Source organism: Xiphophorus hellerii, chromosome 2 (assembly GCF_003331165.1).
Source record: "Xiphophorus hellerii strain 12219 chromosome 2, Xiphophorus_hellerii-4.1, whole genome shotgun sequence".
In the NCBI taxonomy this organism is placed as follows: domain Eukaryota; kingdom Metazoa; phylum Chordata; class Actinopteri; order Cyprinodontiformes; family Poeciliidae; genus Xiphophorus; species Xiphophorus hellerii.
In genome coordinates, this window is record NC_045673.1 from 26,549,331 (window position 1) to 26,666,013 (window position 116,683).

Consider the following 116,683-nt stretch of genomic DNA (forward strand, 5'->3'; position numbering starts at 1 on the left):
CTGACTCAAATTATGGTCTACAAACAAAAGCAGAAAAATCTGAATAAAAACGTCACATTTACCACAGGCTCTGGTCAAGTCGGGCTCGGACAAAATGTCCACTAGCTTGGACTCAGTTGTTCTGGATTTTTTTAGGCCCAATTCGAACTCATTGCATAACTTCAAACCTGCAGTAGGTTAAATCTTCCAACCATGGACTTGAACAAGTAGTCTGTTGTTGCAGCGACATCACATCATAGTTTGCATGTAAATATCAGAATCTCATGGCTTAGCAATAGCGAAACGGGACAGAAACCAAGCAGAAACATCATCTCTTGAGCATTTCGTACAAGCAGCTACGAATGTCAGCAAGTTTTTAGATTAAACCAAATCTCTACATCCACAATCCACAACAGAAGACCCAAATGTAATTCGTCTGAATGATTGTTTAATATCATTCGTTTGTCAATTGCAGAGCATAAGCGATTGTTAAACATTGTTCCAGCTCCGTCGCTATATGGCTGGAGGAAACTTCCTGCGTGCAAAGAATCTCTTTACACGGCTCAGCTGGATTTTTTTTTCCATCTTGGGTGGAATCTCAGATATTTGCTCGGAGTGTGTCACTTTCATCTGTTCAGTTTTCTTTTTGTCTTTGTTTGGATTCTCGTAGCTCAGAGCATAACATTTTACATGACGCTGTTGAGATTATTTAGGGCGATACGCAGCGTTTCGGTTTATATCCACACAAAAATGAACATTTGGTCCAAAAGTTGACTTTTGCACTACGATGGCTAGCATGAAAAACCGCAACACAACAGAGGTGTCTCATGGCTGTTTCAAAGCTTTTTCTTGCCCAACCCATCAGCTTAGATAAATTAGCTTTTGTTTCCCTTATAAACAAAAATATCTGACATATAATTTCTCTCACAATTTGGACATTTTGCAGATAGATTTAATATTGATGATTTTAAATGATCTAAAACAAGAGAAGTTTGGTCTGATTTAACTTCAGACAGTGAAAAAAGCCATATATAGTATGTCTATGTAGTCTATATAAACTTTTGGCTCAAAGTGATCTGCTCAAACATCTGATCAAAGAGCTCTGCAGGCGTGTTATCGCCTACAACAATCACAATCAACAATCACCACCGCAGAAATCTGCAAGTGTGTCATTGCTTTATGTCATTTCTGCATGGCTGCTTACAGCTTAACTCAGTGAAGCTGGACGGGTTTTGCAGCTTTTTTGTTTAAACAGGCAGCTTGTTTTGTCACCTAGCCCGTCGGGGGCAGCATGCCGACCACCACAACTTTAGAAGATTTAATATTGTTCTTTTTTTTTTTGTCAAAATCTTTTTTATATCATCTTCTTACTGACTTTTTCAAATGCACGTACTGGATACATTGGAGAATTTGACTATTGCTTGTTTTTTTCCAACTGTAGTTTGCTACACAGTCAGTCACCGCCCATAAAGTAGAGTCAGTAGGCGTGTCCCAATAAGCAATAAATCAATTGATCACATGATGAATTAAAACAAACTCAATAATTTCCATTTGTGTGATTGGTCGTTTTTCTCTTTCTACCAAAAACAGGATGGCAAAAGTCTTAAATCTGGTGCTTTGTTCTCAATTACTCACCCTTTTAAGGGGCAATTTTGTTTACAGATAACAAAATTGTTCTATAATTCATTTTATTAGTTTTTTTTTGTTAATTTATTTTGGACATTTAAAATGGTATTTGCTTTTTGAGAATGTGTTATTGCCTTATCGCGCCATCCAAAAAATAATAATGACGCTTGAAAATGGTCTCAAAACAACAATATTATCGTTTATCGCGATAACTTCTGGGACAATTTATCGCCCAGTGAAATCTGTTACCGTGACCGACCAGGTCAATAGCACCCAATCAGATTTAATCAGCCTGAAATTTTGAAAGGTAGATGTGTACGTAATATGTGTCTTACTCTAAATCAATAACAAAACAGATATATTAACGAGAAATTTTCACAATACACGAAAAAGTCTAATTAATTTGATCCCAAAAGTGTAAGTTTTTTCTTTGCGAGCGTCCATCGTAGCGTCTTTTATTTCCCTCCCTCTGCTGACCAATTCCTTCCAGAGTGCAGTGGCTGCTTGTAAAACTACACTGCCATAGTAGCCACTTACCCCCCCACCGCCCCACTACCAGCCCACCACCCCACTACCAGCCCACCGCCCCCACACTCGGCCCGTAGCAGAGCACTCTTTGTCCACCACAATGTGAGCCGAGGAAACAAAGACACTATTGCCGAGCCTCAGGTTTTTTGGGAGCCGTCTGTCACTCAAAGCCATTGTTGACATGTGGAGAGCTGGGAGGACAATGACGCTTTGTACAAAGGGGAGAGCCGAGACACACCCTGCTCCTCCCATATCTCAAACCCTTATCTGTCTCGCTGCCGCATTTCTCTACAGCTCTGATTCGCCGGTCGTTTTTTTTTTTTTTTTTTTTTTTTTCAAGGTTGGGTTGGTTTTATTTGTTTTTAAAAGTTTTCTTTACTGTGATTTTTTTTTTCTTTTTCTTTTGGCGGGGAGGGGGGCGACTGGCAGGGGAGGATTGCAAAGTGGAGAGCTGCAAACTAAATGTGCGCTTGTCAAAAAGACATGTGTTACTTAGGATTTTCCACTTGTCCTTTCTGAAAAGGCGGTGCAGCAGGATTCTTGTGTAAACACTCGGGCCACTTCGATTACCAACAGTAAGCTAACTCATAAATTCAGCTGCTAATGAGACAATCAGCTCCTCCAGTTTGACCAAAAATTGGCTTTTGAGCCAATAAATCTGAATTTTGGGCACTTTACTGCTTTAAATGTTAGCACAATGAAGAGGATACTTGATCCATTTTAAAATGAAGTTTTGTTGAAATGTTAGGAGTAGTAAGTAACGATTACTAGCCACTGCTAGCTCATACTGTTGTCATTTCCCCAGAACTGAGACCAGTACTTACTTTCAAACTGGTTTTCTACCAGGAATGTTAATCGATATTAGCATTTAAATTTTGTTCGTGTAAAATGCCTTACAGTTTGCTTGGGCCGGACAACTTACTTAGAACCAAATGAAAGTCCAAGATTTGTTATTTGCACACATCCACTGAAAACAACACAAACCAGGATTTACACTTAATGAAGATGTCGAAATGTTGCTTCAGATAAGATTTAATATACTTATTTGGCATAATTCTAATAAAGGGGCAGTGTTAAGTAAAATGAACTCTTTTTTTAGCTTTACATCATGTTATAATGTTATTCCCTCATCAAAAACATGCGTGGAGTGTTGCTTAAATTCTTTTGTGCATGTTTAAGAAATCTTTTGATCTCCCCTGGCAACCGTTCCTGAAGGGACCTAGCGCTGCCTTTGATGGCGAAGCTCCGCAGGTTCAGAGCTCCCTCATTGCAGAGCAGTCCTCCCCCGCGACTCGCACACACACGGCTCCTTCAGACTAGCCAGCAGCAATTAGCAACCAGGTGGAGCTGTGCATTTGCTGAGCTCACTATAGGAGCCACTTCTTAGTGAAAAGCTCGTAAAAGCGTTGTTAAAGCGTTAGTAGAGGAGCCATGTTGTGATGACGTCCTGAATGCGGAGTTTCAGAAAGAGCGGGAGTTTCTTAAAGAGACAGTGGCCCACTTTCAAGGCGTTAAATTACAAAGTCAGATTTCTTTTAGGTCATTCGATATATTTAGCAATTTTATAACAACTGAAGGCAACGTAGTTGCTTGATTGTGCTGGAAAACACATTATGCTGCCCCTTTAAAAATACTAAATTTAATGTGGATTTTTTTACTGACCAAGTTAAACATGATTCGCTGGATTAGAATATCCAGCTAACTACAAAATGCTGCATTGTCAGATGCGTTGGATCTCGATGGCATTTGTCCGTGGTTTGTGTTCATGTTTGTTTTGTAAGCCTTCCAACTGTCTCTGCTTCGGTGCATTGTTTTTTGTTTTTTTTCCCCCTGTGGAAAACAGAAACTTTTGTTTGACAGATGAGGGAAAAAATGATTTATTCTGTGTTCCCCACTTTCAATTCTTTGTATGTCTACAACCCCACAGCTCTGAAGCGGGTCAGGACGACTGAACGGAGGGCTTGTTTGAAGGCCACAGCCAGTCTGCATGACTAGGCATCACAATCCCGCCCTTTGACCCCGATGACATCATATAACAGCCACTCGTGCGTCTTTCGCGAACTTCGGAGGTCAAGATTATTCAGTGGACTTTCAAACGAGTAAAGAGTGAGTGTCAAAGAGCGAGGGGGGCCTGACAATTATGTGACTGCTCTGAGAAGCTCTGCTCAGTGTGTCACTGGCTTCTTTTCTTTTTTATGCTGGTGGTGAGAATACGAAATGTCTTTTGAAGTACGCGAATCCGTCTTCGGGTCTTTCGGCGTGTGTGTTGCTGCGGATTTACGGGCAGACAAGTCTTTTATCCCCGTGTATACAGTAACTCTTTTCTTCGTGTCCGAGGCAAAGACATCATCTCTCCAGGTTATTTACATGACACAAGCGATGGTAGCTGGTAAATTTCAGATTCTCATCAAAGCCAGCATTTAGTCCAGTCACAGTGTAAAGCATAAGGGATAATAATAATTTACAGTGTCAGTTGTTCTGTTCTGTAAACCAAAGTGTAAAGCTCATTTCTTAAATGTACGGCAGGGTGGAAATACTGAGATATAATGGAACGTTTTCTGAGTTCCCAGTTGGAAATACAGGATAGAAACCCCTTTATTTTTTTTTTTATTTTGTCTATTTGGTTTTTAACTAATTGTATAGTCATAAGACTATTATTGTACTTATAAAACCAACTGTACTGCGTTCCATATATCATAATGGGAAGTTTCCCTCCACTCACATCAAGGTAACATGTCGTGGCCAGTTATGTTGACGTTTGTTCATTGTAATTTCTATAAATTTTGTTCTTCTTTGTACAGTTTTAATATACTTATCTGTAATAAAATTTTACTTTTGACGCGCCCATTAATTTAAGTGATTAAGAGCACACCGAGTGCTTGGCGCAGGTGCTTTTGTTTGGCAAATGTCCGGCGTGATGACGGGAGGTTTTTGTAAAATTATTTTTATTTTATTTTATTTTATTTTTTTTACCACTTTTTGAACTTCAAGCAACAGATTAAGTTGACTTTCATTTTAAAGAAAGTTGTAAAAAAAAATTTTAGTAGTTGTTTTTGTCTACATTTTTGCAAGAAATGAAGAATGCATATATTTTTTCAAACCACCTGTGGCTTTTATTGGAAATTTTTGGTTTTGGAACTTAAAAGGCTGCAATGTTGACATGAAGAGAAAAACAATATGAGCGGGAAAAGTTTGGGGTCTTCCAGAAAGGACAGTTACGTGACAAAAACGACACAAAAAAAAACAACATTTCATTTTGTTCTCCATTCCTTGTCACAACCTCTCTCACCCCCCCGGCATGTGAAACTGTGTTTTTGACTTTTTCAAACCGCATCTGGTTCCACACATTTTCTTTAATGGCAAAGTCATATCGAACATAAACTACTAGTTTTCACTTCTTAATTTCCCTGCATATTTCCCTTCCACTTCAACCGCGCTCTCATTCAGAGGAACTAAGAGCGCTCCGGCGCTTCTTCTGGCCTCTGGGGTCAACAGGACAAGAGGGGGGGGCAAAGGTCAGAAGAGATAGAATGCTGGCAACGACAAGAAAAAGGAGGGATGTCAGCATAGTTAAGGAGGACAAGCGCTTGCACCACTTGGGGGGGGGGGGTGGAGGCCAAGGGAGGTGAAAAAAAATAAACAATGAGGGAAATTTTGGCGGGAAAATGGAGTCGGGCCAGGAAAGTCACCTCCTGCTGAGAAGACGGTGAGTCAGAGTCTGCTTCTGCCTCTCCAGCGAGTGGGGCATTGAGTCACTCTCGCACGCTCACGCACAGCCGAGACGTGAAGGCGTGTGCGCGCACCCACACACACGCCGTCAAACACTCAAATCCTCCTCCGTACACACACCTTGCTGCCTGCACACCAGACATGGACTGCACCTCTTGCTGTTGTAGAACTGTGGTTCATATAATTCACAGGGATAATCGCTCTAATTAGTATTCACTGCTGTGCCTTTTTGAGTTATTGTTCACCACATATTAAGACTGGCGTTTTAAAATGAGCAGCTGTAGCTGATTGTACTACAGTGGGTTTGTTTTATTTTCCTAATTTATATCTAAAATGTTTTTATAAATTAAGTTGTACACCATGGATGTAAATATCTTCTCTTCCCTTTAAGCTGCTTTTGGCTGCTGTTGGCCCCCTCCCCTGATGATGTCATCTCTTTGACTAATGCAGTTTTTCCATCAACCTGTTTGTTTTTTTGTTTATTTTTAAGTGATAAATGCACGAATGATCGGATCGATCTAAACTAGTTGGATTTTCTGTTTTCGAGTGACTTAAAATCGGATGAAGCTGTGAACCAGAAGTAATGTATTAGTAATAATCGCTAACAGGTACACCCCCCCCCCCCCCCCCCACACACACACACACACCCACCAGGAAGTATGCGATTTCTAATCTCGTCCATCTCAAGAGGATATTCCCCGAAGAGGGAAGCCAACAGATGAATCGATCCGTGTCGGAAGAAAGCGCTGCAACTCTGATGAAACACACACACACACAGCGGTGAGTCAACAGCGTGTGTGTGGACGTGCGCTTCTGTTTATGCGCGAAGTTGAGTCATAAGGTCAAGGTCCACGTTTTCAGGCTGATGTCACTTATAAATGACTAATCCCTTTTGGGCGGGTAGACGGCGGTTAAGGGGAAGGAAAGTTTCTTTTAGTATCTGTTTGTTTGTGTGTGTCTAAAAGGGGAGAGGTCAAGATCTTTAAGTGAGGTTTGGTTCTAGAAGACGGCGAAATGTCCCCGATCAGAACTTTAGCTCCTGATACAGATTTATACACATTAGTCAAGTGAAGTTAGGTAACACGATAGTGATGATTACACTTGTCTTACTCAACGTCGGAGTTCCTCCTGACCTCCCTTCTCCTGTCAGGGACAAACTGTTGCAAAGTTAGTAACTTTTGAGCAACATTTAACAAGTTTTCAGGAAACTCAAATGGACTAACAACATGCAATGGGAGACTTTTTTTTAATAGAGACTATAAAACCTTCTTAGTTCTCCTTACCTAAAAAAATATATGCTTTACCTCTAGAATAAAAGCAATTTTTTAATTATATAAATAATATTTAATTTGCACTTAGGCTGTGGTAACGGGTTGACAAAAAGTGGTTAAACAACAAAATACATTTTCATAGTTCATATTCTGCCCTGCAATGAAAACACAAGTGTGTCGGTGGATGTAGAATGTCAAATGTTTCGCTTGCCATTTACTAGTTCACATGTGGACCTGCAGCTGCTTGGTGTTATATAAACTGTTGAGAAGTGACTAAGAAGAGCTTGCTTTGCTCCGTCCGTCAGTGATGGTGTCGGCCCAGAGGAACTTTCCTCTCAGCAGGCATTGGAGGTGTGCAGCCCACCTCTTTCGCTCACGCGCCACTCGGGCCGACGCGTGGACATCCAGGACCGGCAGACTTCCTCTAAATGAGCAGCACATAAACACATTAAACATCACCTCCTCTCAAGTCCAATAGTTGGAACCTCGGGCCAAATTAAACATCCCCCGGACTCTGGTCTGGGGAAATGAGCTAATAGCTAAACCCATGACATGGACCAGTAGACATGAAAGGCCTCACAGAGCGGGCCGTTGTGGAAGAAAAGGGGTTAAAAGTGGACGGCGGCAGCAGGCCCGCGCGGATGTGGCGGGAGGGATGTGACATCAGCAGGCAGCGGATCGGCCGCGTGCTCTCCGGTGCCAGCGCAGGCGCTCTAAGGACGGATGCACCGCGTCGGAGCCGCGAGTGTTATGGTGTTATATATTTCCCATTGGTGTGAGGATTGTGGTGCAGGGGCGTGAAAATATGTTTTCCTAATGTGTGTTTTTCACTTCGCTCCGTCCCTTCCATCACTGTTAAGATTTTCGTGCAGCTAGCGATTAATTTAGGAATTTGGTATTACATCGATTATTCTGGCGAGTAATCAGACCTTAAAAATGATTGGCACATTGTGCAGATTTTTCATGTAACCCTTTTTTTTAATGATATTAAAAACGCATTAAAAGATGCATGTAAATAAATCTAATTTAAAAATAACTCTTTTTTTTAAACATAAAAGCCATAGCATAATATCGATAAATTGTAGATTAATTAGTAGATTAATTGACTGATGACCTTCTCTCTCTCTCTCTCTCTCTTTCATTTTACAGAATTTGAACCCGATAAAGTTAACAATGTCACTTGAGTAGTTTGTAGAACATATTTATACAAGCGTATTTCCTTTTTTTTATGTTAAATGCAAAATGTATATTTTTTTTCAACAATTGTGGCCTAATTACTGCTCTAAATACGTTGTTCTTCCAGAAAATTGTCTTTTTTGAGTCTGTATGCTCCCATTAATCATTAATCGACGTCTAAATCACTTGACAGTTATTTCAATAATCGATTAGTCACAGTTAATCGGATTAATCATTCTTATAATATTGACATTAATTAATTAAAATTAATTCATTCAAGTCATTTTATGCCAAAAGTAATGTTTCTAAATAATATTTTGGCAACATGAAGAGGGTGATATTTTGGTCAAATATAACACCATTTGGCAAAAAGTGACTTGGACCATTATTTTAGGAAGGTGACAATATGGGAAAATACACTTCCCCGTGAAATCACAGTGACTTCCTGCTGTCACTTACTTTCCCCATATTTAATGCATAACTTCTACAGAAACTGTCCCAGAAGTCACGTTATATTAAAAACACTGAGGAGGAAGTGACACACCGTCTAGAGCACATGTGTCAAACTCAAGGCCCGCGGGCCACATGTGGCCCGCTACGTCATTTTATGTGGCCCTCCCCCCCCACCACCGTTTTACAGCCCCATTGAATGACTTAAAATAGGTTTTGAGCACGAATTGACTACAAACTACATCTCCCATAATGCCTTCCGATTCTTACCAGCTAACATTACGGCTTCTCGCCACTAGAGTGCAGCAGAGTCACCTCAAGCTGATTATTAATTTTCCCAGCGAATAAAACTGAAGCATCGACAAGCTAACAAGCTAAAGAGCGAAGTTACGTGATGTTTCAATCGAGGACTTTTACCGTCTCCTGCCCCCTGATTTGATGCCACAGCTTCGGCTCCATGCAGCTCGTGTTTTGTCCATGTTTGGAAGCACCTATCTGAGCGAACAGATGTTTTCAATAATGAATTTAAACAAGACCAAGACCAGATCGCGCATTACTGACGAAAACCTACACGCCATTTTGCGGATTTCCTCAGCACAAGAACTAACATGGACGAACTGACCAGGGGAAAACGGTGCCAGACATCCGGCCAGAAAACATTGGTAAGCACGAACAAACTAAATTTAAATAGAATGAATGTAAAACCAAAACTCAGTATACTGGAATATGCATATAGTTTATTGATTTTGCTTGTGTTTTGTTTATTTACACAACACAATGAGGATGTGTGTGAGTTGGTGACAGGGTGAAGAGGGTCAGCTTTGTGTTCAAGGACAGGCAACATCACCTCATTGTTTTGTTCTTATGTGAAATGCATGTTCGTTGTGTAATAAATAATGAAAACGTTTTGTGAATGAAGTTGAGAGTTAATATCAAAACTTGTTTTTTATTATTTGTCTGCTTATCTTCAAAGCAGACCATGATTAATTTTCCCAGCGAATAAAACTGAAACATCGACAAGCTAACAAGCTAAAGAGCGAAGTTTAGCTGAGCAGTTTAAAAATACTGAGCATATTTTTAATCTGCTCAGTTTAAAAATATTGTAATTTTTAAACTGAGCAGTAATTTTACATCCATGCAAACTCAAATGTAATATTTAAAACTTGAATACATAAAATCAGTTATTTAACAATATGAGGTGTTGTTTAATTTATTTTTAACATTGTATTTTCATACATTTATGCTAGGGTTGCCCAAGTCTAGTTTTCCAGACCTATCACTCTGCAACTTTAGATGCGTTCTTTCTCTAACACACCTGGATCATTGACTCATTCATAGGCCTCTACAGAACTGAGTTGCTGCTAATGAGGGAAGTCAACTTTTTGTCTGGGGTATGTTTTAGCAGGGACGCATCTAAAAGTTGCAATCTGGAGGACTGCACTTGGGCATTCCTGATTTATACCGTCAATGTGGCCCATTGAGGGTGGCCAATATGCTGAAGTGGCCCTTGGTGAAATTGAGTTTGACACCCCTGGTCTAGAGGAAGCAAACATAGCGGGCAGTGACAAAAAAAAAAAAAAAAAAAGCCTCTAAAATAAAACAGTTTAGGAAATTCTGTCTCAGCCCATTGACCGAAGGGAAATAAATATGCAATGTTTTTGTTGGAAATGTTATTTCATCTTCTTCTAACCAGCTAATATTTTCAACTCCGTGCCAATCTGGTTAAAACAAGAAGTGTTCAAATCTCTAACAGTCACTTGGCTTTACTGCCAGGTGTGAGTCAAGGCCAGAAAAAGCCTCTTTATAATAAACACGTGAATTTGGGTTTAGGATTAGGGAAGGTGTAGATAATCCTGGGTTTATTTAAGAGCAACTTGACACTTTTTAGACTAAAATATGGAAAGGTTCAGGTTTTTATAGTCTTGTCTATTAAAGAAGTGTCCGTTGTTATTCATTCTACACTGCCTGGCCAAAAAAAAAGTCGCCACCAAAAAATGGTCACACTCTCTAATATTTTGTTGGACCGCCTTTAGCTTTGATTACATCCTGCATTCGCTGTGGCATTGTTTCAATAAGCTTCTGCAGTGTCACAAGATTTATTTCCATCCAGTGTTGCATTAATCTTTCACCAAGATCTTGTATTGATGATGGGAGAGTCTGACCACTGCACAAAGCCTTCTCCAGCACATCCCAAAGATTCTCAATGGGGTTAAGGTCTGGACTCTGTGGTGGCCAATCCATGTGTGAAAAAGATGTCTCATGCTTCCTGAACCAATCTTTCACAATGTGAGCCCGATGAATCCTGGCATTGTCATCTTGGAATATGCCCGTTCCATTTGGGAAGACAAAATCCATTGATGGAATAACCTGGTCATTCAGTATATTCAGGTAGTCAGCTGACCTCATTCTTTGGGCACACAATGTTGCTGAACCTAGACCTGACCAACTGCAGCAACCCCAGATCATAGCACTGCCCCCACAGGCTTGTACAGTAGGCACTAGGCATGATGGGTGCATCACTTCACCTGCCTCTCTTCTTACCCTGATGCACCCATCACTCTGGAACAGGGTAAATCTGGACTCATCAGACCACATGACCCTCTTCCATTCCTCCAGAGTCCAATCTTTATGCTCCCTAGCAAACTGAAGCCTTTTTTTCTGGTTAGCCTTACTGATTAGAGGTTTTCTTACGGCTACACAGCTGTTCAATCTCAACCCCTTGAGTTCCCTTCGCATTGTGCTTGTGGAAATGCTTTTGCGTTCACAATTAAACATACTCCTGAGTTCTGCTGTTGTTTTTCTTCGATTTGATTTGACCAAACGTTTAAGTAATCGCCGATCACGATCATTCAGGATTTTTTTCCGACCACATTTCTTCCTGGAAGACGATGGTTCCCCACCATCCTTCCAGTTTTGAATGATGCGTTGGACAGTTCTTAACCCAATTCTAGTAGTTTCTGCAATCTCCTTAGATGTTTTCTCTGCTTGATGCATGCCAATGATTTGCTTCTTAAACAGACTAACGTCTTTTCCATGACCACAGGATGTGTCTTTTGCCATGGTTGTTTAAGAAATGAGGAGTTACTCATTGCATCAGCTGGGGTTAAATAACTTGTTGCCAGCTGAAAGATAATCGCCTATGCAGTACTTATCCAATAGGAGGCTTGTACCTATTTGCTTAGTTAAATCCAGGTGGCAACTTTTTTTTTGGCCAGGCAGTGTAGGTTTGATAGGTCTGGACGCTAAACTATTCCACATTGTTTGTCTTGTTTCACCTTGAAGACCAAAACTCCCTCAGTCTTGCCTGTTTCTCTCTCTCCTTCACACACGCACACATCCATGTTTCAGCGCTGGTTTGTGTGTGAGCGCAGCTGCAACACAATAAGAGGAGGCATTTGACCTTTAGCTTGTTGAGAGGAAAGTGCACAGACCAGTGAAGCAGGAGCCCCTTCAGGAATCTGCGTCTGATGAATACGTTCACCCGAAGCGGCGCGGGCACTTTATGCACACACATGCAGGCGTTAAATCTGTCATCGGTCTGGGGACGTGTCCATGGCAACGATCCACGTGTTGGCGACTGGGGGGGGAGGACATTGTTCAGTTAGGAAATATTTGTTTGTTGGTTTTACTTCAGGTGGGAACAATAGGTGGAAGAGTGGAGGAATGAGTGACCGTTGGGGAGCCGAGGGCAGCTGCGACCCGGCCTACCTGGCAACTGTGACCTCTGTGGTTGGAGCGACACCGTGCTACACTCCCAGAGCACACGATAAAATAGGAGGGATGTGATTTCTGTCACACACAATATGGATGTGGCTAAATACAGGACAGTCTTGGTTAAAAAAAAAAAGCTAAGCTATTATAGGCTGCACAAATTCTCTCTTTAGCACACATATACTGAAACAATCGGATTTCAATAGTCGGATTAATCGACTATTGAAATCATTGTTGACTAGTATTCACTTAACTGGACTCTAAAGCATACCAGTGGTTTATTGGTTCTTATTGTACAATTTTAAGCCAAAATTGTACAAAAGATACATACATAATGCATTTAAGATGAAAAATCTTCTTTGTCTATAAATATGTTCTATCCATAACTTTAAAAAATCTCCTATTAAGTACCTTTTGATATCCAAAGTATTGCTTAGTCATTCCAATAGATGGCGGTAATGCATATCAAACATTTCTTGCCAACCGCCATAAAAAATCGAATGGAGATCAAATGGCCTCCATTCTGTGGTCAAAACTACTGCTGACCAAACAATCTGCCAAAAAGCCTGCACCTAATTTTCCAAGAAAACATTTTCATGATCCTTGATACCTTTGAAAAAAATGTTTTCTGAAGAGGGATTTTTTTTCCCTTGCATTTTGGAAGATGTGTGTCACTGGTATTCTTTCTAAGTATCCAAGCACATGTCATGTGACCTGTACTTTGATATTTGCCTTATCTCTGGGATCCAGTTGAAGGAAGTTGATAGAACCAGGAATTCTTCTCTTTGCCTGGAAATGCTGAAGGAAAATGTCTTTATTCTTGACCTTTAGCCTTAGAGAACTTGGCTTATGCAGCAGCATGAGGATCCAAAGCACATCAGGAAATACACCTCTGAAAACAACAACAAAACAAAAACAAAATTAACTCAAAGCTCAAGGTTTTTTTGAGTTTGAAAGTCTGCTTAAGCTCAAAACCTTTCCGTTGTAGCTTAGTTAAAACAGCTCTGGTTAGAAAAGTAGACCAGAATTTCTCTACATTAACATAAGAATCATTGGCAGTATTATGTATTTTTCTGGCACAAGCGCCTTGAAATTGGGGCTCTGTCTCTTTAAAAACTCCTGTTCTCTCTGAAACTCCGTCTTCAGGAAGTCATCACAACGTGGCTCCTCTATTAACCCTTTAATAACGTTTTTACCAGCGTTGCTCTGAGCAGTAGCTGCTATAAAGAGCTCAGCAGATGCACAGGTCCACCAGGTGTTTGCTAATTGCTGCTGGCTAGTCTAAAGGAGCTGAATGAGGGAATTGCCGGGGAGGGCTGCTCTATGAAGCACAAGCTTAGAACCTACATTTCTGAGAAGGAGCAGCACCTCAAAGGAAGTGCTAGGTCCACCCAGGCGTTTTGCACAGCTGAATGGTTGCCATGGAGATTAAATGATTTCTCAAACATGCGTAAAAGAATCAAGGCAGCACTCCAGGTGGACACTGAATAACATTATAATGTTATGATTTTACATTTTAAATAATACTTCATAGCAGGTATAACGGCAAGCAGATATTAGAATAGTTTTTTTTTTTCTTAAACAAAATCATTTGAAAACTGCTGTTTTGTTATATCCTGTGTGTAAGAGTAGATTTTGCCCTTTAACACATTACACAAGAGGCAAGAAGCTTTGCAAAATAACAATACCCCCATAAAATGCAATTCTTTGTGTGTGTGTGGGGTGTGTGTGTGTGTGTGTGGGGGGTGAGACAGAGAGGCACAGATTTATTTACTCTTCCAGCGGGAGCGACAAGGGAGAAGGTAGATCTCTACTGCCTCCTGCTGGAAGGCCAAAGCAGAAAACAGCGCTGTTGTTTTATTTTTTTTATTCTTTCCCCTCAAACATGTTCTGACATGATCGGGTTTAGTAACAACCTTTTATATAACATAGTAAGAAAAAACGGGTGAAATACATGTTTAGTGGATTGGTTTTATTTTATGATTCGGATTCAGCTATTTAAAAACTGACTTGTCTTGTGGAATAAAGATTTGCAGCACCTCTCAAAATATGTGCGATAATTAGTATTTTCAAATTAGAATTATAGAGACTTTTAGTAGTTGTCCCCACCTGGGGACCAGGAATCTTGGGCCCCCTGACAAAAAATTTACCCCCCACTCCCCGCACAGCTGCTGTTACAATTTACTTTAGTCTATCTGACCCATCCAAAAGCATCACAATTTTAAAAGCTTGCAACTGTCTTACTTTCTTTGGTCCAATACTGATAACTAGCACAATATTTACTGCTCATGAATTTTACACCCAACAGTCCACATACAGTATGCAAATAGGTTGCTTAAATATTTTCTATTAGTTTTAGATTACTGAAATGTCTCTCCCCATGAGCAGCAGTCATAGGCAACGTTCAAAATACACATAAAGTAATCCAGACTTCTCAAAAAATGCTATGTAGTTGCATTTTGTTCAAGTATATAACTTTAATAAAAAATATGTTTTCTCCATATTCGTTAATTCTGTCACCATGTTGTGCCAGTTTGCTATGAGACAGATAATCTGTGAAAACAATCAATCTCCTCCCTGAACTAATATTTCTGGCTAAAGTAATGCAACGTTCTGACCAAAACAACCAATCAGAACCAGGAGGAGGATCTTAGCGCTGTCAATCATCCTCATTCATTCACTGCTAAATGTGCTAATGGTGGATAAACAACATGTCATTACAGGAAAATTGTTTATCTGCCATCATTGGTAGCTATGCTAACTAGACTGAGCATTCACAACAGGCTATGCTAGCTGCAGCATAGCACAGACCAAATTGTAGGAAGGATGAGCAGCAACATGAGATTGTGATTGACAGCACTAAAACTCTCCTGTCTCTGATTAGTTGTTTCTAGATATCACTGGGAGAAGACAGAGGAAATAGATTTTTAACAGATTATCTCTTATACCGTACTGTAACAACATAATGACAGTTTTAACAAATATGTAAAAATTTTTTTTCTGTAGAAGTTACATACTGCAGCTTTAATTTCACTTAGCAGAGGACGAGTCAGGAGGGACTAGAGCTGCTGCTGACTGACTCACCTGTTGTTAAGTGGTAAAAGATACAGGGACAAGTTCAATATATGAATATGTTGGTAATTTCTTTTCTTAATTTATTCAATGCTAGTGACATGGAGGCAAACTGTGTTCTGTAGCTAAGCTAACTATGCTAAATGGTTGATAATCTCAGTTTACCCACCTCTCAGAGAAAACCTGGATTACAAATTGAAATGTACCTTATTCTCTCTCTACCTCTATTTTATTTAATTTTTTTGAAAACCTGACTTTATTATTTTTTCTTAGTAGCACAGTAACAGCCACAGTCGTTCTTGTTTTCTACTGTCTGCTGCTGAACATCGTCACCATTAAGCCCCAAGCAGGAACGAAGCATTTCATGCAGATCCAGGTTCAGGGCAAACATGGATGTGTCCTGTTGGGTCTGGGAGTGGCAACATTAACTTTTTACTGCTAAAAACAATCTTCGAAAATACAATACGATTAATTTTGTAATTGACAGGGCCCCATTTTTATTTTTTTATTTCTATGAACAAAAACTAAATGAATAAATTGTGAAGGGCCCCCTGTTGGTCAGGAGGCCTTAGAATTGTCATAACTTTCCCCCCTATATATATGGCGCCCCTGGTCCCCACACAGTTTGGATATTAATTGATATATTAACAATGTGATTGTACCTTCAGAGGTGAAAAGAGAGTATTAAATGAAAGGCAGCAGTATATATTGGAAAAAGAAACATGTAAAAACTATATTTCATAATGTATGTTATGTAAAAAGTAATTGCCACTCTTATTAAACCGTACATTAGTCCATCTTACCCACATTTTTCAGCTGAGGTTCACTACCAAACCAATAGAATCAATAAATAGCTGAACAGAAGCTTTCTGCCAACATGGAGTGGGGTGAAAATTTTCCATTTTATAAGCTGGTAAAGATGATTTAAATTGTATCCTTTACAAAAAAAACAAAAACCCTACAGATTCCAACGAGCTACCGTGTTTGTTTAACAAAGATAAATCCACAATGGAAAAGCTTGTGAAATACTCGGCAAACCCAAGAAACCTTGAAGTACTTTCTATCACTAAGACTCTTCACAAGCACACTATGAACACACAAGTCTGAATCTAATGGATGCATGCAGCAGTCATGCAAACACAGGAAGTGACCCTCCCATTACCTGCACATAAAGTACGAAACTCATCACAGACACCACTTTAAACAGAGCCACCCTTCAGCCATGCTGACTACATGCGATCAATGAATGCTCTCTCTCTCTCTCTCACATACAGACACGCCCATGTAGGCAGCTAGCATCGTGCTTTACGCCAACACTTTAATCTGACTTGTGTTTATTGTCTTTTATTCCTATTTAATTCATGCTTTTCCTCAACCAAGTCCACTGACTTCCGTTGCACCAGATGGGGCTAAATCGGCGAGCTTCATGTGAGACTTTAGGGAAACAGCCGGTGTGAATCATTCGGTGGTACAACAGAGTTCAGGAGTGGAAAATGTGATGTTTGTGACACAAAAGCTGTTCTCAAAATAGAAGAAGAAACAACATTTGGCCGGTGTTTCCTGCGCACAGCGTGAAGCAAAGTGCGGAAGATCTGAATGTGAAAATGTTCGACTTCTGCTTTGAGTTACTATTTAGGATACAAAGTTCAGATAAAAATGACCTCAAAGTAAAGTGGGTTAGATGATGACCATGGAAATGATGTGAAAGCTCTGTGGGAAAATGGCATGCTTTCTTTAAAAAGCTGTTTCCTTTTTCTGACTAATTCTTACAGACTGATACCAAGAGTCCTTAAATATCCCAGTCACTAATTCTGACTTTGCTGCTGAAATGAGGACTAAATAAAGATGAAAACAACACATTCATGTCAGGCTGGTGGAAGTTGTACAACTTCAGTTGAGCCGTCAAACTAACGCTGCCCCCTACTGGTGACACTGATTAACACATAAACATACTGTATATCAATAACATGGCAGCAGAATTCCCTCAGAAAGAAACTAACAGTGATATAAACTATTTAGGATGTCAAATTATAATCAGCTCAAAAACCAAAGAAAATAAATGAGCTTAAAACAATGAGAACTGCTAGAGCCATAAATAGGAAATATTTAAGTTATTTGTATGATGGTTTGTTTTTTATTTTATTATATTTAGTAAGAAGACTGGCGTTTGTTCAGGCAATTTTTATTGTGAAATTTAGATTTATTTCGAAAGGCTTGCTTCCTGTCAGGCCATATATTGTATTAGAAAAACTTGACGGATTACCGAGACACGGAGCAATACGGTTTTTGACCGTGTAAGCTGTGTATGTTTTGGAAAAGGAAAAAGAGGAATTGCAAAACTGATGTATCGTCATTTTTGTATTTGCATTTTTTCGTTACTTTTTACTGTTAAAGAATTTTCGTTAAATTCACGGTTTGCACGCGTCCTTTACTTCCAGTGTCTAAGGAATGACACAGATATTGGATCGGTTGCCATAACGAGAACAAACAATTAAAGATGAGACAAGACCTTTTTAAAGAAAGTTAAAAGTAAGTAGAACAATCCATGATCAGTGAGCCTTTAGCCGTCTCTGTTCACTGAATTGATTTTTATTTAGCTACTTGAAAGGATCACACTAAAAATACAGAAGAAATAACTCGTTATTCAAACGTAATTTTTCTAGAGCTTTCTCCCTCATTTTTTTGTTGCTCTCTTTTCAAAATGTCAGATCTGCAAATACAATAAGTCTGGAGAGGATATTTGGAAGAACAGCCTGACAGTGAGGCCTGAAGCAGCTCTGTTAGATTCTGTGTTTAATCAAAGCCAGGAAACCTGATAAGCTCTGCCTCAAAATAGAAGGACATTAAGTTCTTCACTCACAGCTCCGAGATAATATCTTAGCACAACCAGAGGGTCTGGAGGAGGCAACCGACATCTGACATGTGGAAGAATGATTAATTTGCAAAGAGACAACACCAAGAAACTTCAGCGCCAACGTCTTCCATAGTAAACTCAGACTAATGGAAACGTCCTGATAAAGTCATCGCTCATCGTTTGGTTAAGGTGACAGCTAATAAGTCAAAGTAACAAGCTTTTATTCATTTGTTTTGAGCAAATTTTCCCTCAGAGATTGCTAAACACATACTGAAAAAAAAAAAAGTTTGCTATTCTCTTATGAAGTACGTAAAAACGTAAGTAAGCTTTAAATTGTTCAATGAGAGGGAAGACTACGTCTACAACACTCTTACTGTGGTTTTGTCTGTGCACTTGTGGATGTTAGACCTTTGGGTGAGACAACAAAAGAAGACCAGCTATCAAAATCAGAAATTTAAAAAGTGTCCGCAGTATTATGAGTGGAATTGGAGTAAAACGTTAGGGGAACAAAAGTAAGGATGTGAAAGTTTGGATTTGTGAGTTATCGACCACAAATCTTTGTCGCACAAATTAAAGTTAAAGTTTCTTATTTCAATTTCCACAAGTTGGCAACCCTATCTTTTAAATACGGTATACTTTTTGATAAAGCGTATAGTTGTAGTGGTTCAGGTTATCTCTGTAGTTATGCTGATTCCGCTGCTTATCCTCTCCTCCTTGTTACATTTTCCTACTACTCTCCAATTTTACATTATCTGACAATAACAACACATCATTTGATGCAAACAGCCGACTAACAGAACAACTTCAAATTAACATCATTAGTTAAATCCTGATTTTCTTTGCCAACCCTTTACTGTCCTTGCGTGAATAAAAATATTTAGCATCGCATCCGCAGCCTTTGTTCGTGCCAATGGTCGACCTTTCTCTCCAATATGCTCTTGTTGCAGTCGGACCTCCAGGGACAATATGGCCACTGCATCCTGCGTTGAGCGCAAAGTGCTCATTAAAATATGCAACGCAAACATGAAAACAGCTTTCCAAAGCCACTCTGTTATCTGTCAGTCATCTGTCAGCCATTGTTGTGCTCCTAATCCCACCGTTGACAATAAGGGTCATTTCCACCACCGGGGACTCTGAGTTAATCACAAGGCTCAAATTAGCCCAGTGCTATTAAAGCACCCTGCAAATGGTTAATTAATTGACCTTGGTGGTCATTAAACAATGCACGGATGCAATGCATGATCAATGGCCGCCAGCGAGCTTTCATGTTCTGTGAGCAGATGGGCTGCAGCCCCCCTCGGATGAAACCATAACTGGATGACAGTGAAGATGACGTGATCATGCTTTATTTCTCAGACAGATGGATATGTACAGTCCCTCCGCTCCTCCCTCCCCCCCTCAACATACAGCAGAAGTGTCTTTATTTTGTTTTTGCTTAATCCTGTGGTACAGTATAGTTAATCTTGTGAGCCAGAAATGGAAATGTGTCTCTCTTAAATCACAAGTAATTTAACATCGTAAGTGTTGCTCTAAGTAAAAACGTATGTTTTTGAAATTTATGTTTAAAAAAAATAAACAATTGAGAATACTTATTGGTTTGACAAATGGAAAGAAATCTTGCACACATTTTTTTTCTCCATTTGTCAAACCAATTTTTTATACATTTGTTAATTTTTACAAATTGACCAGAACACGTTATTTATTTATTTATTTATTTATTTATTTATTTATTTATTTATTACTGCTTTCTAAGAGGGACGTTTCTTGGTCACTTGATGACAATTCCTTAAAAAATGATCAAATCTTAGGTTTCCATTTCAATCTTTTCCAATCGAAGATGTGACATCCAGTCAAAAGTCCCTTTTCTTCCAAGTGAGAATTTGTTTTTCTTTTAGCTTTTCATCCTACAGGGAGACACGTATCACATAATGTCAACATGTCATTGTGTAACATTTTTATCCCCCTTGCTCCGGTACAATCACACTGGAAGACAAAAGAAGCTCTGCTTTCTAGCTCACCCATCTACCTCATTATCCCTCCTCCTCCCTCCTCCGCCTCCCCGACTCATCTGACTTCTGTTCGTTTAAAGTCCCCAGACTCTCCCATCCCCCAGCCAAACAGAACGATTCGACCTCTACCGGACAAGCAGCCAGTTCGCTGCTGCAGAATCAGCTGATTCTAAACATATACAAATTACTGACCATAAAAAAACCAAACATATTTTTTTGTTTCTTTTGTGTACAATTGTCACCAATCGCAGTGAAACTACAGGCTCGTCCAATCGCAATCATAAATGCACCAACACTCATAAGTAGGCAACTTTGGAAAGCTGGAACAATCACACCAATGTTATTGTCTGTTTTTCATGGTACTACGCCGATATTTTATCTGCCTCTGGCTGAAATTGTTCACCTGAAGATCACCAGGAACACAGAGCAACAGTTTCTAATTTTGCCACGTTATTCCGTTAAAGTTGTTTAAATAGGTTGACCAAAGTTGAAAACTTATGATGTGACATAAAGTTCACTCGTCATGAAAATGGGCACCATTTTATTGCAATAATTGGTCTAAACGGCTCGTAAATGGTGGCCATTTTGAAAAATGACTGTCATCATTCACTCACATACGACGTGAGGGGTGAGCATGCAAATTTGTATTCTTCCATCCAGACATAAACAATTTTTACAGTAATATGCTGCACTACGGGTTAAGTGATTGAACCAAAACTTCGCGCCTGAATTGTTTCACACTTTTCAGTTTCCTGCCGACTCTATGTGTAAGGGTGTTGAATATTTATGGCTTAAAAGCGGAAGTGGGAAGGTACCACATCCTGAGTCACCATGTTGACAGTGACGTCAGAACCAGACCAGGCTTTTTTCTTTTCTTTTCTTTTTTCTTTTAATGAGAAATTCTACGACCTGATGAGCGAAGCAGGTGCAGGAGTCACTGAAGTGTTGAGGACACTGGTGACAGAGCAGCATTACGGAGGAGCACAGCAGACAGGCCAGGGATGAAGCTGTGAAGACGTCTAAAGCAGGGTTTAGGTTACACTAATAGGGTCATTAAGGTCGCATGAGCCTATGACCCACCTCCCATCCTTCGAGTCGTTTGGATCGTTAAACTCAGAACAGAGGAAGCTTTTCCATCTTGCCTCTCAGGATCCTTATGACTGAACCTTTTTAGGTGTGGGTTTAATCGAAAATGCGTAGTTGTGCGTGCTTAGATCCAGGACAAACATGTTTTGAAGACAATAAGATTTATATATGACTACAAATCACTGTTTATTTTATCTAATACTTTCAATGTACCATGTTTGAGTTATTGTGTGACATTTTGGGGCAACACGTACAAAGCTTACGGCAGCTGTACGCAATACAAAAGGAGCCAATCGGAATACTACATAAAGTGGGATATTGGGGTCATACAAATCCATTGTTTTTGAAAACAAACAGAATCAAACCTCTGTGAAATATCGCAAACAATGGCCGCCGAACAATCGGTTGTAATTCTAGGAGGTTCTCGCAAAGTTTGTTAAAGAAATATCATTATTTAGAGTTGGACGTCACTGTAGATGAGCTACGAAGGCTAATCACTGTGACGGAACCATTAGTAAACATTTTATTGCTGAAAATCTCAAGTTTCTATTTTCATAATGGGAGCCTTTTCCTCCCCCTCCGACTCTCAGCAGCTGAGCCAGACTCCTGTCTTTCTGACGTTGTTGTTGGTGTAGGACTGGGAACACTCTCCAGGAGACTAGTGCACATGAACGTGAAAACACACACAAGAAAAAGAAAGTTTTAATTAAATATATATTTAATTACATTTATTTAGTCAAATAACCCATGAACAACATGGGTGAAGACTTTGCGTGACTTGGCTTAAAATGCCCTAATTAATGACCTAATTTCTGTAATACTGTTGGAGTCGCTTAGAGCGGATTCATTTACACCAACCGTATGAGTGAACTCAGCAATATGGTTTATGATTTAAAGCTCTAGAGCAGATTTCCACATAAAAAATCTAGTGAAGCTGTATTGTAACAAAATGTATAGGTTGAATAATAATAAAACAACAGATTTGAAAAGATTTCTCTTTGCCTTCCCCAGTTTAAGCTCATTATTGTTGACTCTTCAAGGCAGCGAAGTCTATTTATCTGGTTCAAGTCTTAATACCTTTCAAAAGCGAGGACTCGGATCACTATAGATGTAATAAATGTATCTAGATTTAAAAATATCATTTCAGCAATGACATCACATGTGCTTTGTCTTTAGTCAAACGAGTATAAACAGCCTCACCCCCCCCTCTCCCTAGCAGCACAGGCCAGCTGTCTCTCCTTCAGCTTTCAGCTGACGGAGCATCGGGGAATAGGAAGGGTGCGAGTGAAGACGGGTGGGGGGTGGGTGGATAACAGCTGAGCAGATGAAGTAGCCCCTCCCGGGTTAGCAGGGGGATTGGCTTTTTTCTCAGCCACCCGCGGCCGCGCAGCTGCTCAGGCACCAGCTGTCCCGACCGTGGCACCAAACGTACCGGGGACTTCCTTCGCCGTAGCGGCTGGCTGGGGACGGCGTTCAGGTGTTGCACTGTATGGAACAGCTGACACTATGGGAATAACCCCACTGCCCTCCACTGCCACCACTCCAAAACTACCCCAGACACAACATGTGTGGAAATGCACCAGTCTGTTGATGTCTGAACACTGGCATGTCGAGGCATTCAATTAATACAGACAAATAAATTGGCGCCAAGTAGTACGACCCGGTTGGATCCGATTTGGTGACCTACGAAAAGGTTTCTCATGACCAAGGCATCACACAAGAAGCATTTCATGTCATGACGGCTTAAAGAACTCTTTCAAGATTCTCACAGCCTCACTGTTACAAAATATTTCGTTGACGTCACACCGCTAAACTTCTGAATCTACCAGTCGGCACCACTGGCTACATAGGACTCCACTGCTGAAGAAAAAGCTTATTTGAAGTTCGCTGCATACCATTCTTACTGGCTACTTTATCCCCAGAAAACATAGGCCTGATGAAAACAGGTTTTACTCTTTGATTGTCGTTGCACAATAGAGGAAAAATAGCAATAGACTCCCCAAAACACCACAACTTCCATAACCCTAACAATGACTCATACAACCAGAGCTACAATCAACTGGTTCAATTGATTCCTGTGTTAGGAAATTAGATGTTGTTGTAAAATGCATCCACATTGAGTGGAGATCCACTTTCACCATCGATAAATAATTTATTACGCATTCTTACGAGCTCATCCTATATTTCTAATTACAATTCCGACATTTCAGCAGATCAGCTGAACACAAGGCGAGGAAAGCAGGACTTTGCTTGCAAAAGAATCCAAGGGTTCCTCAGTCTGACCTCAGCAACGGTACCACCATCTTCTGATCTTCTAAATGGGTCCATTAGCACAGCTGGACACACAGAGCAGCACTAAGGCCAAAAGATCAGTGTGCAGAGACGGGATGCCTGACACCCAGTCAGGTTTATTCAGCTCTTACGCAGCTGAGACATGTTTGCTTAAATTTATGATTTCTTTTCTTTTGACATTCATAACAGTTATATAGTCACACACACATCTGCTAAATGTATCATATAGCTAAGCTTAATGACTTGTTGTTATCCAGCACTGCAGTATTTTGAACAAGTTTATTAGATTTGGTATAAAATACCAAATTTTCAGCCTGGTGGCGCATCGCTTTGACCAGCGTTATGTAGGATCGCAACGTAAGCAGTTGTAAGTTTTAGAGATTAAAATGGTAGGATTGGGTTTCGGCTCCTTCATATGGGGTAAAGATATCTGTGTGTGTGTGTGTGTGTGCGGGCGTAGGCGTGTGCGCGCGTGTGTGTGTGTGTGTGTGTGTGAATGCTGGAGGGAGGCGAAGCCCCCAGATGGTTGATGGATGGGAAGAGTTGTTTCTTTTTTTATGAGCTGAGCTCAGGCAGAAACACATCAACATGCCACCGAGGGTCAGACCAGCTGACGCTAAATTAAATTACACAGCAATTGCACGAAATGAAATGGCACATAAAACAACACTAATTCAATTTGAAATCTAAAGCGATCTGTATTTGCTTTTCAGTTCAATGCCTCCGAGTGGCCAGAAATCAAAAGTAAATCCAGAATTAAAGTTGCTAAAAATGGATTAGAGCAGATGAAGTTTGACATTTTTTTTAAAAGGGACTTTTAAAGTCTATGTTATATATTTGTTTTATTTTTATTTCCTAAACAGCATAGGGGCAAATATCCACAATGTAAATATTTGCACAGGTCAGAACTTTATACTTTATGGCTAATTACTATCCTCCGTTCTTATAAAACTTTGATCTGATTCCGGTTTCTCCTGAAAAACTGTAACATTAGAAAATCTAAGAACAGCTTTCAAACCTTTTTTTTTTTTAATGCCTTCCTAATTAATGCCTTCATTAATTATTCATATAAGGAGCAGAAGTGACATCACACCCTCTGTAAGAAAAAGTAGTCGCTGTAAAACATTAACCCTTATTTTTAAAGCCACAGCGTCAACAATTTAAAAAAGCCTGGTAATTATATATGAGTTATTAACGTAGTAAGTTTGGCTATTATCAGTAAATGTTCTGGAAAATGCAGATCCTTAATTCAAAGATATCCACACGACAAGTCAAACATTTCCAAGTCAGAGACTGAATGCTCAAGAGGATAAAATGCAAACTTTTCTGTTGAATGCTCAGCCTTCCTGTTTTCTGTTCAAAGTCTTGCTCTCTAGTAGCTATTATTTACCCAGACATCTCTTAAAATATCTCTTAATATATTCTGTTATTCAGTTACAGAATGAATCAGGAGTTCTACATATTGTGAATTGGCCGTAGAGATTAAGGAATACGGTTTAATCTGCACTTTTGCTATTTAATGTATTCGATGGTTCCTCCAACTATTAATGCAAATTCATTGCAACCTGCAGGATGAAAGCATGCGATGCTAAGCTATAACATTTAATTTTTGAAAGAACACAATCAGGGCAGTAAATAATCCAAAACTGTCCAAAAATATAAATTTAGCATTTGATGGAAAAACTCAGTAAATATGTTCTACCCAAAACTCATATGAGCTTCACCTGGTTCAAATTTTGTGAACCAGGTGTCTTAATAAACACCTTTTTGCAATCCAATCATTAACCAGTTATCTGAAAAAAAATCAGCTGATCAGCCCTACAATGTATTGATATCACATGTTGATAGAAGTATTTGCTTTTAGTTGTAGATTCATCCTGTGGTACAAGTGATCGAGCATCTGCCAAGGGAATTCTGTTCATGTATTTCTAGTTATTCTTATTGTGAAAAGGAATTGAATTATTTATTCCTTTGTTTCCTTTAATATATCTCTAATATTGTATAAAAAAGCCTTTAGGAGTCAACTAAAAAGTTTGCAGGATGTGCCAATAGTTTTTATGAGATTAATCAATTAAGTCAGAATAATCGATAGATTAATCGACTATGAAAATAGTCATTAGTTGCAGCCCTAATGTCATTTGCACCTTAAATATGAACTATTCCAAAATCAACTATTTTGTAAGAAAAATGTTGTGGCAAAAAAAAAATATATAAATATATATATATATATTTAGAATGGTGCTGCAAAATCAATCATTTTAAGCTGCAACAATCTCTAAAAAAAAAAAAAAAAAAGCAGCATCCCAGAGGGACTGACTGATTAGAGACGATTTTGAACGGGCTTTGGGAGTCGGGGAGTTCTTTGGCTCGGTTTACTCCCAGATCAGATTCTCCCTCTCTGCACAATCAGCCGCACCCATTAATCACAGAGGCCACCGAACTGGGAGCTCTGGACCAGCGCGGACGTGGAGGAAGGACGAGCTGCGGTCACCTGCCTCTGCAGTCACACCTCAGCAGCTCACTGCTGCAGGGCGGCAGCAGGGTGGGGGGCGTCCCCTGTGTGTCCAGAGGAGCCTCTGTTTCCGTGCGTCGGCGTTTTCCTGAAGACGCCTTTTGTCGCGAGCGAAGAAATAAAGGAAGTCGCAATGAAACATAAAAAAAACAAAAAAACAACCACCTGCATTTAAAGGAAACGAACCTTACAGACATCAAAGCACAAAGGAAAACAGGATCAAGTTGGAGGAAGAATCTGTTGCTCTGATGATCAAAAGCTTTATTGCTCTGAATTGATCCTGTTGAATCACAGTAGCGTTTCGCCAGTCAGTCACTTTTGTTGCTTCTGCTTTGTTTTCAGGCGAGAATATACGACCTCTAAGCAGAAACAAAGGGTTTTCTTTATTTTCAAATTTGCGTCCCGAAGAGTCAAAAATACCTCAGCGAGAGCGAGAGATGGAGCTAAACGAGTCTGTTCTACAGCCTCTTAAAACCTTTCGGTTTTACACGCAGCTGTGCTGGTTAAAGTGTGACCCTCTCAGTAGAGAAAAGTCTTATTTTTGTTTAGTATAATCCTCTTTAATCCTCCAATCTTCTCCGTTTAAAGTGTAGAGATTAGACGAGATTATCTTTGATCTTTCACGTCGAGAAGGCACTGGCGTAAATGAGTCAATTCGGAGCTCAGAGGAACTGATCATCCGGCTGGTTAACAAATGGAGGGCGGCTCTCCGTCCACCAATCAGGAGCTCATTGATGACGGTGAAAAACCTGCAGAGCAACGGAAGAAGTCAAAGTCTTCCATAATTATTTTATGGCTGCTTTTGGTGTCCAAAGAACCATCCTTAGGGCCATTTGTGGCTCTTAGAATGGGGCCCTTGTCCACCGTTAAAGAATTACTCATTTATTTTTTTTTACCAGACTGTTAATGGTGAAATGGTTAAAACAGATCAAGAAAAAAAAAATGATGTGGATCATTTAAAATGGTCTTAAAATAGAAAACCAAAACAACAACACAAACCACTAATTGTTTATTAGACACGTTTTGTTTTCATTTTTAATTTGATCCAAAGCACCATTTGTGGCCCAAACGTGGTCTTGCAGCACCTTCTGTAATTATTTTTAGAATGGCAAGTTTACATCTTCTTACTGAAAATGTTAAATACAACACAAAGATCTTTCTTGGCTTTCATTTTTAATCTCATAAAGACGTCTAGCGACCTGGGCACACTAATCCACGACATCTGGCTCAAAACAGCAAAGTTCACGGAAGAGCATTAATTTTATAGACTTACAAAACGTAAAATAATGAGCCCAAACTAGTAAGTGACTGTAAACACCAAAACGTTGCATGTTTTATTTATTTATTGCTGTGCAGGTAAAAGAGAAATAATTCACCATAATATTTTGGGGGGGTTTAAGGGTGGAAGAAAGGAAACTGTTGGCCCCTGAATGCTTTCACTTTGGTGATTTTGGCCCCTTTGTGCAGGAAGTTTGGACGCCCCTGACACAAACAGTAACTTTTACTGTTTAGCTGAATAAGAAGGTTAAAAAAATAACTCGTATCATTCTCCTGGCCTGGAATACAAACAATTTGCAGATTTTTTTTCTGTGTAGAAATCAGGTCAGGTCAATTCGTTAAGAGATAAAACGTTTGTGTCCCACGATTATGTTTAACTTGACAGTTGTGGACCCCAGCATTACGCCACACAGCGGGATCCTGTTGACCCCACACACAGACCCCAGTGTGTGGCTGGAGTTCCCGGTGCGGCGCTGCTCTGGTGACCCTTTAGGCTCCACTTCCTGAGGCCAGGAAAGTGAGGAAATCTATTCCCAGGAAGCACCAGTGGAACCATTTAACCCCGTCGGCCGGAGGCTGGGAGGTACTGGAGTTCAGACAGGTAGGCAAACAACGTGGCGTCGTGAAACGCCGCCGATCAGGCGCCTGTGAAATGATGAAGGTCCAGAAGCGTTCACCGTGACCATAAAGTGACGCAATAATTTAAATATAGATAAAAATGTGCTGCGTACATGTATGAAACGGACATTTGTTAGGTATTAAAGTGTGCAAGCAATTTAGAAATAATTTTAAAAGGACGTGCCTCATTATGGGACGATGAACTGTAATAAAGAAAATGTAGAATGATTTTTTTTTAAATGCTGAAATAATTTTGCGTCATTTTAAAAGGTTTTAAAACATCTGAGATATTGTTAAGTAATGACTTCAACATTTATTTTATGTATAATGAATCACTGACATATTATGAAATTATTCTAAAAACAAAAATATATATTTTGTTATTATTTCAGAATACTCTAAACTGTTACAAGTCGTCTTTAAGTGGCATAGTACATTAATTCAATGATATGAATTTATTCGGCATTTTGGTGGAGATGCATCTGATCTTCACAACAGATGCAATGCTGCGTCTTTTTAGTTTGACTGATATCTTTCCCCCACATCCTTTCAAATATCTACAATATAATCTTTGGTTATTGATTTGTATTGTTGTGAACTTGAGTCCTTTACCGCTGCACTTTTTTTTGATGCTGTATATTTGTTCAGGCAATGTGAACACAAATACGAAAACTGCAGATGATTATCATTTGAAGGGTGCAAAAAAACACAACCTGTTTATACATGTAAACATGTTCCAGTTTTAATTTGCGAAATGTTCAAAACGCAGAAAAATCATCAGCAGAAGCGCCGTAGCATTTTGAGTCGAGTAAATTTTGCTGCGAGACATCTTAACCCATCTTCATCGACTCCACTGTATTCCATTCAGAAATACATGATAGTGAAAACGGCTCATTTAATGGAAGTTCAGCGATCAAACAGAGAGTAAATCATTCCAGGACGGAAACACGGGACAACTTTGAAGGTGTCGTTAGGACCTCACACTGAGACGGAGGCCAGCAGCTCAGCTCTGTTGACACGTGGGTGTAGGCGGCAGGCTGAGGCGCTCCTCAGGGCGTGTGCAGACCACACAGGAGAAACCAGATCTGTCACTCCAGGTGACCAGAAGAAGGAAGAAGTGTTTTGTGTTGATTGAATTTCATTTGGTCGCCATTTCAGCTTGACCGCACGAGGGAAGCTTCAGGCGGACACCGGCTTTTCGAGCGTGCGTCGTAAGATGAGGCAATGCAGGGACAAAAAGAAGCAGCTATGCTCAAGATATCTGACTGTTGCTGCAGAAAGGCACAAACTGAGTTTCTGTGATTTCAGAATGTGTTGGAAGTTTGGCTCGAGAGTGCCTCGTCTTATGTAAATTATTTTACAGTGATTGAAATCACAGCTGGATTACATGAACAATTTAAGTCTACAAAAAAATTGCGCAACAAAATGAAAACGAAGCAAAACTAATCAAACCCGATCATGCAGAACGTGCAGCATAAGGCCGTGAAGTGACTTATATTTTCAAAAACGACTGAAAAAATCAGTTTTTCCAACGTTAGAATGTCATATTGGCAGAATTGTTTTGTTCCATTTCAGTATTTTTCTGTTTTTACCACCATCTGTAGTTTTAACAAATAAATTTGGTGTATACAAATATATTGTTGCTGTAAAAACGTTAACATTTAGTTTGCCTGTTTGCAAAAGTTTCTGTGAATTTAAACATGTTTTCCACTTCCAATATTTTTCTGATATGATTTTACCCTGTTGTTTTTTATGCGCAGCCATTTGATGCAGTCTGGACCTCGTGACCTCTCTGGTAGAGGTCACAGGATCTATAGATTGACTTGCAAAGTTTACGTTGTTCCATCCAACTATTGTCCTTCAAATGACATTTGAGAGCAGATAAAGTCACAAGAAAAATCCATACTGCTTATGTGTAAAAAAAGTGAGACTTTCAGCTTTCAGCAGTTCAATTGATGACTGATTAACAGGCGTTTGTTGATCAGTTGAATCAGGCACATTACAGCAGGGAAACCTCTAAAACATGTAGGACAGCGAGCCTTGAGGACCAGGGTTGGGAAACACTGGTTCCCACAGTCACTGTGCAGCTCTCTAATTTAGATTATTGTGGTAAAGCAGGTGTTCCCAAAACCTGGAATCAATGGATGGAATATACCGTAAGAATATCTAAGATATCAGTTTTATACCATCTTCATTCTATTTTCTGCGAGGAGGAAACTTGTTGTTCAAATAAATTCAAGATGGATAAAAAATTGGACTTATAGTTATTACCTTGGAACATGCGATGATTTAAACATGATGCTTTTCGACTGTTATCAATTTCTCGTAGAGTATTCTTGTTGTTGGCTTTAAACAGCAGCCAGTCCTTGATTTTTCTCTCACTGTCGACTCCTACCGGTACCGGCTTCGGTCCTGATCCGCGGGTCAACAGATGGAGACATGGTTGCATTCCTGAGCAGTTGGGAGTCAACAGCGCAGCAGATGCGTTGCTTTTATTTAGACGTGTTCCTGCGGGTCATTTGGAGGTACGGCAGCCCGAGCGGGGACAAAGAGCCAAGGGCAAATGTCTTGGCTTTGTGGGGACAACAGCTGGGAGGAACTGACCGGGCAGCCGTTTCACTTCATTAAAGACTCAGCATGAGAGCAGCAGAGGCTTTTGGAGCTCTCCCCAACACTCCTCCCTCCTGTCTGCCGTTACGCGCATATGTACGCATATCCACTCCCCAAAGGAGACTACGAGGAGCGTTTTCACATCTCTCTGAGGTGTTGCTTCACAGGTAGAAGGATTCTGTGCTTTCAAAGTACATTTCTACTTCTCAAGACCTAAAATGAGAATTTCTGATCCACACACGTCAGATATAATGGAAAAGTGTTACTCTTCTGCAACAGCGTCTTTGCTTTCCTCAACTTTGCAAACAGAAATTCAGCATTTTGGCGGGTATTGCCCTCAGCTTTTCATCAAAGCTATACGAAAGACAAACTTTCCTCAATTTACCAACAGCATTTAGATTGTGGTGAAACTTTAATGCCTGAACCATTAGAAAAAATTCTATTGATTCTTCTTCTTTTGAAACGACTTCTCCTGGCACAGCCGGAAGGTGTGATGCAAAGTCCAGTGCTTGGACCTTTTCTCTTCTTTTCCTGTGAAAATCCCTTGGATCACCTCATGCAAAAAATGTAACCGTCCCATCAATGCTATGCCGATGATATGCAGATCTACACGTTCCTAAAGGCCGGTGATCTTACAAAGCTCACCACTTTACACCAATAGTGAGCAGAAATCTGTGACTCCATGGCTCTTATTTTTCTCTTATCAAATCACAAGCAGACACGTTCCAAACAAAATCATTCCGAGTAGTGTTATGCAAGACATTGATGTACGACATTGTGTAAAAACCTAAGTGTTGTATTTGTATTGGATGGAAAAAAACATGCTATATTTTGAAAAGTGCTCTAGCAATTAAAGCTTTCTCCTAAAATACTCTACACATCACTTAAGCATAATGGATGCAAATCATTTGCTGTTGATGTTTTACATAATAAGCTTTACTTACTTGCCTGCATCTCATTAACTTCTGATCCAATGTTTCTTGGGTATTCACCAGTTCTCTTTTAACCTTTCCAGACTGAAGGGATCGGCGACGATCCAGCCAAATGTGCGGTACAGTAATACCGCCACACTTTGTGCTATCTTACAAATTCAAACAGTTTCCAAAGGGGAGACGTTGCGCTTTCCAGCCAATATTGAGTTATTACGGTAATTTCACCCCCGCCGTAGCAGGGAGTGAAATTAATCTGATGAAACACTGTTTTAATAGACGGTAAATTGCAAAAATAACTGGCTAAATGTTGAAAGTTCCAGTTGTTATGGGTAAATGGGCAAATATATTAACTCACAGGACATTTAAAGAACTGCTTACAATTAAAATAACCAAAAAATATCCAGGCGGACATTTGAAACTTAGGTCTTTTCAGGCTAATAAAGCACAAACTAAAAATGATCCAATTCATACACAAACATGTCTGCCTTGTCGACATCGACACACCACCGACTTCATGATTTGCTCTTTTGAGCGAGTGATGGACTGGTCCCCCCTTAGTGTCACAAAAGAAAACACCTGTTAGAATCTGCTTAATCCCAGCCAGCGGCGGTGCTCCCTGGGCTCTTAGGGGCCCGGTTTAATCCGCACAAGGGCACCAGGCCAAGGCCAGGGCAGTTTAGACCCCCAGCATCCATCCAAACATTCACCCCTCTCCACACAGACACACCGACACACACACACACACACACACACACACACCTCTTAAGTCTGCCTAATACAACAACTGTTTGAACTGGCTTCTTAATTTGCCCATCCGCCCCCCCCACCCCACTCACCAGCCCAAAACTCACTAGTCCCACTCCCACAGCACTCCGTCCCCACCTCCTTTCCCTCCCCTGGTGGGATTTAAAGCCCATTGATTTGTTGATTTCTCCTTTTTTGTTTGCAACCACTGGAGCGTGAACTGGACATCCAGGGTTCAGAATACAGTGCCAGAACTTTTGGCATGGCAGATTAAGGTCCTAATCTAGACATCTGTGAAGGTGGAGTCCGCCTTCTACTTCATGGTTCTGGAGGCCAGTTTGTGAAGGTATCAACTAGCTCTTTATCTGTAAACTGACGATAATCTATACTGGAAAAAAAAACACAAGAAAAACACATCGTTGCAAGCAATTTATGATTATGATAGATGGAGTAAAGATAAACAAAAACATTTGAATTTGAACTTGAACAGATGATTTATTCCCAAGATTTATTCTCCACCTACCGCATAAATTCAGATGAAATGATTCAACTTTTTGTTTTCAGCATACTCACATTGTCCAAATATTTCTCACCTATAAGTTATTTTTCAAATAAAGTTATAGTTAGGATCCAAAATTGTGATTATTTAAGTAAACATGAAGAAGCTCAAAAAGAAAGTTAGGAATTTTTCAAGCAAGTTTGAAAGGTAAAGCACATTTGCTCATGACAAAAATGTTTTTTAAAAGTGAAATTAACATTTGAAAAATGATTTTGTGAGATCTTATATTTGAATAATTTTATTAATGAAAAGTGGTACAGTTCTTTTTTTTTCTATTGTAACTATATGTGACTGAACAATGAAAAATAATGCTCGATTATTATGTGAAATAAAAATAATACACTGCTTTCAAAACAATTGTAGATATAAAAATCTGGTTTGTATTCAGCCCTTCTTCACCTTTTTATCCCTCAATATGTATTTTTTCATAAACAAACCAAATATAAATGTCACTTTTCAAGGTTAAATTTTGAAAATCATGATCATTTTTCTTTTTCTTAAGTTATCTACGGGTTTATGTTGGCCTTTAATGTGAAATGGCAATAAGAAGCTTTGAAGTTTGTTCTTGAACTTTTCCACATGTTTGTGAAAAAGTTCAACATGTCAGACATTATATTTTACATGCAGCTGCATTAAAATTGCAATGAAACATTTAAGGAATATTAGATTAAGCGTCTCAACTTTTGTAGTTTCTTAATGATAATGTTTCTTAGTCACCAGGGGGAAGTTTGGGGGAATGATCAATGAAAACCCAAATACTTAGAAACATTTTTATTTAAAAATTTGTACAAGATGTTTACAGCCTTTAAGTGAAATAAACTTAAAAAAGCAGAACACCCTGCCATTAAATAAGCACATTTATCTGTGCTATATAATTTTATGCACCCTACTAGAGTAGTTCCTGTATATTCTCAGTAAGACTAAAATGTTTCCGTAACAGGAAATGAGCGGCTAAGTTAATAACACGAGTAATTTTAATTCTTAATCTTAAGCAACACAACATGCATGTGTTTAGGCAGCAGGACAAAACCTATAAATGGAGACGGAGGAAATGCAAAGTCCACACAGAAAGCTCAGCACAGCTGAGTTAGTGGACGGTGTTGCCCACAGCTACACTGTGGAAGTCGAACCGACTAATTACATTACAAAGGGATAACATAGCAAGGTTAGTACGATAATAACTTAAGTATTTATGTCAAAATGTGCATTTTGCATCAATCCAATCTCCCTACATATGGGGTGCCTTTTGTAAAGTTGCATAATTAAAAATTAACAGCAATAATCTGAGTCATTTAGCCTGAAAAAATGGGAGGTTCGATTTTCAAACCTCAGGTTATTCATATTTATAAATGCCACAGCTTTAGCTTTAGTTAGCAAGCTAAATATTTATGTTGCTAGGGAAGTGTTTAGCTTACCTAAACCTAGCTAAGAGTTTAAGTAAACTACATACTTAGCTAGGTAAGCGAAGTATTTATTTGGCAAGCTAAATATTTAGCTTCAAATTAATATGTAGCTTTAAATTAAATATTTAGTTTGAAGCTAAATATTTAGCTTGTAGTGTGAAACCAAAAATTGAAAACTTGCTAACTAAATATTTAGCATGCTAGCTATATATTTTTTTTCAGGCTAAATATTTAGCTTGCTAATTATTTTTCTAGTTTGAAAATGACATTTCTAAATGGATCAACATGATGAAAATCCATCCATCCATTTTCTGTACATCCCTAGTGGGGTCAGGAGGTGCTGGTGTCTATCTCCAGCTACGTTCCGGGCGAGAGGCGGGGGTCACCCTGGACAGGTCTCCAGTCTGTCACAGGGCAACAGAGAGACAGACAGGACACACAGCTATGCACACACACACACTCACACCTAGGGAGAATTTAGAGAGACCAATTAACCTGACAGTCATGTTTTTACTGTGGGAGGAAGCCGGAGAACCCGGAGAGAACCCACCATGCACAGGGAGAACATGCAAACTCCGTGCAGAAAGACCCTGGGGCGGGAATCAAACCCAGGACCTTCCTGCTGCAAGGCAACAGCTCTACCCACTGCGCCACTGTGCAGCCCCATGATGAAAATATGACTGAAAAACGACCCCCTATTTTTTCCTCTATCAGTCTCAGTAACCCAAATTATTGCTGTTAATTTTTGACTTTGTGGCTTTAAAAATGACACCCCGTTCCTACAAAGTTCCCCTCCGTTGACGTTAAAGTGAGTAGAAGCAGCAGATTTACAAAGCTGGATTGTCTAAACGGAGACAACCTTGTCACACGGCAGCCGCTGGCTGACGCCGATTTTCTTCACATAATCGTTCTGCAGAGACAAATGCAAAGGTAAAGTCAGCAGCTTGCGCTAGGAATCAAAGCGCATCTTCTTAAAGCCACCGTAGGTTAGCAGAGATTATTGACTGTAATGTTTACTGACATGATCTTACATCGATAAGAAAGAAATACGTAAAAGAAAAACATGCTTAATGTTAATGTTTCAGTCTTTACTTGACAACGTTGATGTGGTAGGGTCTTCCCCCCGTCTCCTCACACTTCTTCATGTTCAACCTCTCCGGATCTCCGGGAGTCAAAACAGGCGAGCCCGGATCAGCCTGCAGCAAAACAATTTTTTTAAAATAAATAAATAACAACAAATAAAAGTTGGGGAGAAAAGAAGGAAATCTCTTCTCCTATTCAATCCACACAAAAAAATCTTTTTACATATGCTGCTGCCTCTGCCCGCATTTTACAACTTAAAGAAAATTCTTAAGAGGCAAACGTCTGTTTCCTGGGTTATTAAAAATTAAAAGACATAAGCTTAGATAGCTAAAGTGCTACTGCTATTTTCTTTCAAAGCGTTGCATACTCACGGGGTCCTGGCCTCTGGATGGATGGAGAGCAGAGCTGACATTCTCTCGTTGAATCCAGGAGCAAAGTTTTCTGGGTTGATTGCTACAAAACACTGACCCTGAAATCCAAAACGGGACAAATTATGAAGGACAAAAAGGTTGTACAGACTCTCCTTTCCACTGAAGCAAGAAATAAAAGATTTTGTTTATTCGCTGACGTTTTTTCTTGTTGTTTTAAAACCATTTTGTCTCTGAACTTTACAAAGTTCCTCTTAGAGAAAAAATGGCTTTCTAATGGAATTACTGCTTGAGTGTCTTGAGTGATCTTATTGGTAGAGTTTAAATTAGACTTAATTTTTAATCAACTACTAACAACATTGCGAGGCAAGGAAACATGTCAATTTAAAAGAGCACCATACATGTCCAAGACATTTGGATAGACAAACAGAAATGAACAAAGTGTTTAAAATATAGTATCTAAAGCATGTTGCATATTCTTGTAACAATGACTGAAAGGCAACTTTTAAAAATGTAAATCCAAAATTAAATTGTAGGTTAATTTTCATTTAAATCCAAAGTTTGTCTTTTGTTTCATCCTTCAAATAGACAAACAGTTCGTTAGTCAGATTGTTTGATCATAAAAAAAAAAAAAATGCTGTCAGTTCAGAGCAAAAGGCATAGAAACTAAATGCTGTTCTGGTCCTGGAAACACTGAATAAGTAGCCAAATCACAACAGTAATTAACTTTGGCCTAACACCACCATTTTGAAAATATAACAGGACTCTGACAGCAGCATGACGGAGGAGCTGCCTCGTTGGGTTTTTTTTTTTTTTTTTTCTTTAACAGACCACTAAAGACAGCTTTTCAGTTTTCCCCCATTTCAACAGGAAACTCATTTTCATGGCAGTGTTTTAAGATGATAGTTAGTGGTTGTTAAAGTTTAAAACAGAGTGCTTCTCTCAGTCCTTGCATTCCTCGGACCAAACACGACGACTTCTGACCTGTTTGCAACAAATTGGAGGAAACTCTGACTCATCCACTCACTGGTGTTACGAAGAGACTGACTCACTGATCGCAGCGGACTAAGGTCAGGCGACGACACAAATAAAAAGCTGCGATTTCAGCATAAATATGGAAGCAGACGTAGTTTTCAATAATTTGACAAGGGAGAAATCGATCGCGTTAAATTTACGTGGGCTCAGAACGAATCCTAGAGGAATCCCACAAACCTGGGACTGAGATTTGGAGAGCTGATTCTTTATTGTGCAGCTTTTTGAACAAAACTGAGAAATAAACTAATTGTAAGTTACAATAGACAAAGTATGTAGAATATAGCCCCTTTTTTTTTTTTTTTACATCAAAATTACAGTTTGATCATAATTTCTAAAAGTAAAGACATTTATTGAAGAAAAAATATATATATTTAATGGGGAATTTATGCCAAGATGCACATTTGTGAGACTTATGAGAAGCATAAGTGCATACTAAATATATACTAAAATCTGTGCAGCTGTAAAATTCTAAGTACAGCTAAATTTATCCCGTAGTGCCATCCACACATCTGGGATGGTGTGTTTGATAAAAAATTAAAAAAAAACAATTTGGGGGTTTAATAATGGAATAATTATATAAAATTTTGCAGTGGAAATTATTAAACCAGTAACGGTTTAAGAACCTAAAGGAAAGGCAGGGAAACAAAGCTGAACCCTGTAAGTGGGAGCATAGAAAAACAATGTCTAGAATACCTAGAACCTTCTGCTTTTGTTCTAGGTTAAAGTGCTTATTGCTAATATTGTTTTATTGTTAATTTGAATCCGCCTCAATCACTTTGTGGTCTTAGTCCAGCTATGGAGCAAGTATCAAGAGTCACATTGGAAGGACTTTTCTGCCATCTGGAGGTCGGAGTGTGAACTACGCCCGGTGGTGATTTTGTTCAGTTTCGGATATTACAGTATTCAATTTGATTGTAAATACTGTGATGATAAAAATGCGATCGTTGTTCATGTGCATCTGATTTAATTCAGTTTCAAAGCCCAATTTCAGCAATAGAAACATCCAGAAAATAATCGACACACTTTATGCCAAACTGCGTCTGTTTCTAATTTGCATGATACTAAAATGTATATTCGATGTATGTTCTGCATCCAAATTAACCATTTATATTCGTTGAATGATAATTTACTGTTTATAGAATTGGGGAATTGGAGAAAGACTAAAGTAAAATGAATGTTGATGTTAATTGCTATCATATTCTCCAACCTGTGGCTTCACTGCCACCAATGGGGACCAGTCCTCCTCCAGTCAGAACATTCTTTGGGTCCGTTGTTACGTGTCCCTCCGGGTCGCAGCCCCATCCATCAGGGATCAGATCCGCACATTTGGTTTAATTTCAAATGCGACGCCTAATTTGACATTAACCGGACCACTAACAGGCATAAATAAACGTTAAATGTATCAAAAGGTTGATTAACTCAGCTGGGATTCTCTTCAAAACGAGGTTTTCCGGTACTTAAGTGTTGCTCTCTTTTTCAACAAACCAAAGATACGTCACTGAAAGTCCGGCTCTCACCTTTCCGAGCGCCACAGCTGAAGTGTCCGGGACAAAGCTGGCTCCGTGTTCGGCCGGAGCCGCCACGCTCAGTGGGCTGGTGCCCAACGTGCGTTACAGGGTGCAGCTTCACATTGTTTCTACAAGAATTATGTGTAAGAAAATGTCCAAATCTAGGACATGCATTCTATACTGTGTTAAGGCTTTAGGGAATACACGGACTAAAGAAGGAAAAAGCCTCTCAGTTGCAGTCGTTGATGTGCAGAAGCATCACATGTGGATTTATTCTACAGATTAAATGACATTCTTACCTCTTTACCGCGTGTTGGTAAATGACACACCCTGCAGGAACGACATAAATACTATTAAGGCGACTGAAAATGTGCTTCACTTGTGATGGTTATAAAATGAAAAAGTTTTAACGGAGCGAGGGAAGTCTCACTCACGATCATGTTTCCTTTCAGGGCCTGCATTGAATGATAACCAGCAAATCCAAAATGGTTAGAGCCTTTGAGAGAAGAGTGACATAAAATAAGTTTATCATCCATTTATTTTTTGTTTCCTTTGCCTGCCTTTCTTCCCTAATAACCTATTAAGATATGTCTGCAATTCAAAGGGCAGTAAATACATAATTTAGTTTTTTTTTTTTGTAAAACCATTTAATAAAATAACACAAATGTCCTAAACTATGATGGCTCAGTATCTTTTTAAACCATTCCATTGTAGCTCTGGCTGTTTGCTGAGGGCCACGCTTCCATAAATGCCAGATTTATGGAGGATCTAACTAATAAAGTTACCATAATCTCCTTGGCTGCTTTTCGGATTCTGTTTTTGGTAGCGTTGCCGCTGTGCCATACTCTTAATTTGTACATTTTGGGCTGATCCAAGTTTGTTTCAGCTTCCTATCATACTAGCGTGATAAGACTGACACTTTAGTTCCAGATTGAAATGTTATTATATTTTTGTGTTTGTTTCTCAACTCTGCCATAAAAAGATTTTGGTTTGAAAATTTCTCAAATTATAATTCAAAAAAATATGTATTATTTTTTCTTTAGAAAACAATTCGCCCGATTCTATTTTTCTATTGCATCTGTTTGTCGAGTGTATATATTATTAAAGTGCTTTCCAGACACCTATAAACTTTTTCTAAACTCTGACCTAGTTTTTAACAAAATAATTCAAAGGGGGAAAAAAACACAAAAATGCATAAAAGTCAAATGTGATATGATACTATAGTAATAAGTATTGGTATTGGTATTGGTGATACTGGCCCTGTTATTTGTATCAGATCGCTATCAAAATATGCACTATTGCATTCTTCTTTTATATGGACAATAAGTTACATGCAAGTGAACTTTATTTATGAGTAAAGTAACTTTTCAATGCAATTAGATTAAAATGTCATTTAAATGGGGATACTGCTTTTAGATTTTAATTTATAAACAATTTTGAATGTTATAATTTCTCTTCCATTTCACAGTTGTACACCGCTGAATGTTGGTCTGTTACATTAAACCTGATGTTTTCGGAGACGTCTAAACAACATGGCTAACCTGACTCTGTTTCCCAGCCTCTATTAGAACCAGAGAAGATGAGCCACCACCCAGCCAACGCCAACCTCTTTGGCCTTCCTAATAGCCAGATTCATGCAGAAGTTTCCCACAACTGGGCCCAGCAGGTTGTCCCCGTCCACCAGCGCTGTGGCTGCACTCTCCTTCTCCACCACAGGCTCGCCCTCCACTGCACACACCCCGGTCCGTATGTCCTTCAAGTACATATCTGTCAGCAAGGACACGGGTTGTAAGCAGCACGCACATTTTAGGCAGGGATTACCCAGCAGACATCAAACGGTGCAACATAAAGACAAGCTGCCATTATGGACACTGAAGGGTGGATATTTACAAGCTTCCGCATCGACTGACCCACCCTGTTGAGTCCGTGGCTATAGTGCCCCCTGCAGAAACAGTGGGCCCTTCAGGAGCCTGAGGGTCTTTACTGTGCTGTTACTTTTTTAAAATCAGATTTGTTCTGATACGATGTCGCATGAGAAGATGTTTATCCAAACTGCCCATCTGAGAAACTCAGCATAAAAACCGTAAACATTACTCCATTCCTTTAAATTGCATTTTAAGTAGGAAGGGAGCTAAACTTTGACATTTTTTTTGCACTTAGCCTTTCTATATATTTAACTTCCAGCAGAACGTCAAACCAAAAAACATACCATGGAGTTACTGCACACAGAGGCGTATTGATGTGTAGAGACCGGGGTCTAGGGTGGGGAGGGTGGACAAAGCGCCGATACACTCAAGAGCAAAGCTTAAATGCAACAGAGGGGTCATCGAGTGTGCCACGCCTCTCTGCACCGCATGGCACCGCGCCGCGCCGCACCGCACCGCACCGCACCGCACCGCACCGTGCCGCGTTTCTAATACAGATCAAGACACGTCTGCTGTCTTTACTCTCGCTTTGGGTGCAACTGTGAAGAAGGAACTGCGTGGCTCTGCTTCACTTTCAACTTCAATGGATTTCATGTGATGAGTAATTATATAGGAGAGAACAATGCAAACAAAATGGTGGATGTTTTTTTAAACCGAAGTTACAAATTAAACTCAGAGTGTGGCCTGTCTTTGTGTTGTTACACTTCCATCTGCACATCTTTTGAAGTATTTTTATGTCTTTTTACTAACTTTGCTTTAGAAATAGTTGTTGGGTTTTTATACACATTCTTTGCAAAACAGCTCAATATCAGTCAGACTGGATAAAGAGTCTGTAGCCATAGATTTCCATTTGGTTTGGACTGGACTTTGACTAGGACACTTTTTAGCTCAATATTCTAATATCTGAACCGAAGCCGTGGTTGTATGTTTGGGGTTATTGTCCTTGGAGTCTGGACGTTGAAGCACACACCTCTGCTATAATCACACAAATGTTGAAACCTCCATCAGGTTTCATTCATGGATTGTCTCGTATGTAGCCCCCAGCATGATACTCCCTCCACCGTGTTTTGTCATCAGGATGGTTTGTTCGGTTCTGGTCTCATGAGCAGAGCAGCTTCTTCCACATGTTTGCTCAGCATGGAAAACCGAAAACAGGAACTAATTATTGATTTTGGTTTGCCAGTCGATTTCTGTTCCATCAATAAACGGTCAAATTTATGGGGGGGGGGGAAGTGTTAAACGACTCTCCCGATGTCTCTGTCTGAATTGTGTTTACAATGTGCAAAATTGCACATTTTCGTGCATAAACAGACCAGTTAGAGAAGCAGTATCTGCTTTTGCTTTTCTCCAGAAACTCCTGATTATCGGCCCCACCACCAACCTGATGACTTTCATTGTTTCTCAATCCTCCTCCTTAATATTATTAATAATGATGATGATAATAATAGTAATTATTATTATTGCAAGGCATAATAAAGCAATACGTATTCATAATAATAGCTTATTATTATGAATACGTATTGCCTTATTTATTATTAATATTTATAATATAAAAATATTATAATTATTAAAGCATCAATTATTTCCAATTGCTATATCAGCAGCAAAAATTTAAATCTTTTTTCATTGTTAGTCTTAAGCACATCCATCCATCCATCCATCTATCCATCCATCCATCCATCCATCCATCCATCCATCCATCCATCCATCCATCCAAAAAGGTTTTCCATAATATTAGATGCACTAATGTGGACAGTTTGTTTGGTATTCAACAGGGAAAGTCTAATCCAGATTATAATAAAAATTGCATAAAAACATTTTAAACTATATTTGATCTTTTTACTAATGGTCTAACTTCAAACCCATCAAAATGTCTCCTGTTTCTATTTGCTAAATGCAAATAGAAACAGGAGTTTCAGAAAATTCTGAAAATTCAGAAGTCCATCTCAAGATGTTTTCCACAAACGTGAACTCTAGATTGACATTGACCCAAAACGAAAAGCTAAATTTGTTGCAATTAATTTTGGCCTTCACAAAACCTTGATCTCAGTCCCAGGGAAGATCTGTGTGCAAAGCAGAAGGGGTGTGTGTGTGTGTGCGGGTGTGTGTGTGGGGGGGTGTGTGTGGGTGTGTGTGAGGGTGTGTGTGGGTGTGTGTGAGCAAGGAGGAATAGGCCAGAATAGCACCAAACCATGTTTTCCAATGAAAACGGTGTTGTCACGGTAACGTGCAGCATTAGCTTTCTGTCACACCCAGTTTTCCTGTTGGTCAGAAAGTTCAATTTTGGTTTCGCAGGTGCTTCCTGCGTCCTGTATAAGGCATGTTGTGACTCTAACTGAGCTCTTCTTCTTGCCCACGCTTCCATAAAGGTCAGATTTGTGGAGCACTAATGCTTGTCAACAGATCCTCTAAGTTTAGCCGTAACTCTTCTAGCGTTACCATGCGCCTCTCTGCTGCTGCGCTGGTTCATGTTTTCTTGCCGTGTCTCGGTAGGTTTGCAGTTGTGCCAGATTTAGTTGCTGCCATTTTTAGTTGATGGCCTGCACTTTGGTTTGGTCAAAGCAAGAGTTTTTTTTTGTTTGTTTTTTTTTACAACATAGCCCTATGTTAAACTTCCTTAACCTCCCTGCTGTGTCAAATGGTCTTTATGATATTTTTGTTTACTTATTAAACCTCAGAAGCTCACACAGACATGCATTCATAACGACATTAATCTGTACCACTAATTGTTGCTAATTAATAAATTGCTATGCATTTTATTTGCGGGCATTTGTTAAAACAGGACAAATGTGCCTTTCAGATTTTACGCTGTAAAAAATGTTCGAAACCCATGTATTGATTTCCTTCCACCTCGTGATTAAGCCTTGCTGGAACACAGAGAAGGTTTTCTACATCCATGCACAATATAAAACGACAAGGCAGCTTTAAAGTTGTAGCAGAACAATCTTAGCTCATTTTATAAATGAATATAAAAGGATTATGTTTCACAAGGCACAGAAAGTTGTGGAGGTGCTAATTACAGGGTATTTAACATATTGTAAGGAACTCTTTGTTGTTCATGGTTGTCTTGGTCCTGATTAAATTAAAGTGTAAAACATCATTCTGCTTCTTTTCAAGCATGTAAATTTGGTGAAAAATTGCTTCTGTAATATAGATTTATATTTACAGTCAAGCAGTCAAATAACACTTTCTTAGTACTTCACATAAAATCCATTGAAATCGGCGCTGATAATGTGACAAAATGTGGAGAAGCTCCAGAGTACGAATATCCGAGCAAGACGACGTTTCTGCATGACATGCATTCTGCGTTCTTTACGGCTCCAAAAAGTATTTACCCCCTTCCCGATTTCCAATTTTTCCCCCTCTTTCAAAACAGCAAAACAAGCGTCAGTCGTCCATTGGCTGCTTAAGAACTCTCCTGAAAATGTAAGAAGACTTAATTTTTTATTTTCAGCTCAATTTCCAACGAGTTCTAACTGATTCAGTGCACTGAATTTGAATATTTCGTCGTCTTACCATTCGACTTTGATCGACAACAAATACAAATACTGTCTTTATGGTTTTAGAGACATCATTTTGTAAGAGGTCTGGTTTGACACTAGTGCTTTGGGCCCCGATGTGAGACTTTCTGTTGCTTCCATCGCTGGGGGGGGGGAGAAAAGCTCCTGAAAAGAGCAGGAGGAAGTACGCTCCTCCTCCTCCTCCTCCTACTGTAGGGCCCAAATCTATCCTGTAATTTCCCCTCAGACATCTGTAAGCATTTGCCTCAGACCACAGAAGGAAAATAGAAAGCTAGAAGCCCTGGGCTGTGATTTGGGCGGATATAAATAAAAGAGAAGCTACTAATGTGAAGGGCGTCAGGAGGAGCGCAACACTGAAATCACATGAGTGGCACAAGGAAAACCTGGGGGAATCTTGGAGATTTGGCGTGGGGGTGGCGGCTGGACTGCAGATCAGCTGAGTGGGTGTGTTTCAGGAAGAAATGGATGTTACATGTTAACATACAGTATATATGTGTTGCATCACATAAGCAGGATTAAAGAGACAAATGAACAAATACAGATTATTAGTTAAAGTGGAATTTTTTGACGTCTATGAACTTGACCTCAACACTGTAAATGTTCGCCATTGAATTTGAAGCCTGCAATTTTGGACTTTATTTGTTTTTCTTTGTTTTATGGACGTAACAGTAAACTGTGGGACTGAAACTTTAAATTAAGCGAGTCCAGCGACTCTAACCAGTCAGGAAGCGACAACTAGAGCCAAGACTGTCTTTTCGGAAATGTCTCGCGTTAAACTCAGAGCAGAACCAGCAGACTTGGACCGCGTCCCCGTTCCGCTGCGGGCCGCCGCATTTGGCTCTCTGCGGTGGTCATGCTGGGCGGCTCCGCCTCTCACCCGAAGGGCACCTTCGACACGGTTCCCAGAACTGGGTGTTTTGTGTGTGCATGTAAAAATGCTAGCGGGCCAAACACACAGCTGGGAGCAAGACCCACCCCGGAGACGGGCCACGGAAACCCAAAACGACCGCTTTAAAGCTGGGTGTGGGTGCAGCGGCGGGAACCGCAGGGGCCAGCCGAAGGAACACCTCTCGGCACCTGTTCCCGTTGGCTGGGCGGTGACAGAAAACGACTCGGCTGCGTGGAGACCTCAACATGGAAAGATAAATAAATCTCTTTTCCGTCTTTCTGTGATGTACTGTGCTAACATACAGTCTGATTTGTTTATTTCATATATGGAAAACAGCAAGGCAATACAACAGAAAAATCTTCAAAGCACCAAACAACAAAAAGCAGAACGTATAAAATGATGAAAAGAGATGTATAAAGTAATGTGAGAAATGCTAGAAGATGAAAATGAATTCATTGTCCGTTGCAAACTTTGGCTCCACATTTGTTTGTTATTTCAGTTCTCAATCTCAATCTATCCTGACCAAAGACAGTTCCAACAGCCAGTCAAATTGTACTTCACATAAATACAATAAATACCAAAAATAAAGCAGGGAAGCTGGATTTTGTGACTGGCCATGACTTAGCCTTTAAAAACCCTTTAGGTTTTGTGCAATGGTATCCGCTGACGTAGTTTTAGCGTAGTTACATGGACATTGTCTAGCTGAGAGAAGACATGGACAAACTTATGAAATGTGGACAATATCTTCTGACATAGCTCCATGTACCACAGCCATGCACATTTTCAGTTAGAGTTGTTTTAGATCTCGACCACACAGGAACAATTTTTCTCCTAAAACGGGTTGTTATCAAAAACACTCGGGTTCACGCGGGACCGCTTTCAGAAATGTTTCCTTCCGCAAGGAAACCCAGATAGAGAATAGCCTCATTTTTGTCTCCTCCTGACCTGTAGGTGGCGCTAAACATCCACTGTGGGACATGTGGACGTAAAGCTGCAGCAACAAAACCAACGCAAGGGAAGTCTTTTGTGGAACATGTAATCTGCCATTGTCGCATTTGATATGTCTGAGGTTGTAGGTCAGGCTAGATTGTAGGCTAGCATGTCGGAGATTTCACAAAAAATTTGTTTTTGTTGTCCAAATACACGAGTGAATTTTTTACTCTGGAAAATGTTAAAAAAAACAACCATAAAAAAAAAACATTTAGGGTGACCAAAACGCCATCTCCATGTAGATATGGAGCTAAAATTGTTAAAACATTTCTCTTTTAGCAAAAAAAAAAAAAGCTGTTCCGTGTGGACGGGATGCTAACCTGCTGAAACTAGCTAAAATGCTGCTTTGTGACTAGCTTTTAGCATACCACTGCTAACAGCTAGCTTCACCAAACTTGTTGTGATGTCACATCTTTTACTACACATACTTATAATAATTTTAAATTACTTTACTTCAAAAAATGTAAACTTTCCCTGTAATGTTTTTCTTTCATTCCTTCATTTTGTCTTTCAGGCCATGTCAGCTTTGGCTCACCACATAAAACATCAGCATGCTCTAAAGTTTTTTTGCCTTTTCGTACTAGCAACAGCTCAGATGTAAGTCACATTCATGGCACTGTTTCAAAAATACTGCTTAAATCCGCCTTGACGTTTTCGTATTCATCTAATTTTTGGCAGAGAGACGCTAATACTGCTAAAATAAGTTATCAGTGTTACAGTTAATTCAGATTGTGAGCAGAAGTTTTAACACATCTGCATAGGACAAGTCGAAAACAAACATTTTGACTAATTCTAACGTCTGTCATCGTCTTCTGAATCCAATCAGAGATTTTATTTCTTTCCTCCTTCATCTACCAGCTGAACAGCTTGAGGAAGTTTTGGAAACCGTCCTCTCCCAGGAAATCGAAGGAGCCCTGAGAGGAGCCGAGGTGGACGAGCAGGAGGACGATCAGGACGATGGCCAGCAGAGGGATCAGCAGGTTCCAGCCGGCGGCCAGGATGTTGTACCATTTGGCCTTGTCTGAGCACTCCTGAGCCAGCTGCAGGTTCCCGAGAGTCTTCTGGTCCCGGGCCTGAACAAACACAAGCATATCAGATTTAGTGCCTCGCAAATACTCCTTAGCATATATATTTTTATTCGCACTTTGCCACAACACAGCAACACACAAACATTTTTGTTGAGGTTTTATATGACAGACCAACACAAAGTAATGCATTACTGTGAAGTGGAACAGACTATATTTGTCACCTAAAAATCTGAAAACGGTGACGTACAGCCTCCATGGACTAAGACTTTGTAGACAGACTTTGGCTTGGACTCCAGTGTGGACTTTGGGCTGAATTTACTCTGATCTAAACTATTCCATTAAAGCCCTTTCTGTATGTTTATGTGGCTGTCCTGTGGGAAGGTGAACCTCCGCCCCAGTCTCCACTCTTTTGTAGCCGCTTACATGTTTTCTTTTAGGATTGTGTTTATCTTCATCCATCTCCCCACCTTCTCAGTCTGTGCTGAAGAAAAAGCATCCCCACAGCAAGCTGCGTCCACCGCCATGTCCAGATGATGCGTTCAGGGTCTTGTGCTGTGTTCACATTTTGCCCCAACAGGTTTAATCTAGATTCCAACTGACTTGAGAATCTTCTTCCACATATTAGCTGCGTCTACTAAATGCCACGTGACTTCTATTGTTATCTTTAACATTAGTGTGAGCCGTTCTCTAAAGGCCAGATCTGTGGAGGGCCTGACAGTTTCTGCCACGTGACCGTTGGATCTCTGCACCTCCTCAAGAGCCACCATGGACCTTATGGGTGTTTTCACACCTGATAGTCTGGCAGACTCAGTTCGATTGGGGACCAAAATTGCAACACTTGTTACATTTTCAGCTGGAGCGATTCACTTTCACATTGCAATGTGTAAAAAGAGAAAAGAAAAAAAAAAACTTGAAAAACCTGTTCACCTTCTTGCCTGTGGTGGCGCTGCACCAAGTACTACTGAATGAAGCGACACAAAAACCTCAGAAGAAGACACTGAGCGCAACTTCCTTCTTCACAAATTGTAAACAAAAATAGGGTAGCATCGGAGTTTAGAGATTGTAGGATTTCTTTTGTGTCTTTGGCAAAAGACCACGATCCATTTCTCCTGCTAGCGCTAGACTGGAGCATTTGTTTCTGTTGTTTTTACCCAGAATGCCCTTGTTATAGAGTGTTTCCTGCTTTTGGAGCGGTCTCCGGTCCGCTTGGCGTTCACATATGCATTTGAAGTTTGCTTCAGCCAAACCCAGACCTAGGTCTGTAGGTGGACCAGAGTTAGTTTGTTTTGGTCGGCATCAGAGTTCGATTGCGCGTTCACACCTCCCCAAACGAACCGGACCTTCTGGCTAACAAACTAGAATTCAACTAAAGAGAACAAAGCAAGGCTGCTTATCTGATTAACGCCTACCAGATTCAGCAATCCAGTTGCTCATACTCTTGTATTTTTCTTTCTACAAAGGTTTTCCTCCATAATGGCTGGATTTATGGATGGCCCAACCAACAGCTGTCTTGTTTTTAAATTCTTCCACCTGACCTGTGGATCTCTGCAGCCCCTCAGAGGTTGGGATACTATTTTACAACTTATATCTGCTTAAAACGTCTTCACAACTCTATGCTTGATCAGTCTTGTGTGTCACTAATGTTCTCTATCAAACTCTGATCCCTTCACAGAGCAGATGTTATTTAGGGATGACAGAGTAAAGGGAGCTGAATATGAACATCCAAAGTGAATTTTTAGGACTTTTATTTGTAAAGAAAAGTGTTTGAATTTGACATTTTCCTTCCAGTTGACAATTACGCACTACTTTGAGTTGCTTGATTACATGGTATGCAGTTATAATTGGACAAAATGGGGGAGAAAAATAAGCAAAGAGTCATGTGACCTTTGTGTCTCCTCTAGGACTCATCAGAGCGCAGAGTTGCTGAACCTCTCCACCAGCACTCTCTAATTTCTTGACTGTACTTGCCCATTAAGGAGATGCCAATTATGCCATTTTTAACTCCCCACTTTGTGAGATACTGTCTTTAATTCCCGTGCTGAGCCAATCACAAGCCTGGCGTTCAAAACTATGCAGACAGGGGGGAAGAAGTAAAGTGACATGTGGTTTACACACCCTTCTGTGGTAAGCTTAGCAGAAGCTTAAAAAAAAAAAAAAAAAATTCAGGTACTGAACACCTTTTATGTCGGTAAAACATCTGCCTGACTCCATTCCTGTGGTGTAAGGCATTCCAGGTTTCCGGACAAGGACATTCTAGACGCTTTGCAGCCAAATGTGTTTTGTTGCATTGTGTGTGATTCAAAATAGTACAAAGTACCACAACTCTGGGAATCTAAATATATTTATAGACATTTTAAATGGTTATTGCTCTCAAGTCGACATTTGCACAAACAAAATGGTTCTTGAGGTTGACTAACAGAGGACGGCCATATCCTGGTCTGCTGGCCTGGATTATTTTTATCCAGCTCTATTTCCCAGCGTGGCATTTGGAATATAACGCCTACTAACGTTTCCGACTGTCTATCTAATATGGCCAACTTCAAGAAATTGGACAAGGAATGTTGACTTGTTCTCATCAAATGTCACCGATTACCAAACTGTCTTCTTCCAAGAACTTAGCTTCTCGATTTTGCTTTCACTCTCATCTCCAACCATTGATAATTTTCAGGGTTTTTTCATATTAGTTAAAGGTAATTTAGATCGAAAGTCAAAGGAAGGGGCCACTTAGTGCAAGTTTGTTTAGCTAAACCTAACTTCATTACATCAAACTTGTTCTGGATGTTGAATTGGTTGTTTTTTTTACTCTGGGTGCCATTTTAAGCTTCGTCTCATCTGAACGCTTCCTCAAAACGGTTCAAATTTCAAGTGAATTCAAGAAAGAAGGACCTGAGCTCACCTTGATGGAGTAGATGAGTGCCATGAAGCCCAAGCAGCAGAAGTTGACGTAAAAGGTGTTGCAGAGCGACCAGAGCAGGTAGTCCCGGGGAGGGTTCTTCCCCGGGTTGCCCATGTTCACCACGGTGGAACCCGCCGGCTTGCGGGCCGACTTGCAGTTTGTGAGTGGGGTGCAGTCGGATGGAAAGTTGTAGGAATGATTATCCATGTTGAAGAAACTCTGGTTGCGACCGAACGGTTGACTTAGTGAATGGCGAGTCTCTCTCTCTCTCTCTCTGTTTGGAAGTGGTCCCCCCCCAACACCACCCGCTCTGGGAGGCTTTTAAGGGCCCACAAAAAGGGAGGCGGCTGGGAGAAGACGCATGGGCAGGGTCCTTTAATACACAGCGGGTCTGTCATTATGTGGCCGGGCCTAAAGGAGACTGAAATAGAGACAGAAAGACGAAAGAGGACAAAACTTTATACGAGAGCAGCGCACAGTCCTCCATTAGATGGTCCCTAATTTCAGTTTTCTTTTTCCCGAGCTGCTGTGTGTAGGAACTGGGTGGTGTAAAAAAAAAAAAGAAAGAAAAAGATGCAAGATAGTTCGTAAGCCTGAAGCTGAAGCTGAAAATAGCTTTAAAAAAAGGAAAATACAGCTGCAACCAGATACCCAGGTTCCCCAAATTATTACTGTTTGCTTAATAACCTGATTTCTTTATGGCTTCTAATCTTCACTGATTGTTGCTGCTTTGAAATCTCCCTAATGAGCAGAAGCAGAAGTTCAAAAGGTGTGACGGTGAGTTTAGATGTGGGGGCAGAGGTCACAATCTTGATTTTGTAGCAGTCAAAATCAAGCCAAAGGTCATCTTATAGAGTCAACATGTTTGTTTTAAAATCGCCCTTTCAGTTAATGGATTTCAGCGCCTCTTTCTTCATAATGTGAGCGATGTTCACACTGCTCTGATCGGAACGCAGGGAATCTTTTTTCTAAAACAGTCTAGCTACAGGAAAGAAATGAGGTCAAGAAACCTTCCTAACACGTCATATTAGGTTTGTAGATGTGCTATGCTTGTGAATGTTTTTTTTTTCTATAAGGTAAAAATGTTTGCCAGAAAAACCATAGGCCATTAAGAATCATTAAAAATGATGGCTAAACCAAAGGTTACAGGCTAATATTCCCTAACAACAAGCTAAATAATTTCCAGATAACAAATAAGAACAAGGTAAACGTCTCGCGTCGTGTTAGTAAAATTCAACTCCACAGACGTTCAGCATTACTAACCAGATTGTTCACTGTTTTTGGTGGAGCAATATAACTGACTATAGACAACCAACACAACATGGAGAAGCAGCATTCAGCTTCTACGCACCACAAATCTGGAACAAACTTCCAGAAAACTGCAAAGAGGCTGAAACGCTGAGTTTCTTTAAATCAGAGCTAAAAACTCCCATGTTGCCTGTAATTCATAATAACTGCAACATTGACCAGCCTATTTGATGTGTACTCATGGTTCTGATGATGGCATTTGATAAAATGTAATATTTATTGCTTGTTTCATAATTGGTGGGTGCATTTTTGTTTTTATGGTGGAAAGCACTTTGAACTGCCTTCTTGTCGAAATGTGCTGTACAAATAAACAAATGTCCCAGCTGGTTAAAGGTTGTTTCTTTTTAAATATCTGGCGTAAAATGGATTGTTTAATACATTTTGATCAAAAAGTTAATCTAAGAGGAGGAAATTATAGGCTGCTCAGCTTAAATGATCTCTAATGGTTTAATATGGAAATAGAAACTGAAAACTACAATTCAAATGGATCAAAAATGACGAAAAGACTCAAACAATTAGCAACCCATGAAAACATGTGATGTTTTTGTTTTTCTTAATCCTGATTATTCCTAAATCAGAAATCCAGCTATTTGCATTTGGTCTCGTTTGACATTAGGATGGATGTACAAATGAACAATTTTCTTGTCCAGGCTAAAAGAATGCTGTTGCTTTAAGAATGGGTTTCAAGCCTCACCGGCTGCTGGCTTAACTGGAATTAAGAGGGAGGAAGTAAAACATGTGATTGTGCTACAAATGGACACAAGGAGAGTAAGTATGAACTTTTGTTTAAATGTTCAGGTTAGCTCTGTGTGCTTCAGAGCTAACCTGAACTTGTTACTGCACAACACTGTTTCTTTGTCAAAGAGAAGATTGCTGTTTATAAAGCAAAAAACGGGCCTTTAAAGGTTTTTTTTTCAATAAGGGAATGAAGGCCCTCATTTAAAGGGCCTTCATTAAGGGCCCTTCCAATAAGTTAAGGAATCCCCGTCCTTTGTAAAGGCAGCAGGACTAGATTGGCCAGCAGAGGGAGCCATGCCCCCGTTTCTCTTTCTGTCATTGTAACATTATCCTGATAAACTCTTCCTTCGGAACGTTATTTCACTTCTTCTTTTGTGACTGATTTTTTTTCCAAGAAGTAAAGTAAGAATTAAACATGCAATACATTTAAATGATGACTAATTTCCAGGCTCTGTAGGAGGATCTGTATCAGCTAAAAAGGCAACCTGTATATGCTGCCATGGGTTATTTGCTTTCTTTTAGAGGAAAGAAGATATGTAAAATTTAAAAATAAAATTTAAAAAAAAGTTAGCAGAGGATGGTTTCGATCCATCGACCTCTGGGTTATGGGCCCAGCACGCTTCCGCTGCGCCACTCTGCTTCCGCCAGAGACGATCCGAAATGTCTATAATATACATCAGCCACCTGAACCGTACACGAGTTCGTATTTCTACATAGATTATGAGATAATACCTTGCAGTCTGCGTGGAAATGCTCAAAGCATAAAATACAACCATAAAGTTAGTTTACACGATATTCCACAGACTTTCTCTCCGGATTTGGCGAGCAGGTTTCACACTCCTCACCCACTCGTGACAACGTGATCTAACGGATACTTGACGTCGCACTTCGGATGGCCCATCATTAATTATACAGAAGTGCAACGTTGTGCGTGTGTGTGTGTGTGTCTACGATGTTGATCATAATAATAATAATAATAACAAAACAACATTTAATATCGACTTTATTTATTCTTTATAGTCTTTATTTCATGACATTAGCCAATTTAGTCAATTTCTATTAGAAAGTATGTAAAATAAAGCAAGTTCGTTTGACACTTCCTGTTTCATCCTCAGAGGTAGCAAAACTAAACACAAACTAGATGTCGATGACATATTTGATTGTTAAAACCCAGAGTGAAGTATACGTTGAAACACTCAAACCCGTTAGAACTGACAGACAACGTAAGCATTCAGGAAGCATTCCTTCGTCACTTTCCAGAAGCCGTGCCTTGACACCATGGTGCAGCCCACATCCTGGACGGACGCATCTGGCTGCCCGTCTCCCCATTTGGCAAAGGTCAGAGGTCGATTATTGGCATCAAGAGTGAAATCCCCCTGTGCTTTCTTCTTGTTGACATTGATCCAGACGGTTTTGTATGCGTCGTTGAACACTCCAGCCAGTGCGTTGTTTTCCTCTTCGCTCTGAGGTAGAGCCAACTCCAACCCTCGCTGGGAGCAGAACTTCACTGCCTTCTCGAAAGGTTCCCTCTCCTTGTTGGACACAAAGTATTTCTCGCCGACCTTTCGGACGAAGCTGTAAGTTATAGCTAAAGGAAAGAAACACATTTTTTAAAAAAGTTTTAACATCAAAATGCCAAAGGATGAAACAAATAAAACAGGAGCAAGAGGCAAAAATAGATTTAGTATTTTATTGAAAACACCTAAATTTAAATAGGCAGCTCATCCTCTGATTAAACATTTTAAGACTATAACCCTTTTTATTCTTGAGTTATTTTAATATAAATGGCTTAATGTTGACTTGATTCGATTTAATGAGTTCTAGTGAAATCAACACTGCTCCAAAATGCATTACAGTAGATCTTAATAGTGATACTTACCCAGCTGTAACTTGGTCAGTTGCTGCTCTATGGCCTTGATGTCAGGACAACTGCAGCTAACACCTAGATCAAAATAGATTACAGATTTTTTAATTTTTATACCTCTCAAAAGGTAATAAAACAGTTGAGAAGATGATGATTTTTCTGTTATATATATATATATTTTATTTATATATTTTATATATTTTATATATATATATTACTAGGAGGTGGATGTTTGAAATTAATTTCTATTTATTATTAATAAACAGAAAAATCTTTATTAGCACTTCAGCGATCAAACTCTCCATCATGTTGAGACTCTGACTGGGCCACTCCAAAATATTGAGTTTTTTTTTTTTATTATCCAATCAGGAGAAATATTTTTCAGTAGTTAAAATATTACTTCTAAATCTGATAGGTGTTTACACAGTTTGGGTCTTACTGGTGTATTTGATGTCGTTTTGTGGAAGGCGTTCCTAGCACAACGAATTAAAAGCAGACTGCAAAACAAAACAAAATGTGTGAAACCTGGCTCTCCGGGTGGTCCTTGTGATCCAGCCGGGCCCGTTTTCCCAGGTGGTCCATGTGGTCCAGCTGGTCCCGGTGGCCCTTCAAATGGACCGTACAAATAAAACAGAACAAAAATAACACAACTAGCATCATTATCACCAACAAACAGTAAGGGGAAATATTGCTCAGCTTCTCCAGCCATTCGAGCAGCAATATTTACAGACTTTAATTCAAATTCAAACGTATGTTTTTGATCCCAAAGGGAAATTAAACTAAATGTGATTTTGTCTCGAGTGAAAATATTGCTAATAAAGACAGTTGCCTTACCCTACCAAATGGTACTTGGACATTTTGGGCGGCTGTTTCAAACCCAGATTTGTTGAGCTTAGAACCGTCTAAACGAGTTCTAGTAACTTATGGTTTATGACGACACGAGGAACAGCCTTGGCCTGTTTCATACCTATTACAGACACTCCAGGCGCTCCTGGTGCTCCAGGCACTCCAGGCGCTCCTGGTGCTCCTGGTGGTCCTGCTGGTCCGTCCCATCCTGTTTTTCCTGGTGGTCCTGGTGGTCCAGCTGATCCTCGTGGCCCCATTGGACCCGTTGATCCAGGTGGCCCCGGTAGGCCGGGTCGTCCCACTGGTCCTGGGTCAAAAACAACAACAGCAAAACAAAAAGCAGGGGCAAAAAAGGACACGACAGAGTAAAACTTGGGTTATCGGAAGAACACAGGATTACAACAGCCAGGCATTCACTGGTAAAAAAAACTCTATAGATGTCACCAGAAAAACAAAACGTACCTAGGAGAGATAATCCTGGTGGTCCTGGTGGTCCTACTGGTCCACGAAGTCCTGGTAGTCCAGGTTTTCCAGAAAGTCCTGGTAGTCCAGGTTTTCCATCAAGTCCTGGTAGTCCAGGTTTTCCAGGAAGTCCTGGTATTCCAGGTTTTCCATCAGGTCCTGGTAGTCCTGAATGGGAATAAAAGGGGAGGAAAAAAACTGAACAAAAAACCCTACAATGAATCAACACTTTATATGTCTACAAAATGCTTCAGATGCACTGCTCCCATTATTCTTTCTAAACTGGTATATTTTCATTTTTTCTGCTCCTTTGAGAAAATATCTGTTCAATTCGAACAAAAACCATGGATATAGTAAGGCTGCTGTAGGATTACTGCTTAGCCGTCAAGATGCAGATGGAAGAAGGTTTCTACGCTCGGGCAGCACAATTTAATGTTTCCCTCAGGAGGACTGTACTTTTTCCTTTATATTTATTAGATTCCCTTTAAGCACACAAACTGTAATAAAATAACCAACATCACTAACAACATCATTTCTAGTGAGATAAGAGATGTGAACAAAGAAAAAATGTAAACTAAACTTCTTCATTGGACAGATGCAGACCCTGTCTGGTTTTTAGAGATACTAAGGATGTTCTTTTTCCATTTTTTTTTACCTTAGCTGATAAAAAAAAAAAGCTCAAATATTCCAGATATTTTCTTCTTATTTTAGAACTTTTGTCTACATTTCTTAAATTAGTGTAAAACTGACTATTCTCTAAGAGCGTTTTCACACCTGACAGTCGGGTTCGATTGGGAACCAAAACTGCAACACTGCACTGGGTCAAATGAACCAAACAGAACCATCTATTCCCCTCCTCACCTGTGGTGGCGCTGCACCAAGAACCACTGAAAGAAAATGACACGAAAACAACTGAAGAAGACACGAGCGCAACTTCCTTCTTCATAAAATGTGAACAAAAACGAAGAGGCGTCCGATTTGAGCTGTTTTAGGATTTCTCCTTTGTCTTTAGTAAAAGGCCATGAACCATTTTCCCATCTCGCTTTAGACTCTTGCATTTGTTTTGGTTGTATTTACCCAGAATGCCCTGCGCTATAGTCCACCTCCTTCTTTTGGATCGGTCTCTGGCATTCACATGTGCATTTGAACCGCGCCAGAGTTCACTTCAAAGAACCAAGACTGAGGTTTTACACGGACCAGAGTTCGTTTTTCTGGTCTGCATCAGTTTGATTGTGCGTTCACATTTCCCCCAAACGAACTTAGACAAACAGACCAGGGTTCGATTAAAGTAAACTAAACAGGGCTGGTGTGAATGCACCTTAGGACAAAAACTGTGATATTAATAATTTGTTTTATTTTTATATTTTTTAAACCAGACGGCTTTACCGTTTCTCCATTTAAGACATCAAAAATGTTCAACCTTTAATGTTTCTTGTATGTTGCTTTGCAACACAAAGGAAATCTTTTGCTTTAGCTTTAGCTAGATACTGTAGCAATATGTGAATTCAGTGGCCTTTAAAAGGTTAACATGTGCATTTCAAGTTGAACCATTTTTCATATTTTTATATGATAAACTCTTTGTACTGAAGCCGATTTAAAAGAAATGCAAAGTAGGCCATAATATAGCGTTTCTCAGCGGGGGCGGTACAACCCCCCGGGGGGCGTTCAGAGGTCGGCAGGGGGCGCTGGCGGATATTTTTACAAAAGGGGGGCGCTGAGATACCTTTGGGGGGTACGACTCACCTGTAGTGGCGCTGCACAAAGAACCATTGATTTTAGACAGGTTTTCGAATCGCTGTGTCGTTTCTACTTACAGTCTTCTTTATAGAGTAGAGACGAGTGTGAAGTTCAGAAACTGTCGGTCGTTCTAGTAAAATGCGTCATAAACCACATCACGGTCCCAATCCTGTCTGGAGGATTTCCTGACTCATCATTCTGTGCAAAGAACCTCCCAGTAACATGGAAGATGGAGTTTCTCTTCCTTTTTCTCTTTCTAAAGTAATTTGAATGCCTTCTTGTTAAACTGACATTCTTTTTTATCTACAATTCTGTATTTTCTGACATATTTTACAGACGTGGTCTTTACAAGGAAGGTTTTGTCATTCACCTGGAAGTCCCATCGGCCCTGGTACCGGATGTATGTTGCAATACGGAGGAACGCATGGATTCTGGCAATAGCCGACGTCTGTCACCAACAAAACGATGCCAAATAAGACGGGGAGCCTCATCTTGTCGGACTTGAAGAACTGAAATGGAGAGAAAACACAGCTCAGACTTCAAGCGTGCGTCAATGTGTACGTCTCATGTGTTATTTTCTGACAACTACAATCTGAAAACGCATTTGGCATGATCGAGAATAAAGCGAGTCGCGCTAATGGACCTGGTTGCAATCTTACCAAGAGCCCACGTGTACTGTTGTTTCAAAATCTGAACCTGCTTTACATTTTAGCGACAATATACAACACAGTTGTTCTGTTGTATGTTGAAACAGAGCATTTGTTGAAAAATAATGAATAATAAGTAAAAACACATAGAAATCAGAATAAAATACCTTACTGTGTCAGAAGCGCGATATGCTGGCTATGCTGCCACCAAGTCCCTCCAAAGAATAATGACTGAGGCAAAGATTGAGCTGATGTAAAGAAGGAAGAAACCGAGAAAAAAAAATGGTGATCTCATTCTGTGAGACTTTTTCTACCATTTTCTCCTTTTTGTTTCATTTTGGGGCTGGGTGATGTCAGGCTCTATATTTTCTACTGTTCCATTTTTGTTGATTTCCTAATTTGATAAACACAAAACTCAGCGAGAAAAAACATTCAGCAAAGGGCTCGGAACCCGCGACCCCGGAAAAGACCCCGAAATGATTATCTAATCAATTAAATAAAAAGAAAACAAAGTGGACTTTATGGCTATTTGTCTATTTTTATTGCATTCCCATTTTGTATTAAATGCCTTAATTTTTATAAATATATATAAAAATTAAGGTACACAAAGTAGTTTCAGATAGATATGAAACTACTTTGTCACCTTTACCACCAGGGGGCCCCATCAGCTCACTGTGGCTCATGGGAACCAACAGGCAGAAAATACAGAAGAGAAAACAAATCCTCTTCTTCTCAACGTAGCGTTGGATCCTGTTAAAAAACGTAGGTTAATTTTTCTTACTTTCTTTCAATATGTTTTTTTTAAAAAATAAAACAACCTTCATATTTGATAAATTCACCTAACAATAAATATAATTGACTAATTAAACCAGAAGTTTGCTGTAAGTTACATTCTGTTACTGCTTCACAAGACCGAGGTCAGAGAGGCTGGAAAGTGTCGTAGAACCAGCAGCGAATGAGATTCGGTTTGGGATTTCTTCAGTCGTATTTAGCAAAAAGTACAATTACTCCATGTTTTAAACATGCACAAACATGATGCCAACCAAAAACTGCACGATGATTAAAGGATAAAATAAAATACAGACAATAAACAGATCAAAATAAACAACTCGTTTATCCTCCTGGATGATCACATAAACAAAATGTGATCATCCAGGAGGATGATCACATTTTGACGTTCGATAAACGTCAAACTTGGACTAATGACCTCGTTCGTTGGCGAGTATACATCATTCACAACAAACATCAAATAGGACAGATATATTTCATGAAGTATTTACCAAACAAGTGGCTCCTACCTTATATGAAATTAAATTAATTGTCTAATATTTTTATTTATTAGTTTGGTGTTCTCTGGCATCTTGCTTTGAGCACAGAATCTGAGAGGCTTTTCCTCTATCAAACATGCTATTTATTTTTGTCTCTTATTTAGTGGAAATATTGATGTTGATGAGACTTTCTCCAAAATAATAACCTTTTTCAACCTGTATAGCTCCATTGTTGAAACTGAGGAGCTGACATTCACAAATGACATTGAAATAAATTCCAGTCCAACATCTGGTTTGAGGTGACACCTCTGGATCCTGCTGGAGGAAAAATAGCCCAACTTCACAGGATGTGGTTTTACCTTTACAGAGCTCTTTGGTTCCTCCTATCAGTCTGTAGCTTCTCATATTGACGTCATCAAACCAAGGTTCAGATCTACCATAACTGACTGACACCTGCTGGCCTCAGGTTTGCAACCAGCTTGTAACTGAGAAACCAGTAACCTCCTCCCAGTCTCAGAATCTCACTGAGGAAGAAATTGCATTAGGTTTTCTATCACTTTAATATTTCTGCTATAACTGATGTACATATATTCGCATATAAAATAAGTCAATAGAGTTTCATTTACAGTTTTTATATCTTGGTGTCATGAGGTAGATCTCAGCCGGCTGGTGAGAGAAAAAGTAGATCTTGGTCTCAAAAAGTTTGGGCGCCCCTGTGTGAAAGCATGGGTAGAATCCTTTTACTCTAAATAGCAGTCCAGTTTCTAAAATAACGTCAAATTCTCCTGAAAGGAACCCGAAACCTAATTTACCCTATAAATCCATGGCAACTGGAATAAATGCTTTGAAATATGCGTACTGTGTTTGATACCTCAAATATCAAATATTTATGACATTTCTGCCAAGTGGAGAAATGATGGTATGAGAGAAAGAGTGAAGTAGATCATTAGCATCAGAAAACATTTTATCCATTTATATGTTGTCTTAAGCACCTTGAACTTGCATAATCATGCAGCTGGTCAGGTTCAAGTGACTCTTTTTCTTCTGTAACTCCTAAAGATGTTTAAGTATTCAAAGCCTTGCTCTGATGTAAAAGATGACTTGCAGCCATCAAAAATTAGTAATTTTCTTGACCAGTTGTTCCAGACACTAGCTATTTTTTATTTGCTACCATGAAAGCTGACCAATAAAAAATATGTAAATAAAAACTGCAAATGTGGAAGTAAATAAAGCAGAGGGATCTTCCAGTTGAAACCAGACATTTATATACATAAAAGAAATACACCAGTTTTTTTTCTCTCTATCTGAAAGTGAATTAGAGCAAACTTCTCTTATTTTAGGTTAGTTAGAGATACAAAAATTATTTCTATTTGCTAAATGTCAAACATAGTGAGAGAAAGAATCTTTCAGTGATTTATTAATTAATGTCTTCAACCTTTATTTTTGAACATGTGCTGTGGTCTGTCACAGACTATTGCAACATTTGTAAGAACAGAAGCCGAATCCTGATGTGATGGACTGAGATGTGTTCATCATAAGTCGGTATATTTACTCTTTCTGCTCATACCTGCATGTTGTACACATTACAGACTTAAATATTAATGTTTACATTTATAATGTGTCTCCCAGCAGTTTGGGTTAAATGTAATTTTAGTTTAGTAGGTGTAGTAGCCAATGCGACCAGCAGGGGGAGTCAAGCGCTAGACAGACCTATAAAGAGCACAGAGCTACTTCCTCTGTAGCAGAGGACAGAAGGTTTCCGTTATGGCATTATTCCCTTTTTTAGGTATGACTCATGAGTTTACTCATAAACTTACCAGTATTGTTGTAAGCTGGTTTACTGTAAAAAGCCTGTGAATACGTTTTGTTGCTAACTACTTTTATACTTCTTGTTAGAGGATAAAGTTTACCACAGTCAGTCAGTAGCTCCCAGCAGACGATGCTAATCCATGTGTGAACTTAGCATCATATTCTAGCTGTAGACAGCCTTTGAACATATTAGAAACGTTGCATATATTTTCTGAAATAAACTAAGGCATCGTTGAGCAAAGATATTTTTGGGCTTTGGGAAATGCGTTATTCAGAAATATTTCAGTGATTCTTGAGAAGAGGGACAAAACAGGTTGGATAAAGCACAAAATTTGAATAAAATATACACAAAATATTTTTTTTTCAAATATCTGACTAAACTAACCTGGGGCATGTGAGCACAACAATGTATGTTTTCCTGGTGTTTGCTGAATATTCTTGATTTTAAACGTTGTAGTAGGTGGATGGTGCCTTTAAAATCCCTTGTCCTGGAGCAGAACTCAATACATTATAATAGTTTAAAGCAAGCTATTATTAACCGACAGCTTGACTCTATCAGTGATAGTGTTGACAAATCTCACTTGAATGTGCAGTTAATTCATTTTAATGTATTTTACATAAAGGGCATTACTTCACATGTATCAAGTATTTATTTTTACTCACTAGTTTGTCACCATCTTCAGTTCTGTGTCAACTCTGTCAGATGGACTTTATGTTGTTTTTAGTTTTAAATAATATTTCTTTTGTTTCTTGAGAAGCATTTGTCTGTAAAACTGAGTACAAATATCACTAATAGAGTCATTAAAAAATAATGTTAGATTTATTTTTGTCTGATAGTGATGACAAAGCTCTGGGTCAGGTCTATTAAAAATGTAATTTTCAAAAAAACTTTCCAACTGGGAGCCTGCTCCTTGGCATCTTTACCTTTCCAAAACATTATTTGTCATACATAAGCTTGAGGAATACATTTTTTAAAAATTGGGAAAATTTAAACCCATTTTGTCCCACTTCTCAAGAATTACTTATTTGTTATTACAGTAAATTGAATTATTTTGCATATGTTATTTGTTACCTTCATGTACTACGATAAGAACCTCTTATTGACAATTGCACGGTTTATAAGAAAACCATGCTATTGTTTTAAGTTTGGAGTCATTGTTCTGTATGTCTGCATGTACGCAACAATAACTCCTTCAATACACACTATAGCAAAGGAAAGAACATGTCTGTGGCTCATTTATTGAGTTATTCCCCTTTTCAGGACTTTTACGTTTGGAGGCATTGCCAGGATTTGAACCCAGGATCTCTTGTTTACCAGAGTACAGTGGTGGCAGCGTCACATGGTGGGGCTGTTTTGCTGCACATGGGCCATCTATGTGAACAATAAAACTAACCATAGACAACATTAAACTTAGCTTACAGAAACTTTTGATTGTTTCATTTCATTTCATTATTTGTATAAAATATGGTTGGAACTCTTAATTCATTTTCATTCATTTTTAAAAAAATAAACAAGGTGCAGAATTCTAGACCACTGTCAAAGGTTACCATGGACAATCCTATGATGTCACAAGACATGACATCATAACATGATGTCTTATGATGTCACCACAGAACTTCACTTAAAGTTCAGTGGATTAGTTCTCTTGCTTGTCAGAAAGCACAAGGTCGAGTGGAGACTGCTTCTACAGAAAACACTGTTTGGATCATTTGCAGCATATTTTCAAAACTGTTTTTGAGAAAAATGGAGACTCAGACGAAGGAATTCTTCGAAGAGGAAACTCATTGCCAGAAAGATGAACAGCAGAACAAGCAAAATCAGGACGCCTGGATTCAAGGCAAAGATACCCAGAGCGGTAATTCTTTTGAGGAGGAAATGAACAGGCTAAAGACTCTGTTGGATGCAGAAAGAGCCAGATTCAACGAGGAACACCAAAGAGCAAACGACTTGGAAAAAGAACTGCATGACGCGAAACTCAAGATAGAAAAACTCGAGTTTAATGAAAACGACGTTGCCGAATGCAGTGAGGCAATAAAAGGATCCAGTGCCAGCGACGACATCCTGTACTCTGAGCTCCTCATGGAAAATAAAGCCCTTCAACATCAGCTAAGATCTTCCCAAGATAAAGAGGCACTTTTACAGAGAGAGATGCAGGAAAGTACGGCCTTATACCAAGAAGTCCTGGCTAAGCTTCAAAATGATATTGTTAATCTGTCAGAGCAGGTGGTGACGTTGCAGGAAGAGCTGGAAATGGAAAGAACATCCAACTCTAAAACAAATACAAACAAGAAGTTTTTTAAGATCCTGAAAGATGAAAACACAGCTCAGAGTACAGAACTGAAAAAGGCCATGGCACTGCTGAGAAAGACGTCTGCAGAGAAGGAGAGGCATCTTCAGGAAGAGCTGAAGAAGATGAACGACTCACACCAGGAACTTAACACCAACTATCAAACTTCTGTACGGCAAGCAGAGTCATTAAGGAAGCAGCTAAGTGACAATGAAGATGCTCATGCTGAAGTGCTGATGACATTAAGGAAGACGATAAGCGACAATGAAGATGCTCTTGCTGAAGTAGTGAAGATGAATCAGACATTTTGTGCGGTTCTAGAAGCTGAGAAGGAGGCTCTTCACCAACAACTTTGTCAACAACAGAAAGAGCTTGAGCAAGTCAAAGACATAAATCTGGAAATGGTTCAGAAGTATGAAATCGACATTTTAGGACTTAAAGAAGAAATAGAAACAATGGAGCAGGAGCACAGGGATGAGAGATATCGTCATGCTGAGGTTGAAATACGGAATGGTAAGAGAGCCAAATTCCTCCATGCCGAAAAGAACATGCTACAGAAAGAACTGGATGAAGTGAAACGCAGGCTCTTTTTGAATGAAGTAAAATATAAAGAAGAGCTGGAGGCATCGACAGCTGAAATTGAACACCAAATTGCACGCAACCATAAGCTGTCGGAGGACCTAAAACAGAATGCCGAAGCAAAGGCTGCCGTCCCGGTGAAGAAGCCATTTTTGAAAAAGCTTCGTCATGCTCTGGGTTTGAGGAAACCCGAAAAATGGAAGAGAAAGCAGGCTGCTGAAGAAAATGTTTAATGCTTGTCTAGGTGAGGGGCCAAGACCATCAAGCTTCTCACCATAATGGATGGATGTATGGATGGGTGAAGATTTGTAGGTCATTAGCTACGACCACATCACAATAGAAGTTTAAAGATTTATTGAAGAAGGGATGAGGGGATGAAGAGATGAAGAGAGGTGAAGACTCAGTGTGGGGGTATGATCTTTGGGAAAATTGCCCCTCTTTATTTTCCTGAGCCCACACAGGACCCCCAGACGAAACCTGTACAGTATATATATATATATTGTATATGTATTGACGAAACGGACTGAGAAGAATCAGTGAGCCAAGTTACTCATGGGCTGCTTGGAAAATTAGAGGTGTGTTCTGGACGTGGCCCTGCTCCTGAACTAGTTAACATATTGACTTAATTTCACTAGCACAGACCACACCACAAAGATATAAGTTTAAAGACTGAATAAAGAAGGCATGATGCACAGAGGCGCAGTTGGTAGCACTGTTGCCTTGCACCAAGAAGGTCCTGGGTTTGATTCCCGGGGCCTTTCTGCATGGAATTTGCAAGTTCTGTGTGTGCAGGCGTGGGTTCTCTCCGGGTGCTCCGGCTTCCTCCCACAGTCCAAAAACATGAGGTGTGGTCAGGTTAATTGGTCTCTCTAAATTCTCCTTAGGTCTGTGTTTGTGTGTATATGATTTTGTCTCTGTGATGGACTGGCGACTTACTGGAGGCTCCAGCACAGACCTCAATGGGATAAGGGTGTTAGAAAATGGATGGATGGGATGAAGGGATGAAATGAGATAAATACATATAATTAGAGGTGTGGTCTGGACATGGCCCTGTTTCCGAACTCAAGTTAACATATTAGCTTCATTTCACTAGCATGGACCAGGCCAAGAAGATATAAGTTTTAAGATTTATTTAAAAAGACATGATGCACAGTGGCGCAGTTGGTAGCACTGTTGCTTTGCACCAAGAAGGTCCAGGGTTTGATTCCAGTCCTTTTTTCTCCATGGAGTTGGCATGTTCTCCCTGTGCATGCGTGGGTTCTCTCCGGGTGCTCCGGCTTCTCCCACAGTCCAAAAAAGTTAATTGGTTTCCCTAAATTCTCCTTAGGTATGGGTGTGTGTGTGTGTGTGTGTGTGTGTGTGGGTGTGTGTGCATGCTTGTTTGCCTTGCGATGGACTGGCGACCTGACCAGTGTGTACCCCACCCCTCGCCCGTCTAGCGCCCAAACTAGAGATAATGGTCTAAATGCACCTTTTCTTTCTTAATGTGATTAGAAAAAGTGCAACCATTCTGAGCAGAGTGGCTTTTATTCCATTATATATACAGTATATATATATATATATATATATATATATATATATATATATATATATATATATATATATATATATATATATACAGTATATATATAAAGATAGATAGATAGATAGATAGATAGATAGATAGATAGATAGATAGATAGATATTGTAGATATCTATAGATATACAGTATATCATGGATATACTGTATATCTATAGATATATATCCCTGATATATATATATATGTATCTATATATATATATATATATATATATATTTGATATATATATATATAGATAGATATTTATATCTATCTATCTATCTATCTATCTATCTATAGATATATACACATATATATATACTGTAGATATCTACAGTATATATCTGTACAGATATATATCATGGATATATATCCCTGATATCTATCTATATATATATATATATATATATATATATATATATATATATATATATATATATATATATATATACATATATAGATAGATATTTATATATATCTATATACTGTATATGTCTATAATCGATAGATAGATATCTATCTATCTATCTATCTATAGATATATACACATATATATATTCTGTAGATATCTACAGTATATATCTGTACAGATATATATCAGGGATATATATCCCTGATATCTATATATATATATATATATATATATATATATATATATATATATATATATATATATATATATATATACATACATATATAGATAGATATTTATATCTATCTATCTATCTATAGATATATACACATATATATATACTGTAGATATCTACAATATATATCTGTACAGATATATATCAGGGATATATATCCCTGATATCTATCTATCTATCTATCTATCTATCTATATATATATATATATATATATATATATATATATATATATATATATTTATATATGCATATATATATACATATATATATACATATATATCTATAGATAGATATTTATATCTATCTATCTATAAACTGTAGATGTCTATAATCGATAGATAGATAGATAGATAGATAGATAGATAGATAGATAGATAGATATCTACAGATATACAGTATATCAGGGATATACTGTATATCTATAGATATATATCCCTGATATATATCTATATATATATATATATATATATATATATATATATACATATATATATATATACACTGCTCAAAAAAATAAAGGGAACACTCAAATACATCCTAGATCTGAATGAAAGAAATATTCTCATTGAATACTTTGTTCTGTACAAAGTTGAATGTGCTGACAACAAAATCACACAAAAATCATCAATGGAAATCAAATTTATTAACCAATGGAGGCCTGGATTTGGAGCCACACACAAAATTAAAGTGAAATAACACTACACGCTGATCCAACTTTAATGTAATGTCCTTAAAACAAGTCAAAATGAAGCTCAGTATTGTGTGTGGCCTCCACGTGCCTGTATGACCTCCCTACAACGCCTGGGCATGCTCCTGATGAGGTGGCGGATGGTCTCCTGAGGGATCTCCTCCCAGACCTGGACTAAAGCATCCGCCAACTCCTGGACAGTCTGTGGTGCAACGTGACGTTGGTGGATGGAGCGAGACATGATGTCCCAGATGTGCTCAATCGGATTCAGGTCTGGGGAACGGGCTGGCCAGTCCATAGCTTCAATGCCTTCATCTTGCAGGAACTGCTGACACACTCCAGCCACATGAGGTCTAGCATTGTCCTGCATTAGGAGGAACCCAGAGCCAACCGCACCAGCATATGGTCTCACAAGGGGTCTGAGGATCTCATCTCGGTACCTAATGGCAGTCAGGCTACCTCTGGTGAGCACATGGAGGGCTGTGCGGCCCTCCAAAGAAATGCCACCCCACACCATTACTGACCCACTGCCAAACCGGTCATGCTGAAGGATGTTGCAGGCAGCAGACCGCTCTCCACGGCGTCTCCAGACTCTGTCACGTCTGTCACATGTGCTCAGTGTGAACCTGCTTTCATCTGTGAAGAGCACAAGGCGCCAGTGGCGAATTTGCCAATCCTGGTGTTCTCTGGCAAATGCCAAGCGTCCTGCACGGTGTTGGGCTGTGAGCACAACTCCCATCTGTGGACGTCGGGCCCTCATACCATCCTCATGGAGTCGGTTTCTAACCATTTGCGCAGACACATGCACATTTGTGGCCTGCTGGAGGTCATTTTGCAGGGCTCTGGCAGTGCTCCTCCTGTTCCTTCTTGCACAAAGGCGGAGGTAGCGGTCCTGCTGCTGGGTTGTTGCCCTCCTACGGCCTCCTCCACGTCTCCTGGTGTACTGGCCTGTCTCCTGGTAGCGCCTCCAGCCTCTGGACACTACGCTGACAGACACAGCAAACCTTCTTGCCACAGCTCGCATTGATGTGCCATCCTGGATGAGCTGCACTACCTGAGCCACTTGTGTGGGTTGTGGAGTCCGTCTCATGCTACCACGAGTGTGAAAGCACCACCAACATTCAAAACTGACCAAAACATCAGCCAGACAGCATAGGTACTGAGAAGTGGTCTGTGGTCCCAACTGCAGAACCACTCCTTTATTGAGTGTGTCTTGCTAATTGCCAATAATTTCCACCTGTTGTCTATTCCATTTGCACAACAGCAGGTGAAATTGATTGTCAATCAGTGTTGCTTCCTAAGTGGACAGTTTGATTTCACAGAAGTTTGATTTACTTGGAGTTATATTGTGTTGTTTAAGTGTTCCCTTTATTTTTTTGAGCAGAGTATATATATATATATATATATATATATATATATATATATAGATATTTATATCTATCTATATACTGTATATGTCTATAATCGATAGATAGATAGATAGATAGATATCTATCTATCTATCTATCTATCTATCTATCTATCTATCTATCTATCTATAGATATATACATATATATATATATATATATATATATATATATATATATATATATATATATATATATATATATATATATATATATATATATACTGTAGATATCCACAGTATATATCTGTACAGATATATATCAGGGATATATATCCCTGATATATATATATATATATATACATATATATATCGATATATATCTATAGATAGATATTTATATCTATCTATAGATATATATCTATCTATATACTGTATATGTCTATAATCGATAGATAGATAGATAGATAGATAGATAGATAGATAGATAGATAGATAGATAGATAGATAGATAGATAGATAGATAGATAGATAGATAGATAGATAGATAGATATCCACAAGTCAGAAACTCATTTTTCTTATTTTCACATCAAGTACAAAAATTAAACCACGAATTCCATTAACAACTGATACATTGACCCACAGATTATATGAGAATGAGTGCAGTATTAAATTTAATCCACATATTTTTACCCCAAGTTTTCATCTAAACTTCTTAACACATCATGTTGTTTTGTATTGTACATTTTTATAAAATCTTACTGTAGCCATTCCCTGTAGCTCAGGCCACTTGTAATATTTATACTTATCTTCTACCCTCAATCGTAGAAGACAAGATTTCACACAGAGGGTTTTATTCAAAGAACTAAGTTTGTTAGAGATAGAGGACCTCTGAAATATGTATATCAAAAATTATACATATAGCCAGGGGCGCCTCCAGGAATTGTGGGCCCCATGACAAAAAATTAGATTGGGCCCCCCTTCGCAGTTGCTGTTACAATATTTTGAGTCTATTTGACCAAAAAAAAAATCACAATTTTAAAGGCTTGCAACTGAATTGTTTTCTTTGGTCCAATACTGATACTAGCACAATGTTCACTGCTGTTGAATTTTACATCCAACAGTCCACATACAGTATGCAAATAGGTTGCTTAAATATTTTCCATAAGTTTTAGATTACTGAAATGTCTCTCCCCACCAGCAACAGTCAAAAGCAACGTTCAAAATATACATGAATCAATCCAGACTTCTCAAAAAATGCTATGTAGTTGCATCAAGCTGCAGTATATAAATTTAATAAAAAGTATGTTTTCTCCATATTTGTTAAAGCTGTCACCATGTTGTGACAGTTTGTTATGAGACAGACAATCTGTGAAAACAATCAATCTCCTCCACCTGCTCCCTGAACTACTATTTCTGGATAAAGTAGTGCAACGTTCCGACCAAAACAACCAATCAGAACCAGGAGGAGGGTCTTAGCGCTGTCAATCAACTTTATTCATTCACTGCTAAATGTGCTAATGGGTAGAAACAACATATCATTTACAGGAAAAATGTTTATCTGCCATCATTGGTAGCTATGCTAACTAGACTGAGCATTCACAACAGGCTATGCTAGCTGCAGCATAGCACAGAGCGAGGGGGAGGAAGGATGAGGATGAGACTTCTGTTTTATTATCTTTCAGATTATGGTCATCACTGTTAAAGAAGACCTGACACTTGGGACCTGTAACACCGCTTTGCCGTGTAAAACTATGTGGATGAAGATTTTGGAGTCAGAAATTTTAGCTCCAGCCCAGAGGAAATGATACTTAGTCAAGAATGATAAACAACTCACAGAAGACCAGCGGAGAGTTTCTGTGATCTGACACATGTGATTCTACAGAGTGCTTTCACATCTAAAAACAAGTTGACTTCTTTACTTCTTTTTTTTTAGCATTAAGATATTTAATTTTGCTATTCATGCTATGAATTTTGCTTTCATTGTTATTCATGAATGGCTTCATGTTCTTAACAAATTTAGCAAAATCATCAAACCAAATGGAATTTTGAAGCCTTTATCCGGAGTGGCTCACAGTTTTTACTTTGTAGGTTTGGTCTCAGATTCAGCTTTTTAGATTTTATTGCATTATATAGAAAACCAAACTCACACCATATGCTTTTGAGAACTTAGTGAAGTACACAGGAACAAATGTTGATATTAGCAATGACATTCCTGATGACGTAAATATTCATAAGTACCTCTGCGTGTTGTTTCCCTCCAGACTGTGGCCGAGCAGGCAGCTCTAAAGCTTGCTGGCTGCAGAATGTCAAAGTCTTTCTTCAGCTTCCCCTCGGTCTCCTTCTAGCGACAAACACACATGCCACACATTTGTCAATCTGGCTCGTTTATTAGTTTATTTGTTCAAGTGTTAGGTATTACCAATGCTGTGCACTTGAGCATATATAGTCTGAGCTAACATACTTTGCAGGTCAGCTTGCTGGGCTTTTTGTTGCTTAAGAACACACAGGTTATGTAAAGAAATGGTTGAAAATAATAAAAAAGACCCAACAATGTAAAAAGAAAGTAAACAATAAATCATTTTGTAGTAACTGATTTCTTTCGGGTTGTGCTTCCTGCCTGGTGGATGATCTTTCTACAGCTGACAGATGATGTCAGCGTCCAGAGAACAGTCTGCTGTCACTCTCCAGGTGCCGTCCTCAGCTGCCATGCTGCAGCCGCTGTCCTGAATGCTTCCATCCGGCTGGCTTTCTCCCCATTTGGTAAAGGTCAGAGGTCGATTTTTCATGTCGGACAGGAAGTTCCCTCCTGCTTTTCTCATGTTGATGTTGATCCAGGCTCTTTTCTCATCTTGACCCATCAGCTGAAGCAGCATGTGGTTCTCCTCCTCACTCTGGGGCAGAGCCAGCTCCAAGCCTCGTTGCTGGCAGAAATCTGCAGCCTTCTGGAAAGATCCTCTCTCCTTGTTGGACACAAAGTATTTCTGACCCACCTTCCGCACAAGGTCAAAGGTTATAGCTGGAAAAACATGCAGAAAATTTGAGGTAAAAGATTAGAATGTTTTAAATACTTGAAATAATCGTGGTACTGTCCTCCGAGTCACTTCTTTTGATCTTCTATTAACTTTGCTGCATGTAGATATTTAGATGTTCATCATACATAGACGGAAAATAAGCATAACTCAAAATCAGACGTGGAGGAAAACATTAGATCCTCAGAAACTCTAATAAATCTTTTGCTGGTTGAATTATTGGCTTATCAGAATTGAATAGAAAACCCACCAAGGTCCAGCTTAGCGGTGATCTTCATCAGTCCTTCAACATCCCGTCTGAAAGAATCAAAGACCTCTGGATAAAACAGAACAAATTTTGTTACCAAAGATTATTTGACTGCAGTTCAGAAATATTTTCCACTAGTTTTCTCTCCTCTACAGTAATATGTTATTCACTATATAATTCTTCAAATATTTCACATGGCATAGCAGTGAAAAATGTCAGAGTTTTGCTTTAATAGGTGATTTGGTTCTGTTCTACTGCTGTGTTGAAGATTCAGTGAATGTAAAGTCACCACAACTTCATTTATTCAAGTCAGTTTCAGGAAGCAGCCATCACCTCGTCCACACACTCTGACAGGTCCAGGTCGTCCAGGTGCTCCAGCTGGTCCAGATGGTCCAGGTGTTCCAGGTACTCCAGGTGGTCCAGGTGGTCCGCGTTGTGCAATGGCCCCTCAGTACGAAAAACATAAAGAAATGTTTATTGTTCAGGTTGTTTAGGAGGAAGAATTTGGCTACGGTATCTTTTTTTTAATTTTTCCTGTCCTCCAAGTAGTTTTTGTTTTATCTTTGGGTTTTTAGAAAAACTTTCCTTTTTTGAGCATCTACCTGGTGCTCCAGGTGGTCCTGGTGCTCCAGGTGGTCCAGGTGGTCCAGGTGGTCCTCTGTCACTATAACCACCAGGGGGACCCATCTGCTGACTTTGGCTCATGGGAAACATCAGGCAGAAAATACAGAAGAGAAAACAAATCCTCATCTTCTCAACGTATCGTTGGATCCTGTGAAAAAAAGCTTTTGTTAATTTTTCTTATTTTATTTCTATGATATGTCTTTCTAAATCAAACATCATTGATATATTATCAATTTAGCCAAGTTACATTCTGTAACATGTTCACAAGACAAAGGTCAGAGAGGCTGGAAAGTGTCATAGAACCACCAGCAAATGAGATTCTGTATGGCATTTCTTCTATTACATATGGCAAAAAGTACAATTGTTCCAGGCTTTAAACATGCATGAAAATGTCAAACAAAACTTGCACAATGAGTAAAGGGTGAAGAAAGCCTGATAAAAAAGATCAAAATAAAAAACAACTCACTGTCAAACTGTGATCATCCAGAAGGTGTTGCTGCTTTGCCGTTTAAAAATCTAATGATGTGGATGAAGATTTTGGAGTCAGAAATTTTAGCTCCAGCCCAGAGGAAATGATACTTAGTCAAGAATGATAAACAACTCACAGAAGACCAGCGGAGAGTTTCAGAATGCTTTCACACTCTTAACAAAATGGACAGAACATCTTGAAGTAACCAGTTTCCTTCAGGCTCCCAAAGTTGCTCTCAAATATTCATAAAAGTCTTTATAGGTAGATTCACAATGTTCACTTTTTACCCATTCAGATTTTAGCTAATGGAGTAAAATTTGTAAAAAGACTTTGAGAGACCTTAAGCACTCTTATCTTTAGCTCATACAATTGAAAATAATCCTACACAGAATTCACTTCAGAGGACAGAAGATTTTCCAAATGGGTTTTTCACAAACCAACATGTCCAAACTGCTTGGGAAGATTTACCTGACCACCATCAACATGAGCTGTTGCAGTGTCCTGCTGGCCTTTTGTTTACATGAATATATGGTTATATGTTGATACTGTATCTTATCAGGATGTCTTTACTACTCAGTCCCAGTCTGTTCGGTGACACCTCATGAAAAGTGACGTATTTCTGGCTTTATGGCGAAATATACGGAAGTGCATTTGATGGATATTTTTTCCCACTTCAGTTTACCTGGATATACTTTAGATCTGACAATCATAGAGGTTGTGATTAGAACTACTGTCACCTCACAGCAAAAACTTTTGTCATTGTGGCCTCAGCTCTCTGCATACTTACCCTGCATGATGTTCCTCATGTAGCTTTGCTCTGTTTCCACCTTGATGTAAACAAACAGGCTGGGTGAATTGGTACTTTTGACACATCAGTATTTTATTTGTTACGTTTTACCAGATGGCTTACACTTGAGTATTCACAGTCTGAGCTGAGTTGCAATTGAGGCCCTTGCAGGGGTTTTTCTTCACATAAAAAAAGGATAGTTATTTTACTTAAGTACAACTGAGATCAGCAGAGTTATTGTTATCACTAAAAATCATATTTTGGTAAAAACAATTTTAAAACAAAACATCCTGTTACCTGGGTGTGAATGGAGCCCCCTGGTGGTCCGGCATAATGTGATGTTTAAACATGGCACCATCAACACAATCACTAATACTCAACAATATAAAAATAAACAAAATATTACGCTATTATACAGCGTAAGAAAAGGTAAAGTAAGAAAATGTGGTAACCAATCTACATTTTCTGTTGTCTCTAAGTTGGTTTTCTGATGAAGTGGGAACCAGTCCACGGTGAATAAACTCCGTCAGGACAAACAGATCAAGACTGAGTGATGACAGCAGTCTGAATGCACTAATCTGGATTAAGTTGTAAAAAGGCTGAAGCACCGCTCTACAAAGGTTAGCTAAAGTCATATCTAGATTACTCAGGAAGCTGCCTGGTGGATGATCTTTCTACAGCTGACAGATGATGTCAGCGTCCAGAGAACAGTCTGCTGTCACTCTCCAGGTGCCGTCCTCAGCTGCCATGCTGCAGCCGCTGTCCTGAATGCTTCCATCCGGCTGGCTTTCTCCCCATTTGGTAAAGGTCAGAGGTCGATTTTTCATGTCAGACTGGAAGTTCCCTTCTGCCTTTCTCATGTTGATGTTGATCCAGGCTCTTTTCTCATCTTGACCCATCAGCTGAAGCAGCATGTGGTTCTCCTCCTCACTCTGGGGCAGAGCCAGCTCCAAGCCTCGTTGCTGGCAGAAATCTGCAGCCTTCTGGAAAGATCCTCTCTCCTTGTTGGACACAAAGTATTTCTGACCCACCTTCCGCACAAGGTCAAAGGTTATAGCTGGAAAAACATGCAGAAAATTTTGGGAAAAATTACCGTATTTGGAGCAGTTGAAATAATCATAGTACTGTCCTCTGAGTCCCTGCTTTTGATCTTCTATTAACTTTGTTGCATGTAGATATTCAGATATTTGTCATACATGGACAGAAAATGTGTAAACTCACATTTTCAATAGATCCTACATTATGTGTAAAATCAAAATCAGACATGGAGGAAAACATTAGTTCTAATGTTTTAGACCTAATGTTTAATGTTCTAATAAATCTTTTGCTGGTTGAATTATTGGCTTATAAGAATTGAATAGAAAACCAACCAAGGTCCAGCTTAGCGGTGATCTTCATCAGTCCTTCAACATCCCGTCTGAAAGAATCAAAGAGCTCTGGATAAAACAGAACAAATTTTGCTACCAAAGATTATTTGACTGCAGTTCAGAAATATTTTCCACTAGTTTTCTCTCCTCTACAGTAATATGTTATTCACTATATAATTCTTCAAATATTTCACATGGCATAGCAGTGAAAAATGTCAGAGTTTTGCTTTAATAGGTGATTTGGTTCTGTTCTACTGCTGTGTTGAAGATTCAGTGAATGTAAAGTCACCACAACTTCATTTATTCAAGTCAGTTTCAGGAAGCAGCCATCACCTCGTCCACACACTATGACAGTTCCAAGTCGTCCAGGTGCTCCAGCTGGTCCAGATGGTCCAGGTGTTCCAGGTACTCCAGGTGGTCCAGGTGGTCCACTTTGTGCAATGGCCCCTCAGTACGAAAAACATAAAGAATTGTTTATTGTTCAGGTTGTTTAGGAGGAAGAATTTGGCTACGGTATCTTTTTTTTTTAATTTTTCCTGTCCTCCAAGTAGTTTTTGTTTTATCTTTGGGTTTTTAGAAAAACTTTCCTTTTTTGAGCATCTACCTGGTGCTCCAGGTGCTCCAGGTGGTCCAGGTGGTCCAGGTGGTCCAGGTGGTCCTCTGTCACTATTACCACCAGGGGGACCCATCTGCTGACTTTGGCTCATGGGAAACATCAGGCAGAAAATACAGAAGAGAAAACAAATCCTCATCTTCTCAACGTATCGTTGGATCCTGTGAAAAAAAGCTTTTGTTAATTTTTCTTATTTTATTTCTATGATATGTCTTTCTAAATCAAACATCATTGATATATTATCAATTTAGCCAAGTTACATTCTGTAACATGTTCACAAGACAAAGGTCAGAGAGGCTGGAAAGTGTCATAGAACCACCAGCAAATGAGATTCTGTATGGCATTTCTTCTATTACATATGGCAAAAAGTACAATTGTTCCAGGCTTTAAACCTGGAATATGCATGAATGTGACGTCAAACAAAAACTACACAATGATTAAAGGACAAAGAAAGTCTGATTAAAAGGATCAAAAATAAAAAACAACTCACTGTCAAACTGTGATCATCCAGAAGGTGTTGCTGCTTTGCCGTTTAAAAATCTAATGATGTGGATGAAGATTTTGGAGTCAGAAATTTTAGCTCCAGCCCAGAGGAAATGATACTTAGTCAAGAATGATAAACAACTCACAGAAGACCAGCGGAGAGTTTCAGAATGCTTTCACACTCTAAACAAAATGGACAGAACATCTTGAAGTAACCAGTTTCCTTCAGGCTCCCAAAGTTGCTCTCAAATATTCATAAAAGTCTTTATAGGTAGATTCACAATGTTCACTTTTTACCCATTCAGATTTTAGCTAATGGAGTAAAATTTGTAAAAAGACTTTGAGAGACCTTAAGCACTCTTATCTTTAGCTCATACAATTGAAAATAATCCTTCACAGAATTCACTTCAGAGGACAGAAGATTTTCCAAATGGGTTTTGTAAGTTGTAAAAAGGCTGAAGCACCGCTCTACAAAGGTTAGCTAAAGTCATATCTAGATTACTCAGGAAGCTGCCTGGTGGATGATCTTTCTACAGCTGACAGATGATGTCAGCGTCCAGAGAACAGTCTGCTGTCACTCTCCAGGTGCCGTCCTCAGCTGCCATGCTGCAGCCGCTGTCCTGAATGCTTCCATCCGGCTGGCTTTCTCCCCATTTGGTAAAGGTCAGAGGTCGATTTTTCATGTCAGACTGGAAGTTCCCTCCTGCCTTTCTCATGTTGATGTTGATCCAGGCTCTTTTCTCATCTTGACCCATCAGCTGAAGCAGCATGTGGTTCTCCTCCTCACTCTGGGGCAGAGCCAGCTCCAAGCCTCGTTGCTGGCAGAAATCTGCAGCCTTCTGGAAAGATCCTCTCTCCTTGTTGGACACAAAGTATTTCTGACCCACCTTCCGCACAAGGTCAAAACCTTCAACTGGAAAAAAACATGCAGTAAAATTGGGGAAAAACATTTTAATTTTGTTGAGCAGTTGAAATGATCAGGTGCTTGTCCTCCGAGTCACTGCTTTTGAGCTTCTATTAACTTTGCTGCATGTAGATATATGGATGTTCGTCATACATGGATGGAAATGTGTAAAACTCTAAATCAGAAATAGAGGAAAACATTAGATCCTCAGAAACTCTAATAAAGCTTTTGCCAGTGAAATTATGCGCAGTGCTGCAGTGAATAGAAAACCCACCAAGGTCCAGCTTAGCGGTGATCTTCATCAGTCCTTCAGCATCCTGTCTGAGAGATTTAAAGAGCTCTTTATAAAACAGAACAAATTTGTTTACCAAAGTTCATTTGGCTGCAGTTCAGAAATATTTTCCACTAGTTTTCTCTCCTCAACAGTCATAATTTATTCACTATATAATTCCCCAAATAATTCACATGGCATAACAATAAAAAATGTCAGAGTTTTGGATGTTTTAATATAGCGTTTTGGTTCATTTCTACTGTTGTGTTGAAGATTCAGTGAATGAAACGTCACAATAACTTTATTTATTCAAGTCAGTTTCAGCAAACAGCCATCACCTCGTCCACACACAACAACAGGTCCCGGTGGTGCAGTGGCCCCTCAGTACGACAAACATAAAGACATTTTATTGGTCAGGTTGTTTAAGAGGAATAGTCTGGTTACAGTAATTTTTTTTCATTCTGTCCTTCTCCAAATTGTTTTTGCTTCATTTTTAAGCCGTCAGAAAAGCTTTCCTTTATGTGTGTTACCTGGGATACCAGATACAAAGAAACGTTGTGTTTTGTGAAAAAAACTTTTGTTAATTTTTCCTATTCTGTTTTTATGTTTTTTAATCAAACATCACTGACATTTGATCAATTCATAATTAGTTAAGGATTTTAACAACACATAGAAAACAAGCAGAGAGTTTCTGTGATCTGACAAATGTAATTGTAGAGTGAACTTTCACATCTAAAGTTAGTTTACTTCTCTACTTTTTTAGCATTAATATATTAAATTTTGTTGTTCATGTCGGAAGATGAATGACTTTCTGTTTGCAACAAATTTAACAAAATCTCCAAACAAAACAGAGTTCTGAAGCCTTGATCAGGAGTGGCTCACAGCTGTTTCCTATTTTACTTCAAAGGTTTGATCTCAGATTCAACTTTTTAGATTGAAAACCGATTTAATTTTATTGCATTATATAGAAAACCCAAATCACACCATATCCTTTTCAATATTTAGTGAAGGACACAGGAGAAAATGTTGATATTAGCAGTAAAATTCCTGACATTGTACAGTAAATATCCATAAGTACCTCTGTGTGTTGTTTCTCTCCATGTAGTGGGGAGCATCACGTTATAATGTTATATTTAAACATAACTTTGCCATGCTGCAGCCGGTGTCCTGTTCAGTGATGTGCGGTCAGGGGAGGCAGAGCCTCACTTGTCATCATGGAAAAATAATAATGATAAAAATAATTATATATTGCTATTTTCACCCTGTGTTTTGTACTATGACGTACCTAAATTTCATTTAGGTTAACCAATTCTGATTTTTTGTTTTTTTTTCAAAATCGCTAAAGTTTCGCATTTTCCCATTCAAATGCTGGGAAGCGAAGCTGGTGAGGCAGCAGCGAGCTGAGCCTCACCTGGGATTGATCAACCTCTCTAACTGCACTGGCTGCCATTCTATGAGAGCATGTTCCTCCTGTCTGTAGGTCGTCAATAAAATGGTTAAAAAACATTTAATGTATGACCTGATTTTCCATAATTTAGCTTATGTATATAATGTACAGTGTTTTTGTCACTAACTGTGTGTGTAACGTGTTTCGTGTGCTGAGGAGCGATCAGAAACCAGAGAACAGAATCGATGTGAGGCAGGCAGTTCTCTTGCCTCATGGCAGGGGGCGCTCATGATCCCAGACATTGTGACTAAACAACTGCAGAGTAAGAGACAGTAACAGCGAGCTAGCCATAGAGCTAGCCAAGTGCAGCGATATATTTATAGTTTTCTCCTCTTACCACAGCAATCATTTATTAATAAGCACAATGTACATTAAGCCTTAAACCATACTACTAAAACAGGCTGAATGTTCTGCTTTTTGTGTGCGAAATATTTTAGCCGGGGTTTTTTTTTGTGGCGTTGTCAGTTGCTATAGCAACGAGTCTACGTGTAGCTGCGCTGATGCAGAGAGCGAGAAAGATTTGGTTTTGAGTTGTATTTTAACTGTTTTCCCCCTTTGCTGTGGAGCACAGCACGAAATTAATAATATCTACATGTCCACGTTTGATTGAGTTAACGGAATTATTCTATGGCGATAGCGCGGCTATGGATGACATGTTAAAGCAGGGGTCCCCAAAGTGGGTCCTGGAGGGCCGGCATCCTGCATGTTTTAGTTCTCTCCCTGGTTTAACGCACCTGAATCAAATGATGGCTCATTAGAAGGAAGAACATTGACATGCTGAAAAAGTTGTTACTACCACCAGGGAGAGAACTAAAACGTGCAGGATGCCGGCCCTGGAGGACCCACTTTCAGGACCCCTGTGTTAAAGAATAGCCTTTTTGCCCTCCAGCGTTGTCCGCATGCGTGAAATTTCCTTCTGTAAACGATAACATGCACGTCACTGGTCCTGTGATATGGAGGTTAACTGGATGTTGTTGTTGTTTTTTTTTTCATTTTCATGTGCTTTTCCATATTTATGGAGTTTCTGGGATTCCAGGTGGTCCAGGAAGTCCTGCATGAATGATGTCAACCAAAAACTGTACAATGGTAGAAAACTAACAAGAACTCACTGTGAAAGTGTGATCATCCAGAATGTGCTGCGGCTTTGCAGTAGAATGACATTTTGTCAGACCACAGGAACTCTCTGCTTGTCTAGTATGTTGTTGATCATTCTTGACTAATTATCTTTTCCTCTGGGCTGGGTCTCATGTTCCTCAATCTTCATTCACATCAGAAGGTTTTTGAACGGCAAAGCAGCAGCACGTTCTGGACGACCACATTCTGACGGTGAGTTTTTTGATTCATTTTTTGTCATTGCGCAGTTTCTTTGTTGAATTAGCCTTGCATGTTTAAACCAAAACACTTGTACTTTGTTAATTTTCAAAAAAGAAAAAAGGATATTCACAATCTCATTTACTGGAGACTTCTACAATACTTTTCAACATTTCTGATGTTCACCTTGGAAAGACGTGACACATGTAATGTAACTGACTGTAAACTTCAGTTTTAACAGGATTAAATGTGTAAATGTGTGTCTGAACTGATAAAAAAACAGCATCTTTTCTGTTGAGAAAATTATCTATCAAACTAAGTATCAAATTTAACTCATTTTTTACAGTATCCAACACTTCACTGAGAAGATGAGGTTTTGTTTTCTCTTCTGTGTTTTCTGTCTAATTGTTCCCATGAGCCTCAGTCAGCAGACGGGTCCCCCTGGTGAGAAAGGTGACAGAGGACTTCCTGGATTACCAGGTATCAGCTCACAAAGCAAAGAAAAAGTTTTTCTCAAGAGCTAAAAATAGAACAAAAAATCTGTAGAAAGAGAAGAACAATGAAAATACTGTAGAAAAATTCTTGATTTTTTTCATGACCAGTGAAGATTGCTTCATCTCTTTTTGGATTCAGGAAGTAAGGGAGAAAAAGGAGTTCCTGGATTTCCTGGATTTCCTGGACAAAAGGGATTACCTGGATTACCAGGTATCAGCTCACAAAGCAAAGAAAGAGTTTTTCTAAAGAGCTAAAAAGTAGAGCAAAAAAAAGCTGGAGAAAGAGAAGAGCATTGAAAAATACTGTAGCCGTTTTTTATGACCAATGAAGATTTCCTTATCTCTTTTTGGATTCAGGATATCCTGGACATAAGGGAGAAATGGGAAATTCTGGAATTCCTGGACCACGTGGACGACCGGGTATCAGCTCACAAAGCAAAGAAAAAGTTTTTCTCAAGAGCTAAAAATTGAACAAAAAATGTGTAGATTGAGAAGAGCAATGAAAAAGTCTAGCCATTTTTTATGAACAATGAAGATTTCTTCATCTTCTTTTTGGATTCAGGAGAGCCTGGAACGACAGGAGCAGTTGGACCACCTGGACCCGTCACCATGTGTGGACGAGGTGAGGCGTTTTTGCTGAAACCGATTTAAATAAATGAAATTACGATAACATTATGTTCACTGAATCGTCAACACAATAGTTGAGCAGTAAAATGTTTCTTATCTTTTAACAGACCAAGTCAAAAAATTTAAATCCAAGACTCTGACATTTTTCACTGTTAATATCACTGGAGAGGAGAGAAAACTAGTGGAAAATATTTTTGAACTGCAGCCAAATGATCTTTGGTAACCAAATTTGTTCTGTTTTATCCAGAGCTCCTTAAATCTTTCACACAGGATGTTGAAGGACTGATGAAGATCACCGCTAAGCTGGACCTTGGTGGGCTTTCTATTCAATTCTGATCAGCCAATAATTAGACCAGCAAAACATTTGTTAGAGTTTCTGAGGATCTGCTGTTTTCCTCCATGTCTGATTTTGAGTTTTACACATTTTCCGTCTATGTATGATGAACATCTAAATATCTATGCAGCAAAGTTAGTAGAGGATCAAAAGCAGTTAGTCAGAGGACAGCAACACAATTATTTCACGTCATCCAAAAAAAAATAAACAAATAACCTCTTCCATATTTTCTGCATGTTTTTCCAGCTATAACCTTTGACCTTGTGCGGAAGGTGGGTCAGAAATACCTTGTGTCCAACAAGGAGAGAGGATCTTTCCAGAAGGCTGCAGATTTCTGCCAGCAACGAGGCTTGGAGCTGGCTCTGCCCCAGAGTGAGGAGGAGAACCACATGCTGCTTCAGCTGATGGGTCAAGATGAGAAAAGAGCCTGGATCAACATCAACATGAGAAAAACAGGAGGGAACTTCCAGTCTGACATGAAAAATCGACCTCTGACCTTTACCAAATGGGGAGAAAGCCAGCCGGATGAAAGCATTCAGGACAGCGGCTGCAGCATGGCAGCTGAGGACGGCACCTGGAGAGTGACAGCAGACTGTTCTCTGGACGCTGACATCATCTGTCAGCTGTAGAAAGATCATCCACCAGGCAGCTTCCTGAGTAATCTAGATATGACTTTAGCTAACCTTTGTAGAGCGGTGCTTCAGCCTTTTTACAACTTAATCCAGATTAGTGCATTCAGACTGCTGTCATCACTCAGTCTTGATCTGTTTGTGCTGATGGAGTTTATTCACACTCAGTCTAATAATCATTTCACAGATCCTTTATATATGACATATTTAGGTGTTCATACTTAATGAAATTGTTGAATGCCGTAATGATTTTTTTAATAGTATATTAATAGTCATTAGTGGAACTCAATGAGAAATATTTGTGTGAAACATACAGTATACACTGTTAAGTTTAATTCTTTATCATAAATAAAGATTTGACTGATAGATAATATGGTCTAATTTCTGTCCTTTCCAATTATTTTATCTTAGAATAGATTACCCAAGCACAAGTAGTTTTAAGAAGTTATATTATCATAGAGTCCAATTATATTTGAGATGTATCCTTAAACTTAGAAAAAACAAACCTGAGTAAATGAAAAATGATATAATTCCTCTGGGAGGCAGAGAGGAGGACAAGAGGCTTAAGTACTGGGGAGGTTACTTGCTGAACAAAAGACCTGGTTTAATGAGCTACCTGACTGCAGGTGTGAGTGAATGGAGCAGGATGCAGGCTGAGGAGAGGAGAGAGGAAGTGGCACAGGGGGCGAGGGAGACTACATAGGAGAACAGGAGATAAATCTAACACTATAGAGTAGCTGGAGTAAGGAAACCTAATAAAGCTTGAGCAACAAAAAATAACTGTAAGAAATAAACATAAGTAAAAACAATAATAAGAGCTGAACCAAAGGAAAACAAGGACAAGACAGATCTAAACAAAATAAGAAAGTGACACAAAATAATAATCAAACAGGAATGAAATGAAACTACAAAACAACCTCACAACCCAGGATCCTGACAGTAATAAGACTTACTCTAAACCCTTTCTTCTCATTCTGATCATTCAAAGTACATTTACTATGGATCCACGGACTGCTTTTTACAGATTAACATTCATAACCTCACTCACACATTGGTAGATTATTTTGTTGGGTCACAGCTAACCTCGCTGAAAAGACAGTGGCACCCTAAAAGTGTTCACTTTGAATGCTCCATTACTGTTTCTTCTTCAGACAAATGGTTGCTCTGTCTCATGACCTATTTTGGTCATGCAGATCAAGTTTCTTATTTATTTATTATTTTATTTATTTCCATTATGCTAGAAGCTATCTAATTTGGGTATTATTAATTATGTGTCAAAAAATAAGGACGACAAATGTTTCTTGATTATTGATTTGTGTGATCAAATCAGGACATAACACCAAACACCATATCAACACGACACTGTCGACCATGACTTATTATTCAAGTGACTGAAGATCTGTGTCGGACTCTCTGGCACAGTGCTTGACTGGTTTAAGTCTTACCTAAAGAACTGGGATTCTTCTTGCCAATAGGTAACAGAAGACAGGAGTCATACGTGGGGTACCCCAAGGTTTTATCTTGGGATCCTTCTAATTGAATATTTACAAGCGGGTGACATGCCACTCCTCTTTACAACATCACCAGGGGTCTATGAACCCAAATCAGGCTCTAAGCCAGGGGTCTCAAACTCCAGTCCTTGAGGGCCGCAGTCCTGCAGTTTTTAGATGTGCCACAGGTACAAAACACTGGAATGAAATGACTTAATGACCTCCTCCTTGTGTAGATCAGTTCTCCAGAGCCTTAATGACCTAATTAATCTGTTCAGGTGTGGTGCAGCAGAGGCGCATCAAAAAGTTGCAGGACTGCAGCCCTCGAGGACTGGAGTTTGAGACCCCTGCTCTAAGCAGATGCACAGAACAAATCGACACAGGTGCCATAGTTTTTCCTCATCTCAATAGAAACAAAACTGAAGTAATTACAGTGTTTTTGGACCAAAAGATGACCTACTTCTTCTGATCACTATGAAATTGAGTATTTTCAAGCTTCCTGTGAGGATTTGAGTTTTCTGTGTGTTTATCTTGGCTTCTGTGTCAGTTGAGTCTCCATGTTGTCCCGTCTACCCCTTGATTGATCCCAGCTGTGCCTCGTTCCCCTGATTGCCCTCTGTGTATTTAATCCCACCTGTGTCTCTTGTTCCTTGTCGGGTCCTTGTCTATCCGGTCGTCAAATGTCATTGTCTCTAGCAATATTTTCCAGTTGCTACCAGTTCTGAGCTCCTTGCCTTCTGCTCACCTGCACTGCCTGGATTTAGTGCACGAAAAATGATGGTTTTGTGATTAAACCATCGTTTTCTCTACTACCTGGGTCCACTGTGTCTACCTCACCATTCTACAACGGCACGTCAAGACACTTCCGGCTTGAAAATGGCAAGCAGGCCTGAAATCTGGTGTGTAATGATGGACTCAGACCTGAACCTTCAGAGACACATAGAGACAATTACAAAGTCGACATTCTATAATCTGAAGAACATTTTCAGGATAAAAAGACTAAAGCCCCAGCCACATCTAGAGCAACTCATACATGTATTTTTTGCCTAGGTCCCTCTTGAAAATGAGATCTAGATCTCAATGGGGTTTACCTGGTTAAATAAAGGACTATGAAAAAAAATATGAATATGATGTAGAGTACTTACCTTTAGTTGATAACTGCAACAGTGTCTTCAGTGGTCTTCCAGCTGATCCAGAACACTGCTGTTTGTGTCTTTACTAAAACCAGGAAGACGGAGCACATCCCTCCGGTCCTAAAGTCCTTACACTGGCTCCCTGTAGCTCAGCTATACACGTAAACTTCCCTTTCTTTTTTAGAGATCATCACATATCCTCATGACCTCAATCAATGCATTTACATTATATATTTCTGGTGAAATGTATGGAGGTTAAGTGGATATTTTTTCCTCATTTTCACTTTGCTTTTCCTTCAATTTACCTGGATATACTTTAGATCTGACAATCGAAGAGGTTGTGATTAGCACTACTGTCACCTAACAGCAAAAAGCTTTCTTCATTGTGGCCTCAGCTCTGTGCATATTTACCCTGCATGATCCTCATGTGGCGTTGCTCTGTTTCCTCCTTGAAGTAAACAAACAGGCTGGGCGAATTGGTAGCGTTGACAGACCAGTATTTTATTAGTTTCAGGAAATATGTATCACCTCGTCCACACATAGTGACGGGTCCAGGTGGTCCAGGGAACTCGGTACAAAAAGCATGAAGAAAAAATCATTATTGGGGAGGTTTAAGGGAAGAGTCTGACTACAGGTCTTTTTTATTTGTCTCATCCTTCTCCAAAGTATAGTTTTTCTCTGACTAAAATGTTTCTAGTTGATGAGCTGTGGCCTGGGATTCCAGGTGGTCCAGGAAGTCCTGCATGAATGATGTCAACCAAAAACTGTACAATGGTAGAAAACTAACAAGAACTCACTGTGAAAGTGTGATCATCCAGAATGTGCTGCGGCTTTGCAGTAGAATGACATTTTGTCAGACCACAGGAACTCTCTGCTTGTCTAGTATGTTGTTGATCATTCTTGACTAATTATCTTTTCCTCTGGGCTGGGTCTCATGTTCCTCAATCTTCATTCACATCAGAAGGTTTTTGAATGGCAAAGCAGCAGCACGTTCTGGACGACCACATTCTGACGGTGAGTTTTTTGATTCATTTTTTGTCATTGCGCAGTTTCTTTGTTAAATTAGCCTTGCATGTTTAAACCAAAACACTTGTACTTTGTTAATTTTCAAAAAAGAAAAAAGGATATTCACAATCTCATTTACTGGAGACTTCTACAATACTTTTCAAAATTTCTGATGTTCACCTTGGAAAGACGTGACACATGTAATGTAACTGACTGTAAACTTCAGTTTTAACAGGATTAAATGTGTAAGTGTGTGTCTGAACTGATAAAAAACAGCATCTTTTCTGTTGAGAAAATTATCTATCAAACTAAGTATCAAATTTAACTCATTTTTTACAGTATCCAACACTTCACTGAGAAGATGAGGTTTTGTTTTCTCTTCTGTGTTTTCTGTCTAATTGTTCCCATGAGCCTCAGTCAGCAGACGGGTCCCCCTGGTGAGAAAGGTGACAGAGGACTTCCTGGATTACCAGGTATCAGCTCACAAAGCAAAGAAAAAGTTTTTCTCAAGAGCTAAAAATAGAACAAAAAATCTGAAAAATGAGAAGAGCAATGAAAATACTGTAGTCAAATTCTTGATTTTTTTCATGACCAGTGAAGATTGCTTCATCTCTTTTTGGATTCAGGAAGTAAGGGAGAAGCAGGAGAAATTGGATTACCTGGATTTCCTGGACAAAATGGATTACCTGGATCACCGGGTATTGGCTCACAAAGCAAAGAAAGAGTCTTTCTAAACAGCTAAAAAATAGAGCAAAAACAATCTGGAGAAGGAAAAGAGCAATAAAAATACTGTACTCTACTTCATTATTACCAATGAAGATTTCCTTATCTCTTTTTGGATTCAGGGTTTCCTGGACTTAAGGGAGAAATGGGAAATTCTGGATTTCCTGGACCTTATGGACGACCAGGTATCAGCTCACAAAGCAAAGAAAAAGTTTTTCCTGAAGAGCTAAAAACAAAACAAACAAAAAAAATATCTAGAGAATGAAAAGAGCATTGAAAAATAATGTGGAAAAATATCAAATGTTTTATGATCAATGAAGATTTCTTCATTTCTTTTTTTATTCAGGGTCTCCTGGAATAGATGGACCACCTGGAAGACCTGGACCCGTCATAGTGTGTGGACGAGGTGATGACTGTTTCCTCAAACTGACTTGAATAAATAAAGTTATGGCAACATTACATTCACTTCAACACACTAGAACAGTTAAACATTTCTCATGTTTTAACACACCAATTCACCAATTTAACATCAAAGACTCCAACAATTTTCACTCTTATGCAATGCAAGTTATTAGAGGAAAAACATATTACTGTAAAGGAGAGAAAACCACAGGAAAATATTTCTGAACTGCAGCCAAATGATCTTTGGTAACCAAACTTGTTCTGTTTTATCCAGAGCTCTTTGATTCTTTCAGACTGGATGTTGAAGGACTGATGAAGATCACCGCTAAGCTGGACCTTGGTTGGTTTTCTATTCAGTTCTGATCAGCTAATAATTAGATCAGCAAAACATTTATTAGAGTTTCTGAGGATCTGATGTTTTCCTCCATGTCTGATTTTGAGTTTTACACATTTTCCGTCCATGTATGATGAACATCTAAATATCTATGCAGCAAAGTTAGTAGAGGATCAAAAGCAGTTAGTCAGAGGACAGCAACACGATTATTTCACGTCATCCAAAAAAAAAAACTAAATAAATAACCTCTTCCATATTTTCTGCATGTTTTTCCAGCTATAACCTTTGACTTTGTGCGGAAGGTGGGTCAGAAATACTTTGTGTCCAACAAGGAGAGAGGATCTTTCCAGAAGGCTGCAGATTTCTGCCAGCAACGAGGCTTGGAGCTGGCTCTGCCCCAGAGTGAGGAGGAGAACCACATGCTGCTTCAGCTGATGGGTCAAGATGAGAAAAGAGCCTGGATCAACATCAACATGAGAAAAACAGGAGGGAACTTCCAGTCCGACATGAAAAATCGACCTCTGACCTTTACCAAATGGGGAGAAAGCCAGCCGGATGAAAGCATTCAGGACAGCGGCTGCAGCATGGCAGCTGAGGACGGCACCTGGAGAGTGACAGCAGACTGTTCTCTGGACGCTGACATCATCTGTCAGCTGTAGAAAGATCATCCACCAGGCAGCTTCCTGAGTAATCTAGATATCATATAGTCATTAACTATGCTGATGACGCATTCATTTTATTTCTCGATTTTTAAGGCATCAAGAGGTAACGTTTGGCATAAGCTTGTTTTGAAATAAGGCTTACTCTATGTCAAGTATACGATGTGACTTGTATTATTTGTTGTGAGTAACTTTTATTAAGCTTGAGCAGCAAAGGCCTGTTGTAATCGTAAAATTTCTTATTATTTTTCTGCCATTATATGCGGCCTTTTGGAGGCTTTAACATATTCAAATACTCACCAAACTTCACCTGAAATAATGTCCCACTTGAAGTATTTGGATTCCAATGGAATCTCAAGTGGGCATGGCCAAACTGCTCTGCAGCGCCCCCTAATGTGAGATAGGACAAACCATAGGTCGCAAGGACCTGAAATTCTGCGCGCAGGCATATCCCTCCCCCAAAATCAAGAAAAAAAATCTCTTGGAGGTACCCCCTAAAATGTACAGGGAGGCGGCCATTTTGGTTCAAAGTGCAAATTTTGGTCATTTTCACGTCTATACACCTCGAACTTTAATGAACGCCTTCTTGGGATTTTGAGGTATTGGCTTCATTTTTAGTCAGTATGTAGTTACGGGATGGGGGAGTAAAAGTTATCAAAATTGTGAGTTTTAGAGCATGTTTAGGGGGCGTGGCCAAGCAGCCAACTTGGCGTACTTACCAAACCAAACAAAACACTATAACTTTCACTCACAATTGTCAAGCAACAACAAACTTGTAATGAGTGATATGGGTTGATGCCTGATGATCCTACGCCGCCATGTTCTGACGTCATCATTACATTTTCTGATCTATATTCTCCCCACCAACATGAACTTCTGCAAATTGATTTAGCCATTAACTTCTGTCGATTATCTTTTTAAATAGTTACCATCTGATCTATGCCACCTTTTATCCATCTATTTTACTTTTTACTTCATTCATTGCTTTTGATGTAAAGCTGGCTTGGATTCTGATGAAACCTCTGACTGTCACCTCCAAGTTTTTGATTAAATTTTGTTGTCAGAAAACAACATATTTTAGTGCTCTGTGAAGAACATATTTTCTACTACTTTTGAAGCAATATAATTTTCCTGCTTCTGAATGCTTTCAACTTTTCTTATCAGAAACCGTCGTGCCCAAATCTGCTTTTCAGAAAAAGACCCTCCTTCAGGCTCCGATTGGTTACTGCAGCTTTAAACACTCATATTTATTCACTTGTTTACAGAATGTGATTTCTTCTTACTCAAGGCTGTTGTTAGTCTTGGGGTGAGCTGGTTTCAGTGGCATGTTAATTACATACATACAAACAGTGGGTGTGATAACATTTTCCACAACAAGATTTGACATAAGCAGACTTTAACTGTTTTATTTTGGCACCAGAGCAAAAGCAGAACAACAACCAAGACATGGTGCAGATCAAATCCTCCTCATACAATATGAAAGTTGGTTAATCGAGATTGTAGGATCCCTAACGTGAACTTCGTGCAATCCCAGCAATGAGCACCACAAAGTAAATAAAGACCGCTAAAGACGTCAGGGTCACGGCCACAATGTTGAAAATGCGAGCGGAGGAGGCGTGACGTTGGGCTCCATCCTGATCCCCAAGCGCCTTGCGGTCTCTGGCCTGAAAACACCAAAAAAATTAAAACTATTTTAAAACTGGTTCATACGGAAAACACTGGGTTATTCTCCATATTAACTATTTTTGTTCAAATGGCAAAGTTTCATCAGGCTTACTGCCTGAAGAAACCTTGGGACTTTTATCTTTGATTTGTTGTATCACAACTTGAGTTCTTATTTTTGTATTACTAATACACACACTCTTTCAAAGTAAAAAATAGGAAGTTTAAATGATTTTTTAAATCCTGGGCAGGTTCATGGTCCTTCCAGTTTGGGGACATTAATCTGGACTCAAAGTTTTGGAACTGGGTTTGACAGAAATGTCATTGAAATATAATGTTTTAGTTTTGTGAAACAAAGGTATCGCCAGTTATTTGAGATTGTTTAATGGTTACAACCTTGGGCTTCACTCTAATAATCTGTCAGCTCATGCGTTGTGTGTTCCTTTCCTTGTTCCCCTTTTTCTTTTACAATCACAAACGGAAGCTGGCTACATTAAAGACGCATATTAAGAAAATTCTTTCATAAACTCACCCTGACAGAATGGATGAGAGCCCCCAATCCGAGACAGCAAAAATTTGCGTAGACGAAGCTGCACAGCGACCAGACCAGATAATCTTTTGTGGGCTCAGTGGGGACGTTCACTACGGTGTGCTGAACTCCTGTGGGACCCCCAGGCTGTCCAGGGGGCGCTTCGTTGGCGTAAACAGGATGCATGGCTCTCTGCTCAGCTGCAGGTGGTAGCGGGATCTGAAGAGTCTCTTGAAGAACTGATACGTTATCTGGAGTGGACGTGCTTTTTATGGTGCTCGTGGTTTTCACTGTTGAAATTGGTACCACTGAACAACGACAGAGGAAGTGCAAGACAGTGAGTGTGGTTGCCAAAGTGCTTTGTGAAAGCACCAATGTGGCCCTTCAACTCAAACAAGATTTCACAAATCACAAGGCAGGCTTTAAATATTAAAATATTCTGCTTTTAATGGGAAATAACCTCGTCCATGCAAGTTAGAGGGACAACCGTGCTCCCTATCCTCACTAATTGCTCTTCTCACTTCCCCCATTACATCCAACCCCTCTGGCTTCACAAACAATCTAGCATTAAAGACTTGGTGACAGTTTAGGAGGCACTTCAAATTTAACTCAGCATCTACACTTTTAATGAAAAATCACTTGTTTCAACCAGCACTCACAGGTTCAACCTTTCCATCATGGGGTAATAAAGGGCTGACATGTTTTAATGATATTTACAAAGAAGGCATCTATCGCAGCTTCACAGACCTTTCACAAGAATTTCATCTCCCTTCTTCTCACCTATTCCGGTACTTTCAAATTAGACACCGTGCCAAAGTTTTGTTTCCCGGTTTTCCTTCCAGGCTGCCGGACTTGCAGTGGGAGATGTTTCCGAGCTGGGCTCCTCTTCAAAGGTCATATATCTCTAAAGTTTACAATGAAATTCTGTCTTTTGATTCTTCACCCATTACCAAGGTCAAGGCGGCTTGGGAGCTGGAACTGGGTCTAAGTTTGGGAGAGGACTGGTGGAACAATGAATGCTCTTAAGAAAATTCATACAAGTTCAATCTGTGCTCGACTTTCACTCATACCGTTTAAAGTTCTCTTTAGGGTTCATCTCTCCAAAACTCGTTTGTCACAATTCTTCTCCTCCGTTTCTCACAATTGTGACAAACGTCATGCACCTTCCTGTAATTTAACTCACATGTTTTATTCCTGTTCATTACTCCATAGTTTTGATTGATACAATGTCAACGATACTCTCAGTTGTCATTAAACCGTCTCCCCATGTTGCCATATTTGGACTCCCAGTTGACTACAAACAGCTCACTTCCAGTTGGATATTTTAGCATTTACTTCCTTATTGGCAAGACGCCGACTTCTTTTTCATATGAAATGAACTAATCCACCCTCTAGCGATAAGTGGCTTAAAGACACCATGTCTTTTCTAAAATTGGAGAGAATTAGATATTCAGTGAAAGGCAACTCTGCTAAATTCTATAATTGATGGCGTCCTTTCATGACATTCTTTCACTCTCTTCAGTCTCTTCTCCCGGATTGAGTGATGCACCCCACCTCACACCTGTCCTTATTTTTATTTATTTAGCTTTTTATTTTTATTTACTTATTTATTTATTTTAATTAAATTTATTTTATTATTTCATCCCTCCTTTTTCATTTATATTTTCATTAGGTGTGTACATATTGTGTCCTGTTCAGTAATGTAAGAAAAAGAAAAATACTCACAGGAGGTGAATTGCATGCCTTTTTCCATCCATAGACTTTTCCCTTCCCCTGCTCCTGTGTTTTGTTCTTTTCTATCGATGTCATGGAGAAGTTGTGTACTATAAGGCATACTATGTCATTAATAGTTAAAATTTTGCTTGTTATGTCTCCTTCCTCCTAATAAATATATATATATACTGTATATATAATATAAAACCTAGTCCATGTTAGATCAGCTCTATATTATACCAGATGTTTATGTTTGACATCATGTCAAATCAAATCAATCAAATTTTATTTGTATACCACATTTCAGCAACACGGCATTTCAAAGAGGTTTACATCATAAAAACACAAAGCCGTGGTTAAATGTGACTTTTTATTAACTGCTGCATTGGTCACGGACAGTGATGGCATAGTTACTTTGAAAAAATAACTTTAATCGGATTACTGATTACTCCTTGAAAAAGTAACTTAGTTATATTACTGATTACTTGATGTGGAAAGCAACTAAGTTACTTTAAAAGTAACTTTTTAGTTGCTTTCAGCAGCTGCTGACAACAACGCTCTGCCAGCTGTGAGAATTACATTCAACTTTGCTAATACTTACTTACAAGTTATTTTATAATGGTAATATCAGCTACGTACATGTATCTCCACTTATAAAGTTAACCTGAAGGGGAGATTGTCTAATGGTTGCAACAGTACCAAAAAAAATAAATAAAATTTTAATTTCTGCATCTTTTCCTGTGTTCCACTATTATGTGAGAAACTAAATAAGATTTTAGAAGATTTTAGATTTTAGAGAATGGACAGGGAGAGTCTGACTAAAACTGCCTGGGTGACATTTGGGGCTTGCTTTGTGTCTCTGCTTATTTCCAAGCCCAAATAAGCAACTTCACGTGCAAAAACAAGTCCAAAACCACAACCCGCGACTCACTAAATTTGCAAGCCCAATGCTGCTTATAATAATCGGACTTGGCGACAGAAACTCCAAATAGTCCTGTTTTCCAGCAACAAAATGCGCATCTCCCTCCGCCCTCCGTTGTTTACGTTTCTGTCGCTGCTGAGAACTGTCGCATGGAAACGGCGCTCACTCGAAACGTGTATGGAGGAAATCAAATTAAATTACAAAATCAAATAGTAACGCACAGTGATTTGTAACTTTAATCTGATGACTAGATTTGAAATAGCAACGCGTTAGATTAGATTAGATTAGATTAGATTAGATTAGATTAGATTAGATCAGATTGCTACTGAAAAAGTGGCCCGACATCAGTAACGCGTTACTGACATCACTGGTCACGGACTACAACTAGACATCGAGTCAAGTCATGTTTTTGGCCAATTTTGAGAACATCTGCAGTAAGATCAGAAAAAATGTGGGGATTTGCTGATTTTATGGATCTGTGACAAACTGGAGGGACTTACTGACGTAATTTGGAGCCTAGAGGGCCACATGAAAAGCTGCAGCCGGCCAGATTTGGCCCCCAGGCCTCTAGGTTGACACATGTGCTCTAAAGCGATGGTGTCCAGACTTTTTGTCATGGTAGCCAAAAATGTTGAAAGTAATCAGTACGTCACAGAATTTAAATGTTTTCCATTATTATTTTTATTCAACTTGCAGTGCCAACCTCATTATTTTTTTTATTTTCACTTGTACCTGCTCAACAATGACCAAGAAAAAAACCAAACCCACATACAATCTCCTTAGTTTACCTGCTTCATCGCTGTCATTTTTTGTTTGTTTTCTTTAGTTTTGTGTTGTTTCAGTGACACAAACAGGATGTGACTCAGGCTTCCTTTGCTTTCACAAGTTTAAAAAAATGGCTAATAAAGTTTCAGTTGCAAAGGTGCAAAGGTTGCTGTTAATAGGACATGTGGTAAACAGGACATGACGCTCTGATGTAATTCAGTAATTCCACATTACAGAGTTTGTCAGAATTACCGCAAAAGTGACGCAAAACACTTAAAGAGAAGAAGAGAAATGAATGATGCAGGATGTGTCTGTATCTGTTTCCCGTAATTTGTAATTTATCCATTTGTGATCAGAACGTCTTTTCAGAAGATGTGATGTTTTAGCCCAATTGTCAATTGCAGCTTTGTTTTCAAAAAGTTTCTGTTTGAGGCTTCAACTTCATATTATTTAAAATCTGTTTCCTTTCAGTTTCACAGTAGCTGCTGGCAGCCGGTTTGGATCGTACCTCAACGGTTTGATTGCTCCTTTTCTGTATTTATTTAAGGCCCGAAGGATGACATTTAATAAGATTTTCTTGCCATTTGTTTTTTTTAAACTGAATGACAACAAGAAACAAATGGAAACTGGCACTGTTGGCATTAAGAAATAGATTTAGAAATATCCTTCTAGAGTTTCACAGTGGGGAAATTCCAGTGTGCAGCCAACAAATTAGAGGTAAACAGACACAAACATATTTAAACTAATGTAGAAATATATATGTATATATAGTTTGACATATATATATCAAACTGTGATTTAAAGATATTGGTCTGTAATCCTTTATAATTCAAATTACTCAAATGATTCTCTAGATTTGAACAGATTTGTCCAAACTGCACAATAACCCAGTTACCCAAAAGGAGATTCAGAAGCCAGTTTCAACACTCTGTGATTTCTGACTTTTTCAGAGATGCTTAATTTAAGACAAATTACTGAGAATCTATTAGCATGAACTCACCCTGACAGAATAAATGAGAGCCGCCAATCCAAGACAGCAAATATTTCCATAGACGAAGTTGCACAGCGACCAGACCAGGTAATCAGTTGGAGGCTCAGTGGGGACGTTCACTACGGTGTGCTGAACTCCTGTGGGACCCCCAGGCTGTCCAGGGGACGCTTCATCAACATGATCCATGGCTCTCAGCTCATGGATGGCATGGGGATCTGAACAATTTGTTAAAGGACGGGCTCGCTACCTGGAGAGGGTTTGGTGTTTTATGATGTCCTGGCTTAACAGGGGAACTTTGACCACTCAAAAACAGTTGGTATGCAATCCTGTCATTTCCAGTTGCTTTGTACGACGTACAGCGTCTTCCCTCTTTCTTCTTAATAAGTTGTTTGTGTTTGCACATGAGCAAATATTAACTTTGAATCTTTATAAGCCTGAATTTGCATAATAATTTAAGTAGCTCTTTTCAAAAGTAATTGACTAGGGGTGTTGTGCAGGCGCAGGGCTTAAGCACAACCCAAATAAGGAGACCTTAGTCCTCGACGCAACCGTTGCAGGTTCGATTCCTGGCCTGGTGACCCTTGCTGCATGTCTTCCTTCTATTTCTTTATCTACTTTCCTTTCTTACCGCTTTCAAATAAAGGCCACTAGAGCCAAAAAAACCCCCAAACAAAGTAATTGATTAGGGGCGTGGTGATGGTACAGGAGGTAGAGGACATGATGTACAGAGGCCTCCGAGGTGCCGCATGTCTTCTCCACTCTCTCATTACCCACAATCCCATCTATCTACTGTGAAGAAAAAGGCCACTAGAGCCTAAACAATCCATAAAAAAGCAATTGATTAAACTTAGAGGTGAAGATGGACTCATGAAAACACCTGAACTAAAGTCAACATTTATACTCTCAGTGTCCATTATCAGTGCAATTTCACCATGGGAACAAGTGACCTTTATTTGTGTGACCTTGTCTGATTGGAGCAGCTCGTTTTCTCATGATTGTTTGCTCCATTCTGCATCACATAATATAAATGTTATGATTCATTTGTCATCATTTTGTCTTTCACAGTCAGATTTTAGTTTTTATTGTCTTCACTTTGTCAATTCGTCACCAAATATGTTTTTGGTTTAAAAAATGACCCAACAGACTCTACACACAAAAGAATTTATATTCCTGTGTTTTACAGAGAACAGGATTGTTTTTATTATCATCATGATTCAAGCTTTTCATTCATCGGAGCTAAAACACACATTGCAGATTTTAAGCCAGTCAACTTTATTCAGTTGAAGTTCTTCTTTGTTGCCTCAGATCTCACCACTAGTACAACTGTTACAGTTTTATTTGACGCACCAAAATAAAACCAGAAAAGCAGACGAGTCATGGTGTTTGAAAACCCCTCATACCTCACAAAAGTTACTTAGTTATAGTGGTAATAAGAAGAAGAAGAAGAATTACTTTATTCATCCCAGCAGGGAAATTATTTTGCAGTTACAGCAAGAATTTTTTTTTTTTTATACACAGATTAACACACACATGACAGGAGCTGCGTCTGCAGGCAGCCAGCTGAGCCAGCGCCATTTTTTTGAAGGAGGACATGCGGCAAAGGTCGTCGGGACCGGGAGTCGAACCCGCAACGTCCGCGGGTCTAATGCCTCCCAAAGTGGAGCGTGCTAACCCCCTTCAACACCGCAGCTCGCCCCAAATAGCTATATCTGTATCTTCCCATATCTGAAATTAAAGCAAGGGGCACAACAATGGAGAGAAAGACGAGTAAAGATATCAGGACAGTCGCTGCGATATTGAAAGCGCGAGCAGTGGAGGCGTGACGTCTGGCTCCGTCCTGATCTCCGACCACCTTCCTGTCTCTGGCCTGAAAGCAGAAAAATATTCTTCTAATAAACGGTTCACAAGGCGAACAAAGGGCTCTCCATTATTGCCTGCTGCATCTTTGGGACTTTTGTCTCTGATTTACCAAATCGCACATTGATTTATTTATTTTTTGACAAAAAAACTCTTTCAATGTAAAAAATAGAAAGTTTAAAGGTTTTTCAGCCGTTTTTAGCATTTTGATCCACTAAATTGTGGGGTTTTAATCTAGACTCATAGTTTCAGTAGAAAGGCCATTTATAGCATTGAACTACCTTAATATTTTGTTTGTTTTTTCTTTCTTATTCTCTACATATGTAATGTAATATAACAGCACAAGGCACAATTTTCTGTTCCTTTTTCTGTTTCTGAAAACACAAACTAATAAACTGTTTAAAATAAACATAAATTCCTTGATATTTGAGTTTAGTGAAGTCACACTGTGACTTACAGCTATTTGTCTTTATTCCTTAATAATCCAGATTATTCTAATTAGTCTCTAAATTTGTCCAAACTGCATCAAACCCATTTACCAAAATGGGAATCAGAAGCCAGTTTCAACATTCTTCATGATTTTTGTCCTTTTTCAAAGACAGACAAAAAAATGTTTACATTCAAGACAAATTACTGAGAAACTATTATCATGAACTCACCCTGACAGAATAAATGAGAGCCACCAATCCAAAACAGAAAATATTTCCATAGACGAAGTTCCACAGCGACCAGACCAGATAATCAGTTGGAGGCTCAGTGGGGACGTTCACTACGGTGTGCTGAACTCCTGTGGGACCCCCAGGCTGTCCAGGGGACGCTTCATGTCTCCTGTCCTGCAGTGGGACGGTCTCAACAGGGTAAGGTGCAGAGGAGTACCCAGGATCCATTGCTCTCTGCTCGGCTGCAGGTGGACGAGGATCTGTGCGATCTGTTGAATCCTCAGTCAGTTATGATTTTTATGACTGTTGTGGCTTACCAGTGGAAATTTCAGCAGTGGAAAACAGTCGTGTGCAAAAACCACAAGGCTTTCATCTCCACATGCAGCTTCTTACCTTTGTCTTCTTAATAGTTCACTTGTGCTTGCTTATGAACGATCAGCGTTTATAGAGGGTGAATCTTTGCAGACCTAATTTTGCAGAATAATTTAAGGAGTTATTTTGAAAAGTCATTGATTAAACAAGGGAATGAAGGTCAACTTGTGAAAACAAAAATCAGAGCGCAAAGTTAGTTTCAGACAAGGAAATATTCCAGAAAGACCAACAAAATGGAAGAATGTAGCAAAACTTCACAAGCTTCTAAACTAAAAGGTCGGTGAAGGATCAGGGTAGACGTCAAGAGGTCAATTGAGACTTTAGATGAGCTGCAGAGATTCACGGCTCAGGTGAGAGAGTCTGTTGCCATGACAACTATGAGTTTAGTCCTTCACAAACCAGTCTGGCCTCTCTGGCAGAGTGTGCAAGAAGAAATCCATCTTTGAAAAAGAACCATGTAAAGTCCAGTCTGAAGGCCTTACCTCGCCTCTACGAACCCCTTTGAATATTTCATGTTTTTGTGGGCAAAGAAAATCTTTTTTAATGTGGTTAAAAAGTTAGAATTGGAAGAAGATTGAAGAAATTTGTGACAGTGAAACAGAAGGTGCTGAAAACCGAAAGCCTAAAGTCGTCACCAGACAATATAAGTGTAGTTTCATATTCTTGTCTCTGGAAGAAATACAGCAGTATTTTCCTTTACTTTAATATTTCAATAATTTAAAGGGTAAAGATAGCTATTAAGTAATTTGCTTACTTAGTAATTAAAACGGTGTTATTTGTAAATCAACTAAGAGCATTATTTTATGTAAATATTGCAATTGAAAGACGTATTAGTGTGAGGTAAGATGCACTGTGTGTTTTATTTGGCTTTGCCATTTGATTGGTCACTGAGAAAAGTCCGTCCGGTGCGTGACTCGTGATTGGTTGAGAGAAGAGGAGGCGGGAGGAAGAAGGAGAGGAGAACCGTGATGGTAGAGAACGGAGGGTGAGACGAGCGGACAAGAAGTGAAGAAAACACACCTAGAGAGAAAAACTGGACAAAAGTACGGAAGAGGACGAAATTCGGGAGAAGTTAGAAGAGCTTGGTCGCCGCGAGAAGGACGGGACCAGAGGAGGTAGACGCAAGTAGTCCTGACGAGTTTTGAGCTAAGCTAAGTGAGCTAAGCTAAGTGAGCTAGCCGCTTCAGCACCACTCGTTCAGCTGCGTTCACCGGAAGTCGAGGTGAGGACGAGTGAACTGCAACGTTCTCAATGTTTTGCAAGTGAATTTCGACTCATTGTTTTTCTAACAGGCCTGCAACGTTTTCACACTTTCCTGGAGGTCGTGAGTAAAAAAACTGACTGGGTTATATTTTGTTTAGAACTGTATGTTGATATAATTGGACATTTCTTGTTCTGTCCTGGTGCTGTGAAAAAACAAAAAGGGCGGCCGTTAATATTTTATTCATCCTGCCTTCTGTAAAGAGGTTTATGTTTGTTTAAATCCTACTGAAGGGTCTTTCAACTACAAAGCTACGGTGGTGACTAAATAATAGGTTTTCTGTCATTTCAGTTTAATAAAGTTAGGCTGAATCATTTTGCCTAAAATTTCGACATTCCTCTGGGTCGTATTTGTCATAAGGAAGGTCATTGGTGCCGCACACCGATTGGGGTACCGGACTGATGTCGAACCCAAGCACCCTCCATTTTAGTTTTCTCGAATAGAATGGAAAAAGGTGCTACATAAGCAATGAGACGAGTACAAGCCAGTGTAATTGTGTAAATCTTTGTTTTTAGTAGAAAAACTGGAGTTAAATAGCAGGAAGTGTTTTCTGCTGTTTCCTGGAAACATGAAGGTTGTGTTTTAGCTGATTTGCTCACTGATTCGTTGAACTGAACTTGACATTTTAAGGACAAAAACATCTTTAACAAAATCTACATCTGAGTAGTTTGACCGCAACTATGCTGAACTAAAGTCAACATTTATACTCTCAGTGTCCATTATCAGTGCAATTTCACCATGGGAACAAGTGACCTTTATTTGTGTGACCTTGTCTGATTGGAGCAGCTCGTTTTCTCATGATTGTTTGCTCCATTCTGCATCACATAATATAAATGTTATGATTCATTTGTCATCATTTTGTCTTTCACAGTCAGATTTTTGTTTTTATTGTCTTCACTTTGTCAATTCGTCATCAAATATGTTTTTGGTTTAAAAAATGACACAACTGACTCTACACACAAAAGAATTTATATTCCTGTGTTTTACAGAGAACAGGATTGTTTTTATTATCATCATGATTCAAGCTTTTCATTCATCGGAGTTAAAACACACATTGCAGATTTTAAGCCAGTCAACTTTATTCAGTTGAAGTTCTTCTTTGTTGCCTCAGATCTCACCACTAGTACAACTGTTACAGTTTTATTTGACGCACCAAAATAAAACCAGAAAAGCAGACGAGTCACGGTGTTTGAAAACCCCTCATACCTCACAAAAGTTACTTAGTTATAGTTGTAATATCTATAACGGTATCTTGCCGTTAAAGAAAGGGGCACAATATTGGAGAGAAAGACGACTAAAGACATCAGGACGGTCGCTGTGATGTTGAAAGCGCGAGCAGTGGAGGCGTGACGTCTGGCTCCGTCCTGATCTCCGACCACCTTCCTGTCTCTGGCCTGAAAGCAGAAAAATATTCTTCTAATAAACGGTTCACATGGCGAACAAAGGGCTCTCCATTATTGCCTGCTGCGTCTTTGGGACTTTTGTCTCTGATTTACCAAATCACACATTGATTTATTTATTTTTTGACAAAAAAACTCTTTCAATGTAAAAAATAAAAAGTTTAAAGGTTTTTCAGCCGTTTTTAGCCTTTTGATCCACCAAATTGTGGGGTTTTAATCTAGACTCATAGTTTCAGTAGAAAGGCCATTTATAACATTGAACTACCTTAATATTTTGTTTGTTTTTTCTTTCTTATTCTCTACATATGTAATGTAATATAACAGCACAAGGCACAATTTTCTGTTCCTTTTTCTGTTTCTGAAAACACAAACTAATAAATGTTCAAAACAAAAATAAATTCCTTGATATTTGAGTTTAGTGAAGTCACACTGTGACTTACAGCTATTTGTCTTTATTCCTTAATAATCCAGATTATTCTAATTAGTCTCTAAATTTGTCCAAACTGCATCAAACCCATTTACCAAAATGGGAATCAGAAGCCAGTTTCAACATTCTTCATGATTTCTGTCCTTTTTCAAAGACAAACAGAAAATGTTTACATTCAAGACAAATTACTGAGAAACTATTAGCATGAACTCACCCTGACAGAATAAATGAGAGCCACCAATCCAAGACAGCAAATATTTCCATAGACCAAATTGCACAGCGACCAGACCAGATAATCAGTTGGAGGCTCAGTGGGGACGTTCACTACGGTGTGCTGAACTCCTGTGGGACCCCCAGGCTGTCCAGGGGACGCTTCATGTCTCCTGTCCTGCAGTAGGACGGTCTCAACAGGGTAAGGTGCAGAGGAGTACCCAGGATCCATTGCTCTCTGCTCGGCTGCAGGTGGACCAGGATCTGAACGATCTGTTACAGAACTGGAACGCTGTCAAGAGTGGGGTTTGTTTTTTATGATGGTCGCGTTTTAACTGGAAATTTCACCACTGCAAAATGGTCGGTGTGCAAAAACCACAATACTTTCATCTCTGGTCGCTTTGCAGCACAAACATTCGACATGATTGTTGTCAGATTTGGGTCACTCAGGTGCAGCACCAGGGGGGAGGAGGAAGTACTACATTAGTACACAACCAGCCATGTTCAAAATTGTATTTTTGGACAACTGCAGTTGTTACCCCTTTACCTTTGGAAAATAAATTGTCCCCTTGAACACAATGAAAGTGTGAGGATCAGTGATGGCATAGTTACTTTGAAAAAGTAACTTAGTTAGATTACTGATTACTTGATTTGGAAAGTAACTAAGTTACATTAAAAGTAACTTTTTAGTTGCTCTCAGCAGCTGCTGACCACAACACTCTGCCACATGTGAAACTTACATTGAGTTTTGCTAATTCTTAATTGCAAGTTATTTTATAATTGTAACATCAACGATGTGTCTCCACCTATAAGGTTGAACTGAAGGGGAGATTATTTAATGGTCACAACAGTACAAAAAAAACTTTAGTAATTTGTGCGTGTTTTTGTGTGTTCCTGCATTGTCTAGAAAACTCTAAATAGGATTTTAGAACAGCACACAGCGCGTCTCCTGCAGCTCCACAGCTCAGATGCTGCACAGATTTGTGACACTAATCTTAATATTAATAATTATAATGGCGTTTAGTCCCACAACTTTACGGACACGTTCACTCGTGGCTGTTTTCGCGTTTGTTGCGCTGTTCAAATTGGTCTCGATGTATGCAGTTTTCTGGAGCGCAACTCAAAGCTCAACGTCAACAGCAAATATATTAACTTAACATTAACAAAGACACAGCGGGACGGATCATCCGGGTAATGATGGACTAAAACTAACTGGACGTCAGACAAACTCTGGGGTTTATGTCTGCTGATTTGCAAACCCAAAAAGCGCAGCTCATTAAATTTGCAAGCGACTTTAGAAAGACAAAAACAAGCCCAAGGCCGCTTATAATAAACGAAATTGGCGACCGAAACTCAACATCTTTTCATCTACAAAATGCGCATCTCCCTCCATTTTTTTTTTTTACATTTCTGTCGCTGCTGACACTGTCGCATAGAAACGGGGGTCACTCCAAAAGACACGTAGATTAAATAAAATTCAATTACAAAAGAAGATAGTAACGCAAAGTGGTTTCGATAAGTAACTGTAGTCTGACTACTGGATTTGAAATAGAAACGCGTTAAATTACTCTTTACTGAAAAAAGTGGTCCAACGTCAGTAACGCGTTACAAAGTGACATCACTGGTGAGGATGTGGATTTTTGTATGTTTTCTGTTAATCTACTTCCTGTGTCGTCTCGTCTTCCCTTTGATCGTTTCCAGCTGCCCCTTGTTTCCGTGATTATCCCCATGTGTGTGTTTAGCCCCACCTGTGCTACCTGTTCCCCGTCAGGTCCTTGTCATTGCTGTCAGTCTTTGTTAGTCCTGTGTCTTCCCAGCTCCACCAGAGTGTCTGAGTAACTGGCCTCATTGTTCACCTGTGCTGCCTGGATTTCTGTTCTCTTCATGTTTGTCATTAAAACCATCATCATTGCACATCAACCTGGGTCTATGTCCATCCTCACCACCTCAATCAACCCAATCCATGACAGAAAGGACATTTATGTGTTTTAAAGAGCATAGTGTTTATTATTGTTGTTATTATTATTATGAAACAAGTCACCCTTCCAGGTTTCATAAAAGCACATTTTACAGAAATTAAGTTCCTAGACTTTACTACTAGTGTCACTGTCACAACTTCGTTTTGGCACCAGAGCAAAAACAGAACCACTGCGTTACAGTGTTGGAAAATCCCTCATACAATCTGAAAGTTGGTTATTGGCAATAATTGCGATTGCAATAGGATCTGTAGCTTGAGCAATGGTTCGCTCATTTAATCATAGCAAAGATTACAACAACGTAAACAGCAACTACTAAACACGCCAGGACGGTCGCCTCGATGTTGAGAGAGCGAGCAGTGGAGGCGTGACGTCTGGCTCTGTCCTGATCTCCGACCACCTTCCTGTCTCTGGCCTGAAAGCAGCAAAAATATTCATTTTAAACCGGACTCAATCTAGAAACAATGGTAACTCCCTTCTTGTCTGAAACCTTTGGCCGTTTGTAGCCGTCACGACTGATTTCTCTCTGACTGAAAACACAACTCGACATCGTGGAAAGAAGAAGCCACTTTTGTTTGGTAGAAGACATTTCTTCTCAGACATGATCTGCCACGCAGTCAGAGAGAGTCTAGAATATGATGTCTAACAAACTATGTTTACATTTTACAGTCGGTGTGATGTTTTTCTTTTCATTTGTCATATTACAACAGCTTCTTTTTTTGAGTTGCTACAACCTGAACACACTCTTTCAAAGTAGAGAATAGTCATTTTAAATCTTTTTCGGTCCACTGGGGTATCAATCTGAACCCAGGGTTTTTGAACTGGGTTCAGTAGAAAGGGATCCCATTGAAATTTGGGATCATTTAAAGTTGGTTTTCTTCATCTTCATCACTAATCCAGTCCAGACTTTTATTGACTTAAGTTTGTCAAAGTGTAGAAAAATGCAAATGCACTTTCAGTTGTGGTTTTGGTTCCATTTAGTGTTATAGTTCTGTGTTTTATTTAGTTCTCCTTCCTTCTCTTTCCTTCCCGTTTTATCTCACTTCTGTGTCTGACTTTTCATTGCGTTAGCTAAGTGGCGCTCCACCTATTTACTGTTTCTCTAGTTCCTGTTCTCTGTGGGTTTGTGATTTTAACATTCATTTCATTTCTACATACTCAGCTGTTCTCACTCTGGTTTAATGGTCTCCCACATCTCTCTGGTCCATTCCGTCTCTGCTGGCCCTTTCCATTGTCTGTTCACACCTCACAATTTCTCTGGAGTTTGGATTTGAGTCGAGTTCCTGCACTGAAAGGTTGTTCAACAAAGTAATAAAAAAGACCCACAGCCATTGGTGCAGAAGAAGATTTTGTGCAAAGCCAAACTACTCACTACCCACCACAAGTCCCTAGCAGAAGGTTTTGCTATGAGAAACCTCTTCACTCACAGGAAAACCAGGTGGTTTATGTGGTTGTTGTGCGGAGATGCTCAGCATGGGCGGATGACGCGAAGCTGGGGAGTCAAACAATAAAACGTTTTCACTCAAACACCAACCAGGATGAAATAAAATCGATAAAACTCTGAACATCGCAGACGTGAAGGAAGTTAGAGAGTGTTGTTAGCACAGTTTCAAAGACGATGGTCAGGAACTACTTTTTTCATTTTTCATATATTGATAGAATACCGTAGTGGTTTAGAAATTGTGCAATTTGTACACAAAAGTAACGTTTCTACACTGATAAAGAGAATATATGTATATATGTATATATGCGTACATTCTGCCTTATCTACTTAAAAAAATTAAGGCAACTTTTTCTTTGTTTAAAGTACTTACTCGTTTTCTTACGTGAAAAAAAAACATCCAGGTAAATGAATTTCATTTTGTCAAGCAGATTAAGCAAAACTGAACTTTGTGCAAATTATGCAACTTTTTAAATTTAGTAAATGAAATTTGCAAGTACACTGTAAAATCTCAAGTTAACTTAATAAATCTGAGGATGTTGTAATTATTTAATCAACAACCAAAGCTTAGGTGTTTGTTGTTGTATTTTTTCCAACTAGAAACTACTCTAAAAGTAAATACTTGATTGAAACAGCTTCTGGCTCCTGCTTTTTATTTGTTTCTCTTCTCAAACCTTGACAGAAATTCTTCTTGATAAGGCTATACATATATATATATACACATATATATTCACCAACCTTTACTACATTACCTGAACAATCTCCTATTGTCTAAGAGGTGACAAATATAAAGTATTTGTCTAAAGGAAGAGCCGTCTACTTCCTCTCAGTTAGAGAACATTTCCTGTCACCGTTTCCAACCTGCTCTGTTGACTACGGTGAATGTGGCTAAGAGTCAGATGCGATTTCAACTGAAAGGTTTGTGGTTTAAATTAGGGTAAAATTTAACACACTTTAGTTCTTTTTCTTTTTTTTTTTTACAGCGGCTGACAAGTGCAAACACATGAAGGATGCTAACTCCAAAACACACACACACACACCCACACACGCAGGAAAGAAGTGCAACAGGAAAGCACTGCAAATGCTGCAATCACAAGAAATAAAAGGAAAAAGCGAAACTTCTGCAAACTCAGGAATCTGGAAGTTTTTGTAGCGCTGCCTGTATGTAAATATGTTGCTATTCCATAGTATTTGCATTCGGGGTATTTTGTGGTTGTGTGTTTTGCAGGTGGCATTTGCCTCGTTCACGTGTTTGCGGAGCATTTTGCCGTCTGCTGCACGTTCACAGCTGCACTTTTACCATTCTGCAAGGCTAATTTCAAACTTCAGAGTAACAGAGCATCCGTCTGAAATAAACCGCCCTTCTTATGACAGTCGACTGGGATAGAGAGCAAAAACATTTGTTTGCCAAATGACTTTGTCATCAGAACCGTTTTGTGTGTGACAGTGTTGCCGGCACCTGGCACAGACTGGTCTGCCGCAATCACATTATAAACAAAAATCACTTTTACATTCAAGCCATAAGAGAGGAGTGTATTTTTTAATAACTCAAACACATGTACTAGTTGGTAATTGATTTCTGTTTAGAGGATAAAATGCACCGTTTTCTCCAGTTATCACATTTGTATGGCTTTCCTGTTATTTTTTATTACCTTTTAAGGACATTTCTGGTTTTTTGATTACCTCTGTAATAATTAGTAAAACCTGTCAGTTCTAAATTACTAGATACTACTTGGTCACAATACTTCTGCAAATTGCGTTATCGTTACTCCCAAACTGCCTCTGGAACTGATGATGAATAAAGTTTAAAACTGACTCAAAAACTGACCTTTAAGGAGTAGAGGAGGGCCACCAGTCCCAGGCGGAACGGATTTTCATGCACAAAGGAAATGAGAGCCCAGATGATGTTGTCGTTGGGCGGCTCAGCTGGGATGGTCATGGCGGTCTGATGAGGCTCGGCATGTTCATGAGGCCTCAGGGTTCTCGTGCTGCAGCAGCGGAAGAACCAAAGCTTGGCGCCCTGCAGCTGGTAAAGCTGTAGCCATTCCTGCAACTTCAATAGATGTGCAGATTTTGGAGGAGAAATGGGTCTGGAGGAGAACTGACGCTGCTCTGAACAGAAAAGCAGCTTAAAACAGAAAAAAAACAACATTGTTCTAGACCACACGTCTCTTTCTTTACCATTTTTTTCACCAACCTGAACATTACCTGAACAATCTCCTATTGTTTTCTAAGAGGAAGATGGGATGCTTGGCTAACAGTATGATGCACCTCAGTGACGTTGTCTTTTTTTTAATTTACATTTTATTAAATTTCCCATAACAACGCAGTCTACCTGTACAGGTAGAATCAAACAGGAGTGACATCAGCATGCCAACAGAGCAGCGGGGAAAACATCATCTAACAGTAAACATAGCTGGCTAAAATTAAGTAATAAAATATATACACATTTATAGTAAAAATAACTGTTTTCAACTAGGAAACTCCCATTGAGTCTCGGCCAAGAGGCAGCAGAGGTTATACAACAATTACTAACAGTTACACAATTAACTAATTTGTGACTATTCCTAAAGATAGTCACAAATTAAGGAAGGTGTTTCTAGTGTTTTCTGTCTGGACTTAAAAGCACTCAATGTAACAGGTTCTGTTCATTTCCAGGCTTTTTGCAACATGTTCCATGTAGATGTAGAGGCGTAAACAAAGGTCATTTTCCCCAATTCTGTAAGATGAAATGGGACAGAGAGCAAGAAACAATCGCTTGAAGGCCAAGTTTAAAAATCAACACTTCTCTGTGTGATTAGACGGAGGGTAGAGCTCATACACGGCCTTAGGAATAAATGTAAATGAATGTTGCAGGCTCCTTTAGGACAAACACGGCCATCCTGCTTTACTGTCACTGATAAACCTCAGAGAAGCTTGACAGAAAGGGTCAATTCTTTCAGGCGTTCATCTATAACAGGCCTCTGTAATCTAAAATAGATGAAAATGTTGCTGTGAGAAACAGAAGAAAAAATGTCAGAAAAAAAACAATTTTTGTTTCTTCAAAAGATTTTCAATGTTCAAAAGCTGAAACAGTTTTGAGAATTTTGAAAATCTTTTTTGTTTTTTACGACCGTGAGGGTGTCATCGAACAAGAATTCAAAGTTTGCATGTGTGAAGCATCTCTATAATATTTCCCTTAAGAGTGGACACAGTCTGTCTGCCTGAGGCACCAAAGTGGTGTTTGCTAATAACACTGGTTTGGTCTCGTCAGCACTGGGATCCAGTTGTACCTGCTGTAGTGTACGCCGGACCCCATCAGAATCTCTGTACTGATTCTACAACATCTTAGCATTTTGATTCCTGATTCACTAATATAACAAAGAGCAGGGGACCTAATTTTGAACTCTGTGGCGCCCCCCTGTGGACACTCAGAACACAGACCATCTTATTTCATATACTGAGTTCTGTTCCCCAAAGAATTCAGTAAACTAATATACATATATATATATATTCATTCATTTTTATTGTTTTTGATTTTTTTTAATTAATGCATGCACTTTAAATAAAACTTACAGGCACACATGAGGTGAGTGGGTTGTAATTTGTGATTTTTATGAACATGAACAATACTCAAGTATTTGAAAATAGCTATAGTAAATAATTTTGGGGACAAAATGGAGCTACTGGTCAGGTATGAAACCCACCATGCATCAATTCATAGTCACTGATTTGTGGGACTAACTGAAGAAAACTGACAGAAAACAGAAGGTACTGAAGTCGCCACCAGGGGGCATCTTTGCATCTTTTTTGCTAAAATGTTAGCAATGAGACGAACTGCAGCCAGTATAGTGCAAGGCTTTTGTTGATCATTTAGAAAAAACTGGAAGTAAATAAGCGTTTGCTGCTGTTTTCTGGATACATGCACGGCTGTGAAAGCCACAGAATTGGGAGGATAGAGCTGACTGAGCAGCCAACATGGCAACCCTGATTAGTACATGTAATTTGTAGCAGTTATGGGCATTATTTACAGACAGATTTACTTTCTGTGGCATCCTTATGTTTAGAGATGTCAATATGTTAGTTAATCATTTTTATTGGTGCATGCTAATAAGCCCACCCATCCATTCATCCACCTTCTTACGTTTATCCGAGGTTGGGTCACGGGGGAGCAGCCTAAGTAGGGAGGCCCAGACTTCCCTCTCCCCAGCCACATGTTCCAGCTCCTCCAGGGGAATCCCAAGGCTTTCCCAGGCCAGCCAAGAAACATAGTCCCCCCAGTGTCCTGGGTCTTCCCCGGGGCCTCCTCCCGGTGGGACGTGCCCGGAACACCTCACCAGGGAGGCGACCAGGAGGCACCCTGACCAGATGCCCGAGCCATCTCAACTGGCTCCTCTCGATGTGAAGGAGCAGCAGCTCTACTCTGAGTCCCTCCTGGATGACTGAGCTTCTCTCTCTAAGAGAGAGCCCAGACACCCTGCGGAGAAAACTCATTTTGGCCGCTTGTATCCGTGATCTCGTTCTTTCAGTCATGACCCAAAACTCATGACCATAGATGAGGGTGAGAACGTAGATCGACTGGTAAATCGAGGGCTTTGCTTTTTGGCTCAGCTCTCTCTTCACCACGACGGACCGGCACTGTGAATGACTCAAGGTGTCGCACCATTCCACCTGTCGATCTCCCGCTCCCTTCTTCCCCCATTCGTGAACAAGATCCCGAGATTGTTAAACTCCTCCACTTGGGGCAGGACATACCCCACCCGGAGAAGGCACTCTACCCTTTTCCGGCTCAAGACGATGGCCTCGGATTTGGAGGCACTGATCCTCATCCCGGCTGCGAACTGCTCCCATGAGAGCTGCAGATCACGACCTGATGAAGCCAACAGGACCACATCATCCGCACCACCATGTAAAGTCCAGTCTGAAGGCCTTACCTCGCCTCTACAAAACCCTTTGAATATTTAATATTTTTTTGAGCAAAGAAAATGTTTTTCAATGTGGTTAAAAAGTTAGAATTGGAAGAAGATTGAAGAAATTTGTGACAGAGAAACAGGAGGTGCTGAAAACCTAAAGCCTAAAGTCGTCACCAGGGGAACCTGGACAATATAAGCAATGAGACGAGTACAAGCCAGTGTAATTGTGTCAATCTTTGTTTTTAGTAGAAAAACTGGAGTTAAATAGCAGGAAGTGTTTTCTGCTGTTTCCTGGAAACATGAAGGTTGTGTTTTAGCTGATTTGCTCACTGATTCGTTGAACTGAACTTGACATTTTAAGGACAAAACATCTTTAACAAAATCTACAGCTGAGTAGTTTGACTGCAACTATGCTGAACTGAAGTCAACATTTATACTCTGAGTGTCCATTATCAGTGCAATTTCACCATGGGAACAAGTGACCTTTATTTGTGTGATCTTGTCTGATTGGAGCAGCTCGTTTTCTCATGATTGTTTGCTCCATTCTGCATCACATAATATAAATGTTATGATTCGTTTGTCATGATTTTATCTTTCACAGTCAGATTTTAGTTTTTATTGCCTTCACTTTGTCAATTCGTCATCAAATATGTTTTTGGTTTAAAAAATGACCCAACTGACTCTACACACAAAAGAATTTATATTCCTGTGTTTTACAGAGAACAGGATTGTTTTTATTATCATCATGATTCAAGCTTTTCATTCATCGGAGCTAAAACACACATTGCAGATTTTAAGCCAGTGAACTTTATTCAGTTGAAGTTCTTCTTTGTTGCCTCAGATCTCACCACTAGTACAACTGTTACAGTTTTATTTGACGCACCAAAATAAAACCAGAAAAGCAGACGAGTCACGGTGTTTGAAAACCCCTCATACCTCACAAAAGTTACTTAGTTAGAGTGTTAATAACGGTATCTTACCGCATCTACAATTAAAGCAAGGGGCACGACAATGCAGAGAAAGACGAGTAAAGATATCAAGACGGTCGCTGTGATGTTGAAAGCGCGAGCAGTGGAGGCGTGACGTCTGGCTCCGTCCTGATCTCCGACCACCTTCCTGTCTCTGGCCTGGAAGCAGAAAAATATTCTTCTAATAAACTGTTCACAAGGCGAACAAAGGGCTCTCCATTATTGCCTGCTGCGTCTTTGGGACTTTTGTCTCTGATTTACCAAATCACACATTGATTTACTTATTTTTTGACAAAAACACTCTTTCAATGTAAAAAATAAAAAGTTTAAAGGTTTTTCAGCCGTTTTTAGCATTTTGATCCACTAAATTGTGGGGTTTTAATCTAGACTCATAGTTTCAGTAGAAAGGCCATTTATAGCATTGAACTACCTTAATATTTTGTTTGTTTTTTCTTTCTTATTCTCTACATATGTAATGTAATATAACAGCACTAGGAACAATTTTCTGTTCCTTTTTCTGTTTCTGAAAACACAAAACTAATAAACTGTTTAAAATAAACATAAATTCCTTGATATTTGAGTTTTGTGAAGTCACACTGTGACTTACAGCTATTTGTCTTTATTCCTTAATAATCCAGATTATTCTAATTAGTCTCTAAATTTGTCCAAACTGCATCAAACCCATTTACCAAAATGGGAATCAGAAGCCAGTTTCAACATTCTTCATGATTTTTGTCCTTTTTCAAAGACAGACAGAAAATGTTTACATTCAAGACAAATTACTGAGAAACTATTATCATGAACTCACCCTGACAGAATAAATGAGAGCCACCAATCCAAGACAGCAAATATTTCCATAGACCAAATTGCACAGCGACCAGACCAGATAATCAGTTGGAGGCTCAGTGGGGACGTTCACTACGGTGTGCTGAACTCCTGTGGGACCCCCAGGCTGTCCAGGAGACGCTTCATGTCTCCTGTCCTGCAGTGGGACGGTCTCAACAGGGTAAGGTGCAGAGGAGTACCCAGGATCCATTGCTCTCTGCTCGGCTGCAGGTGGACGAGGATCTGTGCGATCTGTTGAATCCTCAGTCAGTTATGATTTTTATGACTGTTGTGGCTTACCAGTGGAAATTTCAGCAGTGGAAAACAGTCGTGTGCAAAAACCACAAGGCTTTCATCTCCACATGCAGCTCCTTACCTTTGTCTTCTTAATAGTTCACTTGTTCACTTCATGAGTCAGGACAGCACACTGCCCCGGCAGCTTCTCTATTAGGACATACATACAAAATACAAAACAGGATATGATTTAGCACTTGTAGTTGAAATCAGACATTTTAATCAACTGCAAAAACATGAAACCTTTTTTCCAAAACAATGACTTTAGTAACTAGCGTGACTCACTCTGCTCCTTTAGCTCTGAGACTCGGCCAAACTTCTTCTTGAACATCGCCGCTATGCCTGCTCCCATGCCACAGTCTTCACTGATGCAGAGGGCCAAGGATTCATCCCCTGGACAGGAGAACAAATCTCCAGTGACATAATTCAATGTCCAGTTGGTTGATTGAGTTTCTCAGTTTTGCACATGTTGATACTTTCTTCAAGCGCGACTTGGGAGAAAACTATAACCATAAAGTACCAAGTTGGTAACAGCGCTTACTAGAGCCTAGTTCAGCGGTGGCCAACCAGACAAAGACCAAGAGCCACATTTTTTACCAAGTTACCGCAAAGAGCCACATCATATGCATGGGCACACATGAACATCAACCCATCCCTTCCTCATACTCATACTTTTGCTCAGCCAGATTTATTGTAAATTTCACACAATATTTTAACACTACAAAGACCACAGGCCAGACATTTTCAACAATGAACACTGTGCACTTTCTCATGCAAACAAACTCTGTTTAACCAAATAAACAAACAAACTTTGCCTGCTTTTCTGTCTGACTTTTCAAGGTAACCAACTTGTGCTTGCGAAGTTCAGTCCGTTTTGGAAATTCCTGGTCGATGTTAGCATGGAGTGAGCTGAAGTGGCGCTGAAGGTTTGAAGCCTTAAAATGCGACAAGGACACCTGACATACAAGGCAGAATGGCTTTCCACTACGTTCAACAAAAAAATATAAATTCTCCCACTCTGTCAAAAACGTCCTGTGTTCATCTTCATATTTTCGTTTTCCTGTGCATTTTTTCCCTGCCATTTTGGGCGCGAAAGGTTTACTCAAATGATTTCACTCTTACTGAAGAACTGCGCATTTGACGAAAATACTGTATTGCACTCAAGCGAAGCGAAACTTGGATATTATAGCGACCCTACAGTATGTGCTAAATGTTACTGGATGTTACGCTGTTTAGAGATTAAAATTAGAGTGTATGAAATTAAAAGAAGAAAGAAGAAACAGCGCACTTTGTCTCAAAATGTAACTATGCAAAACGGCTGATTTTTCTTCCGAAATGTGTAACGTTATAAAAGCTGATTAGAAATCTGCTTTTAACATGCTACTTGAGTAAAAATGTTACTTTAATTGTAAAAACTAAATGCAGTAACTTTAAAAGAAACTCCTAAGTTGATTAGCTTTCCATTATGGTGCCAAACATGCTAGCTAGCTTGTTAAGGTGGGGGAGGGGGAGCTTGGGCTGAGGCCAAAAAAACTAAATTAAATAAAAGAGTAGCTTGTATTCTACGGCCACTATATAACGGTATTACGTTAGTCACATTAAATTGCGACATTGAGACTACTTTTTCAATCATTGCAATGCATTTAGTCAAATCAAAGACGACGTAGACTGACTTCGAATCATTCACACTAGAACTTAATTGACTTGCTGTGCAGTAAAGTTGCCATGTTTGGTAATTTGCAGTAACTTAAGACAATGTTTAACTGCTACAGACACTTGAATTGTTTAACTAAGAACAATTAAAACATGTCTTACCTTTAAGCAAACGGTAGTCCATGAAATGCCAAGCAGACTCGATGTTCCTGTGATGAAAATGCCTTGGGCGGGAAAAATCAAGGCCTCCCAATGAGTAAAATTGATCAATTTTCTGCACTTTTGAATGAAAATCTGCACCAATGAAAATAAATAAATTCTACTTATTGTTTTTCTGCTGATTTTATTTAAATAAAAACAGAGTAAAATGCAATTAAAAAATATTCAAAGTTGGTTAATTCAGCTCAGTGAGATTCCAAACTGCACACAGTCTTTTTTATTATGTATAGTTTGCTCTTATTTATTTAGTAAATATTAATTAACCCTGATCACAGTTTTTTCAGTGAAACAGGAAGAGCGGGTTTCCTGGAAAAAGAGGAAGTAAGTTTCCAGCCTGCAGATTTATAAAAATAGTTGAGACTATTCCTTATTTTAACATGAAAGTTTTAAAGAATGAAAGTCTAAACATTTTGAGTAATTGGATAAGATTCAAAGTAAAATACTTATATTAATATTGGTTTACTTATAATAATACTTACACTTACATTTGTGGGAATGCTTGTAAGTAAAACAAGTAACTGTAACTTTGGTATCAAATAATTAGAATAATAGATTATTCTTGGTTTCTTTTCAGAAAACATCTGTAATAACTCGCATTAAGATTATAATAAGAGTAATTAATAAGTTATGGTTATAAAATTATAAATGAATGCTAAATCAGAGAAGCTAAAGAAGTTATAAATGTGATTTTGACATTGAGCTTGAAATGGTATAAAAAGGTGTAACTGCAATTAAACATCACTGATATGTTGGAGGTAGATGGTAGGTGAAAGGTGAAAGGTTAAGGGAAAAAAGGGAACTAACAGGAGAGCAGAGATGATCAACGCCTTATTTGGAAACAGACTGTTGAACAATTTAAATGTTTCAAAGAAAAGGTTGTGCAGGCAAGGGACGTAGGAGGACCATTGGGTAATCCTGAGACATTAGCACAGACATCAGGACATAATGTCTCTAAAACAGTGATGGATATGAGATCATCTGTCCAAGCAGTCAGCCAATGAAACAAGACCAGCATTAGTGCTAGCCAATGCAAACGCTTCAAAAGGGGGATAAACCCTATAAAATGTGGGTGCAAAAGAGGAATCATTGATTGGATCCTCCAGGCAGCTTCGAGCCAAGATCGAGACGGACAAAGAACTCTGCAGCTGAAGAAGAGCCGGGGCCACAGAGCCGAAGACTGTCCTGCGCATGGGGACCAACCCGTCAGGCCCACAACCTGTGGCTTCAAATCACACTTCTCTCATCGGCTGGGTTCAGACCCCAAAGACAAAGACCAAAGGCAAAGAAGAAGAACTGGTGCCTTCCTTCCTGCCAGCACCAAGTCCTGTGTGACCTCACCATCCTCATCAGACCTACAGAGATCCCTGCCTTCATCGATCAACTTCCTCCCCCTGCTGCAGCACCTTCTTCATCATCAGGCCGGGTCTGGGGTTTGAAACGCCAAACTCCGTCCGTCTCTCTCAAAGGTTCCCTTTTTAGTTCTCAGTGTCAGCATTAGGGAAAGATAGACTAGATGATTGATTTTACTTATTTGATTATTTCTGCTACTGAATTAAGCTGTACTGACCCTTGCAAAAATGCCTTACTAATAAAATATTTAGCATAAAGAAAATCTAAAAGATGTTGTGGACATTCAGTTAATGAGTCACCTTAAAGTTCTTTGATGGTTGTAAAATAGCTCTGATGTTTGATTCTGGAGAGGAAAAAGTGGAAAATGTTTTTAGGTTGCTGGTAGCCCATATGTGAAACAACATCCTTGGGACTCGCCGAGTCACTAAAACCAACCTGGTTCTGTACCAAGTGCAAGTTGTCATAAAGAGAAGAGCGACCGTTAACAGGTGAGCTCTGTGAGACTAGTTGGCTGTAGGCTGCTCAGTCTGGCTAATTCACAGGGGGAAGAAGGTTGGGACACCTGGATGTAGGTCGTCAGGAACCAGGCGAATCTTTTCTCGATGCCAGCTTAAACAGAGTTTACTTCAGTTCTGGACAGGGTAAAACCCAGCAGATTTAGGGAACTCAATTAACCCGATAGACGGAGAGCTGGTAGCACATCTCCTCTCTCAGAAGAGGAAGTAGAGAGTGAGAGAGTAGAGAGAGAGAAGAAGGGGGGGGGGATGTTGCGCAACAACATTATATAAAATTTGATCATTATCAGAGAGTTAAAGATTAGAGAAAATTTTGTTTTGCAAATGTTTATAAAATCTAAACAATTTCCTCCCAGAACCAAATTAATAATGGATAAAGACAATTTATATGGCAGCAGGTACAGAAAACCAAGGTAGAAATCAATTGTTAATCAATTCATGTTAAATAAATGAAAAAAAACAAACTTTTTAAATATTTAGTCACTGATCTGATCGTTTCCATAGCAACGACCAGAAGCAGGACCCAGACCCACAGTGACCTCACTGATGACATCATGAACATCACAACAGATCAAAGAAGTTCTGAGGCTTTGAATGCTTGATTCTCAACACATCAGTTAGAATCCAAAGCTTCAGTGAGATTCAGGTTTTGTGTGTAGTGAAGATTTTTTGTTTCCAAGATGAAAAACCTTTTCATTTTGCCACTCGGTCTTGGAGTAGGATATCTGGTGTCGACAGGGATGAAGAAACTTTTCGACCGTTTCTTTCCTGGAAACGACTCAGACGAAAGAACCTCCCAGGATGTTGAGCGAGATTTGTTTTGGGACGGGATTCCATCGGTTCCCAGACATAGAGCTGACCCGGCTGGGGAAGTTTCTTCTGTCCAAAGTCTGAGTCGTTTCTCAAGCTCCGAGGATGATGAGAGAGATTGGTTTTGGGACGGGTTTCCATCGGGTAGCTCCCCTCCAAAAGAAGAGGAAAGACGGGGCAGTTTAACCTCAGAAGAAGAGGAAAAAATTTGGGACCGGATGTTACTAATTCCCGAAAAGAAAAACTACCCCAGACGATTTCGTAACCGATCCTCCTGTAGTGTTTGGTGTGTTACGGTAGATCAGGATGCTCAGTACGTCCATCGAGAAGGTTTTGAGTTGATCTCGGCAGCAGGTGACAAACTGAACGCCAGAACTTCCTCTTCTGACGCGCTTATCAAAATATTCACTAAGATCCTAAACGTTTGTAGCTTCATTAAAGAATAATATATATATATATTTTTTTTAAATCAACAAAACCTGTTAAAATTTATATTCTCAGTAATTATTGTTTCAACAAGGTGTTGCGCAATTCAGTGCGTTTCAGTTCCATTAACAAAAAACAAAGGAGACAAAGACAGACTGACTAGCAGAGCAGAGTTTAAATGAGCCAATCAACCAATGAGAAATAAATATCAAGCCTGGAAACTTGACATCATAACGGACTAAATGTTACATTTTTAACGTAATCGCTGCTCCTCTTGCAGGCGGTTGCCACGGCAACGGGCGTGCTTAACGACAAAGAGAGAGAGTAAAACGGTAGGAGAATCTCACTGAGGAAGAAATATACTGCATTCGGTTTTCTATCACTTTATTATTTCTGCTATAACTGATGTATATTCGCATATAAAATAAGTCAATAAAGTTTAATTCACAATTTTTATGTCTTCCTGTCATGAGAGGTAGATCTCAGTCTGCTGGTGAGAGAAAAAGTAGATCTTGGTCTCAAAACGTTTGAGCAACCCTGCGGTAGATCGTCATGGCAGCTCCGATCCAAATCAGGGGTTTTGCCCGACTGGGAGCCTGTTGAATGTGACAGGTAGCCAATCAGAAAGCGCGGATTCTCCTCGGGCTTTCTGAGGGAAAATTACGGAGGAGAATCCCAAACAGCTGACACGGCGCAACCCGAAGTCCAGCGGACATTGGAGATGATATGTGGAAACAACATTAATGTTTATTCAACATGGAAAGAATATAGAAATGACAAGAGGAGGAGTTGGAGCGAAATTGCTACCACAGTTGATAAACCCGGTAACTTTTCAGCTGTTCTTCGTTAACGTGACGTAAATAGGTTCTAATGATTTTCATTCAGTCAGGACTTTACGCTGACACTAGCCACATGCATTGCAGGTAGATTGCAGTAAAGCGTTGATTAATGCCTGGTTTTAAAATTAGTTCACTGAACTTGCAGCCATTATTTTGTGCCCATTGTTGGACACCACACGGCAGGAACGAACCCGATCGAACCGTTATACCTAGGATTTCTGTCGGCTAATGTGCGATCTGTCAGGTTTTGAAAATGGGCCGATAATCGGCCGCCAGCTCTAAGATCGTGTAGTGTGCGCTGGGCTTTACACTAAGGAAATGAGGAAGGGAGGATCAGTGGAGAGCACCGGAGTTGAGCCTTTTTTTCATTTAGTGTCATTAACAGAAAGAGAAAAAGGCCGGAAGAGACGATAATGCCGATAATTGAAATGACGTCGATAGTTCTAATTTATCGTAGGATTAACTGATTTATCGTTTATGCGACAGGCCTATAGATAGATAGATAGATAGATAGATAGATAGATAGATAGATAGATAGATAGATAGATAGATAGATAGATAGATAGATAGATAGATAGATAGATAGATAGATAGATAGATAGATAGATAGATAGATAGATAGATAGATAGATAGATAGATAGATAGATAGATAGATAGATAGATAGATAGAGTGTCAGCGTAAAGTCCTGACTGATAGATATATATATATATATATATATATATATATATATATATATATATATATATATATATATATATATATATATATATATATATATATATATATATAGATATATCTATATGTATATGTATATATATATGTATATTATTATGTATATGTATATAGATA

The 116,683-nt window shown here is 39.3% G+C and overlaps 9 protein-coding genes, 1 long non-coding RNA gene and 1 other non-coding gene across 15 annotated transcripts; 2 read left to right on the forward strand and 9 right to left on the reverse strand.

Annotated features, from left to right (window-relative positions):
- Positions 1 to 43,789: 43,789 nt before the first annotated feature.
- LOC116711525 (interferon-induced transmembrane protein 5) lies at positions 43,790 to 50,017 on the reverse strand. The gene is made up of 2 exons (XM_032550855.1): positions 49,683 to 50,017; positions 43,790 to 46,831 (listed from the first exon to the last, which is right to left on the reverse strand). Exons 1-2 carry the CDS (start codon positions 49,887 to 49,889, stop codon positions 46,610 to 46,612), a joined length of 429 nt encoding a protein of 142 aa, XP_032406746.1. The 5' UTR covers positions 49,890 to 50,017; the 3' UTR covers positions 43,790 to 46,609.
- Positions 50,018 to 52,296: 2,279 nt separating this feature from the next.
- trnam-cau (transfer RNA methionine (anticodon CAU)) lies at positions 52,297 to 52,368 on the reverse strand. The gene has a single exon. It is a non-coding gene; the product is annotated as a tRNA-Met (tRNA).
- A 346-nt stretch (positions 52,369 to 52,714) lies between these two features.
- On the reverse strand, positions 52,715 to 57,573 carry LOC116711859 (pulmonary surfactant-associated protein D-like). 3 transcript variants are annotated; one of them, XM_032551450.1, is made up of 8 exons: positions 57,452 to 57,573; positions 57,008 to 57,146; positions 54,901 to 55,068; positions 54,620 to 54,745; positions 54,560 to 54,583; positions 54,118 to 54,198; positions 53,608 to 53,670; positions 52,715 to 53,316 (listed from the first exon to the last, which is right to left on the reverse strand). In XM_032551450.1, the coding sequence occupies exons 2-8, from the start codon at positions 57,126 to 57,128 to the stop codon at positions 52,934 to 52,936; spliced, it is 966 nt and encodes a 321-aa protein (XP_032407341.1). In that variant the 5' UTR covers positions 57,129 to 57,146; positions 57,452 to 57,573; the 3' UTR covers positions 52,715 to 52,933. The 3 variants fall into 3 exon arrangements, with proteins under 3 accessions (XP_032407341.1, XP_032407323.1, XP_032407332.1); XM_032551432.1 differs by having other exon boundaries at positions 54,560 to 54,745; XM_032551441.1 differs by having other exon boundaries at positions 54,560 to 54,745; positions 57,457 to 57,565.
- Positions 57,574 to 69,841: 12,268 nt separating this feature from the next.
- On the reverse strand, positions 69,842 to 75,227 carry LOC116737672 (mannose-binding protein C-like). 2 transcript variants are annotated; one of them, XM_032591021.1, is made up of 6 exons: positions 75,101 to 75,227; positions 74,602 to 74,771; positions 74,331 to 74,444; positions 74,001 to 74,066; positions 73,289 to 73,687; positions 69,842 to 70,091 (listed from the first exon to the last, which is right to left on the reverse strand). In XM_032591021.1, exons 2-5 carry the CDS (start codon positions 74,747 to 74,749, stop codon positions 73,305 to 73,307), a joined length of 711 nt encoding a protein of 236 aa, XP_032446912.1. In that variant the 5' UTR covers positions 74,750 to 74,771; positions 75,101 to 75,227; the 3' UTR covers positions 69,842 to 70,091; positions 73,289 to 73,304. The 2 variants fall into 2 exon arrangements, with proteins under 2 accessions (XP_032446912.1, XP_032446901.1); XM_032591010.1 differs by lacking the exon at positions 69,842 to 70,091 and having other exon boundaries at positions 72,706 to 73,687.
- Positions 69,848 to 71,967, reverse strand: LOC116737681 (collectin-43-like). The gene is made up of 5 exons (XM_032591034.1): positions 71,841 to 71,967; positions 71,353 to 71,522; positions 71,084 to 71,197; positions 70,754 to 70,819; positions 69,848 to 70,490 (listed from the first exon to the last, which is right to left on the reverse strand). The coding sequence occupies exons 2-5, from the start codon at positions 71,498 to 71,500 to the stop codon at positions 70,108 to 70,110; spliced, it is 711 nt and encodes a 236-aa protein (XP_032446925.1). The 5' UTR covers positions 71,501 to 71,522; positions 71,841 to 71,967; the 3' UTR covers positions 69,848 to 70,107.
- LOC116737697 (mannose-binding protein C-like) lies at positions 72,706 to 76,309 on the reverse strand. The gene is made up of 3 exons (XM_032591060.1): positions 76,272 to 76,309; positions 75,538 to 76,006; positions 72,706 to 73,218 (listed from the first exon to the last, which is right to left on the reverse strand). Exons 1-2 carry the CDS (start codon positions 76,297 to 76,299, stop codon positions 75,624 to 75,626), a joined length of 411 nt encoding a protein of 136 aa, XP_032446951.1. The 5' UTR covers positions 76,300 to 76,309; the 3' UTR covers positions 72,706 to 73,218; positions 75,538 to 75,623.
- Positions 76,310 to 78,911: 2,602 nt separating this feature from the next.
- Positions 78,912 to 81,481, forward strand: LOC116737653 (mannose-binding protein C-like). Of its 2 annotated transcripts, XM_032590976.1 has the most exons (7): positions 78,912 to 79,041; positions 79,373 to 79,506; positions 79,660 to 79,731; positions 79,878 to 79,940; positions 80,083 to 80,142; positions 80,395 to 80,460; positions 80,728 to 81,481. In XM_032590976.1, the coding sequence occupies exons 2-7, from the start codon at positions 79,395 to 79,397 to the stop codon at positions 81,108 to 81,110; spliced, it is 756 nt and encodes a 251-aa protein (XP_032446867.1). In that variant the 5' UTR covers positions 78,912 to 79,041; positions 79,373 to 79,394; the 3' UTR covers positions 81,111 to 81,481. The 2 variants fall into 2 exon arrangements, with proteins under 2 accessions (XP_032446867.1, XP_032446876.1); XM_032590985.1 differs by lacking the exon at positions 79,878 to 79,940 and having other exon boundaries at positions 79,660 to 79,713.
- Positions 81,482 to 84,650: 3,169 nt separating this feature from the next.
- On the forward strand, positions 84,651 to 87,994 carry LOC116737664 (pulmonary surfactant-associated protein D-like). The gene is made up of 7 exons (XM_032590997.1): positions 84,651 to 84,747; positions 85,078 to 85,211; positions 85,365 to 85,436; positions 85,584 to 85,646; positions 85,808 to 85,867; positions 86,138 to 86,203; positions 86,474 to 87,994. The coding sequence occupies exons 2-7, from the start codon at positions 85,100 to 85,102 to the stop codon at positions 86,854 to 86,856; spliced, it is 756 nt and encodes a 251-aa protein (XP_032446888.1). The 5' UTR covers positions 84,651 to 84,747; positions 85,078 to 85,099; the 3' UTR covers positions 86,857 to 87,994.
- Positions 87,995 to 88,235: 241 nt separating this feature from the next.
- On the reverse strand, positions 88,236 to 89,319 carry LOC116707481 (interferon-induced transmembrane protein 1-like). The gene is made up of 2 exons (XM_032544839.1): positions 89,051 to 89,319; positions 88,236 to 88,520 (listed from the first exon to the last, which is right to left on the reverse strand). The coding sequence occupies exons 1-2, from the start codon at positions 89,231 to 89,233 to the stop codon at positions 88,365 to 88,367; spliced, it is 339 nt and encodes a 112-aa protein (XP_032400730.1). The 5' UTR covers positions 89,234 to 89,319; the 3' UTR covers positions 88,236 to 88,364.
- A 5,660-nt stretch (positions 89,320 to 94,979) lies between these two features.
- LOC116737688 (dispanin subfamily A member 2b-like) lies at positions 94,980 to 96,340 on the reverse strand. Its single transcript, XM_032591047.1, has 2 exons — positions 95,955 to 96,340; positions 94,980 to 95,305 (listed from the first exon to the last, which is right to left on the reverse strand). Exons 1-2 carry the CDS (start codon positions 96,180 to 96,182, stop codon positions 95,081 to 95,083), a joined length of 453 nt encoding a protein of 150 aa, XP_032446938.1. The 5' UTR covers positions 96,183 to 96,340; the 3' UTR covers positions 94,980 to 95,080.
- A 5,685-nt stretch (positions 96,341 to 102,025) lies between these two features.
- On the reverse strand, positions 102,026 to 105,160 carry LOC116707488 (uncharacterized). The gene is made up of 3 exons (XR_004336521.1): positions 104,870 to 105,160; positions 102,980 to 103,092; positions 102,026 to 102,888 (listed from the first exon to the last, which is right to left on the reverse strand). It is a non-coding gene; the product is annotated as an uncharacterized LOC116707488 (long non-coding RNA).
- Positions 105,161 to 116,683: the final 11,523 nt, after the last annotated feature.

What these genes read in the sequence shown, in the direction of transcription:
- LOC116711859 (XM_032551432.1), bottom strand. Translation starts at nt 57,128, where the DNA reads ATGAGGCTCCCCGTCTTATTTGGCATCGTTTTGTTGGTGACAGACGTC. An exon ending in ACCAGGATTATCTCTCCTAG is followed by an intron (nt 54,746 to 54,900) that starts GTACGTTTTGTT and finishes TTTTTGACCCAG; the next exon opens with GACCAGTGGGACGACCCGGC. An exon ending in GCCTGGAGTGTCTGTAATAG is followed by an intron (nt 54,199 to 54,559) that starts GTATGAAACAGG and finishes GTCCATTTGAAG; the next exon opens with GGCCACCGGGACCAGCTGGA.
- LOC116737653 (XM_032590976.1), top strand. Translation starts at nt 79,395, where the DNA reads ATGAGGTTTTGTTTTCTCTTCTGTGTTTTCTGTCTAATTGTTCCCATG. An exon ending in TGGACCACGTGGACGACCGG is followed by an intron (nt 79,941 to 80,082) that starts GTATCAGCTCAC and finishes TTTTGGATTCAG; the next exon opens with GAGAGCCTGGAACGACAGGA. An exon ending in CACCGCTAAGCTGGACCTTG is followed by an intron (nt 80,461 to 80,727) that starts GTGGGCTTTCTA and finishes ATGTTTTTCCAG; the next exon opens with CTATAACCTTTGACCTTGTG.
- LOC116711525 (XM_032550855.1), bottom strand. Translation starts at nt 49,889, where the DNA reads ATGGATAATCATTCCTACAACTTTCCATCCGACTGCACCCCACTCACA. An exon ending in CACTCATCTACTCCATCAAG is followed by an intron (nt 46,832 to 49,682) that starts GTGAGCTCAGGT and finishes GTGTTTGTTCAG; the next exon opens with GCCCGGGACCAGAAGACTCT.
- LOC116737688 (XM_032591047.1), bottom strand. Translation starts at nt 96,182, where the DNA reads ATGGATCCTGGGTACTCCTCTGCACCTTACCCTGTTGAGACCGTCCCA. An exon ending in CTCTCATTTATTCTGTCAGG is followed by an intron (nt 95,306 to 95,954) that starts GTGAGTTCATGA and finishes TTCTGCTTTCAG; the next exon opens with GCCAGAGACAGGAAGGTGGT.
- LOC116737672 (XM_032591021.1), bottom strand. Translation starts at nt 74,749, where the DNA reads ATGAGGATTTGTTTTCTCTTCTGTATTTTCTGCCTGATGTTTCCCATG. An exon ending in TGGAGCACCTGGAGCACCAG is followed by an intron (nt 74,445 to 74,601) that starts GTAGATGCTCAA and finishes TTTCGTACTGAG; the next exon opens with GGGCCATTGCACAAAGTGGA. An exon ending in TGTCATAGTGTGTGGACGAG is followed by an intron (nt 74,067 to 74,330) that starts GTGATGGCTGCT and finishes TGTTTTATCCAG; the next exon opens with AGCTCTTTGATTCTTTCAGA.
- LOC116737697 (XM_032591060.1), bottom strand. Translation starts at nt 76,299, where the DNA reads ATGAAGATCACCGCTAAGCTGGACCTTG. An exon ending in CACCGCTAAGCTGGACCTTG is followed by an intron (nt 76,007 to 76,271) that starts GTGGGTTTTCTA and finishes GTTTTTTTCCAG; the next exon opens with TTGAAGGTTTTGACCTTGTG.
- LOC116737681 (XM_032591034.1), bottom strand. Translation starts at nt 71,500, where the DNA reads ATGAGGATTTGTTTTCTCTTCTGTATTTTCTGCCTGATGTTTCCCATG. An exon ending in AGGACCACCTGGAGCACCAG is followed by an intron (nt 71,198 to 71,352) that starts GTAGATGCTCAA and finishes TTTCGTACTGAG; the next exon opens with GGGCCATTGCACAACGCGGA. An exon ending in CACCGCTAAGCTGGACCTTG is followed by an intron (nt 70,491 to 70,753) that starts GTGGGTTTTCTA and finishes ATGTTTTTCCAG; the next exon opens with CTATAACCTTTGACCTTGTG.
- LOC116737664 (XM_032590997.1), top strand. Translation starts at nt 85,100, where the DNA reads ATGAGGTTTTGTTTTCTCTTCTGTGTTTTCTGTCTAATTGTTCCCATG. An exon ending in TGGATTACCTGGATCACCGG is followed by an intron (nt 85,437 to 85,583) that starts GTATTGGCTCAC and finishes TTTTGGATTCAG; the next exon opens with GGTTTCCTGGACTTAAGGGA. An exon ending in CGTCATAGTGTGTGGACGAG is followed by an intron (nt 85,868 to 86,137) that starts GTGATGACTGTT and finishes TGTTTTATCCAG; the next exon opens with AGCTCTTTGATTCTTTCAGA.
- LOC116707481 (XM_032544839.1), bottom strand. Translation starts at nt 89,233, where the DNA reads ATGCATCCTGTTTACGCCAACGAAGCGCCCCCTGGACAGCCTGGGGGT. An exon ending in CTCTCATCCATTCTGTCAGG is followed by an intron (nt 88,521 to 89,050) that starts GTGAGTTTATGA and finishes TGGTGTTTTCAG; the next exon opens with GCCAGAGACCGCAAGGCGCT.